A 121,988-nucleotide genomic window follows, 5' to 3' on the forward strand; every position below is an offset into this window, starting at 1 on the left:
ACACCGGAATAAGAAGGAGGCAGGCCTGAGTGGCCCTGAAGTGTGGGACACCTGGTGGCCAGCGCAGAGAGAAGCCAGGTTGGGTGGGGTGGGGTGGGTGCTGGGGCCACCAGGCACTAGATGCTGGGGCCTCCTGTGAACGGCAGAGGCCGGGCCTCCTGTGAACGGCAGAGGCCGGGCCTCCTGTGAACGGCAGAGGCTGGGGCTTTTTTTTTTTTTTTTTAATCCTCACCCGAGGACATTTTTCCATTTTTTGTACAGATAGAGTGGGAGGGAGAGAGAGGAAGAGAGAGAGAGAGAGAAACATCGATGTGAAAGGGACACATCGAGTGGCTGCCACCCGCATGACCAGCCAGGGCCGGGGACAAACTGCAACCGAAGTACGTGCCCTTAGCGGGAACCGAACCCGGGTCTCTCCGGACCGCAGGCCGACGCTCTAACCACTGAGCCAAACCGGCCAGGGCTGGGGCTTTGACTTGGGCCGCAGGAGCTGCTGCACCTGGATTGAGGGGCAGGGCCTCAGGCCGGGCAGCACAGGCCCTTCAGAGGGGCTGGGATCTGGATCATACATGGGGTAGGGGGCAAATTCCAGGCCTCTGCACATAGGCCCCGGGCCAGGGTACTGCCGGCTCCCACCCTGCCCTGGCACGCCTCCCTGATGTGGTAGGAAGAACCCGGGCTGGGCTGGAGTGCCAAGTCCCACCAGGCTGCTGGGGAAAGAGCCTGGGCGGTGACCCGCCAGGGATCATGCAGCCTCCACTCCCCACGCAGGCGATGAAAGGCCCATGCAGGGCCCCACAGTGCCCTTTGAAGGCTGTCCCCATGTCTTTGGGGCAGAGGGTGCCAGGAACTGGGAGGGGGCTGCTTGTGCTGTGACTGTGACCCAAAGGGCCTTCTGGAGGAGCCCCGGCCACCCTCCCAAGGCCACACGTCATGCCCTTGCCTTGTCTGAGATGCCTCCTTTCTGACACGGCAAAGAAAGAGCCCTATGACCAGGGCCTCAGCCTTGGATTCTGCATAGACAGAGGTTCTCCAAATGTGGGGGTAGGGAGGGGGAAGCCAGACTGCTCCCCACCCCCACCCCCACCCCCAGTGTCAGCTTTGTTGACCATAGGGCCCAGGAGACGGTGAGCCCCAGAGGCCTCTCTCTACCCTCCACTCCAAGGTCCAGGGTCCAGGGACAGGCCTTGGAACTGCCACCACCACTGGGTGGTCAGCACAGAAGGCCCAGCTGGAACTGGGGTGGGACCCTGGAGCCGGTCCCTGCCCCTCACTCGGCTCTGGTTGGGGACTCCTGATGGCCTGAGCCCCCTGGGATGGGGCAGATACCAGAGGACCTTTGGGCAGGGCCTGGGCCTGGGCCTGGGCCTGGGCCTGGGCCTGTTGCTCCCCAGGGCTGGGCTGGGGCTGGAATGTTTGCACTCACTGTTTGCCCAAGGGGGGTGCCCCTGGCCCCTCCTGGGGAGCCCCTCCCCACACCTGGGGGCCCAGGCCCAGCTGAGTCCACAGTTCTGAGCTGCTGGGGAGGCGGAGTGACCCTCCAGCGCGGCTGGGGAATTCCAGGGCCGGCCGGTGACACAAAAAGGTCCTTCCTGCGTCTGGCCTGTGCCCTGGCCCCTCCCGGCCCCTCCCGGCCCCTGGACTGGGAGACCCCAGCCCAAATAGTTGCCAAGTCGGCCCCTCCCCCGCGTAGCTCTCCAGCCTGTCCCGGGCTTCCCAGCCAGCTCGAAGATTATGCAAATCCCCGCGGCTCCTTAATTAAATACCTAATGAGGCGCTGGGGCCGGGCCAGGGGCGACGCTGGGGTCACGCTCCGAAGGGGCCTGGCCTGTCTGCGACGTGAGCCTCCGCTCCCCTCCCGGGCCTGGGAACCGCCGCCAGCCAGAGGGGCGCAGACCGCCCGGCCTCCCGCCCCCACCCCGCCCGGGGCCGGTCTCCGCGAGGACCGGACGGACGTGCGCTCGACCCCGCCTCCGGGGCGCGCACGAGCGGCGCCCGCGGCACCTGCGCCCGGCCCGCGGCTCGGTCCGGGCGGGAGGCCGCGGGGTCGGGGGCGGGGCGGCGGGGCAGCGGCCTCCCGCGTCCCGCGCTCCCCTTTCACACGCCTGTTGTTGGGCCAACAGCCCGGCCTGGCCGCCTGAAAGGCTGGGATTAGCGAACATTAGCGGCCCTTTGAGCGGCGCCCGGGGCGCCCCTTCCGCGGCCGCCCCGCCTGCCTGCCGGCCGGGACTGGCCCCGCTGCCCCGCGGCCCCGCGGCCGGAATCCCGGCAGGACCAGGCTGGTCAGGCTCCGCCCTGATCGGGAGCCGAGGCGGCAGTCCGGAGGCCCGCAGCGCGGGGGACCTGGGCGCGCACCCCGCGGAGGCAGACATCGCTGATGGCGTGGCCCCGGGTCCTCCGCGGCCCCCAGGGCTGACCCGGGGAGAGCCCCAGCACCTCCCGTCCAAGGCAGTCTCCCCAGGAGGGGACCGCGTGCTGCTTCCTAGGCGGGGCTGGCCTGGCCCAGGGTCCCCCAGTTTCCACGCAGCGCTAAGGGCAGGGCCCCACACCCACCTCCGGGCCCTGTCTTCCAACCTTGCCTACCAACCCAAATAGCTGCCTGCCCAGGTTTCCCCAAACTGTGCTCCAGACTCCTGTGTCCCCCAAACCACCCTTTCCCGGCTCTAGGATCACACAGGTGGGTTCGCACCCAGAGAGGGTGAAGCATCTTACCCTTTTCTCTCTAAATAATCGCTGGGCCCTGGAACCAGTGACTCCCAAGGGGGCCAGAGAGGAGGCTGCAAGAGGAAAAAGATACTTGGGGCGGGTGGAACTCAGCCCACAGTCACTGCCCCAGACACCTGACCTGGACTGAATGAAGAAGGTCTAGCCCTGGCTGGTTTGGCTCTGCTGTTGGAGCCTGGGCCCAGGACCGAAGGTTTGCAGGTTCGACCCCCAGTCAAAGGCATGTGCCTGGGTGACAGGCTCCATCCCCCGCCCTGTCAGGTTGTGCAGGAGGCAACCAATCAATATGTCTCTCTCATCGAAGTTTTGCTCTCCCTCCCTCCGTTCCACTCTAATGGAAAAATTATCCGCAAGTAAGGGTTATCCAAACGAGGAAGAGGAAGAGGAAGAGGGAGAGGAAGAAGGAGGAGGTCTAACTAACTAGCTGGTGAGGAAACTGAAGTCCAGTTTCGGAAGCAGCAGGTCACACTGGCAGTGGGCTCAGCACCGAGATTTGCCCTCAGCTCCCACCCCCAGGCCCCCTTTCTCACTCCCCCCAGCCCCCAGCCCATTTAGGGCAGCTGCTGCCCCAGGGGCTTCGACGTCTGCCCCCGTCCCAGCCTGGACTGGGCCTCCCCTCTCGGAGCCGCTGTTCTCCCTCATTGCTCCGACCCCACCTGAGCCCCGGGACCCACGCACACGGGCACACACGTGCACACACGCCACAGTAGCTCCCCCCCCCCCCCCCCCCCGCATGAGAAGAGCAAACATCTCCTCCAGAGGAAGCGACAAGCCCGTCTCCCAAGAGAAAAAATGTGGCCAAACCAGACCCAGGCCGCCTGTGGCCCCCCTCTTGCTATAGCCCCAGTCACAATGGCCTCTCAAGTGTGGTGGTAAAACATTGACAGCACCCCGTGGCCTGGCACCCACATGGGGGGGTGTGGGGGAGCCGAGCCTGGAGGCCTGGAGGACCCATGGGGCACTCCCTGCAGGTGCTGATGTCTGAGCAGGCACCTGTGGGTGGGCTGCTGTGAGTCCCCAGTCCCCTGCAGGAGTAACCCCTGAGGCCTGTCTGGCCCCCAGGGCAGCCCCATCTGTCCCGAGGCCCTCGCTGCCCTGCCCGTCGGCCCACCGCTCGGCCACTTGTGTGTCCTTGCGCACTAACCCTGTGTCCAGATGGCTCAGGATCAGCTGCAGGCGTGGAGACCATGGGGCTTGAGGGGCACCCCCGGCTGTGGGAGGCCCAAGACAGAGGCTCCCTGGGTCCTGGGCCCCCTGGGGTGACACTGAGGCCAAGGGTCCTACCTTTGCTGGCGGCTAGAGGTTGTGACTGACTCTGACCCCTCGGCCTCTGGAAAAGCGGGAGAGGCAGCCCCCCACCAGGGCCCACCCCCTGGCCCGGACTAGGACAGATCTGGCCAGATCCGATGACTCTGGAGAAACCACGAGGAGCCTGGGGTTTGCAGCGGGAAACCTGATCGAGTAATGACAGTGTTGGTGTGGGGGTGACCAGCTGAGGGAGCCACCGCCTGGCCTCTGAGCTTTGGAGAAACCCCACACCCCCACTTCCCACTGACAGCCAGGCCCCAGGGCTGCTCACCCCACCCCCTGCCTTTACCCTGGTTGGCCCCAGCCTCTCAGCCTGGCCACATACCCCCCCACCCCCACCAGGACCCCTTCCAGAACCTTCTGGAACTTCTGGAACTGCTCCTCTGAAATCAACCCCAGGAGGAGGGTCAGGCCGAGAGGAAGCTATGCACCTCCCCTGCACTGTCACCTGCACCCCTCCTTGGGCCAGCCTGGCCCTCTGTCCCAGCCCTCCAGTGCCTCCGGGCCCAAGGCTGCGGGGTGAGGGCTGGGACAGCTGACGGGAACTCACAGGAAGTAAGAGATGCAAAAGGCCACAAGTGTCCGGTAGCCGCGAGCTCCGCTGGGCCCACCCAGCAGCCCAGCCCGTGGACATGCTCAGGGTCCCGCAGGTGGCACGGGACTCCTGCAGCCCCTTGGGGCTGCCCCTCTGTTCCAGCCTCAGCCTGGCCGGATCCCTTCAGGCCTGGTGTCCAGCTGCCCGCCAGGCCAGTGGGTAGCTCCGGGGAGGCTGGAGGCAGCAGCAGGCCTGCAGGGGTCCCGTTCAGCAGCCGGCACCCACTCGTGAGCTCCCACGTGAAACACCCTGTGACCAGTGGACCGTGTCTGACTTTCATGGCCCTGGTCACTCCGGCAAGGAAGGTGGGGGACAGGACCAGCAGAGTGGCCTTCCAGGACCTGTGGGCCTGGCACGCTGGGCCGGGCTGGGGCGGGCTCCAGAGCCTCCCTCCCTGCAATCAGCCCCGCGGGCAGCTTTAATTACCGCTCGCTGGGCCCATTGAGCCCGATAATCCGGGGCTGCCACCACGGGAGGCTCAGGCGGGCGCCCCCTCCCCCCCAGGCCCGGGCACCAGGTCCCCAGGTTCTCACGTCCTGCAGGCCCCAATTAAAGCGAGCTCCGAGGGGCTGCCGCTGCTAATGAGCCCTGCAGGCCACTGGGCTGCACGCCAGGGGGCACCGGGCTGGGGGAGCGGGAGGCAGAGTGGGCTTGGGTGGGGTGCCTTGGGACTACTCTGGAGGACAGGCCAAGGGACTCCCCCTGCCTTTGTCCACCTGCTGAGCGGAGCTCGGTGACCCCACCCTGCGAACGAGAAGCACCTGGTTGTGGGGATGTGCCCAGGGCACGGCCTGCTGACAGCCTGCAGGAGAGGCGGAATCACAGAGAAGTCAGGATATGCCCAAGTTCAGGGCAGGGCTGGGCAGGGCTGGGTCCAGAGGGTGCTGGTGGGGCTGGTGGCCTGCCAGGGGCTTCCTCTCACCAGGACAGCGCCCCGGGGATGGCGGCCACAGGAGGTGCATGGCTGGCGTGGGGCTAGGTCCGGTGGGGCTTGGCCATGAGGCACGTCCCCTCCGCGCTTCATGAAAAAAGACGGAGTGGAGCCTGGGGGCCAGGGCTGAGGGGCCAGAGAGACCAGGTCTGCAGCCTGGGAACTAGAGGGGCGGGGTAGCAGGACCAAGGGAACGTGCCAGAAACTTCTGAGGCTGACTTGGGGTGCCAGCTCAGACTGGGAGGGGTGGCCCTAGGAGGTCCCTGAGGGCTTTGTGGGTTCTGCAAACTGCTTCGAACCCGGGGCTTCAGGTCCCTCAGGCACTATGGCCCCCAGTGGGTCCCTGACTCAGAGTTGGGGCCCCCCGTGGTGATGGGGGGGCCTGGTACAGCACCCAGTGTGGGGGAGGTTGGAGGGTCCCTAGCCAGGCTGGGTTGCTGGGGATGGGGCGTCATCCTCGGGCGCCTCCATTCTGCCTGCCCAGCCTGGGGTGCTGTGCCACCTGGCAAGAGCCACCCCTCTCTGAGGGCTGGGTGTGTGGGGACCCTGAGGGGCTGGGACTGCAGCCCGCCAGATGGGGGTCTCCGTGCTGGGCCTCCGGGTTTCACTGGGGTCTCCAGGTCTGGCCTGTGGTGTAGTCCCCGTTCCTGCTCACACCCCTCCAGCACGGACAAGGCTGTGGGGCCCGCAACTTTGAAGGGGGGTGGAAGGGGCCTCGGCAGGCAGAGGCCCCGGCGCGGGCCGCAGAGGCCTGGAGGGGAGCAGCCGCACTCTGAAGGGGGGGCTAGGAGCACAGGCTCCCTGATCCGACAAGGCATGTGGGGGCCTGACTCGGCTGGCTGACCTCGGGAGCTGGGGCCTCAGGGCCTGATCAGCTCGTTCCCCCAAGGAGCCTGCCCAGCCTGACCCTCCGTGCACACAGACACGCCTGCGCACAGGGCGCCCGGCCCGCCACAGGGCCGGGCTTGGTGAGTATCTGTGGTGTGTGGTGTGGAGGAGGCTGAGTCTGTGCAGAGGGATCTGGGGCCGCATCATGACCCAGTTTCCTAGGACGGCGAGCCAGGCAGAGCGCCCAGGATGGGCGAGGGCATCGGGGGAGAGGCCAAAACCAGCTCCAGGCCATCGAGGTGTGGGCACCGAAGACCCAGTGAAGGTTGGGGATCCAGGGACAGGCAGCCCATCTGGCAACACGGAAGCTGTTGGAGGGTACCCCTGGTCTCCCATTCACAGGGCCAGACGGGGCGCAGGTCTGGCTGGGGGCAGGGGCCAACCTGAGCCCACCTGGGTGCCCTGCTGCGGGCCCAGTCAATCGCCCCCAGCCTGTCCCCACCGTCTCTTCTCTGGCGACCTCATCTGACCTGGGGTCCGGGGCCGGTTGGATGCATACCACGTGCTTGTGTTCTGGAGAGGAGGGGACCCCTGGACCTCCAGGTCCTCCCCACCCTGGCTGTGCTCCCCAGGAAGCCCCCTCCCCGCGTCCCCAGGCCCTGGGTTTCGGTGCCGGGGGCCAGTCTCCAGCCGGGCGCAGTCTGAGCCCGAGAGAAGCTGATGGGAGAGGGCAGCCTTCTCGCTTCCACCTGTCCTCCCTTGGGCCCTGGCCACCGCACCCACCTCCCTGCCGGCCGGAGCCTGGTGCCAGCCCTTGTTCCCTGGACAGCCGGTGAGCGCTGAAGGTGCTATCTGTGACAGCGGCAGAATGGGCCTGTCGCACCCAGGGCAGGTGTCGGCGCCTGGGAAGGGGCCAACTCGAAACCCAACCCCACCCGCCACCCCCCACCCGCCGCAAAGCTGGCAGGCTGTCCCCTGAGATGAGAGATCCACCGGACCCTCGTCCTGGCCCCTCCCAGTTTGATCTGCCCCAGATATGGGCAGGGGCCAGGCCAGGGGGCCTGAAACCGCGTCCAGAATGAGCAGGGCTGGGGGGGGCGGGGGAGGGGAGGGCTCTCAGGGACCACACGCTCAGTGCCTGGGCTGGGGGGGCACCAGAGGACCTAATCTCAGATCCAGCTCCCTTCCTGCTCAGATGGCACGGAGATCTGGGTCAGGACGGGGCCGGGAATAGTGGGGCACGCATGAGGGCTTCCTGCTCTCACACCCGCCTCCCTTGGGCACTGGGGCCCGGCGGTCCTGGGGTGACCACGCTGGGCCAGCTTCCACGCTGCCTACTGGCCTTTGCCCAGCTGTGGCCTCCACCTGGGGCACCCCTGCTGCCCACCCAGGCAGGGCTGTTTCACGGGTCCCCCAGCCCCTGGCCCAGCGGTGGCCTGTTCTGGGAAGCCTCTTCCGAGTCCCTGAGTCAAGCCCCTGCCCGGCGGCCCGAGCCCCACACCCCGGTCCTCGCTGCCTGTGACGGGGGCCTCCAGGGCGGGCTCTGCCTCGGGGCTCCGGGTGTGGGGTGCCTGTGTATGACCCCTGTGGGAAGGGGCAAGGCGGTCATGCGGAGGGACCTTAAAACTATGGGGGACAGGGGGTCGGCCTGTTTTCCATCCGGTGGAGCAGCCCTCCCCAGGCCGGCAGCCTCGGGTCTCAGCTCACCCGAGTCCACAGCCCTGCCGCTGGCCACCAGGTCCAGCCACCATGCCAGTCATTTGGCCGGCATGTACACCTCCCCGATTTCCTGCCTCTGTGCCCCTCACCTGCAGGCTGCTTGGCTGCACCCCACAGCTGACGACGCCCACCTGCCTCTGTGGAAGCCCTCGCTGGGCCGTGTCCAGCCACCAACCACCCTGCCGCCGGGTCCAGGCTGGGCCTCTCTCCGTGGGTCTTTCCCTCCAGGTGTTTTCTGCTTGACTGGCCTCTTCCTTGCCCCCTCTTTACCCCACATACCACCCCCCCATCTGCTGCCCTCGCCTCTAGCCCGGCCGCGCACATACGGGGCTTTATGAACACCACCCCAGGCTGACTGAGGCCTCTCCTGACCTGGGGCCTCTGTAACCTGGGGCAGCCGGCCTGGGTCTCATTGGCTATTGTCAGCAGTTCTAGGCCCAGGAGGCACCTGGGCCCCCGAATAAAGCCAGAAGAGGGGCCATGCAGGACCTACCTGGGGCCCACAGTGCAGCTCCAGCACCCCTGAAAACCCCACCCCCCTTGGGTTCTGTCCCCAGTCACCAGACTGAGGACAAAACCACCGCTTCCGCCCTGGCCCGTTTGCTCAGCGGTCAGAGCGTCGGCCTGTGGACTGGGTCTCGGGTTCAGTTCCTGGGCAAGGGCACGTATCTGGGTTGTAAGTTCAGTCCCCAGCCCAGGTCATGCGGGAGGCAACCAGTTGATGTGTCTCTCTCAAATCCAAGTTTCTCTCTGTCTCCCACCCCTCTTGCCCCCTTCCCCCCCTTTTACTCTGTCTAAAAATCAGTGGGAAAGTATCCTCGGGTGAGGCTTAACAAAACAAAACAAAACAAAACAAAACAAAACAAAACAAAACAAAACAAAACACACATCGCTTTGGTTCTATGAGGTGCCTCTGGGGCCAAGTCCAAGGATGGACAGAGGCTGAGCTGGTGGTGCCCGAGGGTTCTGGGGGCCACAGAGAGTAGAGGTCACGGCAGCACGGGGTTCCCTGAGACCTTGTGCAGATCACCCAAGGGACAGTGTCCCCCTTCCCCCCCGTGACCCTACAGTCCAAGTCGAGGGGCGCTTGGCGGTGCCTCTGAAGGCTGCCAGGAGCCGAGGCAGAGCAGGGCCGACGGCCCCCGTGGCAAACGGCACCGCGACTGTATCAGATTGAAGAAGTTCCCTCTGCCTGGTAGCAGACGGCCGGGTGCTCGGGTGCAGGGGGCACTGGTGTACGAGGGGCGGAATGAGACCCCCACAGCCCCGGGGTTCACCCCCTGGGGTCCTTGGACAGTCTGATCAGCCTCAGCACCAGGGGAGTCCCCAGAGGGGGCAGACCTTTGGGACTCGATGTGGGTTCCTGGCCACCAGCAGGCCAGCCCAAGGGGGCTGTGTCCTGAGCTGTGCCCAGGCCTGGGGTGGTCTGCACCCCACAGGGCCAAGCCCAGCTGGGGCCTGCTAGCGGGCCTCTCCTCTGCCCTCAGCCCTCCTCTTCCCGTCTCAGCTCCCGCGGCCAGTCACGGCGGCTGAGGTCACAGGGGAGTCCAACCACCCTTAACCGGGGCACAGCGGCCTGACGCAGACAAGACTGACAAGTGGACGCTGGACAGGCAGCCCAGTGCCAGCTGCCCTCGCTCGGCCAGGCCAGCCTGCTGACGCTGATGCCTCCTGACTCCCGGCCTCCGCTGCCCGGAACCGTTGCGTTTGCCTTTGCCTCTGGTCCGGGGTGGGCGCCCGGAGCAGCCTGGGATGAGGCTGGTGCTGGGTCAGCACTGCTCACAGCCTGGGGCAGGAGGGCGCCTCTCCTAAGCCTCTCTACCCCTCTGGGCCGAGGGCCAGGCCACGTCTAGGGGAACATGCGGGTCACGACCTGTCAGCCGCTCCTCTGCTTCTCCCTCCAGCCACAGGTGCCTCCACCGGGAAGCCCTCTGGGGAAGAAGACCCTTTGTGTCCCAGCTTGTCAGCTGACTGCCAGGGCCCGCATTCGACATCAGCCCGAGAGCGCAGGCAGGCACCGTGTGGGGGTAGGGCCCGCCTTTGCTCCATGGGGTGGTTGGGCAGGCGGCCGTGAGGGGTCAGCCTAAACCCAGACCCCCATTTCTCCTGTCAGACCCCCATTTCTCTCGCACCCACAGTTCAGCCGTCAGCAAATCCCCTTGCCTCTACCCACCTTCAAGACAACGGAGTCTAACACTGTCCACACCGTCCCTCAGCACCTCCCTGGCCTCTCAGCCCGCTCCTCCCCACACAACCTGTTGAGAACCTTAATTAGGTTCGGTCCCACCTCGGCCAGCATCCCCCAGGGCCCCGGCCTCACCCCAGGAGAGGTAGGGGGCCTCCTTCGTCTCCCTTCATCTACTGCTAGCCTGTTTGCTCACTTTCCCCAGACTTGCCAGCCAGCCCAGCCTCAGGGTCCTTGCAGGGGCTGTTCCCTGGGCCTGCGCATGTTCCCTGCACACCAGAGTCATCGGTCTAGTGGTCAGGGGCCTCTGGCCATGTACTCGGAGCCCCCTTCCCTGCCCTGCTCTGCAGCTGCAGGGCAAGTTGGCGAGCCCGGCTGTCTCCGCTGACCCAGTGCCGTGGCCCTAGGGTTTCGCTCTGGATTATTCCCCCTTGGGGCTTGGAGGGCCAGGGACTGGGACCTGTGTCCCTTGTTCATGGGGTCTGTTGCTCCCAGAGGGCTCAGGCTGGGCCTAGGGTGAGTGTTCGAAACCCCCCCAGCAGGCTCGGTGCTGGGGATGCGCCCCACCTCCGGCTGGACCACTGTCCCCACCCCCACAAACACACACACTAGACTCTCCTCAAACACAACTCCAGCCCATTTCTGCCACGGATTGTCTGCCTGGACAAAGGCCCTTTCAGGACGGCAGAAGTTCAGCAAATAAATGAATGGATGAACTCTCGGGGAGGAAGAAGTGGCAAGGGCTGGGGGCCAGGCTGGTGTCCTGTCAGTGGGCTGGGACAGAGGGCGGCCAGGGTGCCAGGGGACGTGCCCACCCAGTCTGGGGCCTTGAGCTGCTTCTGGGAGGGGTGGGGCATGAGGCTTGGGAATCGAGGTGTCATACAGAGGGCTCCCACAAAGGCTCGGGGCTGCTTCGGTCTAGAGTTCGATGTGCCCGACACACCCTGGGCACTCTGGGGGGACAGGATCAAAGGCCCGGGGCCGGTGATGACCCCTGTGTATTCCTACAAGCCAGGTGCCACCCTTGACTGTTTAACTTCCTGGGATCCTAGCTTGGTCCCTTAGCTAGAGGAGTAGCCCTGGTGGGCCAGAGCTCCGACGGGCACACAGGGTTTGGGGCCCTTGCACATTGCCTTCCCAGACAGGAGGCCGGGACTGTGTTCCTGATCCTGGGACCCTCAGTGGGCACCCCGAGCTCGGGGGCCACTGCATCAGGTGCCAGCCCACTGGAGGCCCGGGTGTAGCAATCACCCCGGCTCTGCCAGAGTCAGGTCTCCCCCACAGCCTCGCGCTGCCCCCCACCTGGCCAGAGGACCCTCGAGATCAGCCTGGTCCCCGCTCCAGACTCCTCTGCCACCACCACGGGGCTCATGAGTGCACAGAAACCCACACCAAACCCCAATAGCACGGCCCTGGCCGCCTGATGCCCCTGGAATGGGGTCCCAGGAAGGGCTTCTCTTCACCGAGGGGCCTGGCCCAGCCAGTCTGAGAGACGGCAGGTTCCCCAAGGAAAGCAGATGCCGTGATCAGTCCCAACCTTGCAGGGACCCTCCGCACAGACAGAACCGGAGCTGGGCAGCCGGTGGAGTGGGCTGGAGGGATCCAGAAGGGCTGCCTGGAGGAGGGAGCTGGGGGAAAGCTGATGGGGGAGAAGGGGCTGGCCTGCTCAGTTGGCCCCTGCTCCAGTCCAGGCCTGGTCCAGCCTCGGGGCAGCACTGACTCCTGGCCATTCTGGGGACAACAATAGTCGGCATTTAAATTCCAATTGAGTCAGCCAGAGTGGCCAGCGGGCGTGAGAACAGGAGCCCCCACCCCCAGCCCGAGCCCCGCCCGCCACATTCCTGCCTCCCCGGAGATGGCCATGGCCAGCCCGTTGCCAGGGGGCTGGGAATGCGGTGCTCAATGGCCAGGGACAAGGGCCCATTGAGCGGTGACGGGCGGGATTGAGCCGTCTCAGCGCCTCTCCACTCCGGACCCTCCTCTCCCCACCCTCCTGGCGTTAAACATCGCGCTCACACCTCCAGGCCCAGTGGGCCCGGGTCCCCCAACCTGCCCACTGATGGCAGGGCTCTCGCCCTCACCCCTCCCGCCAGTCAGAGACTCGTCTCAATCAGCTCCTGCCCGCAGCCCTGGGGCTGCCCAGCGCCCCGTGGAATCGAAGGGCATGTCCTCAGGGCCAGTGGACAGCCGCCTCCCCTGGCCCACCCTGGTCTCCACCTCTCTCGCCCTGCCCAGTGGCACCCAGGAGGACTTCCCAGACCGCCCCCCAACCTGCTTCCATCCTGCCTGAACGTCTCCCCTGACTCCTTGCATTCCTTGCCCATCCCCCCACACCGCCAGCCCCATGAGGTCCGGTGTCCAGCCCCTGTCCGAGCCCAGCCCTCAGAGCACCGGCATGGCTCAGGGGAATCAGGTTCGTCCTAACAAGCACAGCACGGCCAGGCCTCTCGGCTGTTCCCTGGGACCCGCACAGGGCACAGCTCCCTCACCACAGCCCTGCTGGAGGGGATGAGGCGGGCAGGTGGGAGCCCCTTTCTTGCCCCACTAGGGGGCCGGCACTGAGACATCTTTGGAGGCAGCCCTAGAGCCTAGAGCCGGGTCCCCCTGCTCCCGGGGCCTGCCCTCTGACCTGCAGCCTGAGCGGTGCCCGTCGGTGTCTGTTCCCACCCAGAAGTCACCAGGGCGGACCCTGAGCTTCGCTGCCCTCGGGGCCGGGCACAGCACCCCCAGGTGGTTTCGGTGGCCTTGTCTCAGGCCAGGGTGGGGGGACGTCAGACAGGATGCTGGGAACCGGAGCCCAGAGGGGTGGTCCCAGGGGACGGTGGGTGACCAGGAGGGACAAAGCCCTGGCTGCCAAGGCCCCCGCCTGGGAGAGAGCCTGGGGCCTGGAGGGAGGCTGGCATAGTGCCCGCAGCGGCAGGGTGTCCCCTAGCAGACACCTCCTTCCGCCCTGCGTGGGAAGATGAGCTCACCAGTCTGTCTCCTGGGTGCACTCGGGGTGGGGGAGCTGGCTGGGGGTGGCAGAGAGCAGGGGGCATCCTTGGCTAGGGTGGGCATCCTGCCAGGCCTGGCCTGCAGCCCGCGTGAGCACGGCGCCCCTCCCCCACAGGTGATGGTGGTGGCGGCCTCCAGGGACGAGCAGGGTGAGGGCTCTGGACAGGCATGCTCTCGGGCCTGGCCACACTGCCCACATGGACTGCCACTCTGGGGCTCCCCAGAGGGCCTGACCATGTCACCCTCATCACAGGACCTGGTCCAGGGCCACACACTAAAGACAGGGGCCACCACACCACCACACCCCGACCTGGCCCCGCACAAGGCACCTGGAGCCCAGCCTCCTCCTCACCCGTGCTGCCCACATCCAGACCCTCCAGCCTCCAGTCTCTGCCCTGGCCCTGAGACTGGGCAGACAAGTCCCTGCCCGGCTCGAGCCCCTCCAGGGCCAACTCGCTGAGGAGAAGCCCACACGGGCCGCCCGGGCCCACACCGCCTTGCGACCCCACGGCCCTGCCCCGCGGGACACTCAGCCCCAGTCTGGCTCCTCCACCTGGAGCCCTCGCCGCTCGCCTCTGGGTGTCAGTGGTCATCACAGTGTGGCCACCTTCCCTGTGTTGCAGACGGCCCCACACCACCTCACCTGTGGTTTGTCCCTGTCCCAGGGCAGGCCGTGGTCGGTGACATTCACATGAATCCTCGTCATGAGCTGTGCCAGGGACGCAGGAGGCACTTGGGGGTGAGCAGTAGGCTGGTGAATGAACAGGTCCCAGGTCACATGGTGAGGCTGAGTGGGAGGTGCAGGGAGTGGCACCCAGGACAGTTCTGCAGCCGCCTCTCCCTCCCCCCCACACGGCCCGGCTGGGCTGGCCTCACAGGTGTGGGGACCCCTCACCAGCTCCATTAAAAAATTTATTTCTTATTGATTTTTAGAGAGAGAGGGAGAGGAAGAGAGAGAGAGAGAAACATCAATGAGAGAGAACATCGAATGACCACCTCCTGCATGGCCCCCACTATGGATCGGGCCCACAACCTCGGCATGTGCCCTGATTGGAAATTGAACCGGCGACCTCTTGGTGCAGGGTCGACGCTCAACCATTGAGCCACACCGGCTGGGCAACCAGCTCCATTTTGTTTTTTTATCCTCACTCGAGGACATCTTTTGATATTTTGTTCAGATAGAGTGGGAGGGAGGGAGGGAGGGAGGGAGAGAGAGAGAGAGAGAGAGAGAGAGAGAAACATCGATGTGAAGGGACACATCGAGTGGCTGCCACCCGCACGACCAACCAGGGCCGGGGACAAACTGCAACCGAGGTACATGCCCTTAGCGGGAACCGAACCCGGGTCTCTCCAGACCGCAGGCCGACGCTCTAACCGCTGAGCCAAACTGGCCAGGGCGACCAGCTCCATTTTTGAGGGGAAGCCTTGGGCCAGCTGGGCCAGCAGAGTGGGGGTGTGGAGCTGCAGGAGGCTGTCCCCCTGGAGGAACCACCCACCCAGGATCTCGGCGGGCTCTCCATCCTCTCCAGCTCATGGCCGGGCGGGAGTGGGGACCGGGGTCAGCCAGGCCTTGGCTGTGGAGGATGCCCCTCCAGGCCTGCCCACCCTTGGCCTCATGGGCCGTGGCCTTGTCTTGGGAGCCCATCCCCTTCTCAGATGCTTCAGGGTCCAGCCTAACAGCTCGTGGCCAACTCTCGCCACCCATCCCACCCACTGGGTCATCGCACACACCCAGCCTGAGCCCAAACTGGCCTGGGCGTGAAGGGCCCCCACCAGGGGTGGGCTATCCTCAAGGGTCCTTGCCTGAGGCTTCACCAAGCAGGGACACCTGGAAAGTCCTAAATGAGTGAGGTGGGGTGCTGGGGAGCTGGAGGGGCAAGGAGGGCTGGGAGGGAAAGCAACTATGCAAAGGCCCTGGGGTGGAGATGACCTGTGTGTCTGGGGAGTAGCCAGCAGGAATGCGGTCAAAGAGATTGTTCTGGGAGCCCGTAGCTGGGCTGAGACAGCCAGGAGCCCAGGCTCCTGAGCAGAGGGTGGTGTGGTCCTACCAGGTTTCAGCAGGACCCTTGGCTGCCTGGGGAGGAGAGGCGGGCCCTAGGTGAGGCTGGAGGAGGCTGCAGTGTCTGTCAGATAGCTGAGCCAGCAGGGCTGGACCTAACCAAGAGGTCTCGCCCCCCCAACAGCCTGCCTCAAGCCCAGGCCTGAGCCAGCTCCTTGAGCTGCAGATGACCCTGCTCTCAGCGACCCCTTCTGGGGTGAGGTCTGGCCCAGAGCTGGCCCTGCTGTCAGATCGCAGAGGTGGCTCTGCCGTCCCCTCCAGGGCGCACCTGCAGGGTTGGGCTGTGGTCTCGGCCTCCAGGGGAAGTGGCCACAGAATGCCAAGGGGCCCTCCACTGCCAGCGGAACCCTCCGCCCTGCTCTTTCCTGAGCACAGACAGCCTCATGCAGCATCTGATTTCTCTCTTCGCCCTGACTGCCAGGGAGCTCAGGAACGAGCCAAGGGCTCAAAGGCACAACCTTTTCTCCCCCCGTTCTAGAATTTCTCTTTTCTTGTTCTAAATAAATTCATCGGTGCCCTGGCCAGTTGGCTCAGCGATTGAGTGTCGGCCTGTGGACCCGAGAGTCCTGGGTTCGGTTCCTGCTAGGGGCACGTACCCAAAAAAATGAAAATAAAAAAATAAAAATAAATAAATTCATCGGGAAAAGCTGTATTTTTTTTCAGCACTTACAGCTCAAACCTGCATAGCGGACACGCCTGGTACCTGGCCCCACAGGGCACCTGGTCCTTCTGTCCCAGCTCGGAGACTCCCCTACGTTAATGCGAAGCTAGTTGTCAGGCCCCGGGGAGCCCCAGAGCCCATCCTGTTTCCAAGGTCATCGACACACAAACACACAGGTCATCTGCCTGCACAGGGGTCTCCCTCCTCAAGAACCCAGAGCCTTACCTGAGCGCCCAGCTGCCTCCCAGGTAGAGGGGTGTCCCGAGCAGGAGTGAGCCCCCTGTTCCTGAAGGGTTCAAGCTGGGGCCACCTCATGACATTGGCAGAGTAGCCATGGCAGGTGCTGGGCTCAGGGAGTGTCACACCCAGAGTGGGGGTGGCCATATGGTGAGGCCCTGACACCTGGCGTTCCACGAGTCTGGCCCATGTCTGCCTGGGTGCTCCCGGAGGGTAGGGTCCTGGGCTTTGGGGAGCTGGCTGGGGGCTTGGCGGGCCCAGGACCTGGCAGGTGTCCCTGGTGAACACGGCCGTGCTCAGGCCGCTGTCAATGGGCCGTTGTGCTCCTCAGGGCCACTAACCCTGCCCACCTGGCAGGGCAGACCTGTCCTTGCTGGCTGCAGCCACACATGGCTCGGATGTGGGGTTGCTCTGCCAGGGCCTGGCGCACGTCCTGGGGTGAGAACCCCTGTGCTCTGCCATCCCGCACCAGCCAGCTGTCCCCAAGGCGAAGGCTGCACTCCCTGCCCTGCGGCGGGGACAGCGGGGACAGCGGGCAGCTGAGGGCAGCCCCGTACAGCTCTTCCTGTCTTTCCCGGGGGTGCAGGTCCTCCTATTCGGCCTTGAAACCCCTCTACCCGCCCAGGGCACCTGGACAAGTATGGGTTGGGCAGGGACGTGGGTATCAGCCAACCCTTTGGCCCTCCAGCACCCTGAGCCCCCTCCTTGGATAAGGGGACCCCAGTGGACTGGGACTGAGGACAGAGCCCTGGGGAACAGCACTGGGGGTGGGGTGATGTGGGGGGCTGGCTGACACCTGCCACAGAGCAGACCCCTCCCAGACCTGCTGGACTGACCGGCTTCCCGTCCGTGGTGGGACAGCGCCACGGGAGGCCTGTGAGGCTGGTGGCCGGTCTGCCTCCGCCCAAGGTGGGCGGCCTCTGGTGACAAGCAGGCCAGGCAGCTGTCCTTGCCACCAGCTCTTACCCTCCAGAGTCTCACAGCTCTGAGACCTCAGAGACCCCGCCCCGGGGGCCCCTGACCACACTCTCCTGGGCCCGGGTCTCAGAGTCACCAAGCTGCTGGTTCAGAGCTGAGGACCCTCAGGGGTCGCCCTTCTGGGGGCTCTGGCGGAGGCCAGGGGGCAGATCTGAGCTCATGGGGTGGTCTCTCCAGGGCAGGAGAGAAACGAGGTGAACGTCAGGGGAAGGGGGGGTCAGAGGTCAGCCCTCTGCCGCGTCACACACACCTCTGAGACCTCTGGGTCCAGCCCCCAAGACAAGGCAGCCACTGGGGCCGCCACCCAGCCCAGCGCTCAGCTGCCCCGGCCCAGGCTCGCAGCCACTTTGCGGGCCCCTCCCACTCCTGGGAGACCCCTGTGCCACCGTCATCGCGGGACCCGGGGGCCCGGGGCACCCCCCACTCCTTTCCCGCGGCTCGGACACCATGTTCTCCTTGTCAAGAGCTTAAAGGATTCTGGGCTGTTGGCTCCTGTGAGCTCACAGAACTGGTCGTGCCAGATGTTGCTCACCGGGCAGGTGCAGACTCGATGGGGGCCGGCCTGCCCCCCCACCCGGGGGCCTCTCTGCTGCGGTCCTTGCCAGCCTGCCCTGCCCCCACCCCCTGGAGATGACCCTCACCCCTGGGGCCTCAGCATCGGCACCCACCCCGGCTCCAGATGGCCCCTCTCAGACCCGCTCTCCCTGTCCAGGGTGGTCCCCGCTCCTCGGGAACTGCTGAGTGGTCTCAGGCATGTCTGTAAAACGGGGACAGTCGAGGTGCCACTCGATGGGATGCGGTCACTGAGACTCGGGTCTCTCTCCGAAGGCCTGGGACACACCGCGATGACGGTGGCACAGGGGTCTCCCAGGAGTGGGAGGGGGGCCCGCAAAGTGGCTGTGAGCCTGGGCCGGGCAGCCGAGCGCTGGGCTGGGTGGCGGCCCCAGCGGCTGCCTTGTCTTGGGGGCCGGACCCAGGGGCTCCTGGCGGTGAGGAGGATGGACAGGGCAGGACAGCGGCAGGACAGGGATGGGCGCAGGAGTGACAGGGCCTTGAAGGCTCCATCAAATCTTGGTTTTGAAGATTCTCTGCTTCCCTCGGCCTCAGGGAGACCGATGCAGACCAGGAACTGAGGGGCTGCCCCAGCCCCGCATGGAGTGTGGACGGCCCCGTCCCCTGGCCAGCCGTGGTGAGGTCTGTCCCTCAGTGACACTTGGCTGTGGGAGCAGGAAGTGGCCCATGGACTGGCTGCACCCCCCACCCCCAGGAGCAGGGTAAACCTTGAGCATGAATGAGCCCCACAAAGGCGGGCCAGCCCCCAGGTTGCAGGGGACAGGCCTCGCTGAACCCCTGGAGATCTCTGAGGCCTCCAGGACGGAGGAGTGAGGACAAATGTCCCAGGAGACAAATCAGGAGGGGTGCCTGGGAGGGCAGCAAACGGACATTGCGGGCACCAGACGCAGGGCCCTTCTTGCTTCGCTGTGTGCCCCGGGGCAGGTTGCTGCCCCCTCTGAATCTGTCTACCTGGGATCATTGTCTCCTTAGCCCAGTTCATCCCCAGGGGAGGGTGCTTTCCGGAGCTGGCCGGGGATGGCCAGGCCCCTGAGCTACCCAGGTTTTGGAGGCTAACCTGGGAACCGAGCTAGCCTGCAGTCTGCCCTGGCCGAAGGTGGCCTCAGCCAGGTCAGGGGTCTGTGGGGCTGGGGGGCACCCAGAGCCCCGGTCACAGGCTGTCCGCTGATGCCTCCAATCCCGCTCGTGCCCCCAAGATGCATACCTGTGCTCACACACACAGAACGCGGCCCAGGCCGAGGTGTGCTGGGACCCGAAGCCCCTGCGCTTGCCGGGCGCGTGCTTGGGCAGGGTGGAGGACCTGCCCAGCCTTGCTCTGACCCAGTTTTCCAGGCCCAGCCCTCCATGCCCGGGCGGGCAGCAGTACTGGTGTGGGAGCTCCCAGGCTGCTCGTCAGCAACGCAGTGCCCTTGGCCCCTGGCAGTTTCCTGGGGGCACCTGGCTGGCTTGATGTGCTGGGGCTTGGCTGCTGCCTGTGCACGCGCACACACGCACACACACGTGAGCGCAGACATGGGCACAGGCATGTGCTCAAAGGTGTGTCCCCGTGTGCCCCCTCCGAGGGCTCCAGGTCACACCCAGTACCTGCTGGGGGTCGGTGCCCTCCCAGCACTCGGGCCACTGCTGGGCGCTCCTGGAGCCTGCTGCTGGGCCTCTACTTCCTGCCGCGGCACCAGGCTGCCCTGCCTGCCCTCATCTGCTTCCGGATGAACCAGCGTCTCGTCCGAGACAAAGCCCTGCAGCCCTCCACGACCACCATCGCAGGTGCTTCTGCTCATGGAGCCGGGCCGTGGACTTGGGGCTCAGCTGTGGAGTCACAGGGGCATGGGAAGGCCTGTAGCACGTCCCAGGGGAGGGTGGGGGGAGGGCCTGGTGGAGGGGCAGCAGGAGGACTTCCAGGGCAGGGCCCCTGGGGGGAGGGAGGGGGGGGAGGACAGTGGTGGCGTGGGAAGGCAGCCCCGGTCCGATAAGCGTCTTTGATCCACACTGAGGCAACACAGACCCCATCCTGAGATAACCTGGGCCTGGGAACCAGGCTCCAGCCCCAGGAGCCCTCCCCAAGGACACCCCAGCCCCTCCCACTCCAGCCCTGGGCAGACCCTGGCCCAGAAGGTGGCTGGTTCCTCAGGGCAGGTTTGGCTGGAAGCTGAGGCTGGGGAGGCTTGAGCCAAGACTGGACAGAGACCCCACAGAGGGGCCTGGCTGCAGGGAGGGGAGCCTTATCTACCTGCCCCCCCGAAACTGCTCTGCCTGGTTCTCACCCTGATCCGCAAGGCCACCCCAGCCCTGGCCTCATTGTGCCCAGCCCTCCCCAGCCCGTGTCCCTGCCCAGCTCCCACCCACTGTCCCCCTGAGCCTGGGGCCCCTGGAGGCCACTCCCCAGCTGGGGCCTGTTGGGCAGCCCCCTCTGTCCTGGGCTGCAGACCAGCCTGGGCACAGGTGTGGACATTGCTCTGCGTGGGGTGCGCACTGAACAGGCTCCCCTCCATGACAGCTCCCTCTGCCTGGCCAGCTGATTGATAGAGTTGTTAGCAGCCTGGCCCATGGGGCAGGCAGGCAGGCTGGGGAGGGAGGTCCCGCAAAGACATCTTTATTAGGGAGCCGGAGACCTTGCCCGGCCCAGAAAGAGGGCTGGGCGGGGTGGGCCAGCGTGGGCAGCGGGAGCCCTCAGACTAGGGACAGGCAGGGGCTCGCTGTCCCTCAGGGCCTCCCACAGGCCCCTGAACTCACACCCCTCCTAGGTAGAGGAGAAAAGAGCAGCCGGGGCCACTTGGTGATGGGGTATCGAGGGGCCACGTGCCCCCCCTGTTCCTCTGAGTGGGAGTGGCTATGCTGCCCCAGTGCCTGAGCTGGCCCTCAGCAAACGGTTGTCAAGATGGACCCCTTGTATGTGGTGCACCATGCTGTGCCTCAATTTCCCCATCTGTAAAATGGTTCACTGCTGACCAAGTTGGGCAACTCTTAGTGTTAAATAGACACGCCTCCCTTGGTGCCCACTGAGTGCCCAGCTGGGGCTGCAGGACGCACCCTCCTCGCCTGCCCCTGGGTCTCCACTGGCCAGGGTTTCAAGAAGCTCGGGGCCTGGGGGACCACAAAGCCCCAGTCTCCTGGGCGATGGGAGTAGAACAGGCTTCCTGCTGGAACACTGGCTTTGGCCATCACCCCGCTCACCCACCTGAGTCAGGGCTGGCAAGACCCCACTCAAACGACAGCCTCTCTTCTTAAAGGCCCAGAAGCTAGGCTTGGGGGGGAGGTCCTGCACGAGCCGGCCACTCTGCCCCTGGGGGCTGGAGAGGTGTGAGCAATGGGGTGCCATGGGGTCCAGGATCAGCAGAGCTCAGCCAGAGCCCCCGCTCCTGGAATCCCAGGCTGGCCCCCTTCTTGGCGAAGCCCAGGATCCCCAGGGGCCCACCTCCTCCCGGAGCTCCCTCTGACCCTTTCTCCGGCTGCCCTTCCCCTTTATAGATGGGAGACCGGGGCCCCGGGCACACAGCGGAGACCACAGGACCGGGCCTCGGTGGTGCTGGGTCCAGTCCCAGACTCTGTCTCAGACACCAGGCTTCAACCTTTGATCCCCAGCCCACCCCAGGCCAAGTACTGCTGCACCTCTAGCCCAACTGCCCATGGGGTCATCGGCATCACCCGGAGCACTGGGGCCGAGCTGGCCGAGGGGGCAGCCTGTCATGGGAGCCAGTCCCCCGAGATGCGTTCTCTTGGGCAGAGAGCTGGCCACGGCTGGTAGGGCATCATGGCTCACGGTGGGCCCGGGGGGGGGTGCACTCAAGAGCAGGGCTCCTGACAGCAGGCGGCTTCTTGGCGAGCCAGTGGCCTCTGCCCAGCCTCGGCAAGTTCACCCTGCAAACAGCTGCCTCCTCCAATTAGCGAGGTGCAACCCTACATGCCAGCATCCGGAGGCTGGGCCCGGGTGGGGGCAGGGCCAGCTCTCCCTCTGGCTGCTGGGTGTCTGCCTGCCCCAGGCTGCGGGGTCTAGCCTGCACTCTGAGCTCCACAAATCCTGCAGAGAACACCCACCCTTCCCTCCCCAAGCTCAGCGGGCAGCCGCTGGACAGGGCAGCCGCACCTGGTCACTGTGTACCTGGAAGGCCATGCCAGCGAGGGTCTCTGCCTCGATTTCCCCATCTGTCAATCAGGGCTGATGACGGGGCTGGTGTGAGGATTGGTCCCCAGGGCTTCTCTGTCAGGAGCCACCCGTCACCGCCAAATTCAGTGCTCCGGTTCCCAGTCACACGGACGTGGGTCGTCCCCACCCATGTCTTGGGGAGATCTCTGGCCCGGGCCTGGATGGTGTCTATAGCCTCCAGGCAGCAGACGTCGAGGTCCCCACTACCCGCTGCACCCAGCTGGCCTCTCTGACTGGTGCACTGGCGGAGAGCATGGCCGAGGTTTGTCCATGGGTGACCTGTGCAGGGACCAGCCCGGGCAGAGGGAGATCAGGCCTCCAGGGGGGCTCTGGCTGAGGCTCAGGGCAGGGCTTGCCGGGGCTTCCTGGAGCAGGCGATGGGCCAGCAGGACCCAAAGGACAGGGTATTCCCGGGAGGGCGAGGCTGCCCACTGGAGGGTGGAGGGTGTGACTGGGGCTGGCCCGAGGGCCCGGGCCTGGATTCCTAATTCAGCCTGCGGAGCCGGGCTTGTTTATTCTTGGCAGGAAGGCTGGTGCTGGGGAGTGGAGGGGGGGAGTGAAGCCTTTTCAAAAAATAATAATAATAAAAACGCTCATTTAGAAGGCTCCCAAGACGTGCTGAACTCCAAAAGGGTCCTGGAAAAAATGCTGAGAAGGTTTAAGTGTAAATGGACCCAAAACATCATAATTAAATTTCCCTTAAATTTACCAGAGTTTGGGGTCAAAGAAAAAATAAAACTTAGGGAAAATACACTTGAGGTTTCAGGCAAATGCCAAGTGCTTAGGAAAATAGATTTCTGAGCTGCTCAGCGGCTACCGGCCTGGCCCCCGCCAGCCCAGCCCAGCCTAGGAGCTGTGGCAGCCTTAACCCCTCCCTGGCCGTCTCTGGTCACCTCCACACTGCCCTCATTCCCGGGCCCACCCCCAGCCCCACTCTCCCCACCGGCTACCTCCTGCCCTGCAGAGTGGGCTGGTGCCAGGCTCCATCAGGAACGGGAGGCCTCGCACCTCCAGCCTGGGCTAGAGCCCAGGGTGAGCCCCAGCCTTCACCTCTCCTCCCCCACCCTGCCACCACTCTTCTGAGTCTCCTTGCTTTGCTCAATTGGGAGCAGCCACATTTTCCAAACCCGAAGTCAGGATTTGAGGTCTAGTGGTCTGAGTGAACCAAGGGGCAAAAGGCCAAATTCTTTGAACTGGGGCTATCACAGTCCATCTAAGAAGACAGCCTTTAAACAGCACGTAGTTCGTGGTATTGCCCTTTTTGCTCAGCCTGCCAGGAAGCTCAGAACTAAAATTAAGGATGTTCTACAGCAGCCAGTGTTGGCCAATGAATTTTGAACTATCTCCTCTTATCTACACTCTTTAAAATTCCATTCCTGTTATAATGGGCAAATCCATTGTGCTTTTTATTTTATTCCTCCTCCAATTTTCTAAGAATAAAATAAAAAGACAGAAGTTACTCACAATCCACAACAGCTACAGCCTTTCTCAAATCTGCTCTTTCTTCTTTGTAGGGAGTGAATCAGCCCAGCCCAGCTCAGTAGGTCACTACCCTGGTGTCCTACCCTGGCCCCTGGGGCCCACCCTGGGGCCCACCAGCTGGCAGGTCACCAGTGGTTTCCAGAACGTGGCATGTGCCTTGGGAGGTGGCGAGCTGCCTGGAGGAGATGGAGCCGCCCCCTGGTGGTCCTGAGAGCCTCGTGGGAGAGGGAACGGGCAGAGGAGACTTGAAGCAGGGCTCGGGGCCCCTCTCACCATGCGTCAGGGCAGAGAGACTCTTCCAGCAGCAGCACCATCTCTAGGCCAGGCACTCCCTCCGGAGGGGAGCTGAGCAGGGGCTCCCTTGCCCTGGGTTCCAGGCCTGGCACTGGCCTGGACAGGCACCTATGGGCATGTGGCAGCCGCCTTGGCCTGCAGGAGGGCTGTGGATAGCAGGCGGGATGTGGGTTCCAGACCACACCAGCAGGGGCCCATGGCTGAGCACACCTCCCTGCCATGTCCCCAGCATCAGTCCAGTCCTGGCAGGGGGAGGTGGGGAGGGTAAACACAGGAACAACTAGCCCAGGGCACACTGCACCCGCTTCCCTCCCACGGAGGCCATTTAGGAGCTCAACACACAGGCCCCAGCAAGCCGGGCACGGGCTCTGAGTCACCAACCAGGCCGGGCTGGCCCGAGCTGCCCTCAGCCCCCTGACTCGGGTCTCACCCTTGGCCTCCCACACTCACCCTCCCTCAGGAACCCTGTGGGTGTGGCCTTGGGAGATGGGGGCCTGCAGGGAGAGTGGGCAGGGAGGTGTGAACCCTGAGGGGTGCCCTGCAGCAGGGCTGCCAGCCGCTCGGACCCCTGCACCACCGCACTGGCCCTCATCCCTCCGTCCCTCCTGGCTCCCCTGTCCAGGGGCCCAGCGACCGCCTCCCTCATCAGGGTGCCATGTGACTCCGCAAGGGGTCTTGGGGACAATGGCTCATCAAAGGGGTATGACAAAACAGTGGCTACTGATGGCTCGTTTGTGGGAGCATCACCGCAGCCCGGGACACGTGGTGAAGGCGGTGCCACGGACAGGCCTGGCCCCGGCCCCCGGGAGGAGAGCCTGTGACACCACACCAGGCTCCCGGTGAAGACGCTGACTGGGAGACAGTGGTCGCAAACAGTGACATTAATTTGTCAATAACGCTAACACCCTGGCCGGCGTGGTTCAGTGGTTAGAGCGTGGGCCTGGGCACCGAAGCGTGGCAGGTCTGATGCCCAGTCAGGGGCACGTACCTAGGTTGCAGGTTTGATCCCTGCCCAGTTGGGGCATGTGCAGGAGGCAACCGATCGATGTCTCTCTCCCCTCCCTTTATCCCTTCCACTCTCTAAAAATCAGTGGAAAAATATGATCAGGTGAAGATTAACAACAACAAAATAGCCCTGGCCAGTTTGGCTCAGTGGTTAGAGCATGAGCCCATGGACCAATGAGTCAAAGGTTCGATTCCAGTCAAGGGCACGTACCTCGGTTGTGGTTCATCCCTGGCCCTGGTTGGGGTCGTGCGGGAGGCTCAGTCTCTTTCGAAGCAATTTGGCCAAATCGACCCAGACCCACCAAAAATGCTCCTGAGCTTGGGCTGAAATCCACCAGACAGTGCCCCAGGAGAAGCCACGGGAAGGGACCACTTCCGTTTATGGGCGTAGCACCGAGGAACCAGCCAGATGGGTGTGTGCAAGGCAGATGGGGGCCGGTCCCTGTCCTGACCCCCAAAACCTAGTGTGACCTCACTGGGCAAAGGGTCTTTGCAGGTGTCATTAAGTTGAGCTCTTGAGGTTAAGGAGTCGTCTTGGAATATAGTCGTCCACGTGTGTCCCTCATTTTTAATGACGTCCTTATAAACGATGGAAAGCCTGTGACTGTGACGGCAGAGGTTGGAGCCATGGGCCACAAGCTCAGGATGCCTGGAGCCCCCCGAGGCTGGAGAGGCAGGAGGAGCCCCCTGGAGCCTCCAGAGGGAGCCAAGCCCTGCTCTTCGACACCTTGATCTCAGACCTCCTGCCCCCAAGACTCTGAGCGTCTGAATTTCAGCCACCCAGAGGGAGGGGATTTGCTCAGGCAGCCCAGGAAAGGCACAGGCTGCAATGCCCAGGGGTCAGCCCAGGCCTGCTCCTGGAGGAAGAGGGCTCACCTCCCTGCAGGCCCGCGGGAGAGGAGCAGCCGGAGGCAGAAAGCAGAACGGTGCTTGACAAAGATGAATGGATGCTCACCTCTCAAAGACCACGGGGTGCAGGACACCTTCTCAGGGGCCAGGGAGGGGATGTGGGCACCGTCCTGGGAGGGGCCTACAGGAGACAATGCAGAGCCTTTTGGGGCCTCAGAAGGGTCCTGTGGAAGGCCAATCCTCAGGTGCTGTGACTACCCCTCCTCCCTGCCCCACCCCAGGGGGACTCTTGCCCTGCCTGCCTACTTCATCCACAAAGAAATCTGGGGTTCAAGCCCAATCCAGCCAACAGAGGAAGGGGGCCACGGGAGCCAGCAGCCCACACCCATCCCAGCATAGGGAATAACTAACTGACTGGTCAATGGCTTAAAGCAGAGTGTGTGACTGTGGCCCTGGGACAGTATCCCGGGGGAGGGCCAGTGTGGGGGTGGCTGGGGCTCTGCACTGGAGGGGTAGGGACAGCCCTCTTGGGGTTCAGCGGGCCCCGGCCTGTCTAGGAGACAGGGGCTTGAGCAAAGCAGGCAGTGAGGGCACCTGATGTGGCAGAGCTGCTCCTGTGTCAGCTGGGCACAGTGGGGGTGTGAGGGCTCCCTGGGGGCGGGGCCCTTCCAGGGCCTGCAGTCTGGCCTGGGAGGCTGGGGTCTCCAGGCTGGCCTCCCAGCACAGGCAGCGCCCGGAGCTGTGTGTGGCCCAAGCAGCCAGTCACAGAGGGGAATCCATTGCCCATTTTCCTGATGAGCAAACCAAGTCCCAGAAGCCACAGCCAGGTGGGCCAGAGGCACTTGGCTGGGGCAGCAAGCCATGCCGCTGTGACACCCTCTCTGGCTTGTGGGTCCCAACCCTCCTGGCTTGCCTGAAGGTGGGAGGAGAGTCCTCTTCCTGGTGAAGGTGGCACAGAAGCCACAGCCACATTGGGTCCCCCGCCGGCACGCCCCAGGCCCGCTCAGGCGCTGCCACCCTCCCCTGTGGTCGGTCCTTCCTCAGAGCCTTAGGGTTGGGTCCCCAACCCTAGCTCTCTATTCTGATGCCTGGCAAACACCCAGCCTCCAAACGTGTGCCTCCCAGGGGACTGGGCAATGCCCCTCTGGCCGGGAACTCAGTTTAGCTACATGTGTGCCACAGTAGCTTAATAAATGCAGCAGCGAGCTTCTGGGTAACAAGCTTCTGGGGTGCAGTCCCCTTGCCTCAGGCCCAGGCGAACAGGCACAGCCGTCCTTCACCCCAGGCCTTGCACAGAGCGCCCCTCCTGCCCCTCGGGCCGCGCTCCTGCACTGTGGCTCCAGAGGACTGGCTGCTCACACCTCAGGCTTCAGCTTGAGCAGCTCCTTTCTTTGAAGCCTCTCCAACAGGCTTCGCCCACCGAGACCACCCTGAGCCCCTGATTAGCGGCTGGGAGGTACCCGGGACTGCGCGCTGTGCAAACAGAGGTCTGCGCTTGGCCTCCCCGTGCGCCCAGCGGTGCGATCGGGGACCTCACCCGCCTAGCTTTGGCTCCCACGCCCTCCGAGACCGCCCGGCGCCCCCACCCCGCCCCACCCCCTCTAATCCCTAAGGCGGGCAAGAGAGAGCCGGCAGCAGGCCCCGCCTCCGGACCGCCCCAGGGGAGGGGCATGTCTCCGCCCCAACGCGTCGGGGTGGGCGTGGCAGGGCGATGCAGGGCGGGGCCGGAGGCGTGGCGGGCGCGGGCCAGCCCCCACTGGCTGCAGCGCGCCTGGCCACTTGGGCTCAGTGCGCGGTGGCGGCGGCGGCGACAGCGGCGCGGGCAGCTGGCGCTACGCGGTCCTGTTCGACCGTGCGCACGGACGCACCAGCGAGCCGACGGCCGGAAAGACGGGGCGCAGGCGTAGGGCCGGCGTGCAGAGGAGGGAAGAAAGAGCAGCGCACCGCGAGTAGGGCGCCGGCGGCCTCCAGGTCTGTGCGCGGGGTCGGCCGGGCTGGAGGGGTCGAAGCGAGCACACGGCGGGGCCAGAGCGCGCGGCGGGCTCGGATCCCGAGCGGTCCCAGCAGCGGGGCCCGGCCGGGGCGCGGGCTTCCCGCTCTGGAAAGTTTGCCGCCGCCGCCGCCCTGGGAGGGCTCTGCAGCAGCCAGGGAGGGAAGGGGGAGGAGGGAGGGACCGCGGCGGGGAGGAGGCGGCCGGCGCCAGGCAGCCCGGGAGCTCTGGGCGGCGGCGGCGGGAGGGGCGGCCGGGGGTCGGAGGGGCCGGGGCGAAGGACCCGCTACTGCCGTTCCCGCCACTACGAGCACGGCCTGCCCGGGTAACACGGTGCCCTCCTCCCGCAGCCTCCGGAGCGGCGCCCTCCTCCCGCCGGTGCCAGAGCCGGACCATGGGAGGCATGCCCCCGCGCACCGCCTGAGGACGCCGTAGCCCCCGCTCCCGCGATGGGCGCCCCGGCTTGGGCTCTCGCCTTGTGCGTGGCCGTGGCGGTCGTGACCGGCGCCACCTCGGGGTCCTCGGGTGTGGAGCAGCGCGTAGTTCGGAGAGTGGCAGGTAAGGAGAGACAGGATGGGTACATGGGAGGGGCTTGGGGCCCGGGCAGGCAGAAGCGTCGGTATCCGTTCCCGGGTACCTCGGTGGATGGGGGCCGCCAATCTGAGTGGGCCTGGGGACGTGCCGGGGACTGGCACTACGGAGCCTGTGCCGTGCTTTCTGTCGCCCTTTCTTTTCGGGGATTGCGGCCAGATCTGGTGCGGCAGTTAGAGGGGCGTCTGCAGCCGCAGGGTTACCACCCAAGTGCGAGGCTGCAGCGGGACCTGGGCACCGCGGTGGCGTCCGCCGCTCCCGCCCCCGCGCTTCCCCCGGGGACGCAGTCGGCCCCAGGCGCCGTCGGGAGGGCGCGGGGGCTGCGTTTCCACGAACCCTATTGTTGTTCTGCATTGACGGAAAGTTTCTATTGTTTGGCCACTCCCCCAACCCCCCTTCCGGCCCCAGTTCATGGCCAGCTTTGGCCAAAGCGACGGACCAGACTTTGAAGGGAGGGTATGATGGTGTTGTAGCCTGCGCGGCCCGGCCTGTGCCCCGCAGTGCCCTGCATGTCCAGGCGATGCCTTCGAGTGCTTCCGTCTACCTACCCTGCTGTCTTGCCCTGTGGATGGAGGTGTCTGCCCCCAAGCGGTGCGCACCGAACGCCAGGCAGGCGCCGCAAGTGGTAGAGCGGATATCCTAGGGACGTGGAGTCTCGGACCCCGGCTGACGGTCAAGGTCCTGTGAGACGTCGAGGGTCTCCAGGAGGACCCGGCCCACCGTTCTAGGGCAGCGGAGGGCCGAGAACACGTCTTTGAGCCAGGCTCCGTCCGGATAAGCGCCCGGGCCTTAGAAGTGCAGCCAGGCCGGCGCTCCCAGTGCGGTTTCCCCGCACGCGCGCTGCCCGGCTCCGGACGGCAGGGCATAGACGCGTGATCCGGCTGACGGCCACAGGCTGTGCGCCCCTTGGGGACAGTCACCCCCAGGGCACAGGAGAGGGGCTTGTGTGCACCCTGCCTCCAGTCCGGCGGGCGCGCGGAGGGAGGCCTTCGCACTGTGAGCTCACGCCCCACCCGGGCGGACCCAAACAGCCGCTCCTTTGTACCTTGGCGCGGCCACAGACGCGCATTGATGGAGGGCGCCGCGGCAGCCTCGTGGGGAGGTGTGAGCGCAGCGGCTGCGGACGCGCTGTGCCAGCGAGGCAGCGGCCACGGGCAGGACGCAGGCAGATGGCGGCCCGCCCCTCCCTAAGCCCCCCGCGCCCCTTTCTCCGGCAGCGGCTGCAGCCTCCCGGAACAATGTCATTTTTTTATGAATGAAAGTGGGCCCTGCGCTTGAATGTGCGTGTCATTCAGCGGCGTGACAGAGGCCGTCGGGAGGTCAGCGCGCGCTTTTAGCGCCTGCTCGGGCGGCCCCCGCTTCCAGGGGAGCCGAATAAGTGGCCAAGGAGGGAGCCCCGCATTAGCATTCCCATTCGCTTTCAGATAAAGATATTACTCCCCTTGGCCAGGGAATGTCAACGAGCCCGGGGGAGGGGTCTGGAGGCGGGGCTGCAGACCCTCCCATGGCCCCTGTGGTGCTCTGGGGTAGGGCCTCCTCCATCCCCCTTCCAGGAGCTGGCAGTGCCTTCCAGATCCAGTCCTGGGACACAACCTGTGACAACCCCACTGGATGTGGGTCTTGGTCATAGCGACAGGAGGACCCAAGGGACAGGGAAAGGGGACCAGGTCCTTCCCTCTGTAAGAGTGTCCTGTCCCCCCTCCTCCACCCCCCAGTAGAGCTGGAGAAACAGGTAGTGAGTGGATAGGTCAATAAACTTAATCCGTTTCCTTAAAGAGATGGGCTGGGCAGTGAACACACAAAGTCCTGAAATTTCCAGGGGTTGCAGCTGGCACTTTCCCGGGGACATAAAGTATGAACCAGAGCTGGCTGGGGTCAAGGACGGTGGGGAAGGTGTCCTGCTGGACTGCCCTGGCCACCCCAGGCCCCACCAAGGCAGCCTTTCTCCACATGGGGTCATGTTCTCCCTAAGGAACCCCGGCAGGTCCCCACCAGGAAGGGAGGTTGATGGGAGCAGGAGGCTGCCCCCTGCAGTCTGACCCGCCCAGCCAGCAGGGGTCTCCAGGGTGCAGAACATTTCCAGGAAGAAACGCTGCAACCTCCTGCCTCCTCCTGTGCAGGGCTGGACTTTGAGCCTCCAGGGCCTCTGGGTGGTTCATTAACCTGGGCTGAGCCCCAGGCTGGACTTGTGGCCTCTGAGCCCCCACAGTGCATCCAGGAGCACCCCTCCCTCCAGGCCCTCTGTTCCCACATGGGGTCTGTCTCCCTAAGAATGTCCAACCTAGGAAATGCCTTGTAAGAGTTAATTTGAGGCAAACTGGCAACACTGCTGAGAAGCAAATCTCCATGGGAAATGCTCTGGAGAAGAGCAGTTTGCAGCTCATTTTATACTTTGGAATGGAGGTAGGGAGATCCCTGAGGCTGGGTAAAGAGTAAAGTGGAGAGGGGTGCTTTCACGTTGGTGGGGGCCGGGTAGCTAGCATTCCCAGCACACAGGGAGGTATGCGGGCACCAAGGTAACTGTGGTCTCGGGTGTGCCTTGGAGACAATTGCTCTGATATCTCAAAGGCATGTTCTCTTAGATGCACAAAGATACACAGTTTCAAAGGTCAAGATTGACCTTTGTCAGGGAAGCTGCAGGCCTAGGACATGACTACCCGCCGTGGCTGCTTTAAGTTAGGAATTTATACCTCCGGACCACCCTGTGTGGTTCCCTGGGTGTCCGCCCTGTCTCCCCTGAGCTTGTCAGGGTTAGTATGTGGCTCCGTTTTTGTCCACAGGTTCCATTTTACAATTGAACCTAAGAGGAAAGAGATCTTTCTGAGGAGGTGGGACCAGTGTACCCAGGCAGGGATTTGGGGGGGAGGTCCCCCACAGATCCACAGGCCTGAGTGACTTAGAAGTAAATGAGGTGTGAATAGAGCCTCTTTAGGCTGGGAGGCAGGGGCCCCCTGACCCCAGGCCCTGCTTGGGGGCTCAAGGCTGCCAGCGGCCACCAGGCTCAGGGTGCCCTCCTGGAGCCTCGGTCTCCTCACCTGTCCAAGGACACTGCTGATGGAAGGGTTGTTGGAAGGATTAGGCTGGGTTATCCTGTAAGCCCTCATTAGCCCACCCCACCACCAGGTCTCCCCTCCCCCCCCATTTTTCTGATTTTGTTATGAAACTTTTCAGAATGTGTCCGGGTGGCGAGGCCAGAACCTTTGCCCCAGGGGTCAGGGTCCCTCTGAGGCACCTCCCTTGTCCAGCTCTTTTAAACCCTGTATCTGGCAGCATGTCCCCCACGGGGAGAGCAAAGGAGAGCGTCTGCACCCCAGAACCCGGCTTTGTTCCTCTGAACACCCACAGCCCAGGGCTGAGTCTGAAGCCTGTCTGCATGTCACCCTGCCTGACACCCTCCATTCAGCTGCTGCTGGGTCTCCCTCGGGTCCCCATGGCTCAGGGTGGGCCCTGTGTATTGGGTCTGCAGGGGCAGAGACTCTGCTGGGGTCTCTGACCTGGTCTGGGAGTCCTTGGCCTATGCAGGCACCCAGTGGGGCAGGGTGGTGGGCAGGTAGGACTCAGCCCCTCACCCCCAATATGGCAGGTGCTGCCAGGCGTTGCTGGCCTGGGGGTGCTCTGTGTCCCCCCTTCCCACCCTCCTGCTGGACCAGGTTGAAGCAAATACTTGTGCACATGGCTTGACCTGCATGCTGCCCAGACCAAACCGGAACCAACTGCTGTTGCCCTTGGGCCCGGGCCTGGGGCTGAGGCTGTGGCACCAGCCTGTCTCAGCCTTCTGGGGGGTCTCCATGGGCTCTCAGCACTGGTGGTCCCCACAGGTCACAGTGGCCAGGACTGCGTGGCCAGAGGACAGGCCAGGTACTCTCAGACTGTGGGGTCCCCAAGGACACAGACTCTAGACACTTCCGATACCCTCCTGGTGGGCACTGGACTAACGAGGACGCCTGTGGTGGGTGGGGAAATTTGGGCCTGTCCAGGGAGCCAGGCACCGATGTGGCCAGAGGGGCAGCTGGGCCCTCGAATCTAGGCCATGCGTCGGCAGAATGACAAGTAATGGAGCGGCCGACCCAGCTGGGTGGGGGGGAGGCCTGTGCAGCGGGACCACCCAGCCCTGGCCTGGGCCCTAAGCCCGGGCTGCCCGCCTGCACTGGGCATTGTCTGGCCCTGGCAGGGAGGACTGGGGGTGGTGGTCAGCCTGGCCAGTGGTGTGCCCCAGGGTCTCAGGCCTCGCTGGCCTCCTGGGAGCTGGGCAGCCACTGGTGTGGTGAGGTGAACCCCCGGCTTGGCTCTGAGGGCTCCTCCTCTGACATCATTCGCCCCCCAGCCAGTTGTCTTCATCTGTGAAATGGGGGTCCCAGGCCCCTTCCACCCAAATGCAGAATGGGTTTGCATTTCTAAACGACAGAACAGTGGGAGGAAGAAGACTTCCTGCCGCTGAGGTCGGATTTCAGTGTCCGTGGTGGCGCCGAGTGGAGGGCGGCCTCACCTGTTCCGTGCTGGGTCCTGAAGGCAGAGTGTCCCTGGGGCCGGGCCCCTGGGCAGGGCTGACAGTGATGCCCCAGCCATCTGCAGGGCGGCGTGCGGGCCGCGGGCTCTGGGTGCAGACCCTTCTGTCGTCCAGTCTCAGGGACCCTGCCCAGCCCGGGGCCAGGACAGCCTCCTGCCCCAGCCTGGGAGGACGTCTGTGAAGCGAGTGCCCATGTGCCTCCCAGGGGTGTTGAGCACGCAGTGCGCTGGGTTCAGGGGCCCCTGCCTCACAGTCACCCATCTTGCCCTCAGAGGTCCCAGGACCTGAGCCCCGTGTGCAGGAGCAGCTGGTGTTTGGCAGTGGGGACACGGTGGAGCTGAGCTGCCACTTGCCCGCCGGTGGTCCCATGGGGCCCACTGTCTGGGTTAAGGACGGGGCAGGGCTGGCACCCTCAGACCGGGTCCTGGTGGAGCCGCAGCGGTTGCAGGTGCTCAACGCCTCGCACGAGGACGCCGGGGCCTACAGCTGCCGGCAGAGGCTCACCCAGCACGTTCTTTGCCAATTCAGCGTGCGCATCACAGGTGGGTGCCTGCCAGCGTCTCCAGCATCCTAGGCAACCGGGGTCTTGGGCAGCACAGCCCTGGGGCCCCTGGTAGAGTAGGGCACCCCCACGGGTGCTGTGTGAGGGACAAGCCCCCTGGGCCTCCTGGGCAGGTCACAGACAAACCAGGAAATGATGAAGCCTTGTAGCTCGCTGAGGAGCGGCAGGTGCCTGGATGTTGGAGCCAGGCACAGGGCCCCCTTCTCGTGGGTGCCAACAGGGCCCTCCTCTATGTCCCCTCTTCCCCACCCTGCAGACGCACCGTCCTCGGGAGATGATGAAGAAGGCGAGGATGAGGCAGAAGACACAGGTGAGTCCAGCTTCCAGGCTCCCTGGGCTGGCAGGGCCTGGACTTGTTTACACCTGACTAGCCCGGCCCTCCCCAGAGGTGGGGTCCCCTCAGGGTGAAGTGGCACTGAGTGCCTGGCCCTGAGCTCTGGGCAGCAGGCTGGTGGAGGGGGCGCAGGGTGCTGCAGACAAGACTGAGGCCTGCGGGTGGGGTGGTCCACCCAGGTGTGAGGGCACCGGGGCAGGTGGCAGGTGGCAGCTGTGGGCCGGTGGACTGAGGGCTTTGGGATGGGGAGGGCGGCGACTCAAACTGTCCAGACAGAGGACCTTGGCCATGGGGCGTCAGGGATGCCGGGTTTGGGCACATTGACTGCAAAGGGGGTGCTGCCTGTATTCCCAGCGCAGGCTGTGGGTATGAGGCCAGTTGGTGACAGCACCCAGACATCTTGGCCTGGAGCAGTAGCAGGTGGACTCAGCCCAGCGAGGAGGGGCGGGTGGGGCCCTCTGAGTCTGGTGAGCCGGCAGGTGAGGAGCCATCAGGGAGGGGAGCTGGTGAAACCCTAGAGGAGGAAGTGTCCGGGGAGAGGGGCGCGAGACCAGGTTTGGGGCTGGTGACCACTCCACCTCGGTGATGGGCTCCAGGACCCAGGCAGGAAAGGCTCCTCCGGCCCGAGGAGCTGCTGGGTGTCTCCTCTTCCCTCTGCCCGCCAGGGGGTTCAGAGCGAACGGCCTGCCCAGCTGCCCCCCCTGCCCAGCTGCCCCCCCTGCCCCTCTGGGGACCACACACTCCTGGTGTCCCCACTGGCCCTGGCCATCTCCGGCTGGGCTCCAGTGTTCCCGTCTGTGTGGGCTCAGGGACACTGAGGGTCACTGGCAGGGCTGCCTTCCTGAAGGGTCCCCCCTCTCTGCCCCTTGTACCCCAGGCACCTGGGAGGCTCCTCTTCCCAGCGTCTGTTCTCACTGCCCCCACCTGGCCTCAGCGCCCTCCTCTGTGAGGTGGCTGCAGGGACAGCAGGCTGGCAGGGAGGGGGTGCCTTCCTCTTGGGGGTGCCCCCCAACTCCCCACAGGAGGAATGCAGCCCCCACCCTGGCCCCAGAGAAGGAGAAAAAACAGTTGGGCCTGGGGCGGGGCCTCCTGGCCATCATGTCACTGCCTTGTCACCCTGTCCCCACCTGCTGCCCTTCAGGCCCTGGGTGGCTGCAGAGGGTGGCTCAGGGCCTTGTTGATTCCAGCAGGCACCCGAGTGCCTGCAAGGCTCCTGGTTCTAGGGGTGGCTGTGCCCGGCCTCCTGGTAACTGCCCGAGGCTGGGCCCTGCTTGTCCATCCGCTGAGCTTCCTGACCTGGGCTGCTGGGTGGGTGGGTGCCCCCTAGGAGACACCTTCTGTTCTGAAGGCTGTGGGGCCAGTGGGTGGCACCCTGGGGGAAGTGGACAGGAAGTAGAGGGGACATGTGGCCTGGCTCTGAGGTTGCCGGGCGGTGGTGTTGAGTCTCCTGGAGCCTCACCCAGCCCGAGCAGGGGTTTTCAAAGGCCAGCGACTCCCTGCAGAGGGATGGACAGTGGGCCTGGTCCCCCACACTGGTGATGGCCTACACGTGCCCCTTGCCAGCAGGGGCCCCTTACTGGACACGGCCTGAGCGGATGGAGAAAAAGCTGCTAGCTGTGCCAGCTGCCAACACCGTGCGCTTCCGCTGCCCGGCCGCCGGCAACCCCACCCCGTCCATCTCCTGGCTGAAGAACGGCAAGGAGTTCCGGGGCGAGCACCGCATCGGGGGCATCAAGGTGGACTGGGCCTCTGGGCTATGGTGAGGCCACACCTGCTGCCGGCCGCCCGCTGATCTGCATGTCTGCCCACAGCTGCGCCACCAACAGTGGAGCCTGGTCATGGAGAGCGTGGTGCCCTCGGACCGTGGCAACTACACCTGCGTCGTGCAGAACAAGTTCGGCCGCATCCGGCAGACCTACACCCTGGACGTGCTGGGTGAGGCCCGGGGCTGCCAGGTGGGCAGTGGGAGCCAGAGCCGGGCAGCCCCTAAGCCCCTGTCTGCCTTCAGAGCGCTCTCCGCACCGGCCCATCCTGCAGGCCGGGCTGCCGGCCAACCAGACGGCCGTGCTGGGCAGCGACGTGGAGTTCCACTGTAAGGTGTACAGCGACGCGCAGCCCCACATCCAGTGGCTCAAGCACGTGGAGGTCAACGGCAGCAAGGTGGGGCCCGACGGCACGCCCTACGTCACCGTGCTCAAGGTGGGCACCGCCCTGGGCTGGCGGGAGCAGGGATGGCTGGGTATTCCAGGCTGGGGGTCTCTGCTGGGCACTGCCCTGCCCAGGAGGTAGGGGCCGAGTCCCAGCTCGCCCTCCAATGAGTCTTCAGTTTCCCTCTGCTCTCAGGGCTTACTGAGCCCTGGAGACAGGCTTGCAGATGGCCCCCTGGGGTGGATTCACTCTAGAGCCCCTGCCAGCAGGTGGCAGCTGAGTGCACCCAGCAGCCTCTGGGTCTGGGAGGCTGGGCAGTGGTCCTTGGGCTATGGGTTGGGAGGGGGTTGGGCGTGGTCTGTGTAGCTGGCCACCCAGCCTGCCTCTCTGGGCCTTGGGGCAGGACAGCCTCAGCTTTGTTCCCATGGCCCCAGGGTGGGGGCCACCCGAGTCGGGCGGTTGCGACACTTGCAGCCCAAAGAGAAACATCTGTTTAGAGACAGGCACAGGCCACTGGGGGTGGGGAGCAGGGGCTCAGGCTGAGGGCAGGATCCGGACACAGCTGGGGAGGCCGCCTGGGCCTGAAGGGTGGTGTCTGCACCCTGGTCAGCCCGTGCGCTGTCCGTGGCGTCACAACAGGCCCAGCCTGAGCTCCAGGGGTGGGCAGAGCACCAGCCTGGAGGGCCTGTGGGGTGCCTGCCAGGTCCCTGCTGTGTGCTGGGAAAAGTGGATGCAGAGAAGGTGTATCCTGGGAAACCACAATTACTGCCATGAGGTGCCGAGATGCCTCCTCCAGGCAGCCTTCCTGGCTGGCACAGCCCCTTGGGGGTCTCCCACTTCCTGCCTTGGAGCCTCAGGGTCTGGGGCTGCCCTCCTGGCAGGGTCTGGACCTGGACCACTCCTGCACAGCCACTCCGTGCCCCTCTGCTGCCACGGGCACCCCTGAGCAGGGTCTCTTGTCCCCGCAGTCCTGGATCAGTGAAAGTGTGGAGGCTGACGCTCGCCTCCACCTGGCCAATGTGTCCGAGCGCGACGGGGGCGAGTACCTCTGTCGAGCCTCCAATTTCATAGGCGTGTCTGAGAAGGCCTTTTGGCTGCGTGTTCACGGGCCCCAAGCAGGTAACAACTCTGTCCCACGCCTGCCTGGCACGCCGACCTGCAGCTCCGCCGCCCTGGCCTTGCGCCCACTGCTCGCCCCGTCCTGCTCGCTCCCCACCCTGCTGCTCGCTCTCTGCACACGCGGTCACGTCTGCAAGGCTGGTGCCTCTGGCCTCCTGTGACTGCCTGCCTGGAGCCCCGTGGCCTGCTGACCCTGCCTGTGCCCATGCCACCCCCAGAAGGCCGTGTGTCTGTGGGCATCTGCTTTCCTCCTGTGTCTCTGGCCCCCGCTCCATTGTCTACTCACTTCCCATTGGTCTGTCTGTCTGTCTGTCTGTCCATTTGCCTGCCTGTCTGCCCCAGCCCCCAGTGTCTGCGCTAACTCTGCACACTGCTGGCCGTACAGCTGGCCACACGCCTGGCGCTCACCTGGGACAGAGGACTCGCCGGTGAAGGGACTGGCTTCAGGCTCGGTGTGGACGCACGAGGCGGAGGACCCTTGGCCGCCGTGGCCGTGGCCGTGGCCGTGGTGGTGGCGGCGTTTTCTTTGCAGCCTGGGTGGATCGTCGCCTTGTGGACCGGGCTCTCGTGTCCGTGGGGTGCTGGCCTCTCCTATCGCGCTCTGTTCTCTCTTTGTAGACGGCGGGCGCTAACACCACCGACAAGGAGCTAGAGGTTCTGTCCTTGCACAATGTCACCTTTGAGGACGCGGGGGAGTACACCTGTCTGGCGGGCAATTCTATCGGGTTTTCCCATCACTCTGCGTGGCTGGTGGTGCTGCCAGGTACTGGCTCCTGCTGCTCGCTCTGCACCTGTCCTCGGGCTCCATGGCTTGGGGCTCGCCAAAGCCGCCAGGGACTGGTGAGGTGCCCTCGGGCTCCTGTCCGCCCTGTTTCGTGCCAGGCCCTGTGCCTGAGGTGGGATAAAAGTCAATCTGGCCCTGTCCTGTCTCACAGCGGCCTCCGTCTAGCCCCCCACTCCCAGCTGGTCCCCCAAGAGCCTCCGTGGCAGCTTTGGCGTCTCCCTGGGTGGCAGGTGTGGGTGCTGCCGCCTTCGCTTGGGATCCTTCTGTGGGTGTTTCTGAGCACAAGATCCTCACCGTGCAGGGCGTTGGGCCTCAGCTCCTTCCCCAGGGGCTGAGCACCCGTCTCTACCCTCATTGCACCTGTGGCCCTGGTGGCCTTGGGCCCGTGGGGCTGCAGTGCGGCTGGGCCAGGCCCCAATGCCTTGTCTTTGCAGCCGAGGAGGAGCTGCTGGAGGCCGGCGAGGCGGGCAGCGTGTACGCAGGAGTCCTCAGTTACGGGGCGGGCTTCCTGCTCTTCATCCTGGTGGTGGCCGCCGTGACGCTCTGCCGCCTGCGCAGTGCCCCCAAGAAGGGCCTGGCACCCACGGTGCACAAGGTCTCCCGCTTCCCGCTCAAGCGACAGGTAACAGAAAGTAGATACCAGGTTCCAAGCTGCCTGTCCACTGGCCCCAGGTTACCTGACCCCTGACGTCCTCTGCTGGGCTTCCGGGCTCGGGGACACCGGTGGTCTCTGCCAAGGGCGGGCCCCCCTGGGACGGCACCCACACCCCTGTTGTGTAGCCTGGTGGCACCAACCTGCCCCTGCCGACCCAAGCAGGTGTCCTTGGAGTCCAACTCGTCCATGAACTCCAACACGCCTCTGGTGAGAATCGCCCGGCTGTCCTCAGGGGAGGGCCCCGCGCTGGCCAACGTCTCGGAGCTGGAGCTGCCCGCCGACCCCAAGTGGGAGCTGCCCCGGGCCCGGTCAGTGGTGGTGATGGGGTCCTGTGCGTTGGGGCCCTGAGCTGGGGAGACAGGGTGGGTCCTGGGGTGGGGAGCCACCAGTCTGAGCCCTGATTGGATTCAGATGGGAATTAGGTAGGAATCAAGGTGACCGCTGGGTGTGAGGCTGGTGGAGGAGGCTGGACCTCAGAAAAATGCTCCTAAGGTAGGGGCAGTGGGTGAGGACCCCACCCTCTTTAAGTGCTCTGTCTAGAGAGTATGGCAGAGGGCCAGAGGGGCAATGTACTTCATGCTTATGGGCAGGGTCTTGGGGTCAGGTGTGGAGGGCTTCCTGGAGGCGGCGGTGCTGGCCCCCTACGGCTGCCTGGGGCAGGGCTGTGAGCGTTGGGAGCGCTGGAGCCCTTACTGCCTCTGCTTCCGCCACCAGGCTCACCCTTGGCAAGCCTCTCGGGGAGGGCTGCTTTGGCCAGGTGGTCATGGCAGAGGCCATCGGCATCGACAAGGATCGGGCCACCAAGCCTGTCACCGTGGCTGTGAAGATGCTGAAAGGTGAGGGAGGCAGGTGGCAGGGAGCCTGGGCCGGGCTGCAGGGGGCTGCCCTCTCTGACGCGCCCTCTGTCCCCCTGCAGATGACGCCACGGACAAGGACCTGTCCGACCTGGTGTCAGAGATGGAGATGATGAAGATGATCGGGAAGCATAAGAACATCATCAACCTGCTGGGCGCCTGCACGCAGGGTGGTGAGTGCCACGGCGGGGGGCGCTGGGGGCAGCGGGCGGCGGTGGGGGCGCCCCCTGAGCCAGCTGTGTGCACAGGGCCCCTGTACGTGCTGGTGGAATACGCGGCCAAGGGCAACCTGCGGGAGTACCTGAGGGCCCGGCGGCCCCCGGGCACGGACTACTCCTTCGACACCTGCAAGCTGCCCGAGGAGCAGCTTACCTTCAAGGACCTGGTGTCCTGCGCCTACCAGGTGGCGCGGGGCATGGAGTACCTGGCCTCGCAGAAGGTGAGTGGGTGGAGGAGGGGTCCCTGGCTGGCCAGGGCGCGGGGGGCAGGTGCGGGGCGCAGGGCCCCAGCGGGATGGCTGGCGGGTGGCTCAGCCCTGGCCCCGCCCCCAGTGCATCCACCGCGACCTGGCGGCGCGCAACGTGCTGGTGACCGAGGACAGCGTGATGAAGATCGCGGACTTCGGCCTGGCCCGGGATGTGCACAACCTGGACTACTACAAGAAGACCACCAACGTGAGCCAGGCCTGGCCGGGGGCGCGGCCGGGGGCGGGGCCGGGCGTCCACCTGGAGGGCCCTGGCAGCCAATCGCCTGCTTTCTCTTCCAGGGCCGGCTGCCTGTGAAGTGGATGGCGCCCGAGGCCTTGTTTGACCGCGTCTACACCCATCAGAGCGATGTGTATGTGGCCACCCGGACTTCAGGGGGGTGGGGAGCTGCGAGGGCCCAGGCAGGGCCATGGGTGCTCTGGGGTGGAGCTGGGCCCCTAACTGGAGCCCCACAGTGTCTCAGGCCTTACGCCTCTCCCTTCGCCCGACCCAGCGTGTTTGCATCAGGTGGGGTCTGTTGTGGGACAGGCAGGAGGCTAATAGTGCTGTCCCCCCCCCACCAGCTGGTCCTTTGGGGTCCTGCTCTGGGAGATCTTCACACTGGGGGGCTCGCCGTACCCCGGCATCCCTGTGGAGGAGCTTTTCAAGCTACTGAAGGAAGGTCACCGCATGGACAAGCCGGCCAATTGCACACACGACCTGTGAGTGCATGACCCTGGCCACCCTCCCGGTGTGTGTCCATGATGGTGATGCCCACGGGCCCTCGGCTCCTGTGGGCCCGACTCACTGCCCCGGGGACACTGGCGGGCTGGGCGTGGGGGCCCTGGGCAGGCGCCTCACCGAGCGTCCCCCAGGTACATGATCATGCGGGAGTGTTGGCACGCCGTGCCCTCACAGAGGCCCACCTTCAAGCAGCTGGTGGAGGACCTGGACCGCGTCCTCACAGTGACGTCCACCGACGTGAGTTAGGCCCACTCCCTCTGCTGCGGGCTGGGCCCCGGGGAGGGTGTGCAGGGGCCACGCAGCGGGCACAGCACTGACCTCTGCCCACCTGCAGGAGTACCTGGATCTGTCAGTGCCCTTCGAACAGTACTCGCCGGGAGGCCAGGACACCCCCAGCTCCAGCTCCTCAGGGGACGACTCCGTGTTTGCCCACGACCTGCTGCCCCCGGCCCCACCCAGCAGCGGGGGCCCCCAGACGTGAAGGCCCCCAGCCTTCAGGCCGAGCCCCCACCACGTGAGGCTGGGCTCCTGCCCACCACGCTGCTCTGGGTGTGCCATCGACCACTCGGGCCCCGGAGCCCAGGCCCGAAATCTGGCACGGTGGACGGATGGACAGAGAACTTTGCATCTGTGTATGCGTGTGTGCGTGTGCGTGCATGTGTGTGTGTGTGTTGTGTGTCTCCGGGTCCCCGGTGCAGGGGTCCCCGGGGTGCCCGCCCTGCTGTACAATGACCTCCTGGGCACCTGTGCCAGCAGCACCAGGGGGACTGAATGTAGAATGTAAGGGGGTCCTTCTGTGGGGCACCCCCAGGCTCCCTGTCCCTCACTGTCACCCTAGCGGCACAGCTACTGGCTCTGGCGCCCCCAAGTGCCCGAGCTGAGCCTGCAGGGAAGCCCCCTTGTGGCCTCCCTCCCACCCAAGTGGCACCTTGCACCTGGGCCCCACCCCCCAGGCCTCCCCACCTCCCGCCCTGTCCCTCAGAGACTGAAATTACGGGTACCTGAAGGAGGGAGCCTTTAACTTCTATCCGAAAGGTTTATTCCAGAGATGAGTGTGCTTTTATATAAATAGATGCTGTGTGAGAGATATACACCTACATATAACATATATAAATATCTATATGGAAGAAGAAAGGCTGGGACCCTGGGGGGCCTGGGGTGGGAGGCCCCCTGTAGGGGAGACAAATGCAGAAACTGCCAGAGAATGGAGAGGCTTTCCCGGCTCCACAGTTTTGTTTTAAAAATTGCGCCTGGACCTGTATATTTGTGAAGCTATTTATGGGCCCCAGGCCCCCGTCCCTGCCTCCCCACCCCAGAGCTGTAGCGTTGAGCCGGCCACACGGGTACGGCTTCAGTCTTAACTTATTAACGGCTGAGAAGGTTTATGCTTCGTTTAGAGGGTTGCTGAGGGTGTGCCCTGGCACTGGGCACCCTAGGCCGGAGCACCCCTCACAACCAGAGGGTCATTAATAGAGTGAGGGGACACCAGTAAGGACCGTCTCTTCTTTGGCCTTCTTTTGCAGGGGAATTTGATTATTATAGGATTTTTCTTTAGATTTATTTTTTTGGACTTCAAAGCAAGCTGGTATTTTCATACAAGTTCTAATTGCCATGTGCCGGGTGGGGAGGCAGTGTCCGGGGGGGCCAGCCCTGCACAGGTTCAGATGTTATTAGATGTTACAAGTTTATATATATCTATATATATAATTTATTGAGTTTTTACAAGATGTATTTGCTGTAGATTTAACACTTCTTACGCAATGCTTCTAGACTTTACTAGCCTGGACTGCTACCTTTCAAAGCTTGGGAGAGAGCGCCGCGAGTTCAGTTTCGTTACTTTTCATACTGTTCACGCCCTGAGTTCGGGGGGCTGTGTCCTCTGCTTGTCAGCGGGTGGGCCTGGCAGGGGCTCGGGGTGGTTGGTACTTGGCCCCCAACCTTGTTGGGGGCTAAAGGTGTTGCCCCCAACTGGCAGATGTGCTTTTCCAAAAATAAACAAAGATTCAGTTCAGAGCCTGCTTCAAGCCTCCTTGTCTCCGGCCCTTCTGCCGGTCCGAGCATCTTTCCGTCCTCGCTGCCCACCTGGGACAGGTTGTCGTCTGCCCGCCCTGAGAGGGAGGGGTGACCCGCAGACCTGGCACTTCCCAAGTTTCCGGCACAGGCCTCTGGCTCGAACAGGATACTGGGCAAAGCCAGGGTGAGGGCGGTCCGGTGTGTCCAGCTTCATGGGACCTAACAGGCAGGGCAGAACCTCAGTGTCACCAATGGCAGGAAATGCAGGCAGCCTGGTGTCCAAGGGAGCGGGCAGTGAGACCACCATTGGGGTGGGCTGAGTGACGAGGAACAGTGGGCCTGCTAAGACCCCAGCTGTCCCAGCTCATGGAATCCAGGGGGGTTCCGGGTTTATGTGCAGACATCTGGTTCTGAGGTCCCCCCCTCTTCACCCCACACATCTGCCTACCCTGTCAGCTGGGCAGGGGGAGGTTTCTAGGTGGGGCCCCCAAGGAGCCAACCAGGCTCCTGGAGACTACTGTCTGCACTAGTGGCCACGCTCCTGCTCCTGGCCGGCGTCCTGCTCCCTCCGTCCCCCTCCCGCCACCAGAGCTGGTGTCCTCCCCTTGGGTTCCATCTGGGCTCCTGTACTCCCCCATAACTGTGACTTTGGGCAGGAGAGGACACAGCACAGCACCCATGTGGCAGTGATGGGGAGTAAGTCTGGGAAGGCTTCCTGGAGGAGGCAGCAGTGCTCAGATCAAGCGGGAAGACTAGGGTGGATTTGGGAACAGGTACCATGCAGACTCCCACAGGCCCTGGAACCTAGTACTACCCAGGGCTGGCTGGCCGTCCCAGCCTCGTCCTTACCCTGTCACCAGTTCCTTCCTGTCCCTCCTCCCATCTCCAGATCTTTTTGTTGTTAATCCTCACCGGAAGACATTTTTTTCATTGATTTTTTTTTTTTTGGAGAGTGGGAGTGAGGGAGGAACAGCGATATGAGAGACACATCCATGGGCTGTCTCCCGCACGCACCCTGACCGGGGTTGGGAATCGAACCTGCAACCCAGGTACGTGCCCTGACGGGGAATTGAACCTGAGGCCCTTTGGTGCCTCAGCCACACTCTAACCACTGAACCACACGACCAGGGCCACCGCGCACCTTGAGGGACATATTGGGGAGGGTGCCACTGGGTTGTGTGAACGTTTCACCTGTCTTAGTTCCAGGTAAGAGGTGTGCCCAATACCTTGACCCCACTCAAGTAAGGGCTCTGGCACTGGGCCCCAAGCTCCCCACCCTCAACGCCTCAGGCCGCAGAGACCCGGTGTTTGTGTCCCGCGCGCCCGGGGACACGCGGCCACGACGCCCGAAGGCGCCCCGCCCCCCAGGCCCGAGTCCGCGGCGGCCGAGCGCGGGCCGGGGGCGCCCTCTAGCGTCGGCCGGGCCGCGTCCTCCTCGCCGCGCCCTGTGCCCTCTGCGCCGGGCCCGCGGGGCTGGGTGCACGCTCGGGACACCGGGCCGTGCCGCCTGCGGGGTGGGGTCGGGGTGGCCGCCTGGGGCGCCGGACGGGGCACAGATCGCTGCCCTCCAAGCCTCCCCAGTTCGCACCTGCTCAGCTCCACCCGTCACGGGCCAGGCCCCGCCCCCACCTGCCCAGCTCCACCTTCCCGCCGCCCTTCCCGGTCCCCGTCCCGCTCCCGAACCCAGGCGGCTCTCTGGCTCCGGCCTTCGGAACCTGGTTCCCAGCCCGTGACTTCCACCGCCCACCCCACTGGGCTGAGCCCTGTCCCGCGCGGGTGGGTGGGCGAACGCGCCGGGATGCGGCTGCCCGGGCCTCCAGGAGGCACCCACGTGCCTGACCCGTCGCCCACCGCGGCGGAGGGTGTTTTAAACCGGACGCACCGGGTCCTCACGTCTGCCTGGGGCAGCCCCTGCCCTTCCCCCTCTGCCGGCGGCTCGGAGGGGGACAGCCCTGTCCTGCAGGCCTGGTCCGGCCGGTGGCTCCTGTGCAGGGGAGGGCAGCGTCCGCGCGAGGCCCTGGCCCTCGCACCTGGCTGCCGGTGGGATGGGCGGGCCCCGCATCCTGCAGACTGTAGCTGGAATGCCCCGTGAACCGATTTCCTCCCGAGAAGACACGGGGGAACCGAACTCCTGTTAATAACTTGTTTTCACAGCAGACTACGGTGCCCCCGGGCCACTGCCCCATCTCAGCAGTCAATCCCTGCCCGCCCAGGGTCAGCCTGCCCGGCCCTGTGCCTCATGTGGCCCCAGTGGAGAAACGGGTTCCAGCCCAGACCTCGTCCTGGGGCGCCGGCTGCAGTCCGGCTCGGGTCCCTACCTGCCTACAGGCTCACACACGCCGGCCCATGGCCACTGCCTCCCCGGCCCTGGCCGGATGGCAGGCCCAGTGAACACACGGTCCACAGCATGAAGGGTCTGGGTGCCTGCTGGGGCACCCCAATGCAGACAGTGGGCACCTCTGGTTAGGGGCCAGGCAGGGTGCGGGGACTCGGCGAGGGTGGAAGCAGCCTGCTTGGTCCCCTCAGACAGGCTGGGCATCCTGGAGTGGGGGGTCCTATCCACTGAAGGACTGGGGGGCTGGAGAGTGGGGGAGACCGCTTTGCGCCTGAGCTGCCTGCTGCTGGAACCCTCTGCTGGGTGGCCCTCCCACCAGGCTTCAGTTCTCCACCTGGGGGAAGGGCCCTGCTCACAACTCCTCAGGCTCCTGGGAGCAGGCCGTGGTAGGACAGGCCCCACCTCCTCCAGGCCCCACCCAGGCAGAGGGGGCCACACCCTTGGTCACACTGTCCCTGTGCCCAGGGGCCTCAGCCTTCCAGAACAGAACTGTGCTTCCTGGGTGACCCCCACCCAGGCCCGAGGCATCTGCTGAGGGTCACCAACCTGGACAAATCAATCATCACATGGCGACAGGTCACCAAGATGATGCTTTATTCAACCCTGTCCTTACATCCGATTGGGTGTCTGGTCACCAGCACAGGGATCAGCCTGGGCACCCAGTGTGATGGGGGATGGGCGGAACACACCGTCACAGAACAAGGGGACACCCGAGGCCAGGCTTGCGCCCTAGAAGTGAGGGTCCCAGAGTCATCCAAAGCCATGACCCACTCGCCAACCTCTTTGGGGGTGAGGCAGAGCCAGACCCTGGGCCACACAGCTGTCACAGGCAGATGGACGTTTTCCACCTGGACGTCTGACTCAGAGCTGTCGTAGGAACATTGATTAACTTGTAAAACATCATTTCTGAGAAAGGTGCTTGCACGTGTGAACCCGGGGCACCGCGGGCTCTTTGTGACAGGCCTGTGTTTTAGCCTCCGGACTGCGGCACTTCAAGGTGACTGCGAAGCCCCATGCTGGTTTCTGAGCCTGCCAGATTGTGGGCCTGTGGATGACAGGCACACGGCTAAGAGTTCCCGCTGCAATCTGAAGCAGGCGCAGGTGCAGGCGCAGACAGGACACTCCAACAGCGAGGAAGGCTGGGTGCCGCTTAACACCTGGTCACGTGAGACTCATTTCTACATCCACCATTGCTACTCCTGCACCTGGACATGTATCAGCTGCAGTAAAGAACGTTCAGGCTACCCGGCTGGTGTGGCTTACTGGTTAAGCGTCGACCCTGCACCAAGAGGTCACCAGTTCAATTCCCGGTCAGGGCACATGTCCAGGTTGTGGGCCTGATCCCCAGTGGGGGGCATGCAGGAGGCAGCTGATGGATGTTTTTCTCTCTCTCCCTCTCCCTTCCTCTCTCTCTAAAATCAATAAAGGAAAAAAAAAGACAGAATGTTCAGGGCCTGGCCAGTTTTGCTCAGTGGTTAGAGCGTCAGCCCGCAGGCCAAAGAGTCACGGGTTCAATTCCTGTCAAGAGCATGGCCCTCGGTGCAGTTCGTCCCTGGCCCTGGTTGAGTCATGCGGGAGGCATCCCGTCGATGTGTCTCTCACGTTGTTGTTTCTCTCCCCATCTCTGCCGGCCCGCCCTCCCTCCCTCCCTCCCATTCTATCTGATGATAAATGTAAAAATGTCCCCCTGGTGAGGATGGAAAAGAAAAAAGAAAGACCAGGACAGTTAAGGCAAACACAGCGCAGCAGACCACGCCCCGTGCACGCACCAAGCCCCTGTGGGCAGCACTGGGGGCAGGTGGCTGGTTCCTCTTCGAGCTGCAGACAGCCCAGGGCAGTTTCAGAGCAGGACGGCAGAGGGATGCCGAGGGCGCCTGGAAGGCAGCGGGATGAGGCACAGCTGACGGGACCCCAGAGCACTGCTCCCCAGCGAGACGGCCACCATCCGAGGGCGCATTGGCTGAGCTCACGGGCAAGCACGCTTTGCAGCTGGAAACCGGGCCACAGGAATACGAGACAACTCACACACTAAGGAAGCACCCAGAACATTCGGTTCAGTGAGATGAAGACCCGAGAGCCCACCCTGGCCTGTTTGCTCAGCAGTTATAGCATCAGCCTGTGGACCAAGGAGTCCCTGGTTCGATTCTGGCCAAGGGGATGTACCTCAGTTGTGGTTCATCCCCAGCCCCCTCCTATTCTAACTGAAGATATTTGAAAAAATATCCTTGGGTGAGAATTAAAACCAAAAAGAAAAAACTTTAGAGCCCAGCTGCTGCTGCTGCACCGAGGTTTATGTCTGAGGACACAGAACCTTATTCCTATCTGTAGCGCGGCTCTTCTTCAGTGGCTGAGTAAAACGTTCCAAGTCACTCGGAAGCTATCATTTCTGAGTCCTCCTCCTCCTCTCCAGGCTAATCTGGCCACGCCACTCCTGTCTTCCGTGCCCGTGTTCGGATTCCCGGAAAGAACAGCGCTGCCCTAGAAGGCAGGTCACAGAGCTGAGGCCGCGTACACCTGGCTTGCCCCCTGAAGCCACTCTGCCCGAGGGCTGGGTGTTGAGACCGCTGGATGCCAGGGCTGCACCGAGCCTTTCTGCAGCCCCCAGGGCCCCAGCACAGGACCTGGAGTGGTCACCTGCCTGCTCCTTCTGAAGGAGCTGGGTCAGGGAATGGGACCAGAGGGCGCCTGGAGGCCCCAGGGCTGTGGAGCGGCGACAGGTGAGGCCTGGTGGCCCCGGGGCCAGGCCCACCACTGGACGGGTGCAGGGGAACCTGCTCCGACCATCCAGAGGGGCAGCGAAGTGCTCGCAACCCCAGCAAGGAAACGCTCTGAAAGCCACGACAGCACAACAAACGGCAAACGTCAACGCTTCTTTAGTGCGCCTCGCCACTCTGCTCAGACAGCGCCTGAGGCAGGCAGACGGCCGTTAACTGGTTAAGGATTATGTGAAAGTCAAAGGTACATCAAGAAAGAGCTGATACACAGACAGGAGACCCCCCAAGACACCAAAGTCGCTGCCCGAGTGGGGTTCTGCAGAGGCCACGGAGGGACCAGGGTGTCATCTCAGCAGTCAGACGGAAATGTGACACAGACATTCGGGCGTCCAGTCTTCAGACCAGTGTCTTCTGAGCTGGGCCTCTCCTCCCGGACAGACACCACCAGGCGCAGGCCCAAACCACCTCTGAGCCAGGCCACGGCAGGAACGCGGACACGCTTCCCCGGGGCACTCGGGGAGTCCAGACTGACCGACTCTTCATGGAATGATGAAAATTAAAAATTACTTGATGATGGAAGTTTCTGATTTATTCCAGACAAAATATTAGACGTGTCACTAATAGAATCACCTTGAAGCATGGAGGGCAGGTGGTGGGCAGCTACCCCTTCACCTCGGCAGCCTCCTTCTCTGCCTTCTCCTTGGCCTTCTCCTTCTCCTCCACCTTCTCCTCCTTCTCTAGTGTCGCCACAATCTCGGCCACCTGGCTGGTGGAGATGTGAATATCCTCTTTGTCCACCAGCTCGATCACCTACACACAGGGGAGGACAGGGACTCAGGGGTCTGTGTCCTCGACCACCAGGCTGAGGTGGCCGCCAGCACGTGAGCGAATATCACCCCTCTCACCAGGGCCCGGGTCCTCCACTGCCGTGGTCCTCAGGGCACCAGACCCCACCCCAGGGGCTAACCAGCTCCAAAGCTCCAGGCCAGGTTACAAACCACCAGGGGGACGGTGCTCCCGGGGCCCAAGGTGCAGGGACCTGTCCGCGTCAGGCTGGGTCTGCCCCGGGCAGGGGTTCCCTGGGCAGAGTGCGGGGTGTGCAGGGCATGGACATCGAGCTGCTGTCCACCCTGAAGAGGGCCCCAGGGAGGGGCAGGTGGTATGGACGCGGCCCTCCCGGCCTCTGCAGCTCCCACCGGGCCCCTGCTAAAGCCTCGGCTCCAGCTGGACGTCAGCCACCAGAGCCACCTGTGAAAGCACCTGCCGCAGACCAGCGCCCTCCCTGACGGGGCTCCTACTTCCTCACGACGGGGCTCCCACTCCAAGCCTCCTGGGCGCCCAAGCTCTCGGCACCAGGGACCAGGGGTGCCTCATCAGGGTCACCTCCCAGGCCTCCGGAGGCCCCCCATGCCTGGCTCCTAGGACTGCCCACAGGACACCCGGCCAGTAGCTGGGCGGGAGCCCACACCCACCTTGACGAGGTCGTTGATGTTGACCTTGCCATCCTTGTTCTCGTCCAGCGCCGAGACAAGGCTGATGAGCTTGTTTTCCGGAATGTCCTTGATTTGCTTCATGGCACTGACAAGCTCAGTGACGCTGATGACAGTGTCCCTGGGGGGGGGGGGGGCAGCTGCATGTGACAGGGCCACGCCCACAGCCCGAGCTCCCAGGTCAGCCCACCCTTCCTGGGGGTGCCCAGCCGTGGAGACAGAGAAACCAGCCCTTGGCCCAGGTCCTGTTAGTGTTCCTCAGGCCTGTCTGTGAGGGTCCAGAGGGGTGCAGGGACCTGCCTTCTGACCGGTGAGGACTAGTGGGACCACACAGCAGAGCCGGTCGGCCCAGAAGGGGACGCTGACCTGGTCTGGGGGGTGAAGGGCCTCCAACCTGAGAACAGGACAGCACAGAGCAGCCGTGGGCCTGAGCCTTGGCCTGTGGGTCTGACTGACTCCAGGCAGTATCAGAGTTGAGCTGTAGGCCACACAGCTGGTTGTCGGGAAAACACAAAACTAAAGGGCGTCCAGAAGGAGGGAGTGGCCCATGGACCACATCCCTGCTGCAGGGGGGAGGGGGGACAGAACCCTGGTGTCCTCAGGCTGGGACGGAAGCCTTCAGAGCGCCCCCAGTGTGCATCAGGCCTGGGAAGGGGACAGGGAGGAGGGGTGCGAGTGCACGCCGCTCCAGATGGGGAGCAGGCCAGGAGCTGGGCCAGCTGGTCTGCTCACTGGGGTGTGCAGGGCGGGAGCCACTTCTGAGTCAACCTGAGGTGGGGGCTGGGCCAGGCAGGGGTGGAGGGGACAGGCTACAGGTGAGGGGGGGGCTTCTGTTTGGGAAATGAGGCAGGGGGGTTCCTCAGCTGGAGTGGTGTGTGCTTTGCCATGTGCTTTTTTTTAAAACTGAAAATGTAACATTTGAAACATAAAAAGTTACTTTATGAATCATGGTAACTGAACTTGTGAGCCTAGCTCTCAACTTAAAACCAGGCTGATGTCCACATACAAGCTTCCAAACGAGACCTGCTGGTGGTGCGCCAGCCTCCTGAATCACCCAAGTGCAGCTGGGAGCCCACGTCCCCAGAGGGCCCACCCGGTGGGACAGTCTACTTCTGGACACCAGCCAGAGGCGGTCCCGGTGCCTGCTGGGGCGTCGCCGAGCGCCGTGGAGCCGAAGGGGCTGCGGCTGCGGCTGCGGGTGGAGGCGGCGTGGGAAGAGCTATGCTTGCAGGGAGCGGTGCGCTGCGGGCCGGCCAGCAGCCTGGAGGGTGGGCTGCAGGGGACCCAGAGACAAGTGGCCAGCGGTGCAGGGGGGGCGCACAGGGAGAGGACAGAGAGCTGCCAGGGAAACCCATGGAGAAGGGGGCCGACAAGTGAGGCTGGGGTTCTGGCTAGAAGGGCAGGGGCAGCTGGGCACCGAGGCTGCAAATGAGCTGGAGTCCACAGCACTGAGCCCCCCACGTCCACACCCCCACTCACCCTGTGGGCAAGCCCGGGGCAGCCGGGCCCAGCTTGCCAGCCTGCTGGTCCGCCTCCAGCTGTGCGAGCAGCTGGTCAATCTGCCCGATCATCTGCTGCACCCTCTTGGTCAGCCTCTTGCTGGCTTTGGACTCCTCCACCTCCGTCTCTTTGCCGGTCTTTGAAAGCTCCTTCTTGATCTCTTGCAAGTCCTAATGAGATCATTTTGTTGTTAGAAGGTTGTCTTAAAAAACTCACAGCAAAGTCCACCCTGTGATCCACCCCGACTGGCAGCAGGGTGATGAGCTGCAGCCGGCGGAGCAGAAAGCCTGGCCCCACGGCGGGCCTGCACCCAGCAGGGCTGCGCTGGTGTCCCCAAGCTCGGATCTTGCTCACTAGCAAAGAAAATGGAGTCTGCTTTGAACCTCGACTCCCTCCATGTCTGCGCGAAGACTAAATACATCGATACAGGAATCAAGGGATGGTAAGTATCCTCTTAGATTCCACGCCAGCGTCCCCCTGGAGCAAAGATGCAGAGGAGCACGGGGGCAGGCGGGGCGAGGAAAAGGCCGTTTATGATGAACCCCATTTCTGATGAGACCCAAGAGTAAGAAGGCTGCCAGGAGAAAGTTCAAAAAATGGCAAATCACCTTTACCAATCTCAAAATTAGTCTTTTCCCAACAGAGCTGTGAAAACACAGTGTTTTGGGTCAGAGTAGAAAATAATACTAACAAATAAAAAAGACATGTTTTCCTTATGAGAGTAATCAATAACACCCTGGCCAGTATGGCTCAGCAGTTAGTGTCAGCCTGCGGACCAAAGAGTTGCGGGTTCGATTCTGGTCAGGGGCACAGACCTCGGCTGCAGTTTGGTCCCCGGCTCTGGTCAGGTTGTGTGGGAGGCAGACAGTCAATATGTCTGTCTCAGGTCCCACCCTCCCTCCCATTCTGTCTGAAAATTCAATGGAAACATATTCTCAGGTGAGAAATAAAAAAAATAAAATAAAATGAAAAATAAAATCAATAGCTACTAGGAAAGAAAGATCAGAAATGAAGACAAGGCCTCAGTTTACCAGCTGGGAGGAGACGGGCCGCAATGGTGGGCCAAGGGGGTGTCGGCTCCCCCTCTGCAGACACCCCCGCCCCATGTGCCCCGCCCCTGAGCCCGAGACCCCTGCGCCCGCACCTCGCTCTAGTCCTGCACATCCCCCTGCAGCCTGCAGCCCGAGACCCCTGCGCCCGCACCTCGCTGTAGTCCTGCACATCCCCCTGCAGCCTGCAGCCCGAGACCCCTGCGCCCGCACCTCGCTGTAGTCCTGCACATCCCCCTGCAGCCCCGAGACCCCTGCGCCCGCACCTCGCTGTAGTCCTGCACATCCCCCTTCAGCAGCTCCAGCTCCTCCTTCTCCTTCGTCAGGGACGACTTCTGCTCCTTCAGTTTGGAGCAGGCATCGCTGAGGACGTCGATCTCCTCCTTGGTTATCTCCTCTTCCTGGGGAGGAGACAAAGCAGACACCTGCATGCGGGGAATCGTTCTGCGGGTGGGGGTCTCAGCCATGCACAGGCCCCATGTGCCTCTTCCCGACAGGAGCCCCGTGGATGTGTCATGGGAACACTCCTGAGAGCAGCACCCTCAACGCTTCCCCACTCGGGGACCCTCCCTCCCACCCCCGGCCTTTGTCCAGACTGGTGAGCAGTCTGGAGCTCTGCACACAGAACCCCGCTGACTGCTCGCTCCCTGGCTGGGAGATGCCCCTCGATGCTGAGCAGCTCCACGCAGTGCGGACACCGGACTGGCTCATCCGCTGTCTTGGCTGCTCTAGATCCTTTGCGTTTCCATGAAGTTTTAGAGTAACTTTGTGAAGGTCAACAGAGAGGCCTGCTGGGATCTTGCAGGTCTACCTGCAGCTGGAGAATGAGCATCTCCCCAGCCCCGCACATGGCTGACTCACCCCGCAGCGTCTCACAGGCCCAGTGTACAAGTATTTCCTATCATTTTCAAATTGGTCCCCAGCAGTTCATTTTTTGGATGTTATTGTAAAAAACATGCTTTTGAAATGTCCGACTCCTGACTGTTCACTACTAGCAGACACACACTGGCCACAGACGCTCACGTCCTCTGTGAACAGGCGGCTTCACTTCCTCCTTTCCGATCTGCACATTTTATTTCCCCTTATCCAACTGTGCTGGCCAGACCTCCGTGCACGAGCAGGGCGGGGAGGGTGGAGGCTGCGCCGGCACCACCGCAGCCACATCCCCAGAGACGTCCTCGTTCCCTACCAGGGACAGAGGCCGGGCTGCCGGTGCTTCGCCTGCCGCACTGGAGGGACCACACAGGCTCCCCGGCTGTCAGTGCGGTAACCGCGCTGACTTTCCTCCCTGGAACCCCGTCAGGGGCAGCGCCCTTGTCCCAGAACAGCTGCATCTCCCGGGCGGCGTCTGCTGGGAACTCGCGCTCTGTGCTCCTGCGTGTCCTTGAGTCTGGTTCTGGCCCCAGGTGACGCCCCTCTCGGAATGGGCTGGGAGGCCCTCCCCACATCCCACCAGGACTCAGCAGCCCGGAAGAGTCCCGCACAGGGGACTCGCCAGCACCTGGGCCTGGGAAGCCAGGTGGCCCGAGGCATCCTCTGTGGAAAGCTTTGCAGCCACCGGCACTTCCTGAGGGGCGAGCCCCTCAGTTCCTCTGCCCCGAGGAGGCCCAGCCTGGGGGCCACAGGAGGGCACTGGGTCCCCGCACTTCACAGCATCTTCCCAGTGGACCCTCAGCTCCGCCCTGTCACTTCCAAGGTCTGTGCTCCTCGGACAAGTCTTCGGCAACCCTTAGTTCCTACGGTTTCCTGCAAGCTCTCACTGTACCTTTTTTAAAGAAACCTTACCCGAGGATATGTCTATTGATTTTAGAGACGATGGGAAGGCAACGAGGTATGTGCCCTGAGCGGGAATCAAACCCACAACCTTCTGGTGGACAGGATGATTCTCCAAGCAACTGAGCCACCCGGCCAGGGCCTCATTGTCCTTTGACAACTACATCTTCACTCCATCGGGAATGGGATGCTCTGTGTCCACGAGAACAGCCGACCGTCCTGGCCCCATCACAGCTGCCCCTTCTCCCAGCCCCCTCCATGGGCCCAGCCAGTCTCCTCTCTGCTCAGCTGGCCCTGCCCCAGCCCCACACCCCCTTAAAAATGGCCTTGTATCTTGGTCCCTAACCCCTCCCAGGTCGCCCTTCAAGCCCAGCTCTGCCAAACTCCTAGCATCTCCTTCCTCCTAGCTCTGCCAGGCTCCTTGGACTCACCCCTTCCTCCTGGTCTCAGCACACCGGTAACCACGCACTCACCTCCCTCTGCCTCCTGGGCTCTGTCCCAGAAGTGGCCCCCCCCCCCACCCCCAGCCCTATCCCCAGCCACACAGTGTCCCAGAGCACCCCCAGCCCTATCCCCAGCCACAGTGTCCCAGAGCACCCCCACAACACTCTGGCCAGCCCTGCTCTACCCATGGCCCTCCCAGCATGTGCAAGTCACAGCCCGACAGCAGGGACCCAGTTTGGGAGCCCTGCACCTTCTCTCCAACAGCGGGGCCTTCTCGAGTCCTACCTCCGCCCCCATGCTCCTCCTCCTCTGCTCTACAGTCGTTCTGCCAAGGCCACTGATGACCCTACGCTGACCATCAGGGTCAATCCTCAGGCCTCATCTACTCCCCTCAGCACACCCTCCTCCAGACACACCCCCTCCCTCCAGGTGGCCCTCATGGCCTCGCTTGGAATCCCCAAACATAAACCTGCCACCCTGGTCTCTCCGCCTGCAGCGCTGAGTGGACGTGGCCGTCTGGTGGCTGCAGAGAGAAGTCCAACCCTCAAGGTGAACAGCATGTCACAGGCTGATGGTGCTGGAGCCCAGGCCACCAGAGAAGGTGACAGACAGCCTCTGTGGACGGACCACACCAGCGTCCCCTCCCATTGCCCAGCTTGGCTGACAAGGGCCTGGAGACTCACCTTCTGTGGGGGTGCCCTGCCACTCAGAGCACAGAGGGCCTGGGCACCGAGGAATAGCTGCTCTCACACCAGGCCCCCAGGAACATCTGTGACCTGCGGCCGACCTCCCTTCCCGTGTCCCCAGGAGCCTACGAGCTGACCCATCCTCACCAACGCTCAGATCTGCGGCTGCTCCCTCCTAGATGTGTGTGGGTGCTAGTTACCTTCAGGCCTTCCAGGACGGGGGCGGTGTCCTTCAGGGTCTCTGACGGCAGGGTCACACCAGCCACTTCTGTCCGAAGCTCAGCTGCGGGCCCCCCAGGGGCGGCTTCCGCCATTTCGGGCAGCACTTCCCTCTGCAGTGAAGGCCAGGCCGGCTCAGTGCCCCCGCCACCCCGCAGCCTTCCCTCTGCAGTGAAGGCCAGGCCGGCTCATGCCACCCGCCACCCCGCAGCCTTCCCGAGGAGTCCACACCGGCACTGATGTGCACAGACCCCATGACGGCCGAGGCTGAGAAAGCCCATCACCCAAGAGGGGGCTTGCACCCAGCTGTCCAGGCAGGCCCTCCAGACAGCTGGTTTGGGGGGACAGGTGCGTGTGCACAGCATTCACCAGCTCCCCCGAGGCCCTGCAAGGGCCACAGCACCTCCGTCTTCTACCCCCTCCTGACCACTGCGTGGAGCTGCCCTGAGACTTGCAGGAGCACCTTACGGGCACATGTGTCGGGAGCCGGAGCACCTGCCACCTGGCCTGGGAGCTAAGCTGGCCCGGCTGTGCTGACCAGCACCCAAACCGAGAGAGAGCCAGCCGACTCTTGTCCCCCTGGCGCCCCTGGGCATTCCTGCTCCACTGTGCCCCCGACCACCCCAGGAGGGAAACAGGAGATGAACCTGCAGAGCCCCAGGCCCGCCCCCCCTGCACTCACCGCGGCCGAGAGCCTCTGCAGCTCCTTCTCCCGCTGCTCCTGCTGGATGGCGGCTTCCTCCTGCAGCGTGGCCTCCAGCTTCGCCTTGTTGTCCACCTGCTCGCCCTCCACCTCTGCCACCTTCACCTGTGCTTCCTTCGCCTGCAGAGCGCCTGGGTGAGCCCGGGCTGCTGGCGCCAGAGGCCCACACAACCCCTGCCCCATCTCTGACTCGTCGACACCCAGGCTTCTGAAGAGACAGGACCCACTGCTGGGGCCCCGACTACTGGGAAACACCACGAGGCCCCCAGGGTCACCTCAGCATGTTCACAGGAGCCCTTGCTATTCACAGAAAGAACAGACCTGAGAGAAGGGGAGGGTGAGTGGGTGGACCCGAGAGTTCCCATGGCTGAGGGGTGGGTGTCTCCGGGGTCCCTGCCCTCAGAAGCCAGGGGCCCCTTAGAGAGTGCATGGTAGAAAGGTCTCTTGGCAACACGCACCACAGTCTCCGGGAGGGTCTGCAGCGTGGACTTGAGCTGGTCGGCGGGCGACAGGGTGTCTGGGAGGTACATGGCCCGGGACAGGACGAGCAGCGATGTGGGGACCTCCTGGTGCAGGTGCAGCTCCAGCCACTGCAAGGGGAGGCACAGGCCCAGACTCACCTGCTGCCTTGTCCCCCCACTTCCTGGACCAGGACAGGCTCGCCCTGGACCTGCTGCCTTGTCCCCCCCTCCGGGACCAGGACGGGCTCGCCCTGGACCTGCTGCCTTGTCCCCCCCTCCGGGACCAGGACGGGCTCGCCCTGGACCTGCTGCCTTGTCCCCCCCTCCAGGACCAGGACGGGCTCGCCCTGGACCTGCTGCCTTGTCCCCCTCCTCCGGGACCAGGACGGGCTCGCCCTGGACCTGCTGCCTTGTCCCCCCCCCTCCGGGACCAGGACGGGCTCGCCCTGGACCTGCTGCCTTGTTCCCCTGCTCCGGGACCAGGACGGGGCTGACCCCACGGGGGCGGGTGTGCTGAGCCCTGGCCTCGGTGAGAACGCCCAAGTCTCAAAGGAAGTTAGCCTTGTTCTCATCTGTCCACAGAGGGCTGGGAGAAGACAGAAAGGACGTTAACGTCATCACAAGCTGCTGTGAAGAGTCAGAGTCCCTCACGAGTGGTGACCGCTGGGTGCCACAGACTGAGTGGTGACACTCAGTGTCCACGCCCAGCAGCTAGGCGGGAGCCGAAGGCCAAGGCGACGCTGCTTGAGGCCCGGCTGCCGCCCACAGGTGGTCAGGAACGGCCATCTCCTCCAGCCTCTCGCAGGACCTGCGCTGGTCAGGCAGACGGGGAAAGCCCGACCACACACCTGCTTCAGCTGGCTCCGCAGCCGGTCTTCTGTGACGCCCAGGGCCCGCATGCCCCGTGCCCGACACGCCGCCTGCAGCTCCTTGACGTTGAGGCTGTCCACCCCCTCCTCAGCAATCAGCTGGAAAAGAAGGTCAATGCGTCACCGGTTTGAAAGGCCACCAGAACGTCATGGTGCTGACGGCCATGTGCCTGGGAACTAGGTGTCTAATCATAAGCGCTTTCCTAGTGCACTTTGCTGAGGAACAGACACACCGCCCACCGAGGCCCAGTCGGGTCCGCAGTGACAGGACTGTCTGACGAAGGGAGGCCTTGGGGAAGCCCCCAATGGCCAGGGCCAACCCCAGATTAGCATTTCGAAGAAGTGCACCCCACCAGGCCCCGCCCGATCCCAGCACGGCCCCACCCCACAGCCACCCCCACCACGCCTTCCCCAGGTCTGCTGGGCGGAGAGCGGGGCGACCCAAGGCTCCCAGATGTCTCTGGGCCTGAGACAGAGCTTCCCCAGGACTGAGGGAACAGAGGGAAAGCAGACAGGAGTCCCCGAGAAGAGGACACGGGCTGAGCGTCGAGACGACCGGAAGGAACAAGGAGCAGGGGAGACAAAGGGTAGCAGGGGCTCCTCGCTTGCCCCTCCCACCCCGTTTCTCAAGCTTTTTCCTTGACGAGGTGGTGGACGGACATGCAGCGAAGGTGCAGAGGTCCCGGCCTCCGTGGTGATGCTCAGAGTGTGGTACAAAGTCACCATCAGACAGGACACCAGGAGGCCGGGAACCGCCACACCCACAGGCCCGCCGCACCCTCACTGTGCTGCGCTGACACCATGGCGCAGCCTCTGGGCTCCACGGAGACTCGGCCACGCAGGGCACTGTGCCCACAGCTTGGCGCCTCTCCTCACGCAGCTCCTCCCGGCTCCACCACCCGCCCCGGAAGGCCGTCGGGGTCTCTCCCAGCTCGCGGTTCTCATGAAAACACTGCCTGTCTTGTTCTGCCCCATCTTCCTGCGGGCTGCGTGACCCCGGGAGGACTTCTTCCCGTGTCTGTGTGTGGACCCTGAGAGAGAAGACACTGAACAGGGATCCTGGAGGTAACTGGGCTCCAATGTTCAAAAGCAGCCTGGCAGCCATTTCGCACCCACACGCCCTGCAGGGAGCCGCCTGCCCTCTGCAGCCCTGCCCTCTGCGGCCCTGCCCTCTGCGGCCCTGCCCACTGCGGCCCTGCCCTCTGCGGCCCTGCCCACTGCGGCCCTGCCCTCTGCGGCCCTGCCCACTGCGGCCCTGCCCTCTGCGGCCCTGCCCTCTGCGGCCCTGCCCACTGCGGCCCTGCCCTGGGAGCCCTTAGGAAGGCTCCGGGAGCCTGGTCCAACCAACAGGACTGTGGCTTTTCCCCTCCAGCAGAAGCCACCAGCTATAGCCTCAGTTCACCCACCAATCAAGACAGTGCCTTTTGGACCAATCAAACTGTGACGACTGGGAGCCTCATTTGCCTGAGAGCAGACCAATCAGGGGCCAGGGGCGGGACCTCTACATAAGCCAACTCCCCACTGCCAGAGAACACACTTGCCCTGTCTCCCCGGCTGAGCTAAAACAGGGGTGTCCCACTGGAGCAAGCCGGGCTGAGGTGCAGCGAGCAGAGTGGACGAGCAGGAGAGGCCGGCCCAGGGCTGCCTCACACTGAGGTTTCCTCCCTCACGGCCCCAATCGGGGATTCCTGTTGGCAATGAATCGGTGCCAGTGGGCCAGCAGTCATCACACACACGTGAGTGACTGCTCAGTCTGCGTGTCCTCCCTGCTCCAGTCCAGGGAGCGGTAGGACCCGCACTGCCCTGGCCCCTCGACCCCCCCCCCTCCCACGGGGCCACACGCACAGCGCCGCCATCTCCCCACCAAGCCTGACTGAAGACACACAGATGTACTTTTACTTCTTCCTGCCGTGTGTTGCCTCCGTGCCGTGCCTCTACCACTTCATTTCTGTTTACAGAGCCTCTTCAGGTTCTCCTAGGACACGCCTGCTGGTGACGAGCCTCGCTGCTCCTCATTCGAGAACATGGTGTCCTCCGCACTCCTGGAGGACACTGGTGCTGGACGGGGTGCGGGTGACAGCCCGTCTTCTGTGCTCTCCCTGCAGGTGAGATGTCGCTGTCCCTCACTGCTCTCGTTACTCCTGTCCTGCAGTGCTCATTAGTTCGACTCCGATGTGTCTTGGTGGGTCTCTTAGCTGCACTTTTCCTGCTCTGCTGTCCCTCCTCTGCCCGGAGCCCGACGACACTCGCTGGTAGTCTTGCAAGCCCCACAGGTGCCCGAGGCCTGCACCTCCTCACTCTGCTCTCTGCTGTGCTGTGCTGAGGCTCACCGGCCGTCTGTCGTCTGTGCAGACCGTGTCCTCGTGGCTCAGTCCTCCCGGCCGTGGCTGCTCTGAGACCGCCCGCCTCTGACCCATCCTCTTGGTGCCGGCAGCCACTGGTTACCGTCTCCACCCATTTTGGATCCTTCTGGTTCTTGGCAGATTTCCATTGAAGCCTGGGTGTTCTGAGCACTGTCACCAACTCTGGGTCTTGTTTCAATCGTCTGTCTTCGCTGGCGCCCTCTGACATGGCTGCGGGGTGAAGGGCAGTGTTCTCAGTAACTTCCGCAGATGTTGTCATTGATGATCTGCATCTGGCGATCCAAATGACGGCCGGGCCCTGGCCAGTTTGGCTCAGCGGTTAGAGCGTCGGCCTGCGGTCCGGAGAGACCCGGGTTCGGTTCCCGCTAAGGGCACGTACTTCGGTTGCAGTTTGTCCCCGGCCCTGGTTGGTCGTGCGGGTGGCAGCCACTCGATGTGTCCCTTTCACATCGATGTTTCTCTCTCTCTCTCTCTTCCTCTCTCTCCCTCCCACTCTATCTGTACAAAAAATAGAAAAATATCCTCGGGTGAGGATAAAAAACAAAAACAAAAAACGACGGCCGAAGCTGCCTGCCTCTCCCAGGGAGCGCAGCTTGGCAGGCGCGCGGACACCCTGCCTCACCCTCCAACCACAGACCCGGCCTGCTTCACTGTCGCGCAGCAGTCTCGAGCAGGGCCCTCACCACAGGGACACCGAGTCCCGGCTCCTCCCCCGGCTCCTCCCTGGCGGCTTCTGCTGCTGCCCGGGGCGCCCAGGCCTCATGTGGGCCTCAGCGGTGCCCTGAGGGGCAACGACCAGCAGGCTCCTTCGGCCAGCTCTGAGCTCTTCATGCTGCCCCTCAACCCCATAAACTGCTCCCACGTACACTCTGGGACAGGCAGGTGCTAGCTCGCTGCTGCTAGGCTTCCCACTGGGCCTCCGCGGACCCCGGGGGAGGAGGCTGATGTTTCTGCTGGGCAGCTGGGGTCGTGGCTCCCCAGCCAGCCTCACAGACCTCCCTGGCTGGGAGAGGCAGGAGAACCTCATTACTGGCCCCACCTGGCCTCCACCGAAACCACCCGAGGGGGCAGGAGTATCTCAGGACCATCAGGGGGTGGAGGTCGCAGCCCCACCCACTGTTGTGTGTGGGGTGGGGCCAGAGTCTGTGGTGCCCCCGGGCAGCCTCTCCGTGGCAGGCTTTCGTGCTCCCCAAGGCTGGGATCTCCGAGGCACAAAGGCCCACTGTGCTGTTCCTGGGGTCCCAGGGTCTTCGTCTCCTCACACCGCAGTCTTCTGATATTTCCTTCCTCCTTCCTGTCCCGCTGGAGTGTCCCACCCACCCTCTGCACAGCGGAGGTCCGGCTGCTCTCTGCTGTGGCATCTGAGGCCTCAGCAGTGAGAGCCTTGTCCAGTCTCACAGCGAGGGGGCAGGGCTCAGCCCGGCCGCCTGCCCTGAGCGCTTCTCCTGAGGGGCAGTCACACCGCAGGCGCTCCCGGAACAGGACGCACTCAGGGCGCCCCCGCCAGCCCCCGGCTCTCGAGCAGGGCGGCATCCTGAGCGCGCTCCACGGGCAGAAGCCAGTGTGCCCAGAAGAGCCCTCCTGTCCGCGCACACGCTCGGGGACGACACGAGCTGCAGCTGCGCGGAGGAGTCGTCTCCACAGGCTGAGGACGGGGAGCCGGGGACAGGACAGGACAGACATCTGGGGCTGAGGCGGCCAGGGCCGGGGACGGCGACAGTCTGTGGACCAGGCTGGATCAGGCAACCCTGCGGTGTGAGCTGCCATCTGTGAGCCAACAGGACCCAGCAGCAGGTGCCAGCTGGGCCGAGAGTCCAGGCCGAAGGCACTGCTGAGAAACCGAGAGAACTCACCGGGCTCAGAAGGGCGGGAGTCCAGGGCTGCCGAGGCAGACGAGCCTTGAGGGCTACAGCCCAGAGAAAAGGGGGGCACAGGAAACCACCCTGCTGTCTCAGCTGAGCAGGGCAGGATGAGGAGCTGGCACCGAGCAGGGAGGGCGCAACAGAAACAGGCCCAGCCCAGATGCCGCGATGCCATGGGGCAGAGAGCCTTCTCCTGGAGGAGGACCATGCCACCCAGATCTCTGTAACTTTTCAGTGTCTGTATTTGAAAAAACTAAATACTGTAAACGAGCTAAACCAAGACAGAAAGCAAACAAAAGCCCTCTATTCCACGCTGTTATTGGAACAGTCAGACACTAGCCAAGATTAGCACGTTCGAGGAAACACAGGGCAAGAATGGAGAACGTTATGTGGGAACTGAAACCTTTTTTTTTTATCCTCACCCAAGGACCTTTCTTTGCATTTATCTTCAGATAGAGTGGAAGGGAGAAAGGGAGGAAGAGAGAGAAACATCGATGTGAGAGGGACACATCAAATGGTTGCCACCCATATAATCCCCACCAGGGCCAGGGACAAACTGCAACCGAGGTACATGCCCTTAAAGGGAACTGAACCCGGGTCTCTCTGGTCCGCGGGCCGATGCTCTAACTGCTGAGACAAACCGGCCAGGGCAGGAACTGAAATCTTAAAAACATTAACCCTGAGCAGAGCCATGAGGACTGAGCGAGGACCCGGGGAGGCGGGGGAGGCACGCCGGCCAGGGCCTGGGCCCAGCCGCCCACCTTGTCGTCGGCCCTGATGGAGCGGAGCCGCATGGTGAGCTGGAAGCGCAGGAAGCTGTTGGTGCCCATGGACTGCAGCTCCAGCAGCCGGCACAGCGCCACGAGCTGCGGCCGCGTGAGGTTGTCCAGGGTCAGCTCGTCCTCGAACAGTTTGGAGAACCGGATGATTTCCTCGTTGCTGGGCCTCTCCCCGGTCTCTCGGATCTGCAGGAGCAGTGCTGAGGGTTATCCACAGCGGGGCCTGTGCCCCCCACGCTCCCTCCCCCACACCCTCCCAGGCCCAGGGGCCACTTGCCCCAAATGAGGAGCCGAGGACAGGGTGTGAGCACCCGGGCCATCAGGCCCAGTCGCAGAGCAGTGCCAAGGGCACCCAGACCGCAGTGAGGCTGGTGCCTGGAGAGGCCCGGGACTCTCACTGCTGGGCAGGAAGCCCTACAGTCCCTCCCCTCCCCACCGTGGACAGACGTAGCTGTGCAGCAGCCTGTGATCCGCCCACTCCTCCACCCGCCCTCCCCTCCCGGCTTGTCACTGCAGCGTTTTAGATCCTCGGCTCCCAAACTCCCCTCCCCCAGGGCTGCTGCAAAGTTGGAGACACAGGCAAGTGACTGAATGTCAGCAGGTTCAAGTTCTCTGGACAGAGGCTCAACCTCACTGGCTGGAGGGAGCCTCCCATGAACCTGTGGGCAGGAGCACCGCCCGTCTGGGAATGCCCCTGTGGCTGCAGCAGAAACAGGGAGGCTGGCAATGAGGACCACTCCCCAGGTGAAGCAGGTGGCCGAGGCTCTAACCAGCACTAAGGACCAGTGGGCTGAGGCCGCAAGGGCTCCGGAGCGTCAGGGCACCTTCTGGAAGAACACGGAGAAGTCTTTGGTGGCGTTCCCCTTGGCGGCCTTGTTCTTCAGGGCCATCTCCTCGATGGTGTCCTGCAGAAACTTGGCCAGCTCCAGCTTGACCCGCAGCTCCTTCTTCAGCCTTTCCTCCTGTGGGCAGAGAGGGCACTGCACTCCTCTGCCCAGGGCCCTTCACCCACGCGCGGTGTGCAGGACCTCGCTCCAGCTCCTGGCCGCACACACACGGGGCCCAGAGCGGAGCTGGCAGGAGCACGCACACGGCTGGGCACTCGGGTGCCCGGAAGGCAGGGCTGCATGGCTGGGGCTGACCTGGATCCCACCCCCACAAATGGGTTTCAGCCCAGGCTTGGAGACACGAATCTAGAGAAACCATGTGTCAAACACATGTAAGAAGATTGCAGCCTGAACACCTACATCTGGTAAACACCCCAGAGGGCTGACGGTCACGGGGAACAGAGCGTCACAGCGTCTGACCCTGCGGTGCATGCGGCCTCACCTTGATGGACTGGGTCTCGAAGGTGGACGGCAGCATGTTGGGGAAGAGCTTCACGACCACGGGCAGCAGGAACTCCATGAAGGGCACCACGATGAAGACCAGGAAGGGCACCAGGCGGAAGAGGTCGGCGCAGATCCGGAGAAACTGCGAAGAGCAGTGTGGTCAGAGGTCACGGTGGCGTGTCCTGCAGGGCCAAGAGCTGCAGGCCCCAGACAACTCCCGGGGACCACTGCTTTCTGCCTCGGCCCTCAGGAAAGCTGGCCGGGAGCTGAACCTGCGCAAACAGCGGCCCTCACCACTGGGCGCGCCGGGGCTTCCCCGATGGCGCTGACCCCGGACCCAGGGGTCCTGCTCCGAGGAACAGCCGAGGCAGACACAGTGCTGCCCACAGGCTGGCCTCGCAGAGAGTGACAGCTGAGGACTGGTCACTGCTGGAAGGCTGTGGCCACCCCGCCCGCCCCAAACACAGTGCACGTCCCTGCATTTTCCAGGGAGACAGCTCGACCAGGAGCAGACTACACAGCAGTCGTTGGAAACGGCCCGAGTGCCCCCTGAGCGTGAACGCGCTGCTGCTGGTGCCGCTGCAGACTCGCTCCGGAGGCCGCCAGGAGTCCCCGGGCAGAGACAAAGCCTTCTCTCTGCGACCACCTAGCACACTGCAGCTCGCCTGGAACTGCCGTCTCTCACCACGTGCCCAGGGGACTGACCCGCCGGGCTCTGGAGGAGTGCTGCGTGCCCACACCTGGTCTGGGCGGCACGTTCCCGCTGAGCACCCTTCCCGAGTGCTCGAGTGCCGGCTGCCCTTCCTGGGCGGGGCAGGAACGCGTGCGTGGGGGGCGCTCCGAGGCCCCACAGCCACCTCTCCCTAGGCCGCGCACCCCGCTCCTTCCAAACCATGTCTGCTCCGCATCGACTGCCTACCTGACGTCCACCTCCCCAGCTCACCAACCTCGCTGTCTTTTCTTCATGTTCATTTTCCTACTTATTATCAAAACAGACTCATGGATTCCTATATTTTTCATTTGTTTTTTTTTATCCTCACCCGAGGACATTTTTCCATTTTTTGTTCAGATAGAGCGGGAGGGAGAGAGAGGAAGAGAGAGATAGAGAGAAACATTGATGTGAAGGGACACATCGAGTGGCTGCCACCCGCACGACCAACCAGGGCCGGGGACAAACTGCAACCGAGGTACGTGCCCTTAGCGGGAACCGAACCCGGGTCTCTCCGGACCGCAGGCCGACGCTCTAACCGCTGAGCCAAACCGGCCAGGGCTGTTTTTCATTTGTTTGCAAGTCATTCCTGTTTTTATTTTTATGGTCAAATGGTCCCAGGTTTAGCCACAGAAAGACCCTTCAAGTGGGGGTGTGTTCTCGACGTATCTACGTGAATGTTTTTCAGCAGTTCCATTGAGGTTTCATTTACACACCGTGACATTTACCCTTTTTATGTGTATAATTCAATGATTTTTGGTAAACTTACAGACTGTAAGACCATCGCTCACCCCCCTTAGCAAGCTCCCCTCAGGCCCCGAACCCCGTGCCCCCTGCGCTCCCCCACGGCCCCTCAGCCAGCGAACGACGACTCGGTGTCCCCATAGACTTGCCTGTTCTGGGCATTTCCCATCGGCGGAACCACACAACACGCTTTTTAGGTGCGTGAACATTAGGAACGCTATGTCCTCTGGATGGCCTGACCTCTTTATCATTACGAAATGACCTTCTTCATCCCTGGTAATTCTTTCTCTGAAATCTACCTTGATATTGATGTGACCATACCAGCTTTTTTAAATTTAATTTTTATTTTTTTAATCCTAACCCAAGGATATTTTTCTATTTATCTTCAGATAGACTGGGAGGGAGAGACAGGGAAAGAAAGAAAGAGAAACAGCGATGTGAGAGAGACACATCAAGTGGTTGCCTCCCACACGACCCCAACCAGGACCGGGGATGAAACGCAACCGAAGTACGTGCCCTTGGCCAGAATCGAACCTGCAACTCATTGGTCCAACATTGGTCCATAGGCCAACTCACACCAGCTTTCTTTTGATCAGTGGTAGCACCACTTAGCTTTGTCCATTCTTATTTTTTAAGGGGGTGGCAAAGAAAGAGAAAGGAAATAACAATGTGAGAGAGACACATCGATTGGTTGCCTTCCCCACAACCCTGACCAGGGCCAAGTATTGAACCTGCAACCCAGCTACGTGCCCTTGACTGGGAATTAAACCCATGACCCCTCAGTCTGTGGGCCTAGGCTCTAGTCACTGAGCCACACCAGCCAGGGCAATTCTTTCACTTTTGTTTTTTTCATTTATCTTCAGATAGAGCGGGAGGGAGGGAGAGGGGGAGAGAGAGAGAGAAACATCGATGTGAGAGAGACACATCGAGTGGATGCCACCCACATGACCCCAACCAGGGTGATGACAAACTGCAACCAAGGTACGTGCCCTTAGCAGGAACCGAACCTGGGTCTCTCTGGTCCGCAAGCCAATGCTCTAACCGCTGAGCCATAATGGCCAGGGTGATTCTTTTACTTCTAATCTACATGCATCTTTGCATTTAAGGCATTTTTAAAAAAATTGTTTTCTTTACTGATTTTAGAGACAGAGAAAGGGAGAAGGAGAGAGAGAACAGACTGGCCGTCTCCTGCATGGCCCCTACTGGGGATCGGGCCCATAGCTTGGCCATGTGTCCTGACCAGGAATCGAACGCTCAACCACTGAGCCACACCGGCCGGACAAGGCACATTTCTTACAGAATGCATATCGCTGGGTCTTCCTTTTTTTGTTAATCCTCACCTGAGGATATTTTTCCACTGATTTCCAGAGAGAGTGAAAGAGGGGGCGGGGAGGGGGGACAGAGAAACAATGTGAGAAAGACACATCAATTGGCTGCCTCCCGCCAGGGATCAAACGTGAAACCCAGGTACGTGCCCTTGACCAGGAATAGGCCTGTGATTCTTTGGTCCTTGGGCCAATGCTCTAATTGCTGAGCCACACCAGCCAGGGCTTGGGGCTTCCTTTTTGATCTGACAACCTGAATCATTTAATAATTAATAAAACTTAAAGAAAGTAAAACCACAGAATTATCTAAATAGATGCAGAAAACACATTTCATAAAATCCAAAAGCAACTGTTGATAAAAACTGAAGACCTTTACAAGATGTTAGAACTAATAAATGAGTTTGATAAGTCTGTGAGATACAAGATCAATATCTAAAAATAGTTCTATTGCCCTGGCCGGTTTGGCTCAGCGGTTAGAGCGTCGGCCTGCGGTCCAGAGAGACCCGGGTTCAGTTCGGGCTAAGGACGCGTGCCTCAGGTGCAGTTTGTCCCTGGCCCTGATTGGGTCGTGTGGGTGGCGGCCACTCGATGTGTCCCTTTCACATCGATGTTTCTCTCTCTCTCTTCCTCTCTCTCCCTCCTGCTCTATCTGAACAAAAAATGGAAAAATGTCCTCAGGTGAGAATAAAAAAAAATTAAATAAAAATAGTCCTAATTCTATATGCTAACAATCGAAAACTGAAACTTTAAAAACTCAATTTACCTACAAGAGCCAGAGGACGGAAGCATGCCGAGGCTGCCACGGGGTGAACGGGCGGCCCTTGCACACGGCGGGCGGCGGCTGACACCTGCTGCGGCAGGACGGGTCCTGAGAGCATCCGTGCTCAGTGAAACAAGCCAGTCACGAAAAGGAAAACACCCTATGGTTCCACCTACACAAGGTCCCCAATGTGGTCGAATTCAGAGACAGAATGGAGAATAGAGGTGGCCAGGAGCTGGGGAGGGGCCGTGGGGAGCTGCTGTTTAATGGGGATGGAGTGTCAGTTTGAGAAGACGGAAGAGTTCGGGAGATGGACGTGGTGACTGGCACACAGCAGGAATGGGCGTCCTGCCACAGACTGCGTGCCTCATGGCAGAATTCAGGCTGTGTCACCACGGTAAAAAAGAATTCCATCTGTACTGGCATCAGAATATGTGAAACCACACGTCATTGCTGGGAAAAATGAAGGTCCTGTTTTATTCCCAGGCAGCCCGAGGGTGTTTGGAGCCGCCCACGCACGGGCACGGGTTCATCCCGTAGCGCTGCCCTCCCAGCCCTGGGTCGGCTGTGTTTCCAAGGAGCCCTGGCCCCTCTCCGTGGGGCGATGAGGAGCCGGGGGCTAGGAGTCAGGTGTGTTCGTTCCACCAGGGTTAGGCCTGGTCACCAGACTGAAAGGGGGCAGAAGGCTCAACAGCAGGAAGGACCAGGATCAGATGGGAGCCATTTAAAGCCACACTAGTGAGAAACACAGGTCATTCTGGGACTCAAGGAGGCTACACCGTGACTTTCAACAGTCGGCTCGGCAACCTGAGGGAAGCAGTGCACGGGAGGGGTCGACCCTCAACTGCTGCACCGTTAGCAAGTGCTGGAGGGACCATCCTGGAGGGAGAAGTGGGAGCAGGTGGAGACAGAGACCTGGGCTCCGACCACCCTCCAACTGCAGCTTCTCGACAGTGGGTCAGCCCTCAGCGCACTCCGCTGAAAGAACACTCGGTCAACTCGGGCAAGCACTGAGGCTGATGACAGCAGTCTCTCCCTGCACAGCACGCCACACACTTCTCCACGCGGTCGGCACACGCTCTGACTGCCCTGACATCAGCATGTGCTCCTGGCTGCTGTCACCTTTGCCCTGACATTTAAAGCACTCGATTGGGAAGCTGGGTCTCCGGTGTCAGCGGAACATTTGGGGGACAGAAACCCTCATTGCACTGGGTGCTATAGGTCCCTGGTTCCAGAGTCAAGACACAAAACTGCTTCCCAACCCCTACTCCACAGCAACCCTGCTCCACCCCCTGCTCCACAGCAACCCTGCTCCACAGCAACCCTGCTCCACCCCCTGCTCCACACCAACACCTGCTCCACAGCAACCCTGCTCCACAGCAACCCTGCTCCACACCAACACCTGCTCCACAGCAACCCCTGCTCCACCCCCTGCTCCACAGCAACCTTGCTCCACCCCCTGCTTCACAGCAACCCTGCTCCACACCAACCTTGCTCCACCCCCTGCTTCACAGCAACCCTGCTCCACACCAACCCTTGCTCCACAGCAACCTTGCTCCACCCCCTGCTCCACAGCAACCCTGCTCCACCCCCTGCTCCACACCAACCTTGCTCCACCCCCTGCTTCACAGCAACCCTGCTCCACAGCAACCCCTGCTCCACAGCAACCTTGCTCCACCCCCTGCTCCACACCAACACCTGCTCCACCCCCTACTCCACACCAACACCTGCTCCACCCCCTGCTCCACACCAACACCTGCTCCACCCCCTGCTCCACACCAACACCTGCTCCACCCCCTGCTCCACACCAACACCTGCTCCATCCCCTGCTCCACACCAACACCTGCTCCACTCCCTGCTCCACCCCCCCTGCTCCACAGCAACACCTGCTCCACCCCCTGCTCCACAGCAACCTGCTCCACCCCCTGCTCCACACCAACACCTGCTCCACCCCCTGCTCCACACCAACACCTGCTCCACCCCCCCTGCTCCACAGCAACACCTGCTCCACAGCAACCTGCTCCACCCCCTGCTCCACAGCAACACCTGCTCCACCCCCTACTCCACAGCAACACCTGCTCCACCCCCTACTCCACAGCAACACCTGCTCCACAGCAACACCTGCTCCACAGCAACACCTGCTCCACAGCAACCCTTGCTCCACAGCAACCCTGTTCCACACCAACCCTTTCTCCACACCGACACCGGCTCCACACCAAACCCTGCTCCACAGCAACCCTGACACCTTGGTCATTCTCTAGAGCAGTGGTTCTCAACCTTCCTAATGCCACACCCTTTACTACAGTTCCTCGTATTGTACGTGGGCCGACCTGCCTGGACACGGATAGAGGAGCGGTGTCTTGGTTCCTAAGACCATCGGAAATATGTGAAAGGGTCGTTTGACCCCCAAAGGGGTCACCACCCACAGGTTGAGAACCACTGCTCTAGAACATGACGAGCAAGCATTCAAGTTACATAAACTTAAATTCACATTTCAAATGCACCTTCCACTTGAGCAATACTTGCATAAATTTTCTATATCTTTAAATTTATAATGTGCTTTCTTCTTTGCCTTTGTAAATAGCATAATTTGAAGAGTCACATCTCTGTAATTATCAGTATCACTAACATCTTGTTCAAATTCACATTATCTATGAAGCCCCAAACCAAGAAAAACAGCACAGCTCCACAAACCCTCTTCTCGGTGCTGACGACAGGACCCATCACCACTGACCGCCTCGATCCGTGCGACCTTACCAGGGACTTACTCTCTTTTTAGTAACAGTTCATATCGTCTTCAGTGAAGTAGCAAACAATCTGTAGCTTTCACAGTGGAACGGGACAGCGAGGAGCAGGAGGGAAACGGAGTCATAAAGCACTATCTTGTCATTGCCCCAAAGACAATGTGCATTGTAACCAATGTCCAGTGAGCACTAATAAGATGACTCTGGCCCTGGCCGGTTTGGCTTAGCGGTTGGAGCATCGGCCTGTGGTCCAGAGAGACCCGGGTTCGGTTCCCGCTAAGGGCATGTACCTCGGTTGCAGTTTGTCCCCGGCCCTGGTTGGTCGTGCGGGTGGCAGCCACTCGATGTGTCTCTTTCACGTCGATGTTTCTCTCTCTCTCTCTCCTCCTCTCTCTCCCTCCCACTCTATCTGAGCAAAAAACGAAAAAAGTGTCCTCGGGTGAGGATTCAAAAAAAAAAAAAAAAAAAGATGACTCTGGAATTCTAATTCAGTTCTTCATTCTTCAAATCATCAATCTGCACTCTTCTAAAACAACATCGCTTGGAAAATCCCGGCCAATTAAAAACAACCTATGTTGTCAATTAAATTCTTGAGAACAAGTATAATAAAATCAGAGACCAGCCCTGGCCGGTGTGGCTCAGTGGTCAGACCACTGGCCAAGGACTGAAGAGTCTCAGGTTCAAATCCCAGTCAAGGGCATGTACCTCAGTTGCAGGTTTGATCCCCCTGCCTCCTCCCCCTGAACTGGTTGGGGTTGTGTGGGAGGCAACCAATCGATGTGTCTCTCTCACAACAATGTCTCTCTCACATCCATGTTTCTCTTTCTCTCCCTTCCTCCCCTCCCACTCTATCTAAAAATCAATGGAAAAATATCTTTAGGTGAGGATTAAAAAGGGGAAAAAAAATAGCCTGGTCAGTGTGATTCAGTGTCATGTCATGCATCAAGAAGTCTTGGGTTCAATTCTTGGTCGAGACACATACCCAGGGTTGCAGGCTCGACCCCCAGTTGGGGGCATGCAGGAGGCAGCCAATCAATGTTTCTATTTCCCTCTCCCTTCCTCTCTCTCTCTAAAGAAATCAATAAAGCCCTGGCTGGTTTGGCTCAGCGGTTGGAGCGTCAGCCCACGGACCAGAGAGGCCTGGGTTCGGTTCTGCTAAGGGCACGTACCTCAGTTGCGGTTTGTCCCTGGCCTCTGTTGGGATCGTGTGGGTAGCAGGGTAGCAACCAGTCAGACATCGATGTTTCTCTCTCTCTTCCTCCCTCTCTCTCTCCCGCTCTATCTGAAATGCAAAAATGTCCTCAGGTGAGGATAAAAAAAAAAAAAAAAAAAAATCAATAAAAACAAAACTTTTAAACAATCTTTTAAAAATAACAATTTTTTGCCCTGGTTGGTTTGTCTCAGCGGTTGGAGCGTCGGCCTACGGTCCAGAGAGACCAGGGTTCGGTTCCAGCTAAGGGCATGTACCTCAGTTGCAGTTTGTCTCCAGCCCTGGATGGGTCGTGCGGGTGGCAACCACTCGATATGTTCCTTTCACGTCAATGTTTCTCTCTCTCTCTCTCTCTTCCTGTCTCTCCCTCCCACTCTATCTGAACAAAAAATGGAAAAATGTCCTCGGGTGAGGATAAAAAAAAAAATTACAATTTTTTTAGCCCTGGCTGGTTTGGTTCAGCAGTAGAGCGTCGGCCCACAGACCAATGAGTCGCGAGTTCAATTCCAGCCAAGGGCACGTACCTCGGTTGCAATTCATGCCCTGCCCTGTTTGGGGTTGTGTGGGAGGCAGTCACTTGATATGTCCCTTTCATGTCGATGTTTCTCTCTCTCATCCTCTCTCTTGTCCCACTCTATCAAAAATAAAAGACAGCCCTGGCCAGTTTGGCTCAGCGGTTAGAGCATCGGCCTGCGGTCTAGAGAGACCCGGGTTCGGTTCCCGCTAAGGGCACATACTTCGGTTGCAGTTTGTCCTCGGCCCTGGTTGGTCGTGCGGGTGGCAGCCACTCGATGTGTCCCTTTCACGTCGATGTTTCTCTCTCTCCCTCCCACTCTATCTGTACAAAAGATGGAAAAATGTCCTCGGGTGAGGATTAAAAAAAAAAAAAAAAAACTAAATAAAATAATAAATAGAAAAAAAAAATTACAATTTTTTTAAATCAACGGAAAAAATATCTTCCAGTGAGGATAAAATAAACAACAACAAAAAAAAGTCAGAAGCCAGTTACTCTCACAGGTAACAGCTAATTCCCAGAATGTGCTCAAGTCCCCATTTTCTCACGAGGGACTTCTCTGGTGGTCAACTTGGAGGGAGGAACACATCTGTGCCTATCCTTGGAGGGTCTCAGGACACTGAGAGCTTGAAGCTACCCCTGCCTTGTCCCCTGGGACTCAGCAAAACAGAAAAGATGGAAGAAGGAAAAACTTACAGCACAACTGTAATTTATTTCATGGGCCAAATAAGAAAGACCAACCCTGGCCAGTTTGGCTCAGCAGTAGAGCGTCCCCAGCCCAGGTAGGGGTTGTGTGGGAGGCGACCAGTTAGTGTGTCTGTCTCTCTCTCTCTCCCCTCCTCCCACTCTGTCTGAAGATAAAAAATGGCAAAATGTATCCTTGGGTGAGGTTTTAAAAATAAGTAAATAAATGAGAGAGACCGAGGTCTGAGCACCTGGAAACAGAAGGAAGCCTTTCACAAGCTGTGCCCAATGCCTGACCAGAAGCCCCTGAGAGCCCAGAGCAGCGAGCCCAGTTCTGCACTGGGGACACGCCCGTGGAAACCGGGGGCCGAGAACACAGACCCCAATGCCTGACCAGAAGCCCTGAGAGCCCGGAGCAGCGAGCCCAGTTCTGCACTGGGGACACGCCCGTGGAACCCGGGGGCCGAGAACACAGACCCCAATGCCTGACCAGAAGCCCTGAGAGCCCGGAGCAGCGAGCCCAGTTCTGCACTGGGGACACGCCCGTGGAACCCGGGGGCCGAGAACACAGACCCCAATGCCTGATCAGAAGCCCCTGAGAGCCCGGAGCAGCGAGCCCAGTTCTGCACTGGGGACACGCCCGTGGAACCCGGGGGCCGAGAACACAGACCCCAATGCCTGACCAGAAGCCCCGAGAGCCGCGAGCAGCGAGCCCAGTTCTGCACTGGGGACACGCCAGTGGAACCGTGGGCCGAGAACACAGACCCCAATGCCTGACCAGAAGCCCCTGAGAGCCCGGAGCAGCGAGCCCAGTTCTGCACTGGGGACACGCCCGTGGAACCCGGGGGCCGAGAACACAGACCCCAATGCCTGACCAGAAGCCCCTGAGAGCCCGGAGCAGCGAGCCCAGTTCTGCACTGGGGACACGCCCGTGGAACCCGGGGGCCGAGAACACAGACCCCGAGGGACAGCCGGCAGGTGCGGGCCTCGGGACAGCCGGCGCGGGACAGCCGGCAGGTGCGGCTGCGGGCGGGCTGATTACCTGCCTGCGCTCGCGGCGGGTCAGCGTGTGGCCGTTGAGGATGCGCCAGAGCATGCGCGCCGCGATCTTGGTGTCGATCCAGAGCAGGCGGAAGCCGTGGTAGTAGTGCTTCAGCTCGTCCGCCACGCGCTGCCCCAGGGACTTCTTCACCGCCACCTCCGCCGGGGGGCTGTACACCGGCCCCCCCTCCTCCAGCTTCTTGTTCTTGTCCTTCAGGGACTTGAGGGACTTCTCCACCAGGGAGTCGTCGCGCAGCGGCGGCGATGAGTGCCAGCAGCGCGCCAGCAGGCCCCGCGGCCCGGCGCCCAGCAGGCCGGCCGGGGCCCGCGGCACCGGGGCCGCCGCGCACGCGGCGTGGGGCCTCAGAGTCCAGCAGCCCAGGCGATCGCCTCCGAAGGGAAGGTGCAGGGGGTGCGCGGGAGAGCAGCTGCTCAACGGAAAATACCTGGGAAAGAAGAGGAGAGACAGCTGCACCTCTGACCTCCCACCGCATGTCAGCCACACACCCCGGCTTCCCAGCTCAGGAACAACTTCCCCCCACTCCCCGATGCCGGACACCTGCCCAGGAGCCCTTCCCCTCCAGAGCGGGGACCTCAAAGGGGCAGGTTAGACACAAACACAAAAATTTGACTCCAAAACAGACAGACACCACTCTGGCTGGGTCTCCAAGGCTGGTTCCCAGACATTGATAATTTGGGGGTGGGATGTGGAGGAAGGAGGTCCTATCCCCTAACAGGTGACTTTCTACAAGGACCTGCAATTCCTAGCAAGTCCTAAAAATCAGTGAGGATGCTCGAATCGACGGTGGTGACCCAGACCGATGAATCAGCTGCCCAAAGGCGTTTGTGCAAAATGGTGACAACCGAGTGAAGCCCGAAGCCCAAAGCCCACTTCCCCCTGCTCTGCCCTGCACTGCTCACTCCACTCTGCAAGGGCCTCCTTGTCGGCATGGGCAGACACCATGCACACTCAGACCCCTGACCCAGTCTGCCCTTCTAGCCCGTGGCACTCCAGTCCATCATGCACACTTCATCCCCACTGGGCTGAGGCCCAGCGCCCTCTAGGTCTGCACTGAGACCCACAGGCCGGCCTGCTCTTCTGGGCCCCACGCAGCTGCATCCTCAGTGTCCACCCGCAAAACGGCCTCAAGGAGGCCCACTGCAGCCTGAGTGTCTGGAGCAGGGACTGTGCCACCCGGCTCTTGGTGCCCAGCCAGAGCTTGTACTCAATGAAGAGACCATCTTCTTTTTTTATTATCCTCACCCAAGGACATTTTTCCATTCTTTGTTCAGATAGAGTGGGAGGGAGAGACAGAAGAGAGAGAGAAACATCGATGTGAAAGGGACACATCGAGTGGTTGCCTCCCGCACGACCCAACCAGGGCCGGGGACAAACTGCAACCAAGGTACACGCCCTTAGCGGGAACCGAACCCGGATCTCTCTGGACCGCAGGCCGACGCTCTAACTGCTGAGCCAAACCGGCCAGGGCGAGACTGTCTTCTGACTGCAGCAGAGACAGACACCGTCTATAGCGAACTGGGACAACTAACCCACACAGTCCTCTCTAGTTTCAGTCTTCTCCTCACCTCACCTGTCACTAGGACCTCTCCCTGGTCATGTACCTCTAGGTGGCCACAGGCTCCAACTTACGTCAGAAGCACACCCAACTCTTCCCACCTGTCAGCTCTCTGCACCTGGCTTGCTGCCAGCAGTGAGGACCTGAGCTCTGGAGCAGACTGTCCTAGTTCAAATTCTAGCTCCACTACTTATTGCTGTGTGACCTTGAGCAAGTAACTTAACCTGTCTGTGTTTTGAGAGCATACTTTGTAAATGTGTGTGCTAATACACTTCGTAACAGTGTCTGGCGCATAGCAACACCCAGCACAGAAGTGGTAGCTATTTTTTTTCTTTTTAATCCTCACTTGAGGACATTTTACCATTTATCTTCAGATAGAGTGGGAGGGGGAAGGAGAGAGAGAAAAATATCAACGTGAGAGAGGCACATCAACTGGTTGCCTCCCACACTACCCAAACAGGGCTGGGGTCCGAAACGCAACTGAGGTACGTGCCCTTGACCAGAAATGAACCCACGACTCTTTGGTCTGCAGTCCAACGCTCCAACTGCTGAGCCAAACCAGCCAGGGCAGCAGCTATCATCACTGCCCATCAAAGTGGTCGAAAAGTCGCTGATCAGGTGGAGGAAAGCTGGGAAGTGTCTAGTGCAGCCGCTCCTCTCACAGATGGACACGAAGGACAGACCTGCAGCCTGTAGTGGGCGGTGCAGCTGCTCCTCTCACAGATGGACACGAAGGACAGACCTGCAGCCTGTAGTGGGCGCTGCAGCCGCTCCTCTCACAGATGGACACGAAGGACAGACCTGCAGCCTGTAGGGGGCGGTGCAGCTGCTCCTCTCACAGATGGACACCGGAGGACAGACCTGCAGCCTGTAGTGGGCGGTGCAGCCGCTCCTCTCACAGATGGACACCGAAGGACAGACCTGCAGCCTGTAGGGGGCGCTGCAGCTGCTCTCACAGATGGACACGGAAGGACAGACCTGCAGCCTGTAGGGGGCGCTGCAGCTGCTCCTCTTACAGATGGACACGAAGGACAGACCTGCAGCCTGTAGTGGGCGGTGCAGCTGCATAGTCACTGCTGCCCCCCACCCCGCCAGACCAACCTCTGCTGCCTCTCTTCTGTCCTGAGCCCCTGCTCCTGCATTCAAAGCGCAAGGCCAGTCTTGTCCCCCATGGAGGGTCCCTCAAACCTTCCCTGTCCTGACAGTCACAGGCCCCGAGCTGTGCTCCTTGGGCTCAGGTTGCCCCTTGACCACCTGCAGATGGGAGACTCTGGCCACAGCCTGTGCCTGTGCCCTAGCCTCACCTCTTGGTGCAGCGAGGACAGTGTCCACACACAGATCAAACTTAAGCCTAGCCTCATCAAGCTTAAGTATCCAATATCCAACCCTCCATTAGGAAGCAAGTGGCCTTCAGGAGAAGGTGTGACATCAGCAGTTTCAAGGGGCAGCCGGCAGGCACAGACAGACGTGAAGTCGGACTGGGCTGAGGGGCACACAGTGTGCCAGGCAGGGCCTGTGAGGCCCCAGGTCTGCTGCCTGTAAGCAAATTAAAGAGATTACTACCAACTCTAGCCAGAAAGGGTTAGCTATTTTCTTTCTTTGTTAATTCTCACCTTAGGATATTTTTCCATTGACTTTTTAGAGTGGAAGAGAAACATCAATGCGAGAGACACATTGATTGGTTGCCTACCACACGACCCCGACTGGGGCTCAAACCTGCAACCCGGGACATGCCCCTGACCAGAATTAAACTCACGACCCTTTGGTCTGCGGGTGATGCTCTAACTGCTGAGCCAAATCGGCCGGGGGGGGGAGGTTAAGCTATTTTCAAAAGCATAAAACTATGTAATTTATTATTTGAAAAATTCCCAACTGAACTAAACTAAGTTGGGCACTGCCACCTTTCCGGGGACAGCTGGGACAGATGGCATCATTGAGAAGGCCGAACCTGCTCTGCCCAAACCTGCCGGAGTGCCCAGCATCCTGAGAAGCACCCTCCCTTGCCTGCATGGGCCGGGAGCTCGGCCTCCTACCAACCAGTCACCATACCTGCTCCTGAGCTTTATCCCCTCCCCTTTTTAAAAATAGGTCACCTTCCAATTAGGGAGGAAAAACCTGACTGAAAGCAACATGTCAACAAGAAACACACGGTCACTAAAGGAAGGCCCTTTGTCACATCCCGAAGCTGGGGGACTTCCATGGCCACTTGTTTCATTGCAGGGTGCTGACTCTGCGTCCACCTCCACCCTGGCACCCTGCTGCCCCTCCGAGAAGAGCAAGACCGAGCTGCACCCGGCAGAGGGGCAGCGTGCACGGTGCTGCAGCACAGCCACTGGGCAGCAGGCACAAACAGTGGGCCCTGGCCCTGCTCTCCACAGCAGCACCTCCCGACTGTGAACAGCTGTGGAACTGCCACAGGCATGACGCCTGCGTGCCAAGCTCCTGGCAACACGTCCCCTTGAAGGGGACAGCACACCAAGACAATGGTCAGAGAGGATGCCAACCCTTACCATGCCGCGTGTTTTTTTTCAATCCTCACCCGAGGACATTTTTCCATTTTTTGTTCAGATAGAGTGGGAAGGAGAGAGACAGAAACATTGACGTGAAAGGGACACATCAACTGGCTGCCACCAGCACGACCCAACCAGGGCCGAGGACAAACTGCAACCGAGGCACATGCCCTTAGCGGGAACCGAACCCGGGTCTCTCTGGTCCGCGGGCCAACGCTCTAACCGCTGAGCCAAACTGGCCAGGGCTCATGCTACATTTTTCAGGGACATGACCCCCAAAAAGCAATGTGATGCCAGCAACACTATGACTAAGAGGGGTGATTCCAGAGGTGCAGGACACCCCTCTGCCCAGAGACGAGTGAAACAACTTGCCTCAGCTGGGGAACTGGAGGCTACTACCCACAGCACCCCAACACCTACTGGAGGCCACAAGGCCCCACGACCACCACCAACATGTAAAGATTTCTGCAGCCAATGTTGTGAGCAGTCCCACTAAGTGAGACATGAGGCTACAAACAGCTCCCATCACTCAGTTCTTTCCACTGAACGAGGTTTCAAAACCACTGCTTCACAGTCTGCTTACTCAGAGTTTGGGGTGCTTCTCCTCTGCCTTTATTTCTGGGATAAAGGAGGTTAAGAGTAGCTAGGTAGTGCCCACGAGATTGTCTGGAACCAGAAACTCTCCACCTACTCACCCTTCGGGGGTCTGGACCATTTCAACTGAAGAGGGAGATTACAAAACAACTATTATAAATGGTTACCACTTGCAATTACTTATCTGTGTGACTCAAGATTTCTTATATAGTGTGATCAAAATAAAAATTCTGACTAAGAAGCCTGAAACACCAATCAGAAAGAATATATGTACCCCCATGTTTGTAGCAGCACTATTTACAATAGCTAAGATCTGGAAACAGCCCAAATGTCCATCAGTAGATGAATGGATAAAAAAGCTGTGGTACATGTACACAATGGAATACTATGCAGCTGTAAGAAAGAAAGATCTCTTATCCTTTGAGACGACATGGAGGGACCTGGAAAGTATTATCCTAAGCGAAACAAGCCAAACAGAGAAAGACAAGTATCATATGGTCTCACTTATTTGTGAAATATAATGAACATAACAGTCTGAGGAATGGGGTAGACCCAGAGACCTGGAAGTACAGACTGACAATCCCCTGAAGAGGGGGTGTGGGGGGGGAGATAAACCACAGAACTTATATGCATGTGTGCATGAACATGGACATGGACAACAAAGCTGGGGACAGGGTGGGGAGGGCGGGGAAGGGGGAATCAGTGGGGTAAAAGGAGAAACATCTGTAACAAAAATAAATAACAATAAAAAAAATAATAAAAAAGAAAAAGAAAATAAAAATTCTGGATGCTGAGACTGGTAAGACTGTGACTCTAATTTCTCATCTGAACTGTTTGAGTTCAGCAAAACATCCTTATAGTTCTCATTGTTTAACTTTCTAAAAATTGTGAACTTATAAGGAAAGTTACATTAATAAAGCACAGCTTTAATGTTTTATTTTTTTTATCCTCACCCGAAGACATCTTTCCATTCTTTGTTCAGATAGAGTGGGAGGGAGAGAGAGGAAGAGAGAGAGAGAGAAACATCGACGTGAAAGGGACACATCGAGTGGCTGCCACCCGCACGACCCACCAGGGCCAGGGACAAACCGCAACCGAGGTACGTGCCCTTAGCAGGAACCGAACCCAGGTCTCTCTGAACCGCAGGCAGACGCTCTAACCGCTGAGCCAAACCAGCCAGGGCAGCTTTTATGTTTTAACATGAACCTTAAATGCAGGTGCTCGTGAATCTCAAAAAGGTACAGTACTTGACAAATTCAACACCTACTCCTAATAAAACACTTTAAAATAAGAAAGACAGAGGCTACCATTACACCTAAGAGCACACATGGGCACTCTGGGCTCTGCTACTGTGAGAATGCACGAGTGGCTACAGTGTCCTGACAACAGGCCTGGCTACTGATCCGAACTGAGCCACAGAAGTCAATGCACTGGGAAGAAAGAGGCAAAACGACTGTGTGGAGGATGACCCCCCAGCACTTAATGCAAAGGTGCTGCAACAGAACCTAAAGATGCTCAGTGGAGCTGTGTGAAGTGGCCGGCGCAGGAAAACAGATGTGACTGAGTAACGACCCCGAGAAAAGACCATGAGAAGAGCGGTCCATCACTGCCACCAAACAGATCACACGTGGGAAGTGTCTTGAAGGCAGCACACGTGCTCTATGTAAAGAGAAGTATCCACTTTCCTCTGAGAGAGAAAGGTCTTAATAAAACCTCACTCCTAGGAACACGACATGTGACTCTGGTAGTTAATATTCCCGGTCTCCGGCCCCAGCCAGGTGACTCAGTTGGTTGGAGCATTGTCCCATGCACCAAAAAGGTTTCAGGTTCAATCCCTGGTCAGGGCGCATATAGGAGGCAATTGATTGATGTTTCTCTCTCTCTCCCTTCCTCTCTGTCTCTAAAACTCAATAAAAACATATCCTTGGGCCCTGGCTGGTGTTGCTCAGTGGTTAGAGCCTTGCCCCAAGCACCGAAGGGTCTTAGGTTCAATTCCCAGTCAAGGGCACATACCTGGTTGTACGTTCGATCTCTGGCCCTGGTCAGGACATGTGCAGGAGGCAACCAATCGATGGGTCTCTCTCACATTTATGTTTCTCCTCCTCCCTCCCACCCTTCCACTCTCTCTTTAAAAAAAAAAAAAAAATCAATTGAAAAAAATATCCTCATGGGAGAATTTAAAACAAAGTTAACATTCCCCAATGATTTTATGGGTTTAATGACATTCCAGTTACAGTCCTGAAAAGATCATTTAGAACTGAAATAGTAAGTTAACGGGACAGTCCAGAGAGAAGGCGTGCAAGGGCAGGCTAGAGAGCCCACCAAGGCAGATGACAAGCACAGACCACCAAGAACGACGCCCACACAGGGAGACAGGCACGCTGGCCCCGCAAGCTCTGGGCTGATCAGCAGTGCCGCTCCCCCACATCTGGGCCCTGATCAGCAGTGCTACCCCCCACACCTGGGCCCTGATCAGCAGTGCCACCCCCCACATCTGGGGCCTGACCAGCAGGGCCGCTCCCCCACACCTGGGCCCTGATCAGCAGTGCCACCCCCCACACCTGGGGCCTGACCAGCAGGGCCGCTCCCCCACATCTGGGGCCTGACCAGCAGGGCCACCCCCCCACACCTGGGCCCTGATCAGCAGTGCCGCTCCCCCACACCTGGGCCCTGATCAGCAGTGCCGCTCCCCCACATCTGGGCCCTGATCAGCAGTGCCACCCCCCACATCTGGGCCCTGATCAGCAGTGCCGCTCCCCCACATCTGGGGCCTGATCAGCAGTGCCACCCCCCACATCTGGGCCCTGACCAGCAGGGCCGCTCCCCCACATCTGGGGCCTGACCAGCAGGGCCGCCCCCCCACACCTGGGCCCTGATCAGCAGTGCCGCTCCCCCACACCTGGGCCCTGATCAGCAGTGCCGCTCCCCCACATCTGGGCCCTGATCAGCAGTGCCACCCCCCACATCTGGGCCCTGATCAGCAGTGCCACCCCCCACACCTGGGGCCTGATCAGCAGTGCCACCCCCCACACCTGGGCCCTGATCAGCAGTGCCACCCCCCACACCTGGGCCCTGATCAGCAGTGCCACCCCCCACACCTGGGCCCTGATCAGCAGTGCCACCCCCCACATCTGGGGCCTGACCAGCAGGGCCGCCCCCCCACTCCTGGGCCCTGATCAGCAGTGCCGCTCCCCCACACCTGGGCCCTGATCAGCAGTGCCACTCCCCCACACCTGGGCCCTGATCAGCAGTGCCACCCCCCACATCTGGGGCCTGACCAGCAGGGCCACCCCCCCACTCCTGGGCCCTGATCAGCAGTGCCGCTCCCCCACATCTGGGGCCTGACCAGCAGGGCCGCCCCCCCACTCCTGGGCCCTGATCAGCAGTGCCGCTCCCCCACATCTGGGCCTGATCAGCAGTGCCACCCCCCACATCTGGGCCCTGATCAGCAGTGCCACCCCCCACATTTGGGGCCTGACCAGCAGGGCCGCCCCCCCACTCCTGGGGCTGTGCATTGCAACTGAAGCCACACATGGCAGCCCCCAACCTGTCTTAGACACCAGGACTCTAAAAACCAGGGATTTCATGCCAAACACTGATTCCCAGCTTGTCTTGCCCTGTGGGCCACATCCTTCATGGCACCATGACCATACTCCCAGGTCACTGGGATACCTGTTTCCAGGCCCCAAGCCCTTGACGAGATCGGGCGCGTTCAGGGTGGTGTGGTTGTAGACAGCCCCAAGCCCCTGAAATGCCACCTAGCTCACTTCAGAATGAATCCAAGAAAGGCCAAAAGTAAAGATGTCCTGTGCTCATACCCCAGAGACTCCACGTCAGAAACAGAAAGATTTCACAAGTCCTGTGACTACAGAAACCTAATTAAAATCAAAGTCAGGAGCCAGAAGCACTCTGGCAGCAGGGAGGGGCCATAAGGGCTGCTGCTGGGAAGGGCTTCTAAACAAACAGACTTTGTTGTGTCCCCACGAAAGCTGTCCTGTGTCGACTCTGCCACAGAGATACCCCATGTGCAGAAAGGCCCCGTGGGCTGGCTGCCCATGTGAGTACTTTATAAAGCCTGAGAACGGGAAATATACTTGAGCACAATTTTGCTTTCACAACAACCCAATTTTCATGTATGACCTGTGCACTTATTTTAGGGAATTATATCTGTCCCAGGAAGCAACAAGAAAACCCCAAAGACCCCACAGCCCCATGGCAAGGGGCTGCAAGAGGCCAGCAGCAACATTCAGGCAGGAAGACAAGGACCTGGTGGCAGGATAGAGATCTGAGTGTCCCACCACACAGGCAGGTGAGGGGTCAGGAGATTGTGCTCAGGGCGCTGGGCAGAGGGATGGCAGGTGGGAGAACACAGCAGTCCCGAGGAAACCTCGTCTGTGTGGGACGGTGGCAGGGAAGGGTCATGCTTCCCCCTCAGGAAGGCCCCCAGCCTGGCAGGAGTATCACGGACCTCTCTCAACGAAGGGAAGGGCTAAGTCCACCACATGCCAGATGTGTCCCCAGAACTCGGCGGGGGCAAGCCCCACAGACAGCACGTGTGCGAGGCTCCAGGAAGGGCCGAGCGTGCAAGGCAGGCCTGTCTGGTGCTCGCTGACAGCCAACACAGACAACGCTGCCCGCCACATCCACGGTCTCTGCGAACACACGAAGGCCACTGAGAATGGAGCCGTGTGAGTGTGGAAAGATCTGCCCTGTTAGCATATGACACTGTGTTCAGACTGTGGGCACCACTGAATGTCATAAAAACAGACACATAGAAAAAAGATCAGAATAAAATACACCAAAATGCTGACAACACCTGTAGCAGGCACTGGGATTCTGAGTGTTCACTTATTTTCCAGACTCACCGAGGAACATGCTACACATTTCAAAATGAGACGACAAAGGCATCAAAGAGGCAAACCAGCAGCGGGAAGCAGCAGGCACGCAGAGCGCTCGAGCAGTGCCCAAGGCAGACGCTATGCCCATCCACTTACCCACGGCTTATCAACCCCACAGCGTTGGCACAGCTGAGACAGGCGTGATCCCCCAGACTACCTAGGACAAAAACAAAGAAAGCACAAGAGAGTCAGTTTCACACCAGGGCCGTACGCTGATACTGTCTTGCAGAGTCTGAGAGCACACCTCTCTTTTGTAAGGTAAGTTGCTGGAAGCCTGTTGGCGTGCTGAAATGTTTCAGAATGCTGCCAGGCGAAGGGTCTGCCCCAGTGAGGAACACAGTATCTCGGGGTGGCCCTAGGGAAGAAGGGGAGCCTGAGTCAGCCCGAGGACACCAGGCTCCACCAGCGAAGCACCCAGGGAATCCAGCTTGCAGGTCCCCCAGGAAGGACAATGCCCTACTTGCTCCCGCTTGGCCCTGGTGGGCAGAGACCAAAATGCCCACTGCCCCCAGCGCACAGGCGACCACAGTGCAACACATCCAAGGCATCAAAGCCTTCCTTGCCACACAGGGGAAGTGGGGGGAAGCAAGAATTGAGAATTACCAGAAAAACAAATGCCAAGAGTAAGCCCCTTTTTTTTAAAATCCTCACCCGAGGATATTTTTTCCATTGTTTTTTTGTTTGTTTTAAGAGAAAAGCTTCTATGTGAAAAAGACACATCAATTTATCGTCTCCTGCATTTATCCCAACTGAGGCCAGGGATCAAACCTACAACCCAGGTACGTGCCCTTGACCAGAAATTGTACCTGTGACCCTTTAGTCCATGGGCCAATGCTCTAACCACTGAACCCACCGGCCAGAGCCATTTCTTGGTTAAACCATATTGATGAGCATATAGCACAATTTTATGATTTTTATATATTTTTGACCCTTTAACTTACTAGGTTCCCATAAGTGTAAATTCAGGGTTCATCCACATGACCAACACTCGGGCCTACCTGTGATCAGACCTGTGCTGGAGAAACAGCCTGTGAGGGGACAAGACTGGTACCTATCCTGACGGAGTGCCCGGCAGAGCCTGGACGGCAGGCTGGCACCATGAGGCCTTTCAGCCAGCAGGAGTGTCTGAAACAGGTTCGGGATGCTCAGAGCCAACTCTGGGAACCGGCAGGATAAGGGGGGGAGAAGATGGACAGGGCAGAGGACAGGCACCACTCCTGGGCACCCCCAGAGCAGTCCAGGCAAGGTGGACCCACACTGCTCCCAGTGGATCCTGTGGGGACACAGACTCCCAGTTGTCACTTATGTAATTCAGTAGCAGGCTAGTGTCAACACCACTACATCTTACTCTCTTTTTCAGAGGCTATTCATATCAAACATTAAATTTAGAGCCTTGTGCCCAGCTGGTGTGGCTCAGTGGATTGAGCGTCATCCCATGGACTAAGAAGTCCTGGTTCAATTCCTGGTCAGGGCACATGCCTGGGTTGCAGGCTTGATCCCCCAGCAGGTGGCGTGCAGGAGGCAGCCAATGATGCTTCTCTCTCACATCCATCTTTCCATCTCTCTCTCCCTTCCTCTCTCTCTAAAAATAAAAACCAATGCCCTGGCCAGTTTGGCTTAGCAGTTAGAGTGTTGGCCTGTGGTCTGGAGAGACCCAGGCTTGGTTCCCGCTAAGGGCACGTACCTTAATTGCAGTTTGTCCCCGGCGGGTGGCAACCACTCGATGTGTCCCTTTCACGTCGATGTTTCTCTTTCTCTCTCTCTCCCTCCCACTGTATCTGAACAAAAAATAGAAAAAATGTCCTTGGGTGAGGAAAATAAATAAATAAATAAACAAACCAATTAAAACATATTAAAAAAATTTAGAACCTTGTATATAGATGTCAGCCTAGGTTTAAGTTGGGAGTTGGGCACACAAGCTCAGTCATCATGATTCATAAACTAATTTTTTTTTGTGTGTGTGTGTGTGTTTGTTTTTTTTTGTCCTCACCTGAGGATATTTTTCCATTTTTTTGTACAGATAGAGTGGGAGGGAGAGAGAGGAAGGGAGAGAGAGAGAGAAACATCGATGTGAAGGGACACATCGAGTGGCTGCCACCCGCACGACCAACCAGGGCCGGGGACAAACTGCAACCGAAGTACGTGCCCTTAGCGGGAACCGAACCCGGGTCTCTCCGGACCACAGGTCAACGCTCTAACCGCTGAGCCAAACCGGCCAGGGCTAAACTAATTTTTTATATTTCAAAAGTTATCTTTTCAGTTAAAGTTAAAAAGCACATGACAGCCCTGGCTGGTTTGGCTCAGCGGTTAACGCGTCAGCCCATGGACCAGAGAGTCCCGGGTTCAGGTATCGCTAAGGGCATGTACCTTAGTTGTGGTTTGTCCCCAGCCCTGGCTGGGGTCCTGTGGGTGGCAACCATTCTATGTGTCTCTCTCACACGGATGTTTCTCTCTCTCCCTCCCTCTCTCCCTCCTGCTCTATCTGAAGATAAATGCAAAAATGTCCTCAGGCAAGGATTAAAAAAAAAAGCACATGGCAAAGCACACACCACTCCAGCTGAGGAACCCCCCTGCCTTGTTTCCCAAACAGAAGCCCCCCCTCACCTGTAGCCTGTCCCCTCCACCCCTGCCTGGCCCAGCCCCCACCTCAGGTTGACTCAGAAGTGGCTCCCGCCCTGCACACCCCCAGTGAGCAGACAAGCCGGCCCAGGTCCTGGCCTGCTCCCCATCTGGAGCGGCGTGCACTCGCACCCCTCCTCCCTGTCCCCTTCCCAGGCCTGATGCACACTGGGGGCGCTCTGAAGGCTTCCGTCCCAGCCTGAGGACACCAGGGTTCTGTCCCCCCTCCCCCCTGCAGCAGGGATGTGGTCCATGGGCCACTCCCTCCTTCTGGAGGCCCTTTAGTTTTGTGTTTTCCCGACAACCAGCTGTCCCATACCAGCTGTGTGGCCTACAGCTCAACTCTGATACTGCCTGGAGTCAGTCAGACCCACAGGCTAAGGCTCAGGCCCACAAGACTGCCCACAGTTCACATGTCAGTTGCAAGTAGGGTCCCCAGGCTGCCCACACTCTGCCAACTACAAATTCAGGGGTTCCCACGAAGCCCCCAGTTTTAATAATTTGCTAGAGTGACATTGAACTCAGAGAAGTGCTCTACTTTTTATTACAGTTTATTATAAAGAACACAAATGAACAACCGAATGAAGAGGGACAAAGTTCAAGGTCCAAAAGAATCCTGAGCGCAGAAGCTTCTGTCCCTGTGGGGTCGGCAAGTGCCACCAACCAGAGCCCCCAAGCCTCCCTGTTCAAGACTTTTTATCTTCATTACCTGGGCATGATTGGTTACATGTTTGGCAACATTGAAGAATGAACTCAATCTCCAGGCCCCCACTTCTCCCTGGATGTTGGGGGTGGGGTAGGAAAGTCAAGACTGCTAATCACAGGTCTTCATTAGCATAAACTCAGGTTAGAGAAAAAGGGGCTCATTGTATATCCCATGAGACACCCTGATCACTCAAGAAATTCCAAAGGTTTTTGGAGCTCCAGCAAGAACTGGGGAGAGGGGCAGAGACCAAGCATATTTCTTCACATCTCACACCTTTCTTCACCTGGCTTCCAGACCACTCTCTGCTCCAAATCCCCCCCCCCCAACTGCTCCAGGCAGCACCCTCTCCACCCCACCTCCAACTTCTCCTCGGGCACTCCATATTGAGTACCTGTGGGTACACTCAATCCACAGGTCCATAGGCACCTCACATTCAACAGCTCCAAGACCTCCAGACTTCCCCGGCCTCCTATTTCAATAATGGCCAGAGGCTGGGAGTCTCCTTTGATGGGCTGCTGCTCTCTTGCTCTCATACCCAGTCCCTGGTGAATCTGGTCAGCCCACCTCTAGGCAGCCTTGGGCCCACTCCCAAGTATGTACTGCACACAACACTTCCTTTCAAAGAGCATGGTGTGCAAACTGCAAATGGGGGAGGGGGGTGCGGAGTGGAGGAATCTGACAGGCACCACCTCAGCCCCTCAATCAAGGTCACATGACTGCTATAAATCACACTGATAGCAGGTATCCTTGACAGGATGTCATGAGGACACTTCACCTCTGTAGTCGCCTCCCCCAAGCCCACAACCCCAGTCTAACCATGTGAGAGCATCAGCTACATCCCCATAGAGTGGCATTCTACAATATATCTCACCAATCCTCCTGAAAACTGTCAAGGGAAGTCAGAAACTGTCACAGCCATGAGGACACCAAAGAGAAATGTGACTAAATGTAATATGGTCTTCTGGATGGGGTCCTGGGATGAAAAGAATGTATCTGAAAAAAGTGTGTGTGGTATAAGAGGAAAGTATGTAACAGAAAACGGTATCAGGATAAAGGAAATCCGAATGCACTGTGGACCTCAGCTAGTAACACTATCAATGTCAGCTTAATGAGTGTAACAAAGAATCACACTGATGTCAGATGTTAATAATAGGGGGAATGGCCTGGAGGGTGTGGCTCACTGGTTGAGTGTGGACCCAGGAGGTCACCAGTTCCATTCCTGATCAGGGCGCATGCCCAGGTTGTGGGCCCGATCCCCAGTGGGGGCACGCAGGAGGCAGCCAATCGATGTTCTCTCTCATCTATGTTTCTGTCTCTCCCTCCCTCTCCTTTCCTCTCTCTCTAAAATCAGTAAAGGAAAAAAAATTTTTAATAATGGGATAAATGTACTCCAGAAAAAAGCCACAGCACCCAGCTGGGAGTGTCCTTTCCCAGAGTCCAGCCCTGGGTCCTGAAGGCTCTGGAGTCCTTGTTGGTCCGACAGGGGACTGGTGGTGTGACCCAACCTAACCCCTTGTGTCTGTGTCGCGGAGAACAGAACCACAGCAAACGTGTTCCCGAAACGATCCAGCCACAACGCAAACTCAGCTAACTTCAACCGTACGCACGCAGTGCAAGGGCCAGTGCAAGGGCGGAGAGGCCAAAGGATCTGGATCCGCATCCTTAGCGGAGAGGCCCGGGACAGCAGAGGGCCGCCAGGCACTGGCCGGTTCTCGCTGCCAACGCCCTGCCCACCGCTCAAAGGTCCAGCGGCCGGCCGGCCGCTCCCGTTAACAATTACAGGAATCACATTTCAGGGAGCACCTTGGTAAACCGGAAAGAACCTCCAAACATGCCGTTTTGGGTCTCAGGCTTGCAGGACAAGTTTTATCTTCACCCGACCTTACAAATAAAGGAACAAACTCAGAAAGGTCCCTGTAGGAGAGGGTGACAGTCCGGAGCCCTCCACGTGGACCCCTGGGAGCCCACGTCACAGGGAAGGTCCCGGGGGTTCTGGGGACACAGCCTGCCGACCCTCGGCAGGTGCCCAGTTAACACCCCACCGCCCCGCGGGTCCTGGTGGCCAGTGTCTGCCGCCCCGGCCACTCGTCTCGGAGTCCGGGAAGGAGCCCACGATCACGACCGTTCTCGTGTCGGCGCCACGTGCCAGGGAGCCGAACCCCGAGAGGAGCGCCGAGGCCGGCGGCCGGGGCGCCTAAGGTCACAGCGCGGGTGAGTCACGGGCCGCCGCCCGGCGCCCGGCACCCCGCCCGCGCCCCCCGCCCGCCCCCGCGCCCGCCCGAGCGCCCCCGGCCCGCGCCGAGCGCCCCGGCCCCCGCCCGCCCAGCGCTTACCCCCCGGGGCGGCGGCACGGGGCGCCGGGAGGCGGGCGGGCCGCCGGCTGCGGCAGCTCCGCAGTAAGATGGACGCCATGCGCCCGGCCGCTGCGGCCTCGCGCGGTCGCCTGCGCCTCCTCCTGCTGCTCGGCCCGCCCGCGCGGACGGTTGGGGGCGGCGGTTGGCTCCCGGCGGCGGGCGCTCAGCTCAAGGACCCGGCACCGGCGGCGGCCATGTCCCGGCACAGACGTCCGGCGGCGCGGGGCGGGGCGACCGGGCGCCGCTCCCATTGGGCCCCTCGGGCGCCCGCCGCCGGCCAGGTGAGGGCGGTCCCGGCGTGCCCCGCGGCCCGGCCCCGCGCGCTGCATTCTGGTCCTGGCGGCGCCGCCGAGCCCACGCGGAGGGCGCTGTGGCGCATGCGTGGCGGGCTCTTCCGCGTCCGACGGCGGCGAGCCGCGAGGGCGTGGCGGGGCCCGAGCGCCGCAGCGACGCGCGCAGACGGCCCGCCGGGCGCTGGGGGCGCCGGGGGTCGGCCTCGGCCCCTTCGCGGGCCCGCGCACACCCCGCACGCCGGGCCGCCGCCCAGCCCGGGGCCCCGCTCAGGGTGCCCGCCAGGGCCGGCCCCACCCGCGGGCCTCCCGCGGATCTCCTGCGCCTGCTTCCGAGCCAGACCCGGCGGCGTGACCTTCGGGCGCCGCCCTCCGCTGTGCCGAGGTCACACTCGCAGCGATCCCTGGGGGATGGACCGGATCACGCCGGGGGAGCAGGCTGGGGAGCGTGCACCCGGGCTTTCCCAGCACCCTCTCCGTCGGCCTGCGCCCCGACTGCACCAGCCCCTTCCCGGGACTCGCCACACTGCTTCCCACCTCCCAGCCTTTGCTCCTCGCAGGCCGGTGCCTGGAAAGGCTTTCCCGCCCTCCCCGCGGTCCGCCTGTCCATCTTGTGCCCGTCTGTTGCCCGGGGTGCACGAGGGTGGGACTCCTGATCCCAGGGGCTCCCCAGTCTCCGAAAGCTGGTTGACCTGGAGGCTTCCCCCTGCTCCCACGGTCACCATGTGGAAGAAGAAGTCGCCTGCGGTGGTTTTCCTGCACCACAGCTGCCAGGTGCCTGACCGGGCTTGGCCTGGCGTCCCGGTCCCAGTTGGGAGAAGGTGGTGCCGGTTAGAACAGGGCACTTTGACGTGACGTGCCTATGTTGGCCTTGTGCCGTGCGCCCCATAGACATCAAATGCGAGTTCATCTAAGCCACATGCTAGGAACCGAGATCTCCACTGCCAACAGACTATAAAGCCAGGCCGCTTTCCTACCCATCCCCACAAAAGGCAAAGCAGGGATAAGGAAGGACAGTCCTTGTTCTGCACCCAAGGTCAGGCCTGGACCAGGGTGGACAGGCACTGGGTCGAACAGGACTGGTATTTTAATGCCCAAAGTGTAGGCGTATGCTTGCCCTAGTGCCAGTAGCTGACAGAGCTCCCCAGGGCTCTGTCCCAAAGTTTGAAGGGGCAGGGAGGTGAGGCCCCATAGAAGGGGCAGGTGGGAATCAAAGCTGGTGTCTGATGATGCTGTGGGGTCCCAGCTGGCCCCAGGCAGGGTTGGAGGGATGGAACAGGGACAGAGGGATGGACAGGACTGTGTTTGAAAGACATTGGTTGGGGAGGTGGGAAGAAAGTGCTCCCCTTCCCCCATTGCCTATGGCTCCGGGTGTGAAGAAATGTAGCAACACTTCTCACTTGCCCTTGGGTGACTGTCCTCTGGCCCAGCCCAGTGGGATGGGAGAGAGAAGTCAAAAATAGGGTCCAGAGTGGGGCAGGGGCCTGTGTCCAGGGCTTCTAGGTACTACCTGTGAGTTTCTCTGCAGCCCAGGCTGGTTGGGCTGGTTGGACTGTTAGAGAAACTTTTTTTTTTTTTTTTTGGTGAATCCTCACCTGAGGATATTCTTTTCCATTGATTTTGTTTATTTTGTTGTTAATCCTCCCCGAAGGATATATATTTTTTCTATTGATTTTAGAGTGGAAGGGAAAGAGCGAGAGAGAAAAACATCAATATCAGAGAGACATATTGATTAGTTGCCTCCCACACAATCCCAACGAGGATCAGGGATCAAACCTGCAACCTAGGTACATACCCTTGACCAGAATCGAACCCTCAACCCTTTGATGCTTAGGTCAACTCTCTAACCACTGAACCACACTGGCCAGAGTGACAAACTCAGTTTTCAAAAATAACTTGAATGGATTTTCTGATTATCTAATGAACGTGCTCACAGTAGCTGTTTCAAGATTCTAAAGATAAGTATAGACAAATAAGTAATGCCCTGGCTGGTGGTGTTCAGTGGTTAGATGTCAGCCCACACACTGAAAAGTTCAATCCCTGGCCTGGTCAGGGAGAGTTTGGGAGGCAAACCAATTGTCTCTTTCACATTGATGTTTCTCTCTCTCTCCTTTTCACTCTAAAAATGAATGGAAAAAAGACCCTCCGGTGAGAATTAACAACAGAAACAAGTGGAAATCCGGCCTCCTACCACTTGCCATAAATAACTTGATGCCATAAATAATCTGATGCCATCCCAGTGCCGTCTTCCTGCCCTGCATCTCCACGCTACAGCCCAAGTGTGCAGAATCATGGCACAGTTGGTTTGCTTCAATATCGAGGACTCTTTTTGCCTTTTTCTCTCTTTGGGGGGCTCCTTTCTCTCCCCTGTGCTCCCCACAAATCATACGTAACCTTCCATAGTTGCCCTGCGTTTGCACAAGCCACATCAGGATGTCCCGGCAGCAGGAACACCCCAGTTAGGGAGGTTAGGGAATCAGGCTGAGATGAGGTTGGGGGCCAGATTAGAGACTGGGTTAGGGAATCAGGTCAGGGGTTGGGCTAGGAGTCAGGTTAGGGGTCAGTGGGCCAGAGGAAGACTCAGCTGGCCTTTGAGCTGTACTTCAGCCCCCCCTCAGGTGCAGAGCAGGGGAGTTGGATTTGACCACATTGAGGTTTTGCTCGAAAGGTAAGGACGGGAGGGACAAATGGAGTCAAGGTGTGTGCAAGAGAGTGACTAAGAGGCTTGAGTGGAAGTTGAAATGGGAAGAAAGGAGGAGTGGAGGGGGTGGAAGGTGTCAGTATCACTGGCCTGTGGGCCTGCTGGTCCTGAAGGAGGTTTGGAATCAGATACCAGGGTGAGTGAGCCTGTGAGAGAGGGATGCTTGAAGCTAGACCTGGGACTTACGGGGACAGGTCTTTAAAGTGAAGCTGGCGCCCTGGCTGGTTTGGCTCAGCGGTTGGAGCATTGGCCTGCGGTCCAGAGAGACCCGAGTTTGGTTCTTGCTAAGGGCACATGCCTCGGTTGCGGTTTGTCCCCGGCCCTGGTTGGGTCGTGCGGGTGGCAACCACTCGATGTGTCTCTTTCACATCGATGTTTCTCTCTCTCTCTCTGTTCCTCTCGCTCCCTCCCACTCTACCTGAACAAAAAAAATGGAAAAATGTCCTCGAGTGAGGATTAAAAAAAAAAAAATCATAGCATTTTCCCCCAACACTGGCTCCCCAATATTTACTGAATTAACTTCATATTTCTCACCTGGCAGTCAAGACAGAAACTGTAGATATTGAATCCAACCATATAAAGTTGTCATTTTAAAGAATTTTAAAAAAGTGAAGGTGGCCCCTTAGCCCTTCTGCTTCCCCCGCTGCCACGCACCCCTGGCGATGGAATGGAGAGAGCCTGGACTGCCTGCCTCGGCCTGTCTGACATGACCCAGGAAATACATTTCTCAGGCAGGCCCTGTTGTTTGAGGGGGTTTCTGTTTATAAATCTGAACTTAGCACAGTGGATTCCAGGTCAGATCCTGAGAGGCTGGGTTGTCGGGTGCGTGGGATTGCCAAGGTATGTTTTTGCAGACCTTTAAAATGAATGGTTTTCATTTTTAAATTAAAATAGTTTCAATTTTACTTCACTGTACTGAAGTGAAGTGGTGTCCGCAGAGGAGTAGCCCTGCCCGAACCAGTGCAGTGGTCCCAGCTCCCTTCTGGCCTGTGGGTACGGTGGTGGCATTGGGGAGCCCTGTGGTGCAGAGCTGATGGGACCTGGGGCTGCACAGAGGAGCCTGTGTCTGGCCTGACAGCTTGCTGTTTTTATAACATGGTAACTGAGTGGGACACAAAGTACAGAAACGCGCTCCCATCTTCCTGGATGAGTGGGCGACGGTGCCCTAGGATGTCAGCACCCTGCCGGTGCCCCAGGGGGCAGTGTCTGGCTCCTGCTTCCGCTTGAAATGGTGCTGTTCTGGCTGCGGCCCAAAGCTTTGAAGTGTGGCTGGGCTTCTCGCCTAGGTGGCGCTCTGGCCACTCAAACAGCAGATTTGGTGAAGGCCGGTTAGGACGAGTCTGGCCTGCTCCCACTCCATCGTCTTTGTGGGAACCAATGGGATGTGGTGGGGTGTTTTGTTTGTTTTGGTCTTTTTAAAAGTTTGTAGCTGATATTCATGAAGAACAGTGAGTGCCTAGAATGTGCGATGAATGAAAGGTCCTGTCTGAGGAGGTGCGTTTTTCCCAGAGCTGTGTCAGACCACCCCCTGCGCCCTCTGCTGGAGGCACAGCATCAAGTCTCAAAGGACGCCCCCCCCCCCCCCTTACTGATGTTAGAAAGAGAGGAAGTGGGAGATAGAAACATCCATGAGAGAGAACATCCATTGGCTGCCTCCTGCATGCCCCCCACTGGGGATTTGGCCCACAACCTGGGCATGTGCCTTGACTGGGAATCAGACCCTTCGCGCATGGGTCCGCGTTCAACCACTGAGCCACAGTAGCCGGGCTCAAACGACGCCTTTTTAATCGTGTCCTTTAGTATCATAGATGTATGAAGGGCAGGATTGTATCATACCTCTGTGAGTGTAAAATATCTTATGCATGCGTTATGATAGGCAGTAGTGACCTGCTTTATCAGAGCCGTTTTCCCCATCCAGGTACTAACCAGGCCCCGCGCGTTCAATGTGGTATGGCCGTAGACTCAGAACTGTTTTTAATGACATTATTCTCGGATTTTAGAATTATTATTTTTTCCCTGGTGATGATGGAGAAGATAATTTTTGTTTAAATTTTTTTTCTTTATTGATTTTGGAGGGAGAGGGAGAGAGAGGGAAACATTGATAAGAGAGAACATTGACTGGCCTCCTCCGGCATGCCCCCCACCAGGAATCAGGCCCACAACCTGGGCATGCGCCCTGACCAGAAATCAAACCAACAACCTCTTGGTGCATGGGTTGACCTCAACCACTGAGCCACACCGGCCGGGCAGAGAAGCTAATTTTTTTTTTTTCATCCTCACCCCAGGACACCTTTTTCCATCTTTTGTCCAGATAGAGTGGGAGGGAGAGAGAGACAGAAACATCGACGTGAAAGGGACACATTGAGTGGCTGCCGCCCACACGACCAACCAGGGCCAGGGACGAACTGCAACCAAGGTACGTACCCTTAGCGGGAACCGAACCCGGGTCTCTCTGACCGCAGGCTGACGCTCCAACTGCTGAGCCAAACCAGCGAGGGTGAGAAGCTAATTTTCAAAAAATGGTACCAGGTACCATAACAGTAACAGCACTTTGCTGTTTTCTGGGATTTGTGTTTTACCCCTTTTTTTTTTTTTTAATGGAGTGTGCTGGATGTCTCTGTAATTCTGTTCAGATGACTGCAGCCCCTGGAAGAGTGGTTGCTGCTGTTGGTCTTTTTACACATAAATACACATGTGTACATATTCATATAATTTGAGTTTTTGGAAATTTTAGCTGTGCCGTCAACTTTGGGGAAACTGACCCATTGTACTGTGTGGGGTTGGCGTTGCGCAGAAATTACCAGCCATGTTGGTCTAGACACATTCCACAGTTTTTCCATGTGTACGAGCTAATTACATATGTAAGGTCTTATCTAACGTGGGTTTGATTACAGAAACAAATTAAGTATTCTCCAAGTAATGAAAAAAAGAAAGTGAAGTGATGTGGCCTGGTATTTTGGGCCAGTGGAGTCAGAAGCTGTTTTCCATCATGTCCACACCTGGGCAGCCCCTACTCTAGTCAAGGAGAGGCTGCCAGCTCCCGGAAGCCGCCTGTGCCCCTTCTGACATAATCCCCACAGAGGTAACCTCTACTCTGGCTTCCACCCCCCAAAATCAATTTTGCCTGTTTTTCACTTTATATAAATGGAATCAAATAGTGTATGCTTTATTATTATTATTAATTTTGGGGGGTGGGTATGAAAGGGTTAGTAACTTTTTATTTATTTTTTTATCCTCACCCGAGAACATTTTTGCATTTATCTTCAGATAGAGCAGGAGGGAGAGAGAGAGAAACATCGATGTGAGAGAGACACATCGACTGGTTGTCACCTTCACGACCCCAACCAAGGCCAGGCACAAACCGCAATGGAGGTATGTGCCCTTAGTGGAAACTGAACCGGGGACCTCTGGTCCACAGGCTGAGCCAGACTGGCCAGGGCTGCAATTTTTTTTTTTTTAAATCTGGCTACTTTCATCTAACATTATGTTTATCACATTCACCAGTGTGGCAGTGCCCCATTATGTGAATAACCATACCTTGTTTATCAGTGTTGTGAGGACCTGGTATTTGGGGCCATTATGAATAACGTTGCTTTTAACATTGTTGTTTGTGGCACAAACACACACTTTCCACAGGAGTAGACCTGCTGGTCAGGGTGTGCCGGTGGTTCTCCAGCGAGGTTCTCCTGGCTCACCCGCCACCCCCAGGGCAGACTGGCCACGCTAAGTGCCCACCAGTCCTCCGTCTTGTGGTCATTCTGAAGGTCTTTCTGGAAGATGTGAGGCCTCTTGTGGCTCACTCTGCACTCCTTTTGTGCCTGTGATTTGTGTGTGTGTGCCTGTGATTTCAAAGCAGTTTTTTTTTTATTTTATTTATTTATTTATTTATTTTTGGTATGTGCCCCTAGCGGGAACCGGACCCGGGACTCTCTGACCCGCAGGCCGATGCTCCAACCGCTAAGCCAAACCAGCCAGGGCTTGAAGCAGTTTTTCATATGTTCTTTTGTTGTTGTTAATCTTCACCCAAGGACATTTTTCCCCCCCGTTGATTTTTAGAGAGAGCAGAAGGGAGGAGGGGGAGAGAGAGAAACATCAATGTGAGAGAGTCACATCGATTGGTTGCCTCCCACATGTGCCCTGACCGGGGCCAAGGATCAAACCTGAAACCCAAGTACGTGCCTGTGACTGGAAATTGAACCCACAACCCTCCGGTGCTCGGTCTGACAAGCTAACCATTGAGCCATGCCAGCCAGGACTCATATGTTCTTTAAAAAAAAAAACAGATTTTTTTTTTTCTCCCGGCCGGTGTGTCTCAGTGGTTAAGCGTTGACCCATGCACCAAGAGGTCACCGGTTCGATTCCTGGTCAGGACACATGCCCAGGTTGTGGGCCCGATCCCCAGTGGAAAGCATGCAGGAGGCGGCCAATCAATGTTCTCTCTCATCGATGTTTCTGTCTCTCTCTCCCTCTCCCTTCCTCTTTCTTTAAAATCAATAAAGAAAAAGATTTTTTTAATTAATAAAGAGCCCTGGCTGGTTTGGCTCAGCAGTCAGAGTGTTGACCTGCGGACCAAAGAGTTGCTGGTTCAATCCTGGTCAAGGGCAGGTACCTCAGTTGGGGTTCTTCCCCGATTGGGCGACCAGTCGGTGTGTCTCTGTCACATCAATGTTTCTCTTTCTCTCTCTTTCTATCCCTCCCTCCCACTCTGTATGAAAATAAATGGAAAGATATATCTTTGGGTGAGGATTAAGAAAAACTAAACTAAAATTAATAAAGAAAAATATTTTTAAAATAAATAAAGATTTTTTATTGATTTTTAGAGAGAAAGGAAGGGAGAGAGAAAGAGAGAGAGAGAAGTATCAATGTGAGGAAGAAACATCTTCCGGTTATCTCCTGTACGCACTTTGGGGATCAAACCCACAACCTAGGTATATGCCCGTGACCAGGAATCGCACCCGGCACCTTTTGGTGTATGGGATGACTTTCCAACCAGCTGAGCCACTCAGCCAGGGCTCTTGGTGATGCTTTTCATGACAGACGAAATCTTTATTACCCAAAAGTCATGCGTGCATTCGTTTATGTTTTTTGGTTTTTTTTTTTAATCCTCACCGGAGGGATATTTTTACATTTATCTTCAGACAGAGTGGGAGGGGGAGAGAGAGACAGAGAGAGACAGAGAGAGACATCGACTGGTTGCCACCTGGGGCTGGGGCGAACCACAACCAGGGTACGTGCCCTTGGCTGAAATTGAACCCGGGACATGTTGGTCTACGGGCCAACACTCTTAACTGCTGAGCCAAACCAGCCTGGGCTATGTTTTTTGTTTTTGTTTTTTTTTTAATCTTCACCCAAGGATGTTTTTATTTTTTTAATATTTTTTTTTTATTGATTTTAGAGAGAGATAGAAACATCGATGAGAGAGAATATTGATTGGCCGCCTCCTGCATGTCCCTCACTGGGGATGGGGCCCACAACCTGTACATGTGCCCTGACTAGAAATTGAACTGGTGACCTCTTGGTGTACGGGTCGATGTTCAACCACTGACCCCTGTTGTGGCCCAATCCCCAGTGGGGGGCACGTAGCAGGCGGCTAATAGATGTTCTCTCTCATCGATGTTTCTATCTCTCCCTCTCCCTTCCTCTCTCTCAAAAGTCAATGAAGAAAAATATAATAAGCCATCTTTCTTCCTATTCTGTAGGTAGAATAATGGCCACCAAAGGTGTCTGTGTCCCACCCTAATCCAGGATTTATGAACATGTCACTTAGCACAGAAAAGGGGATTTTGCAGAAATTACTATAGGAAGGAGTTTGAGATGTGAGATTATTCTGGATTATCCAGCTGGGCCCAGTGTAATCCAGCCGCTTTAGGAATAGAAGAGCGAGGGCGGAGAGGTTTGAAGACAGAGGAGGAGGTCAGAGTGAAGCGGCGTTGGGGACTCGGAACAGACGTTGCTGGCTTCGAAGATGGAAGAAGGGGCCTTGAGCCAAGGGATGCAAGCTGCCTTTGGAAGCTGGACAGACGACCTCTATCTTAGAGCCTCTGTAAAGGGACGCGGCCCAGGTGACACGTCCGAGTCAGCCTGAGACCTGCATCTGGCTTCCGACCCACAGGGCGTTGGGATGACGCACTAGTGTTGCTTTCAGCCCCTCCGTTTGTGAGACTGTGTTACAGAATCCAACAGCTAGCACACAGCCCTGAGCTACAGGGGCACTCTTGTCATGCGTGGGGCTATTCTGCTGCGCGGCCTTTTCTGCCTGAGCCAATACCCAGTGGTTTTCATGACTGTAGCTTTATAACTTGTCTTGAGATATCTATGGTGCTGGCCGATCTCCAGCCGCTGCTGCTTCAAGTTTGGGAAGTTTTTGATGGCCTGTGATGAGCAGACGTTCTTAATTTTTAGTACCATTTGTCAGTCTTTCTTCTGATCGCTCATGTTTTTTCCTACTGTACTTTGAGAGAATTCTTCCCTAGCTGAAGGTCAGACTGGTATTCACTCACGTCTTCTACACAAAGCTTGAGAGATGGTCCTTTACTCTTTAAGACCTGTCCCCTCTCGAGTTCCCAGGATGGCATGCAGGGCGGGGTGCAGCCCAGCTTCATGTGTTCACCCTACGGACAACACAGCACTTCCCCAGGTCCCCGTATTCAGGAGTCTCTCCTTCCCCCAGTCTGTGTGCCCCTCTGTCATGCACCAAAGTTCCATCAGGTGTGAGTCTGGGCCTGGACTCTGTAGCTGTTCCCTGTGCCACGTACCCCACTCCCGGTCACAGATCTGAGGCACAGTCTCCTGAACCTACAGAGGTACCCTGCACGAGACCCTGGCAAGTCAGTGGGTTCACCTGGTCTTCCATTGGGGTGAAGTTTGCACAAGTGCGGAGCTTTGACCGTGCCTGGTGAGGACCTCGGTCCCATTTCTCATGGCCAGCCACTCTGGTGACTCAGGTGCCTGCGCGTGGTGTGCGTCCCACCAGGCTGCACCCTGTGGGAGGTCCCTGAACGTCTGGGACGTTGAAGCCCGCGACTTTGTCAGCTTTGGGAAAATGTTAGCCATTGTTTGGGCAAATATTTTTTTCCTGTCCCATTCCCACCTTGCTTTTCGGGCTTCCGGACACATGCACAACTCTTCCATCTTGTCTGTCCAGGGCCTGAGACTATCTCTTCGGCACCCTCCTCTCTGGTCTTCAGGTGGGTAATCACTGTTGGGGAGTCATGGCATGCTCGGCTTCGGCTTCCAAGACTTCCAGGGATTTTGTCATTGATATGCTTTTCTTTTCTGGAAGTTTCATTTTGTTCTTTTTAACAGCTTCCCCTTTTTCTGTTGAGCCCCTTTTTTTCTTTACTCAGACCATATTTTTCTTTAATTATTGAATACGTGAAAACAACTGCATTATTATTTATTTATTTTTATTAATCCTCACCCAAGGATATTCTTCCATTGAATTTTTTAGAGGAAGTGGAAGGGAGAGAGAGAGAGAAAAACATTGATGATGTGAAAGAGACATTGATTGCCTCCCTCACGACCTTGACGACTAGGGCTGAGGATCCAACCTGCAACCCTGGCATGTGCCCTTGACCAGGAACCGAACCTGTGACCCTCCAGTCCACAGGCTGACGCTCTAACCACTGAGCCAAACCAGCCAGGGCAAAAACAACTTATTAAAGTCTTTTTTTTTTTGGTCATTTTTCTCCTGCCAAATCTGCGCCTGGGCTCAGGGTCGGTTTCTGTGGATGGCCTTGGCCTTGTTCCTTGATGATGGCCACGCCCCTCACTTTCCTGCATGCCTGTGCCTTGTCATTATACACGGGTTGTTGTGGTGGACATCTTCTGGAGTCTGCAGATTCCATCGTCTTCCTCTGAAAGTGACTGCGTTTTCCCAGGCCACGCCACCAAAGGCTGCAGTTTGGCCTTCCCCCCTTTGAGTTCCTGCTGTGGGGGAAGCCAGCCCCCCGCTAGGAGGACATGAAGCTGCCCATGGAGACAGGCCCGCGTGGGGAAGAACTGAGGCTTCCTGCCAGCAACCAGCACCACCTGAGTAAGCCGTCATGGTAGCCCATCCGTGGCCCCAGGCAAGCCTTTAGGTGACGGCAGCCCTGGGTAACATCTTGTCTGCTACCCCACAAGAAATGTGAGCCAGATCTGTCCAGCTTCCCCACTCCTGAATTCCTGACTAAAGAAACTGGGTGTGATGATCAATGTTGATCATTCTTTTGAAGCACTACAAGATACCCAGCAATGGAGGACAGACAGGATGTATTTGGAGAATGTCTTGCTCTCGGATGTGGGCCCGGCACCCAGGGCAGAGATCTTGGTTTCTCCACTACATGCCAGGGATGGTCAGGGGTCCTGAACAAGGTCCCCACTCAGACTGGGCCAGAGCTCCCAGGCATTTATTCTCTAGTGAATCCAGGGCCTCCCCCTGAGCATGTGTAGCCCAGTTCTCAGCCAAAGACAGTGGGCACCTTGGACTCGCCTCTGCACACTCGCCTCCCCTGCAGTGCCCTCCCCACCGATGCCAGCTCTTTCGCTGCCCCCTCAGCTCAGCTGCACAGCATGCCCTGGGTGGACTGCATCTCTCAGTGCTGTGAGAGTGCCCACACACACAGAGCTGGGGTGGTCAAGGCGACCTCAAGAATTTCCCTTCCAGGGGTCACAGCCCTGCACTTCCTGTTCCCTTCCCCTGGAAATGCTGCCTGGTCAGATTTGTGCGTGTTATGGTTGCTTACAGTGGGAGGCAGGTCTGGGACAGGCTCTTCTCTGTTTCCTTTTTTTAATGTTTTTCTTGATTTTTAGAGAGAGAGAGGAAGGGAGGGAGACGGAGACATGGATGTGAGAGAGAAACACCGATTTGCTGCCTCCCTCACGGACCTCAACCGGGGGTCAGGCCCACAACCTGGGCATGTGCCCCGACCGGGAATCAGACTAGTGACCTCTTAGTGCATGGGTCCAGCTCAACCACTGAGCCAAACGGCTGTGCAGATCGCCTTTTGAAAAGAGATCCTTCTGTATCTGGAAAACTGGTGAGCTCGATTAAGTCTGGGATTTAGTTAATGGTAATGGACCAGTGTTGGTTTCTTAGTTTTGACACAGCTACTGTGGATATGTGTTGGCCAAGGGGAAATGGGGGGTGAGAGACTCTATGAGCTTTCAACTTTTTCTGTAAATGCAAAATTATTCCAAATTAAAAATAAGTAAAAGGATCCATCTGGCGTGGGGAGTGAGGAGGGAGGAGGGAGAGAGGGCAGGCTTCATGTCCTGTGCGTTCTGCCAGGTTGCCGTCTTTGGTCAGTCCCCAAATTCAGGTGGCCCCCAGCGCTCCCCAAGTTTACCAGTGCTGCCTGCCCAGGGCTCAGGAAGGATTTTTATTTTATTTCTTCTGGGTTTTAATTTCCGGCAATTTTCATAATTAGAAAAAAAAAGTGTTACTTTAGCACCAAACTGTTTCTTTAGCCAAAGCCGGAGTGCGTGGGCAGCGCTGGCCCCGGGGCCTGCCCTGGGTGGTCCTCGACCCGGGGCGGGCCCCGCAGAGGGCGGGGGCGCAGGAGCCGCGGCCAGGCGGGCGGCAGGGCAGAGGTCGCCCGCGTTCTCCCGCTGCCCTGGCGCTCAGGCATCGCTTCCTCTCTCGGGAGGGATCCAGGAGCTGCACAAGCCGGGCGGCCCCAGGGCGTGGAACCGGAGGCAGGAAAGAGCTGCGGACACCGGCGGCGGGGCGGGGCCTCGAGGCGCGCGGCCAATGCGGCGGGCGGGACGGGGGCGGGGGCGGGGCCAGGGCGGCGGGAGAGCCGGGCGGCCGGCGCGGTAGGTCCCTAACCCCGCGGCCCGGCGGCCAGGCGGGGCCTCCACGTGCTCCCGGGGACGCGCGAGCTCGGCCGCCCCTGCGCGCCGGCGCCGCTCGGCTCCCGCAGCCCCTCCGGGCTCCTCTGGGCGCGCCCCGGAGGCGGCGCAGCCGGGCAGGTGCGAGCACGCGCCCTCGGGAGGCGGGCTCCGACCCGACGCAGCGACTCCTTCCCGCAGCTATTGACCTCACTTACAGACGGGCCTCACGCTGGCCCGAGGTCGTACCACCAGTAAGAGGTGTGGGTTGAACTGCGCTCCCCGGGAGGTATGTTCAAGTCCCGACTTCCCGCCTGTGAAGGTGACCTTTTGTGGAAACAGGGTCTTTGGAGATGATGAAGTTACCTGAGGTCGATAGGTGGGCCCCAATCCAGTCAGTGGTGTTCTCCTAAGAGAAAATAGAGACCGGTGATTACGCAGGGGGAAGGCCACGTGCAGATGGAGCCTGGGACTGGAGTGATGTGCCTACCAGCCAAAGAACACCGGGGACTGCTGGCACCGCCAGAAGCTAGGAAGAGGCAAGGGAAGAGTCAGCCTTCGGAGGGAGGGAGCATGGTCCTACATACATCGCCTTCAGGCACGTGCCCTCCAGAACTGTGAGAGAACCACTGTGTGGTTCTGTGGTCCTTTAGTGATGGCCTGAAGAATCAGTGCAGGGGACCAGGACTGGCAGGAAGCCTGGCAGTGCAGGTCCAGGCCTCATTAAAGATACACACAGGCTGTGAGTACCGCCCAGGGGTCTCAGCCAGCCCGGGAGGGGGTCAAGGAAGGCTTCTGGAGAAAGTAGTATCACAGCCAAGACCTGGCATGGGGAGGGGGAGGGGACACATTCCATTCAGTACCTGCCCAGGGTGGGTGTGCATGGCTGTCCAAAGGGTGACATCTAGCAGGGAGTCGCCTTCACAGTCCAGGAGCCGTGGGAGAAGCTGGGCTGGAGAGGCAGAACTGGACGTCCTCCCCATTCCTGAAAGTCCAATGCGAGGCTGGCTGAGGAGTGGGGTGTGTGTGTGAGGGGCACTGGGAGATCTAGCAGGTGGGCAATGCAGTCAATTTTGTGCTTTTAAAAAATCCCCCTGGCCCTGGCCAGTTTGGCTCAACAGTTAGAGCGACGGCCTGCGGTCCAGAGAGACCCGGGTTCGGTTCCCGCTAAGGGCACGTGCCTCGGTTGCAGTTTGTCCCCGGCCCTGGTTGGGCCCTGCGGGAGGCAGCCACTCGATGTGTCCCTTTCACGTCGATGTTTTTTTCTCTCTCTCTCCCTCCCACTCTATCTGAACAAAAAATGGAGAAATGTCTTCGGGTGAGGATAAAAAAAAAAAAAATCCCCCTGGCTGGGTGCAGAGAATGGATTGGAGGGAAGAAAGAGCAGGGGAAGCAGTGGGGAGAAAGCTGCCCCTAATTCCGAGGAGGGAGTTGAACTGAGGCCTGGTGGGGGCGGGGCAGAGAGCAGCAGCAGAAGAGACAGAGAGGAGGGCTGGGTTGGCTAGAGTGGAATCTCCAGGAAGCCGACTTTGTGTGGAGATGGGCTTGTAGTTGCTGCCAGAACTGGACCCTGGGCTGCAGCTTGCTCCTGGAGGTGACTCTCGAGACAGATGACAGTCACCTAAGGCCTCTTGGGGGATCCGGTGGCCGGCTCCAAGGCAGGCAGGGAGTAGGGTGGGCAGAGAGGGTGGGGAGGCCTCTCAGCCAGGAGTTGGGGTAGGGGGGCTAGCAGGATTTCAGTCTCTATGTCCATCTTGCTGCCTGACAGAGACCCCTGCTCAACAGAGGGTGGCCCATGTGACCCGAGGGGCTTTGCAGTGCTGTTTGCTGGCTCCTGGGGATTGTCCCAGTGGACTGAAGTGGTCCTTGGGCTGGGCTGGAGCTGAGGTAGAGCCTGGCCTTGGGAAAGGCCAGCTTCTAGCCTGGAGAATAGAGTGGTCAGGACTGGGAAGGGGCTGCTGGGAAGGTCTGGGGGTGGGAGGCCCCCTGCCACTGCTGGGTCTGCCCTGGGCTGAAGGGAGGGGGCCTCCCTTTCCTCCTGTCCTTGCGGCAGGGCCACAGGGGGCATGGGAGGAGGGGCGTCTTGAGACTGCTGGTTTCCACTTGGAAGCCCTCTTTATTTGGCCAGGGATGGAGAAAGGCTGGGGTCAGAGTGCACGCATCCCCATGGAAACAGCAATGAGCCTGGCCCCTGGGGGGACCCTGGCCCTGGTGGGGGGTGGGGAGGCCAAGCTGGAGCTTGGGGGCTCTTTCAGTTAAGGGGCCTGGGCCTTGTCTTTGGCAACAGCTCTTACAGGGACCAGGCCCTGAGCTGCAGAACCTGTGGCGAAAAGGAGCAGGGAGTCAGAGCCAGCTTCAGCAGGGCCACAGAGAGAACTCAGAGGGCAGAGTGGATTGTGCCTCCGAGAGCTGTACACCCCAAGTGGGCGATTAGTACATGGTGGGCAGCCAGAGGTAGTGGAGCTGCAGGCCTTCTGACCAGGAGACTCGGTGCCTCTTGGCTCCATGCTCTGTGGCTGCAGGTCTGGGGTACCCTCATCCTAAACGCCTTGCTCAGCTCAGCCTCAGCCTGAGAGGCTCGCTGCAGGGTGTGTTTGTGTGTTGCCGGGTGGGGGGAGGTGGGAGCCAAGATGGAAGGCAGCTAAATCCCAACGGTCAGAGCAGGGCAGCCCTCGCCCTCTTCCAAAAGGCCTCTTGTCTGTCTGTGGTTGCTACTTTAGGTCAAAACTGGATTCTTAGTCCCTCCAAGGGCTGCAGTTGCCCTCATCTGAGTAAGGAGTTTTTATTCGGGGAAGTCTCAAAGAGACCAAAGCATGGTTCGGCCCCAGGTGCTGCCATCCTTGAGTGGCCTGCACACCTCTGGGCCCACTGAGCTTGAGACTTCACCTCTCCTGGCCCTCACCTAATAATAGCTGTTTTCTCAGCCCGTCCTGCAGGGGAAACTACTCAAGCTCTCAGAACTTCCAAGCTGTGTGTGCACCAAAATAGTTGCCCCAGAAACAAGTGCCCACCTGTGGGAGCCTCGCAGGTGAGAGCCTCGCAGGTGAGTGCACCTGTGAGGACGTGCACCTGAAGATAGGACGTCCTTGTCCAGGAATCTACCTTTAGGCTTTCTGCAGTCCAGGGGCCAGGCTCCCAGTGTGTGTAGGGCTTGCTGAAAAGACCTCAGAACCTTCCAAAGACAGCGGGCTGCATCCAGGGAGGCCCACAATGGGTGGGAAAAGACCAGCTAGCCCCAAATAACTTTCTTCAAGAAAATCCAAACACACACTTACACGTTTTGAATAAATTTACATGTTGATCGCACTATTCTAAGTCAGATTTTTATTTTTTTTCTGGAAGAGGAACCTCATTCCTAATCTGTGAAATAAATGAGATACATTGGTGATTTATCTTGTGCTGCAGGGACTTAAACAGTGACTGGGTGGCTGTAAATTTCCAGGCTTGTGCAACAGAGGGGTCCAGAGGGCACCCATCCTCCCACAGCCAGAGGGACAGACAAATGCAAATGTGACGGGGCCACTGCCCAGCTAGACCCCTACCAGGGGCTCCGAGTGGCAGGAGCTCCTTCTGGTTGCTCAGGATCCCAGCACCCTGCAAGGTCGCTGCACAGCGGGATCTCACCATGTAGTTCCCAGACGGGGGGAACAATTCTGCAATTCCTGCCAGCTGGGACACGGGGAAGGGCCTGTCCTGGCCCTGTTGTGCACTAGCGCAGTCCCTGCCCTGGTGGGAAGCAGCTGAAGCACGCAGCTGGCCAAGCCGAGGCGTCCAAGTGCCAATTCCCCTTTAGTGAGTGCTGCCTACGAGTCCTGCACTGGCAGAACTGACCAGGCCTTTGTACCCCAACCCCTCAGTCAGGGGATGCGGCCCGTCCAAGGAAGGGTGAGTCGCGGGCAGGTGGCTCTCTGCGACTGAGGCAGACCCTGTAGGAGCTGGCAGCTGGAGGCTGGGCAGGAAGACCCTTGAAAGGAAACCCGAGTGGCAAACCTCCGTGTCCACCATACTGCTGTCCTCACCACAGTCAGAATGATCTTCCCAAAGCTGCACTCCGACTGGGAGCTGACACTCCTGGGCTCTGCCCCGCCCCGGCCAGACTGGAATAGCACCTCCCCAGCAGTTTCAGGGACTGTGATCCCTGACTATGCCCACGGTTCCCCCGCTGCACCCAGCTCCCGGCCAGTCCTGAGCCTGGGAGGCGGGGGACACGGCTGAACCCTCGCCCTGCAGCTCTTCTGCAGGGAGACCGCCCCGCCACGGTGCCGGCCCGTTCCCCCCATCCCTGTAGTGGCGACCATCTCTGCCAAGCCTGTACTGCAGGGTTCAGGAGCGCAGGCGTGGGAGGCTCTGCACCTCCTCCGCAGCCCCGGGAGCCCCTCCACGCTGCCCTGCGAGGGGCAGGCGGGCTTCGCGCGCAGGGGCAGTGGAACCTGACCGCGGCCCTCCCTGCCGGGCGGCCCCCCCTGCCCGGCGGCCCCGCCAGGCTCCGAGCCTCCTTGCTGCCCCGGCGGCCGCGGCCACCTCCCGCGCGTGGCGCGCGCTAGCGCAGGGCGCGGGGCGGGCGGGGAGCGAGGGCGCCACGGGCCCACGTCCCGGGCTGGGGCGGGCCGCGCGGGGCGGGCTCGCGGGCGGCGATTGGCCGCGCGGCCGTGACGTCAGCACGCGCGGCTCGCTCCGGCCTCAGCCTCCGGCTCCGCGCTTTCGGTTCAGCCGCCGCCGGTCGCGCGCCTGGCGGAGGAGCGGGAGCGGGAGCGGGAGCGGGGCGCGCGTCGGCGCTGGTCGCAGGCGGCTCGCGGGGTCCCACGGCCCTGGTCCCCGGCCCCGCCCGGCCCCAGCCCGCGGCCGCCGCCCCGCCCCGCTCGCCCGGCGCGGATTTGAACCGCCCGGCCGCAGCCCGCGAGCGCGGCAGCCAATCAGCGGCGCGCACTTTCCCGCGGCTTCTGCGGCGGCGGCGGCCCGGCGGCGGCGGCGGCGGGCGGGAGGCGCGGGGGCGGGGTCGGCGCCGCGCGCGGAGAGCCTGGGCCTGGCTGCGCTGCGCCCGCCGCCGCCCCCTCCCCGCCCGCGCCCGCCCTCCCCGCTGCCGGACCCTCCCCGCGGGAGCCGAGCGCCGCGCCCGACAGCCGCCGCCGCCGGAGGATGCGACGCTCAGCAGGTCACTGGGGCCGCCGCGGGCCGGGGGCGGGGGCGGGGGCGCGGGCGGGCGGCGGCGGCGGTACCGGGGGGCGGGCGGCGCGGCCATGTTGGGCCTCCGCGGCGGCTGCACCTGTGCCGGCCTGCGGGCCGGGCGGCCTTTGTTCGCGGCGGCGCCGAGCGGGCCGGGCCGGTCTTTGTGCGGCGCGGGCCGGGCCGGGGCGGGCGGTGGGAGGGGCGCGCCGGGCGGCGCGGAGGCGCTTTTTGTCTGCGGCGGGCACCGGTGACACTGGCGGGCGCCGGCCGTTGGCCCGCGCGGGCGCCGGGAACCGGCCCGGGCCTTGGCAGGTGGAGGTGGGGGCCGGGCGTGGGGACCCCGCCGGGCTGTGGGCGCGCGCCGCTGCCGGCCCCGCCCCGGGCTCCCGGCTTCTCCCGGTGCTGGGCGGCCGCGGGCCCCGAGGCCGCGCCCGTCCGCACGCCGCTCGGCCCCCCTCGCGGGCAGGGCGGCTTGAAATCGAGGCATTTCGCAGACGCTGGTCTTGACTTGGGATGAAAACGCGGACTCCTTGCAGCCCTGGTCTGCTCTCCCGGTGCCCTGGACGGGAACAGTCTCAGGTTTGACATTTAAGTGGAAACTTAGTATCACAACGACGTGAATCATCGGCGCAGATCATTGGCGCCCTGGGGTGTGTGAGTGAACCCGACCTGGAGAGAGGGCCGGTGTGAGGCGGTGAACGGGGACAGGTTAGGGAAGTTATTCTCTGACAGCCCCGCGCAGACTTTCAAGGCCTTGACTTTTAAATGAGTTAAATACCAAGATGCATGTTCTGTAACCACTGAGCGACTTAAATACCTCAGCGTGGTACATCGGTGATATTGAGTCCCTTTTATGTGCTTTTAAATAAGGTTATCACTGTGGAAAATAAGCCATCCCTTTTATGCAGCTGGGACTTGAACGCTCTTATTTTCCAAAATGATTTAAATGGCCTAGTTACATATCTAAATGTGAGGAGAGCAACAAAATTAAAAAAAAAAAACCACAACTCCAAACAGTTACGTGAAGGAAACAAGTCCTGTGAGTTCAGACAGCCCTTTTTCCTCGTGTACTGGGTGTGTGTTCCTACACCCCACAACCGGCGGTGGTTCAAATCTAAACTGTCGACTGGAAGTGAGGAGGACTCATGCCTTAAGCATGATGACTTTGAGTCATTTCCTTTTCTTTTCTTCCATTTTCTCAGACGCCTAGCAGCCTTCAGCTTTGGGCCAATGGTTGCAAATGTGAGGGTTCACCACATGGTTGTGAGTGTGTGTAAGCTTTGTGCCGAACTCTGATCTACCCAGCACAAAAACCCCTCCTGGCTGCATTACCACCAATTAGGCTGGCCTCTGATTCCAGCAGAGGCTGTCCCAATTTAAGAGAATCAGATGAGTAACTTCATGAGATAAAGAGAATCATGGGCAATTTATCCTGTGTGTGCACATAAAGGATAGATTCCCATGTCATGTATAAACTAATACAACTTGCAGTTCATGGAGACATACAGAGAAAAACAAGGTAAACAGGCTACCAGACGTGGCTGCTAGGCTGCTAGGCTTACTTTTTTTTTTTTGGTAATGCAGCTGGCTGAAGTGTGAGGAAGCAAATGGAGAGTGGGTCAGAATTGCAGGGTTAGAGGCCCCATGGCCCAGTCTGCCACCCCGTCGACGCCCTCTCCTCTTACCAGGAGTCCAGGCTTGAGAGGTTTACTCATATCGCAGAATGTGAATGAAAACTCACTAGTTTCTCTTTTATGACTTGATGCTTCGGTGGAAAATCCGTGTAAGTAGGTGGAATTGGGTGTACTAAGAAGTGCGAGTGAGAAGACAAAACACTGATGAGATGTGTGCAGTGTGAGATGCAGGATTCTCGTCACCAAGCATAGAGAAGGACGTGCTGACAATGATGCTGCAGTTCGTAACCCAGATTTATGTTCCTTGCCCTCTTGATCTGGACACACAGTCTTCCCAAGGAGACGCTCGAATCAGCAGGAACTGAAGTTGAGGGTGTGCGCTCTGTGCTCACGTTGGGCATCCTGGGCCGTTGGTTCTGTGTGGGGGTGCTTGGCTGTGGAAGGTGTGCAGTCATGGGTCAGCAGCTGAGTTGTTTGAGCCTCACTCTTTCCCTGGGCTCCGGTAAATGTGTCCTTGTTCGCCACAGACGGAGGGCCCGGTCCTGACTCCAGGCCTTTGTGTGGACTGTTGCTGAGTGTGGACCACTGCCTGTCCTCCCTCTGAGCACGGAGTGCCCAGCCCTTTAATGGCGATCTGTGACCTTTCCCCCCTGTTGGCTGAGCTCTTGGAGGAGGCGGGAGGACTCTTGTAGCCTCAGCTGGTGCCCCCTCATGGCAGGCACTCAGTAAGTACGAATCAGTGGGCACAGAACTTAGGATAAACAAACAACCCATTTTAAGGCCAGCATCTGGCCTGTTTGCCTCTTTTTTTTCATAAGTCATGTTGGAGCAGAAAGGAACCCTCTGGAAGAAGCTGAGTATGGACGGTAGGGGCTGGTCTGAGGTCACCCCACTTCAATCAGAGAGCCGAGAGTGTCTGCCAGGCAGGCCTCTTTTTTCTTCTCCTTTTCTCGTCACAGCTAACTCAAATGTTAAATAAAAATTCATCCTGAGCCCATGCATGGTTGCTCAGTTGGTTAGAGTGTCATCCCGAAACGCCAAAGTTGTGGGTTCGATCCCCAATTAGGGCACATACAAGAAGCAACCAATGAATGCATCAATAAGTGGAACAACAAATCGATGTTTCTCTTTCTCTAAAAAAAAAATCAATAGAAAGTTTTTAAAAAAATTAATTATGAAACGTAAGTACAGCAGTAGAACAGACCTGTAACACCCCTGAGATGAGGCAAGCGGTGATGTCCCCGCTGTGCCTTGGTGTCCCTGGGCAGGGAAACGAATGTGAAGTCTAAAAGTGCAGGAGCACGAGGCAACATGGACGTTACAAACGGACTTCACACGGTTTGTTAATTTCTTTTTCAGGAACGGTTATTTACAGTGAGCACTTTGGGGAGAAAGACTTCAGTTGGTTACCCAAGGGACTCATCATCATTTTGCATGTCTATCGGTTGCAATGTAGCTTTTGAAGAAGCTGATTGATTTGATGAATTTGGTTTGCTAGTTAAAACAAACAAACAAAAAAAATCAAGACAGACCTCAAATTAGTGTTGTTCTTGAATCTGCTTTCCAAAAAGCAAATGGCCAATGATGAATCTTCAAAGCCTCTTAATTTTTGTAATGCTTAATGGTTTCAAAAAAATGCACAAGGGTGGAAATTGCACAGTGTTGGTTGGGCCGGGTGCCGGTCTTTGCGAGCAGGTGTGCTCTGTCCTACTGGAAGGAGCTAGGAACCTCGCTTTCTGTGTTGACTGGGTTGTCTGTGAAAGAACTGATGATATGAATTTGGTTTGTTGTGCTGTTACATGGCATGTAACACGTGTCTCGTGGTATGTTTACGTCAGTGTTTTCACATGTTGACTAATTTTTCACATGTGTCTTTGCTGCTCTGTTCTGGAGGCCGCCAGGTCAGAAGACGTGTTCTGACTCCAGTTCTCTGTGCTCAGTCGGCTCTGTGCACGCTCCTGGTTTTTCTAAGACTCACAGGTGATCCCGTGAGGCCCACTCTTCAGGGAGTGCATTGCCCTTTGGGGCGCAAGGCCAGTCTCACTGCACTTCTTACCTCGCCCTCTCCTGGCCTCTCAGCCACCTCCGGCTCCCCTGCTGCTCTCTTGGGCTTGTGTGTGGGCCTGGCTGTTTTTTCCTGTTAATTCCTTCTCGCTCACTCAGCTCGGGCGCCGCTCCCAGATGCCACCCTGATGCCCTGCCTGTTTCGAGAGGCACTCGGGGTGTCATCAGCCACCGTCGCACTGTCCACGCTCAGTCTTCTCCAGCCACTCTGGCCTCTGGCCTGCTGCCCACAGCCGCGCGTGGCCTTAGGTGGTTGCACTTGCTCCTGTCTGCCGTCTTCTCTGGACACCTGCATCCTTGCTCCTCGCCTGCCTTTACGTCCGTGCCCCACGTTGCCCTGCTCAGGTGGCTTCCCTGCCCACCTGCTGCCTCCTGGCCCTCGCCCTCCGCCTCAGCTCCCCCGCAGCAGACACGCGTGTGCTGCCTGTTTGTCCGGCTTCCTGGCTGCACTGAGGAGAGCGGGTGGGAGTCTCCTCCGGCTTTGGTCACTGTCATATCCTCATGCTCCAGCGGCACCTGAGGGTCTGTTAGTCCTTCAGTGACTGTTTGGACCAACAGGAGCCTCAGCCCCTTGCGACAGGTCTAGTGCACGATGTGTCCTAGAAGGGGTGGTAGGGTGTGTGAGCATGCTTGCCCTGGTGTGAGGCTGGGAGGTGCCGTCTCACCGTGGGCTGGTGACAGGTCAGGGGAGGCTCAGGGCCCAGTGCTAGACGCTGTTGGGTTCACAGTTTTGCAGGACAGGACAACAGAGCACGATTCTTGCCTCATGGTGGACAGTGGACCCGGCCGGTGTGGCTCAGTGGTCAGAGTGTCAGCCCTTGCACGGGTTTGATTCTAGTCAAGGGCACATACCTGGGTTGCAGGTTTGATCCCTGGCCCTAGTCGGAGGCAGCCAATTGATGTGTGTCTCTCACACTGATGTCCCTCTCCCCCCTTTCCTTTCCTTCCACTATCTCTAAAAATCCATGGAAAAAATATCCTCGGGTGAGGATTAACAACAAAAAGAAAGGAAGGAAGGAAGAAAGGGAAGGGGGGCCCAGCTTCTTATCCATCTACTTCTGTTCTACCCAAGAAGCTCTGCTCTCAGCTGCGGGCTGGAAGGGCTGTGCTGTCCATCCAGGAGGAGGCCCTGGATCTGGAGCATGGTGTGTGTCCCCTGGCTGGTCCAGCTTCTTCTGGGCTGCGGCAGCTCGGGGAGGAGCGCGCTGTGCCCTGCCTGGCCCAGCCTGGTCTCTGTGGGTGTTGGGCCTGTGCACGCTTCTCACTCCCTCTCTAGGCTGCGAGTTTTCCAAGCTGCGGACTTGCTGGCAGTCTCCTGTGCATCCGGCTGTGTCCAGGGGCACTCAGTTAACACGTGGAGATAGCTTTTGCGTCTTCTGTTTTCCTAAAGATTTTTATTTCGTGCCCTGGCAAGTTTGGCTCAGCGGTTGGACCATCGGCCTGCGGTCCAGAGAGACCCGGGTTCGGTTCCTGCTAAGGGCACGTATCTCGGTTGCAGTTTGTCCCCGGCCCTGGTTGGTCATGCGGGAGGCAGCCACTCGATGTGTCCCTTCACGTCGATGTTCCTCTCTCTCTCTTCCTCTCACTCTGTCTGAACAAAAAATGGAAAAATGTTCTCAGGTGAGGATATAAAAAAAAAAGAAAATTTTTATTTCGTAAGTATGTGAATTCCTAGAATTTTTAAATTAAAATACATGTTAGGAAAAAGGAGCTTCTGAGTTGCTTTGAAGCCCAGGTGCCATCTGTGTGGAGCTTCTTAGTGGCCTTGAGCTGCAGATCCTTCTTACCTCTTCCTGGGCCCTCACAGTGGGGACCGAATCCCAAAGAGGGAAGAGATGACCCTCAGTCACTGGGCCATAAGTGATGAGGGCTCCTGCTGGGCCTGGCCCCCAGGTCTGCACTCTGGGGGGCACATGCCTCTCAGGGGCGTTCCGTCTGTCTGTCCTGGAATAGGAGGTGGGCCCTGTGTCTTGTGAGCAGGGCAGTGTGTCCTGTCCTTTGAGGCTTCATTCACACTCCGCAGGGTGTCCATGAGGAGTGGCCCGTGCCCTTGTCCCACGGAATTTATAGAACTAACTGGGGTGGAGGGGTGGGGGGACCGGCCCGTGGATTTTGGAAAAACCTGTGAAACAGTCTTGCCAAATAATTGAGCCTGAATCTTTATTGCCAAAGACTAATCTACAGGAAGTACAGGGGAGAAAGGAACAGGTTGAACTACTCACTGCAGTTGCCATTAGCAGAACCTGGAGCATGGGAGTCAGGAAGGAAAACGGGAGCTGTGGATAAGAGGTGGAGGCACCTGCTCCCTGCTCTCTGCAGGCTGGGCTGGCAGCGGCACAGGCCAGGGAGAGACCGGCTCAGCACCAGTTCCTCACCTGAGACACACGGGAACGCCTGCTAGATGTGCTGTTGAGGAATTCTGACTGTGTAACGCTGCCGGAGTGGTTTTGTGTGTTTAAGAAACGAGTTTGTCCCTTTTAGGGATTCATGCAGATCTTTCCTGATGAAATGATACGCCACCTGGTTTGCTTCCTGGATCTGTGAGGAGGGAGTGGTGAGCATGTGGCTGGGTCTGGACTGGCATGGGTCGATGGTGGCACAGGTCCCCAGGGCGCTGCCTGGTCTGTCTGCCGTCACCTGTATCCAGAGCTCTGCAGGGCAAGGGAAAGCCTTGAAGGAAAGATGGGGCGTCGAGTAGGTGCTGCTGGGCGAGTCTGACGGGAAAGGGTTCGTGCGGGGTGGAACAGGAAAGAGCTTGGCTGTGCTCGGGCATGAGTATCCCACATGGGGGAGCAGAGGGCGAGGGAACTGTGTGCATACGGGAGGTAAGGGTTTTCCTCTTGAGAGCATGGGAGGTCCTCGCAGGGTGTGGGTCTGTCCCCTCTGGAAAGCACCTGTTTCAGTCCTGGAGAGCTGGGTCAGACAGAGTGGAGAGAGGGTGCAGGAGAGCAGTCTGGCCACTGTCCGTGCGGGCCTCTCCAGCTGCCCCTGCTCTGGTAGGATCGCCCCTCGGCGTGGCCACGTGATTTGCTCTGGTCCCTGCAGAGGGACGTGTCACAACTGACTGGACACCGTGAGAGATGAGCTTGCCCCCTTCTCTGGCCGTGGAAGCACCTGTGCTCTGAGCATGAGACGCCTTTGGGCTGAGCCATGTTACAAGGGGTTGTTTTGGGGCTTGTGGCTGTGCCCTAACCTAGTGAAGCGGTTCTCAAAGTCTGGTCCACCTGGGCACTTGTTAGAAATGCAGATTCTCAGGCCACCCTCGACCTACTGAGTCCTGGCTCTGGAGGGGGGCCCAGCAGCCTGTGTTGTGCTGAGCCTGCACCTGGTCTCGAGGCTCTGAACACGGGGCACTACTGCCTGCTGGCGCGGAGACTGGCCTTTGTCCTGCAGGAAGGTGGTGGTGGGCCCCCGTGAGCATGTGGGTGGGGGAGAAGTAGGCAGGCTTAGGTAGGAAGCATTCTGGAGCCAAACTGGTGAGCCTTGTTTGGGAGATGAGCGATGTAGGGGGAGAGGTGTCACTGACGGCCCCAAAGTTTTTTTTCTTTTATTTTTCCATCTCCCTACCCCCTCCCTTTTGGCAACCATCTGCTTATTCTCTCGATCTATGGATCTGTTTCTGTTTTATTTATTCATATGTCTTGTTTTTTTAGATTCCACTTATAAGTGAAATCATATGGTGTTTGTCTTTCTGTGTCTCTTATTTCACTTAGCATAGTACCCTCTGGGTCCATTCCCGTTTCTGCAGATGGCAGAATTTCATTCTTTTTATTGCTGAGTCATATTCTGTTATATATGTACCACAGCCTTTTAATCCAGTCGTCCATCGAAGGATACTCAGCTTGTTCCCATGTTTTGGGTATTGTAAACAATGCTGCAATGAACATAGGGACGCATATATTATTTTTTAATTGATTTTTAAAAATTTTTTATTATTTTTTTTGATCCTCACCTGAGGATATTCTCTTCTATTTGCAGACAGAGTGGGAAGGAGAGAGAGGGAGAGAGGGAGAGAGAGAAACATCAACGTGAGAGGGACACATTGACTGGTCGCCTCCCACCCAACCCCAGCCAGGGCCAGGGACGAACTGCAACCGAGGTACATGCCCTTGGCTGGAATTGAACCCGCGACTCACTGGTCTGTGGGCCGATGCTCCACCGCTGAGCCAAACCGGCCAGGGCTTAATGGATTTTTTTAGAGAGAGAGAAAGAAACAGTTTGTTGTTCCACGTATTTATGCATTCATTTTTTTTTTATTCTCACCTAAGGACATTTTTGCATTTATCGTCAGATAGAGTGGGAGAGAGAGAGGGAGAAAGAGAGAGAGAAACATCGATGCGAGAGAGACACATCGAGTGGCTGCCACCCACACAACCTCAACCGGGGCCAGGGACAAACTGCAACCGAGGTACATGCCCTTAGCGGGAACCGAACCCGAAACTCTCTGGTCCGCAGGCCGATGCTCCAACCGCTGAGCCAAACCAGCCAGAGCCATTTGTTGATTTTTTAAAATATATTTTTTGTTTTTTTAATTGATTTTTATTTATTTTTTTTAGAGAGAGGAAGGGAGACATAGAAACATCCATGTGAGAGAGAAACATCAATCAGCTGCCTCCTGCACGCCCCCCCGGGGATCGAGCCCAAAACCCAGGCATATGCCCTGACAGGGAATCCAGCCAGGAGTCCATAGGAGGATGCTCAATCCACTGAGCCACCCCACTCAGGCATTTGTGATTCTTGTATGTGCCCTAACCAGGGATTGAACTGAGACCTCGGCATACTGGGACGACTCTCTCACCAACTCCACCAGCAGGCCAGGGCTACATATATCTTCTCAAATCAGTGTTTTGGATTCTGTGGATGAACACCCAGACGTGGAACCGTGGGTCACCGTCAGTTCCTATTTCACACTTTCTGAGGAAGCGACACGGTGGCAGCACCAGCCTGCGTTCCCGCCCGCCGCGCACGAGGGCGCATTTCTCCGTCCTCGCCAGCACTTGTGTGGATTCTTCATGGTGGCCCTTCTGGCAGGCGTGAGGCGGTAGCTCGCTGTGGCTTGATTGCGTCTGATGATCAGTGACCTTGAGCATCTTCTCACATGTCTGACGGCATCTGTCTGTCCTCTGTGGAGAAGCGTCTGTTCAGCTCTCCTCGTTTTCTGTTTTGTTTGGAACTGTTCTGTGGATGTTTCACCAGTATAACCTTCCTATCTCCTCCTCCTGGGCTTCTCTTTTCTCCCCACTTCCTCCTTCCTTTTCTGACCTCCTTCTCCCCCCTCACTTCCCCCTCCTTTCAGTCACCAGCACGAGGGGAGAGCTGCTATAGAGTGCTGTGCGCTCAGTTCTCCCTCGGGAATGTCTCTATGTTTTTATGATGCTCCTTTAAGAATCGAAAGGAGCCCTGGCCGGTTTGGCTCAGCGGTTGGAGCGTCGGCCTGCGGTACACAGAGACCCGGGTTCGGTTCCCGCTAAGGGCATGTACCTCGGTTGCAGTTTGTCCCCGGCCCTGGTTGGTTGTGCGGGTGGCAGCCACTCGATGTGTCCCTTCACGTCAATGTTTCTCTCTCTCTCTCTTCCTCTCTCTCCCTCCCGCTCTATCTGAACAAAAAATGGAAAAATGTCCTCGGTTGAGGATTTAAAAAAAAAAAAAGAATCAAAAGGAGTCTTGGCTGGTGTGCGCAGCGGTTAGAGCGTCGGCCCTTGGACCAAAGAGTCGTGGGTTTGATTCTGGTCAAGGGCACGTACCTCGGTTGCGGTTCAGTCCCTCTTACATCGATGTTTCTCTCTCTCTCTTTCTCCCTCCCTCCCTTTCTGAAAATCATGGGAAACTATCCTCAGGTGAGGATTAAAACAAAAAAAAAAAAAAAAGAGAAAGGAAAACTTAAATGAGGTAATATATCCCTGTACCTCAGAATTGAGTATGATGTGACAGTCCCCCCACTGCCCCGTCCAGCCCTGATTCCTCTGCCTGGCTGCGGGGGTGTGGCCAGAGTGGGGTCGGGGCCGGAGGAGTGCCCCGCAGCCTCAGGGCAGTTCCTGGGGTTCCTCTCCTTCCCCAGCCGTGTTCCTCTGAGTGTCCAGTGTTCTTTTGCTTCTAAGTTCTCGTCTCTCATAGTAAGTTTTCTTGGGTGCCTGGTGGCCCTCAGCAGGCTCCAGGAGCCAAGGGAAGGTCAGGCGTCAGGCAGCCCTCCCCCCAACAGTGCCAGCAGAAGCTGTCCCCCAGGCTGGGCAGGGGGCTCACCCTGGGCTGTTCGGCGGCCGGGTGCCAGGGCTGAGCCCCCTGGCAGCACGGACAGGACTCAGGCCGGCCCCTCCCAGCCCCGAGCCCTGTCTCCGCGGCCGGTGTCAGGGCCGTTCCAGGGACTTGTCCTTGGAGTGTGTTTCAGAGGGAAAGGGAGTAGGTCAGACATGAGCAGGCGGATTCCTGTGTTTAATGCCTTCCCATTTGTGCCCTGGCCGGTGGCTCGGGGGTTAGAGCATTGGCTCGTGGGTTGAGGGGTTAGGGTTTGATTCCTGGTCAAGGGCACGTGTACCTGGGTTGCAGGTTTGATCCCGGCCCTGTGGGAGGTTACCAATCGATATGTCTCTCTCACATCCACGTGTCTCTCTTTCCGCCCTCCTTCCTTTCCCCTGTATCTAAAAAAATCAATGGAACAATACCCTCTGGTGAGGATTAAGCAAAAGAGAAAAAAAAAATGAGGTAAAATACACTAACACAAAATTCACCATTTATACCATTAAAACATTTTTTTTTCCCCTCTGTATTGATTTTTAGAGAGAGGAAGTGAGGAGAGAAAAATAGAAACATCGATGAGAGAGAACATCGATTGGCCACCTCCTGCATGTCCCCCACTGGGGATCAGGCCCACAGCCTGGGCATGTGCCCTGACCGGGAATCGAATTGGCGACCTCCTGGTGCAGGGTCGATGCTCAAGCACTGAGCCACGCCAGCTGGGTTAATTCAGAGATTTCTTTTTTTCATCCTCACTCGACATTTTTGCATGTATATTCAGATAGAGCAAGAGGAAGAGAGGGAGAAACATTGATGTGAGAGAGACACATTGACTGGTTGCCACCCACGTGACCCCAACTGGGGCTGGGGACAAACTGCAACCGAGGTACCTGCCCTTAGCGGGAACCGAACCCGGGACTCTCCGGTCCATGGGCCAACGCTCTAACCGCTGAGCCAAACTGGCCAGGGCTAATTCAGAGATTTTTAATATATTCCTGAGTATTCCCATCCTCCCGGGAGGAGCCTGTGCCTGTGTGTATGCGCCCTGTGCCCCGCCCCCGGCAGTCACGTTCCACTGCCTGTCTCTGGGTGCCTGTCCTGAGTGTCCAAACATCCATGAGGGCAGAAGCGCGCTCCTGGCCCCACCCTGAGCGCCCCGTCTTCTTGAGGGGCGCGGCGTGCTAGCCCTTCCTGCCATGCAGAGCTGCGGTGCCCCTCCGCCAGGTGCCGGCTCTCCGTGCTGTGCTTTCGTGGGGACGCTGCAGTGAAGGCAGCATGGAGCTCTCGTCTGAGCAGATGCTCTCAGTTCCCGTGGTCCCGCACCTGGGAACCGCTGGGCCACGCGGCAGCTCGGCGTCACCTTACTGAGGAGCTGCCAGACCGTCCCCACAGCAGCTGCCCGTGTACATGCCCCCATCAGTGCCCAGGGGACCCAGAGGTCAGGCACACCACACTGAGAAGACACGGAGAGGAAGCCAGGAGTGGGGCCCGGGAAGATGTCAGCGGACGTGTCCCCGTGGGGTGGGGGGAGGCTGCACAGGTGGTCTGTCTGCCGGAGCTGCAGATGTGGTCTGCCGTCGAGTGTCTTCTGCCCCTGAGCTTGGACCCTCTCCTGGCTACGTCCTGGGCATGTCCTGAAGGCCTCCTGCCGATCCAGCGTGGACACCTTTCCAGGGGACTCACTGCTCAGTCCGGTTCACAGAGTGAGCAGAATGGGCTGTGGCTGGATACCGGAGCCGGAGGCAGGGCAGGGGGGCAGAGAGCTCCGCCCACCCCGAGCCTTTCTCCTATCTTTTTACATCTCCGTGTGTGTCCCCCGCAGTGGTAGCTCCGTGTGTGTCCCCCGCAGTGGTAGCTCCGTGTGTGTCCCCCGGCGGTGGTAGCTCCGTGTGTGTCCCCCGGCGGTGGTAGCTCTGTGTGTGTCCCCCGGCGGTGGTAGCTCCGTGTCGTCTGTCCCCATGGCGGTAGCTCCGTGTCTGTCCCCAGCGGCGGTAGCTCCGTGTCTGTCCCCCGGCGGTGGTAGCTCCGTGTCGTCTGTCCCCATGGCGGTAGCTCCGTGTCTGTCCCCAGCGGCGGTAGCTCCGTGTCTGTCCCCCGGCGGTGGTAGCTCCGTGTGTGTCCCCGGCGTGGTAGCTCCGTGTCTGTTCCCTTCGGTGGTAGCTCTGTGAGAATAAGGAATGTGCTTTGTTCACAGTTTTATGTTCAAATGCTGGGCAGGCCTGGTGCCAGTGAGGACTGTGACGGTCAGTTGTCCAGGTAACTTTTCCCCTGAGCTGAGAGCAGGGTCCCCCTCCACAGGGAGACCCACCAGTAGTCCCCGGGGCCCTGTGAGGGCCGCCCAGCCTTGCAGCCACCGAATGTGGGTGGACACACACCTGTTCTGCGATGGGAGGGGCAGCGGTGCCGGCGCCACCCCGTTCCTGCTCCCCTGAGACAATGCTGTGAGCTCTGTTCTGATGCCGTTTGGGAGCACGCCAGTGTTTCACAGTGACTGCCTGTGACGTTTGTCACCTTACGGCGTTTTACCAGGGAAAGTAGTTACGAACGAGAGATTGACTGGTCTCGGGTCTGGACTTGGTTCTTACCCATCAGCTTGGCCACGCCGACCCCCTCCTCATCCCTCCGCTGTCTTCGTCTGGGTGGGTTCACGCTGTTTGGGAAATTCCCGTATTGTCATTTTATTTGAGGTTTCTGGAAGGAATGTTGATAAATGTGAGAAAGGAAGCCTCACATTCTCTTAAAATATAAATACTGTTTCAGAATGACCCCTGTTTCCTCCTTCCCACATCCGGGGCTTCCCACTGGGCCGTGTTCTTGCTCAGGACATCTTCCGGTGTCTGTCGTGGAAGGGACATGCGTCGCAATCGCCCGAGTCTTCGCCTCAGTTCGAGCTATGATTTGGGGGAGCGCCGTCTGCTGGGGGGTGGACTTGGTGCCCTGTGTCTCGGGCTGGGGCTGAGCCACTAGCTTATTTTCCATGGGCACTTAGGTTTAAGGTTTTCTTTTTATCCTTCGTGTTCTGTAGTTTTTTGTTTTTTTTTTATTCTCACCCGAGGACATTTTTTCATTTTTGTACAGATAGAGCAGGAGGGAGAGAGAGGAAGAGAGAGAGAGAAACATCGATGTGAAAGGGACACATCGAGTGGCTGCCACCCGCACGACCAACCGGGGCCGGGGACAAACTGCAACCGAGGTACATGCCCTTAGCGGGAACCGAACCCAGGTCTCTCTGTACCGCAGGCCGACGCTCCAACCGCTGAGCCAAACCGGCCAGGGCCGTGTTCTGTAGTTTCAATATGATGTATCTCGGTATTGATTAGTTTTTATTTATCTTGTTCAGAACCCTGGGTGCTCTTTTATTTTTTTATCCTCGCTGGAGGATATTTTTTTCCATTTGTCTTTAGATAGAGTGGGAGGGAGAGAGGGAAGGGGAGAGAAAAAGAAACATCGATGTGAGAGAGACACATTGACTGGTCTCTATCCACATGACCCCAGCTGGGGCTGGGGACAAACCGCAATTGAGGTACGTGCCCTTAGCAGGAACCGAACCCAGGACTCACTGGTCAGCAGGCGGCCGCTCTAACCGCTGAGCCAAACCGGCCAGGGCCCCGGGTGCTCTTTTAATCCAAATACTGAGTTTCCTCTCATCTCTGGAACCGTTTCCATTGTTATCATTTGACAATGGCGTTTTCTCCGCCCACCCTGGTCTCCCCTGGGACTCCTTTGGGACGTAGCTCCGCAAGGGCAGTGTTTTGGTGATGACATCTGCAACCTAGTGTCTACCGTTGTACCCATTGTCAAGGGCACAGCTCAGTGGTGTCGGACATTCACACTGGTGCAGCCACCACCACCATCATCCAAATGTTTGCCTCTTGCCCCGCTGGAGTTCTGTCCCCACTGAACACCCACTTCCCTCTCCCCGGCCCCCTTTTCCTCAGCCACTGTCCACTTTCTGTCTCCGGGCCTCTGACCATCTGGGCACCGACAGCATTGGTCCCGGTGACTGCTGCTTTCCCGGAGCATGGCATCTGAGGTCTGTCCCGTCGTAGCGGGTGTCCAAGCATCATTCCTGTTTAAGACTGAGTAGTATTTCATCGCTTGAGTGGACCGCAGTTTATCCATTCACTTGGAGGACACCTTGGTTGCTTCTAAATTTTGGTGATTATGAATATATTGCTGTAAATATCCATGTGCAGGTTTTGTTGTTTTAAATTTTTTTTTCTTTGCTGATTTTTAGAAAAAGAGGATGGGAGAGGGAGGGAGAGATAGAAACATCAATGAGAAAGAACATCGATTGGCTACCTCCTGCATGCCCCCGGCTGGAGATCAGGCCCACAACCTGGGCATGTGCCCTGACCAGGAATCGAACTGGTGACGACTTGGTACATGGATCGACAGTCAGCCACTGAGCCACACCGACCCGGCTTTTTTTTGTTTTTAATCCTCACCTGAGGATATTTTTCTATTCATCTTCAGGCAGAGTGTGAGGGAGGGAGAGACAGACAGAGAGAGAAACGGCATTGTGAGAGAGACGCATCACTGGCTGCCTCCAGCACGACCCCACCAGGGATGAACTGCAACCGAGGTACATGCCCTTGACTGAGATTGAACCTGCAACTCATTGGTCCGCAGGCCAACGCTCTAACTGCTGAGAAAAACTGCCCAGGGTTGCAGGGTTTTGTGTGGACAATTTTTTTTTTAATCCTCATCCGAGGACATTTTTGCATTTATTTTCAGATAGAACGGGAGGGAGAGAGAGAAACATTGATGTGAGAGAGAGACACATCAGCTGGCTGCCACCCACACAACCCCAACCAGGGCCAGGGGCAAACTGCAACCGAGGTACATGCCCTTAGAGGGAACCGAACCTGGGACTCTCCGGTCCACGGGCCAACATTCTAACCGCTGTGCCAAACCAGCCAGGGCTAATTTTTAACTCACTCGGGAATTTACCACAGAGTGCAATTGCTGGATCGTACTAGAAAAGTATGTGCAGTTTCGTAAGAAACTGCCACACTGTGTTCCAAAGTCGCTGTCCCCCCCCCCCCCGGCACCGAGTGGGGCTCCTGCAGGCCCCCCCAGCATGCGGGGCCAGGTCTGGGTGCTGCCGGTCTGGCGGGTGCGTGGTGCTCTCTCACCGCTGCTTCCGTTTGCATCTCCCTGAGGACTGGGCTTGTCGTCCACGTGTCTTCTTTGGTGAGGTGTCTGCTCGGGTCTTTGCCCATTTTTCAGTTGGGTTGTTTATTTTGTTTTCTTGGATTTTAAGAGTTTTTCGTATATTTTGGGCAACAGTCTTTATTAGATGTGTCTTTTGCAAAGCTTCTCCTGGTCTGTGGCTTGTCTCTTCACTTTTTTTTTTTGGTACGTACCCTTAGCGGGAACTGAACCCGGGACTCTCTGGTCCGCAGGGCGACGCTCCAACCGCTGAGCCAAACCAGCCAAGGCTTTACTCACGTTTTTAAAAAAGATTCTAAAATTGATTTTTAGAGAGAGAAGGGGGAGAAAGAGAGAAACATGGAAGTGAGAGTAAAGCATCGATCTGGCTGCTTCCTGCCCCCCGTCAGGGATTGAGCCCGGAACCCGGGCGTGGGGCGACACCCAGCCGGCTGAGCCGCACGGCCGGGCCAGCGGTTGATTCTTGTGTGTGCCCTGACCGGGGATTGAACCCGTAACCTTGGTGTAGCGGGACTGCGCCCTGACCACTGAGCAGCCCAGCGCCTCCTTCGCTGGCTCCTCCGGGGACCGACTTGGGCTGCCCCAGACCTGGCTGCCGTGAATGACGCTGCGGTGAGCACGGTGCAGGTGTTCTTTAGGGTCAGGGTTTCGGGTTTCTTCGGGTGAATACTCAGGCGGAATCGCTGGTCGCAAGGCAGCCCCACTGCACACGTCCGAGGAACCTCCGTGCTGTCTCCGGAGCAGCAGCCGTCTGCGTTCCCGCCCGCGTCCTCGCCCGCGTTTGTTTGTGGGTTGGTGACGATAGCCATTCTGTGTGAGATGCTGGCTCACTGTGGTTCGTGATGTGGGCATCGTTTCATATGTCTGCTGGCCGTCTTTAGAGAAACTCTGCTGTTGTTAATCGGCACCCGAGGATATTTTCTCTATTCCTTTTTTTTTAGAGAGTAGGGGAGGGGGAAAGAGAGAAAGAGAGAGACACATTGATGGGTTGCCTCCCACACACGCCCGACCAGGGTCAA

The 121,988-nt window shown here is 59.4% G+C and overlaps 2 protein-coding genes across 11 annotated transcripts; one reads left to right on the forward strand and one right to left on the reverse strand.

Annotated features, from left to right (window-relative positions):
- Positions 1-27,372: 27,372 nt before the first annotated feature.
- On the forward strand, positions 27,373-40,859 carry FGFR3 (fibroblast growth factor receptor 3). Of its 9 annotated transcripts, none has more exons than XM_036268004.1 (18): positions 27,373-27,534; positions 27,904-28,111; positions 32,924-33,193; positions 33,470-33,523; positions 35,111-35,283; positions 35,359-35,482; positions 35,556-35,746; positions 36,664-36,814; positions 38,033-38,220; positions 38,413-38,561; positions 38,968-39,089; positions 39,170-39,280; positions 39,356-39,546; positions 39,659-39,781; positions 39,874-39,944; positions 40,156-40,293; positions 40,447-40,552; positions 40,650-40,859. In XM_036268004.1, exons 2-18 carry the CDS (start codon positions 28,003-28,005, stop codon positions 40,794-40,796), a joined length of 2,418 nt encoding a protein of 805 aa, XP_036123897.1. In that variant the 5' UTR covers positions 27,373-27,534; positions 27,904-28,002; the 3' UTR covers positions 40,797-40,859. The 9 variants fall into 9 exon arrangements, with proteins under 9 accessions (XP_036123897.1, XP_036123906.1, XP_036123921.1 ...); XM_036268013.1 differs by having other exon boundaries at positions 38,416-38,561; XM_036268028.1 differs by lacking the exon at positions 36,664-36,814 and adding an exon at positions 37,433-37,577.
- A 6,618-nt stretch (positions 40,860-47,477) lies between these two features.
- On the reverse strand, positions 47,478-87,953 carry LETM1 (leucine zipper and EF-hand containing transmembrane protein 1). Of its 2 annotated transcripts, XM_036281414.1 has the most exons (15): positions 87,875-87,953; positions 82,313-82,373; positions 72,639-73,083; positions 62,905-63,048; positions 62,400-62,537; positions 61,558-61,761; positions 56,551-56,670; positions 55,700-55,831; positions 55,221-55,361; positions 54,520-54,651; positions 51,683-51,817; positions 50,347-50,537; positions 48,850-48,988; positions 48,008-48,187; positions 47,482-47,914 (listed from the first exon to the last, which is right to left on the reverse strand). In XM_036281414.1, the coding sequence occupies exons 1-14, from the start codon at positions 87,951-87,953 to the stop codon at positions 48,038-48,040; spliced, it is 2,211 nt and encodes a 736-aa protein (XP_036137307.1). In that variant the 3' UTR covers positions 47,482-47,914; positions 48,008-48,037. The 2 variants fall into 2 exon arrangements, with proteins under 2 accessions (XP_036137298.1, XP_036137307.1); XM_036281405.1 differs by having other exon boundaries at positions 47,478-48,187.
- Between the last annotated feature and the right edge of the window lie 34,035 nt (positions 87,954-121,988).

This window comes from Molossus molossus, unplaced genomic scaffold (genome assembly GCF_014108415.1).
Source record: "Molossus molossus isolate mMolMol1 unplaced genomic scaffold, mMolMol1.p scaffold_m16_p_1, whole genome shotgun sequence".
Lineage (NCBI taxonomy): Eukaryota > Metazoa > Chordata > Mammalia > Chiroptera > Molossidae > Molossus > Molossus molossus.

What these genes read in the sequence shown, in the direction of transcription:
- FGFR3 (XM_036268004.1), top strand. Translation starts at nt 28,003, where the DNA reads ATGGGCGCCCCGGCTTGGGCTCTCGCCTTGTGCGTGGCCGTGGCGGTC. An exon ending in CGTAGTTCGGAGAGTGGCAG is followed by an intron (nt 28,112 to 32,923) that starts GTAAGGAGAGAC and finishes TCTTGCCCTCAG; the next exon opens with AGGTCCCAGGACCTGAGCCC. An exon ending in GGCTGTGAAGATGCTGAAAG is followed by an intron (nt 39,090 to 39,169) that starts GTGAGGGAGGCA and finishes GTCCCCCTGCAG; the next exon opens with ATGACGCCACGGACAAGGAC.
- LETM1 (XM_036281405.1), bottom strand. Translation starts at nt 87,953, where the DNA reads ATGGCGTCCATCTTACTGCGGAGCTGCCGCAGCCGGCGGCCCGCCCGC. An exon ending in CCGTCCTGGAAGGCCTGAAG is followed by an intron (nt 51,818 to 54,519) that starts GTAACTAGCACC and finishes TCTCCTCCCCAG; the next exon opens with GAAGAGGAGATAACCAAGGA. An exon ending in GCCCCGGGCTTGCCCACAGG is followed by an intron (nt 48,989 to 50,346) that starts GTGAGTGGGGGT and finishes CCCCCCCCCCAG; the next exon opens with GGACACTGTCATCAGCGTCA.